We start from the raw sequence: 144,179 nt of genomic DNA on the forward strand, positions 1-144,179 counted from the left end.
TTTTACATAAATTTTCAAATATAGTTAGAAAGAACCTGTTTCCCCGCATAATGAAGCAAGCAACAATACTCAATACACAGGTCCCCCTGTGGTGTAATGTTAAGTGTCAGATATCTTTGTTGTCATTATAAAAGGTTCCGAGTGGATACCACGCTTCTATACAGAAAAATGAATTGGGAACACCATTTAATGCTTAACATGCTAAGTTTCTCCATTATTGCTACTGCCCACATCTTCTGTCTCCACAGAGAGAGTTGAAGATGATCCGGATTTTTAAAATTCTGCACAATGAGCTGTTGATCTGCCACAAACAAGAATGCAGCAAGTTGTTTGTGCTGGTCTTTCAGTTCATTGTGAAAGATGCTCAATAAAGCCAATTGTGGCGTGCAACGCCCAGTCTGTTGTGTCAGCCACACATTCACCTTAAGATATGCATTCGAGCACCCGAAGAATCACCATCGGTTGGCTTTTATACAGAAGCTGAACGAGTCACCAGTCAAGTGTGTGCTACAACATGGGTGTCCCTTCCAAAAACGCAAAACCTACTGTTCTTACTAATGGCAACCTTCATGTTAGGGTCTGTAGTTGCATGGTAGCACACAAAACATACCAACCAAAATGCCCACACTGTTTATTACACGGAAAGTTGCAAAATACAACACAGCTGACAAGACGTCATTATAACATTTCAATGCAAATTAAAATGTACGTAAAGCTGGCTAACAAAAGTAACCTGTCATTTCTCAGAAATGAAGTCAGCTGGGCTCCACTGGAGCAGCGAGTGGGAGGTGTATTAGGTTTCCCTTTGAGTTGGTGGAAGGAACACCAAAGTGTGACCCCCGCCTTTGGCTTGCCTTACACCTGGAATGATCCAAAAGAGGACCATTTAGCCTGTTGTGTCCTAGTACTCTATACAAAGGCCAAAGCCTCGGCTGCCTAGCCCACCATGTTATTCCCACTCACAACTGCACATTCAGTGCTACGGAAGTTCACATTTCCATTGTACAAGGCAGAGCTCTTCAGAATTATGTCCTAGAGTGGACTCAATGGCACTTAGGTTTAGTTTGTAGACATGAAACCTCAGCTCTACTTCTGGAGGCTGTCTTCTGACCAGGGTGTGGCGTGGCTTTCCAAACCACAGCAGTAGTGGAGAAACCCCAATGCTGCTCTTCAATAATTTTTGGGTTTTTAATTTTTTTTTTTAAAAAAAATCAGCATGGGTACAAGAAGAATCCCAAAACCTATTCTAAAAAGTTTCTTTTCTTTTCTTCCTTGTATCTCTTAGATGGTTCTGTGCATGGATATTCCCTCAATTTCCAGTTTGGTATGCTAGCATCAAATATGAAGTTATGGAGATATCCTCTGGAAAAGAAGGTGCAATGCAACGTGGGCCAACCCCTTACTAGTATTCTACATCTCAATGTGACAAAATAAGCTGACACAGGCCTTATCTGCAATGTGAACTGACAGAGGTCAACGACTAGCTGAGGGCTGTCGGATTCTGAAGCAGTTACATGGGCACACCCAATCCCTGAAGAGAGCCTACGCAGACACACTGTTAGTTTAACCTTCAGGTTTATTCATTCAGAAACCTAATAGTCAATTCGGCTGCAATCTTGTACTCACTTACCTGGGAATGTCCCACTGAAGCCCCAGGGGGACTTCTAACTATATATGCACAGGATTGCATTGGTACATATTTTGCCACCAACTTTTAGTATGATCCTGCTGCCACTTGGTCTTATTCTGCCTGGATAATTGTGGTTTGTTGCTCAAAATGAGTATTAGGACAGTGAGGGGGGGGGAAAGGAGGGGAAAGAAAAACCATTCCTTCAAATCAACATCATTGCTGAATTTCTCCATGTAGTAAAAGACTTTGGGCTTATTTTCCTCCATGATTTAGCAGTGTTTGTGCTTCACAGGTCTGGTGAAACCACATAGCACAGGGAAGAAAGGAAGAGCCTGCTGGATTTGGCCTACTTCCCATCTAGGCCCAGCATCCTGTTCTCAACAGTGGCCAACCTGATGACTATGGGAAGTTCAAAAGCAAGGCCTGAGCAGAGTGGTAGGCCCTCCAAATGTTGTTGGACTCCAGGTCCCATCAGCCCCGGCCAAAGGTGAGGGAGGATGGGAGTTGTAGTCCAGCCACATCTGGAAAGCTAGAGGTTCCCCATTCCTGTCACAGTGGACACATGCTGACAAATACATACTTTAAGAGTAATTCCCTGTTTTTAATTTCCATTAATTTTTGGATTAATCATACAATATAAATAAATACAGCTAAAACCAGCAATAATTCTAACAGCACTTACCTAAAATTACCTTAACCAACAAAATCTCATCTTTTTCTGTGTTACACCCCCTTCAACTAATATTTAATTCAGGCACATTTTTAAAAAGTTGATACATTGATTAGAATGTGTCACAGGTATCTGACACCAATCGATTGTGTAAGACTGGATCCCACATTCTCCTTACAGAATCAGCATATTGAAATGTGAAATATTTTCCAGCTGCAACAAGAAAGGGTCGCAATAGGCTTTGCAGACGTCATGTGAAAGGCGTTCCAGGTCACATGATTGCAATGTGTGGCGTTGTTTAACCCCAGGGTTCCTTCAGTTCCTATGCAAGTGGTAGCCATTGAGTGCCCAGTCTTGAACTTCTCCGCTGCTGAATATTGCAAAGAAGATGGCTCCAAATAAGTTAATGGCAGCGGCGATATAGAAGACAGTCTGCCATTCTCCCACAGTATTCTGGCAAAGGGGCAGAAATAAGGAGCTAAATCAGTGCATTAATGTAACAGAATCATGATCAGGAAAAAACTTAATGGCAGGAAAAGGAGAATGTATGGAGCAGATAATTTGTATTAAAAAGATGGCTGCGTTCAGATGTTGCATTCCTGATCCTTTAAACCCATTGTTTGCCTACAGTTGTGGAACCCATGGACTTGCAGATATTGCTGGACCTCAGCTAGCGTGGCCAAAAGTCAGTGGTGATGGAAGCTGTAGCCCAACAACATATGGAGAACTTCAGGTTCCCCATCCCTGGTTTGGAGGATTGGGTTTGCAAGAACTGCTCAAGCCACAGTTTATTGGTATGGATGTCATGGCCAACTATAGGTTGAGGAAACCAGAAGACTTCTGTTAAGGCTTGAAAAAAAGAGAACACTTGAACTCTCTGCTCTCTCCTGGTCTACCTGAGCACTGTTTAGAGACTGGATCTATGTAGCCAATACAATTATTTATTCAAAACATGGCATATTTTGTTCAGCTCAGTATGACTTATGCTAAACAGGATTCAATTAGGGGTGTAACTCTTAATCTGTATAAACTACACTCAAGAGTTTAGTGAGAGTTCTAAACTGAAGTTTCCACCAGCAGTGGAATAAAGTGTATAAAGAAATTTGAGAAGTTGCTCAAAGTTTGCAACTCTTGCTATTAAATAATATTTCAGTATAACAACCTGTCTTGTGAATCCATGAAAACTTGAGAACCTCAACTTATAGGAGGTCCACTGCTAGAGGAGATTTGAGCTGCACTCTGACACACACCCCAGTTTTTAAATCCTGAAGAATGGGTGTCAACCCAACACCAGTTTGTCAGACTCAAGGGTGCCTATAAAACTGATGGGGCTAAAAAGGCAGCTGTTCTGTGCTAGGATTTTTTTCTTCACACAGTGGACCCATGAAGCTTTGCTCCCCCCCCCTTTTTTCTTCTTTCCAGGTTGTCCTCATTTTGTTTTATATATGCTTGAAGAGGCTTAAAGAACTTGTTTTGCTGAATGGGTGGGTTACTATGGCAAAGCTCACAAAGCAACGGACGAGAACATATGGGTTATTAAAATAAAAATTGATATTAGTACAGAGAGTCTCAGAAAAGAGATTAATTTTCTCTACTGCATGACATATGGCTGCAGTTTTATATCAATAAACATGGTATGAGAGGGAAAGTATAAAACAATCTTCTTTGGTCTTGTTTAAAAACAACAAGAAAAAACCCATAGCCAATAATGACACACGTGACAATCAAATCTTTAACCTTTAAAAGAAGAAAACGGGGGGTGGGGGTGGGGAGACCAAGAATGACTTACACTATGAGTTAGGCCTTTAGCAACAAGTGGTCCCACCATTCCTGGGATAGTGCCAAATGAATTTGTAATTCCAAGGAGGATGCCAGCATATCTAAGAAAATAAGAAAAGAAAAAAAAGCCAGCTGATTCCCGAGGCCATAGTGCCTTGAACTTCTTTCTGGTTCTTAGGAACGATGGTAGGATTTTCATTCCCTTGCAATTCACACACACATATATTATACAAAACTAGACATGTATGGGGTGGGGAGATATTCTCAGCACAAGCTCAAATGTTTTGGCACCCGCAGCACTCCTGACATACTGAAACAAGACACCCCAGAAGGAATTTCACACATGATCCATCCACTTGTCCAGAGTGGATTAGGAGACATGCACAAACTTCTCAATGAAGTATTTATGAGGGAAATAAAACCCAAGCGCTAAGTCAATCTCATACTTGGCTTTAGCACAGGGATTCACAGTGGGCAGCCAAGTGGCCGCTCTCTAAGCCCTTGTGTGGATACACTTTGCATAAGGGCAATGCAATGTGGGAGGAACTGTAACTTTGCGACTTGCTTTCCTCTAATTTTATTTAAACACATACTGTATCTATTTTGGCTTCTGCATCTTAAATTTCAAAAAGCAATCCACAAACTAGAAGCATTAAAAAAAATATCTGTAAAACAACACAATTCTTAACAAACCACCAAACAGGCTGGAAAAGGTGTGAAGTTGAAAAAAAAAATGGAAGGCAGAAAACTGGAGCTCGACATGTGCCTCGCGGGCTTCCCTTGTCTGGTAATGTGAGGGAAAGACAAAATGATACTCCCGAGAAAGGATGCCTGGAGCAAGGCCAAAGCTCAACTGGTGGAACACACACTTTGCAAGTTCCAAGTTCAGTTCAGGACATCCCCAGGTAGCATTGGGGAAGACCCCCAGCTGAAACCCCCCAAAACCATTGCACAGCTTCAGTATATTAATTACATACTCTTTGAATAAAGAAGCTGGCATTTATATGACCTTTGCTAACTTGGAACTGCTTAAACATTAATGACTTTATGAAGATGAATGCCAAAGAGTAAAAGCCTCCCAGGACAGATGAGTATCTTATAAAGATTCCATAAATCCCTTAGTGGTATAGCTCCCCCCCCCAATATATCTAAGCACTGCAATGGCATTGATATGCACTTTGAAAATAATGTCTATAGTACATCTGTGTCCCACAGGAGCTCTTCCCCGTTACCTAAGTGTCAACCTATGTAAGTACCTCTAACTATACCTTCAACAAGCAAATATCATGTGCTACAGAAACACTGGTGGGTGGATGAGGGGAAGCAGGCAGAAAATATCAACAGCAGATTACACACTGCAACCCTTTGCATTTCTAAGCAGAGGTCAGCCCCACTGAAGCCCTCTTCAGGCATTCTCTAGTAATTTTAATTAAATACACAGGTGGGAGGTGGGTACAGGGAGGTAAGCATTTTAGTTCTGTTCTCCCTTCCCACCCCCCCACCCCCACTGCTGTTCCAATAGCCCTCCACAAGAGACAGGCAATCTTCTGAAGCAGGGGACATGCTCTATACCTGGAGGCTCCCTGCACATTTTAGAAGTCTGGAAGATCAGGATTCTATAGGATTTACTGCCAGAGTTAAGCGTGCATTGGTAGGATTGCAACTTAAGGCTGCCACACAAAGGAGCTGAATTAACCCAAATCAGTGACTGAAGAAAAACGCAGACAAGTAGTTATTTAATTCACTGTTTCAGGAAATATTGTTTGAAAAAAAGCACACACAATCATGAATACTTACGATGGTGCAATATCGAGGTGGTTGATGCTGTATCCTGATGTAGAAAAACCCCCTAGTGTTGTGGATATGGTTACAAATGCAACAGCCATTTCATAATCGCAGCCTATGAATCCAGCTGCTACAAGGAAAACCGCAGGTCCAATCATTCCTTAATAAAAACAAATCAGAAACCTTACCTTTATGGGAACTCAATTTTTGTTTATTCTTTGTGAAATACTGCAGTGACTTTTCATTTAAAAAAGAATACTAGTGGTTCTCAGCTCTTGATCTGTAAACAAAACAACAGTCCTTTGCTGATCCCCGGGCAAGACTGCCTAAAGCAACCAGTGGGTGGGGCCCCTGCTGTAATATGATTGCAAGGGAATGAGAAGGTGAGCACATGCTCCTTGGAATTCACAGGACGGAGCAGGTATTTGCCCTGTACCCTAACCACGTCTAAAGAGCCTTATGCACCAAGGCACAGGAAAGCAAACAGGTTAGAGATGCAGGAGAATTAGCAGCACCTGGAAACTCAGAAGCTGTAAAGGATAGATGAAAAAAGAGATCGTGGCCCTGGGGGAGTGCAACGTTGAAGGCACACAATGGTGGAAGACACTTGTAAGGGTATAGGAGTTTCTACTGACACAAGAAGTGCAACTGATCAGTGACAAGAGCAAATTCTCTGCATGTGAATGTTTAGAGCGTGACATCTCCAGTTAGAAGGAATTCTGGAAGCAGAACTAGGATAACTCTTCTGGGCTAGATGGACTAACATAGAAGGCAGCTTCATGCATTCATAGGGATTAATACAGGATCGGTTCAAGACATGCAGCATTGCTCTCAAGCATATTGAACATGCTGAATGAATGCATTCAATCCCTGGGAAAGAGATCATTGCAGTGGCACTCAGAGCCTAGAACAGGGGTCCCCAAACTAAGGCCCGGGGGCCGGATGCGGCCCAATCGCCTTCTAAATCTGGCCCGCGGACGGTCCAGGAATCAGCGTGTTTTTACATGAGTAGAATGTGTCCTTTTCTTTAAAATGCATCTCTGGGTTATTTGTGGGGCATAGGAATTCGTTCATATTTTTTTTTCAAAATATAGTACGGCCCCCCACAAGGTCTGAGGGCCAGTGGACCGGCCCCCTGCTGAAAAGGTTTGCTGACCCCTGGCCTAGAATCTGTCCCAAGATCCACATTACTGCAAAATGTCCCAGAGTAACATTATGAAATTATTTTGTCTGGCCTACTGTAATGCTACAAGATGGGTGGAAAGTAAGCAGCCTAAGTGAGAAATAAGCAACTACCGGTACTTTTGCATGCAACTTTTAAAGCAGAATCTAGTTTCAAGCTAGCTAGGAAATGTTTTAATCTCTGTGTCTTTTGTGCTGCTTTCTTATGGACTGACCATCGTTAGGTAATGGTAAACTTTACCATCTTGTAAACGTTGTTATGGACTGAACATCATTACTTTTTGATAAAAAACTGAAAATAAAAAGAGAAAAGACCCAGCAATTATTCTACACTGTGCTGCCACCTAGTGAACAAACTATATCATTATTCAATTTGGAGATGCATGCTTTCGCCTGAGCTATTTTATCCATGACAAAATTGAAGCTATTGGTACTTTTAACCTTCATTAAAACCCACAAACCTGTTGTAGTTGGCTTATTTAATAACCCAACTGGGTAATAAAAAAGTCACTAGAATATGGGAAATATCAAACACACCCTGTTCTGATCAAGACTTATCGTTTTATATTACAATGAAATAGCGAAGGGCATTTTTGCACAGGATAGGATGGAGAAAGAACAGAGCAGAAGAACAGCTGATTAAAATATCTGCATTTTAAACAATCATTTTTGTTAAGTTATCTCAGCTTCAGTTTATATAATGGCCATTTCAGGTTGCTTTGAGAGCTTATTTAGAAATAGGTATGTGGAAAGGGCAAGCAAGAACATGGAGGATGGATTGAGATGGCACAGCTCAGTAGTAGAACGCCTACTTCAAAAGCAACTCTTCCAGGTTCAGATCCCTGCCATCTCCAGGGGGGGGGGGGTCTGAGAAGCACATGGTAAGACACTGCCAATCAGTGTGTAGACAATACTGAGCTGGGTGATGTAACAAGGGGCTGACTCAGTGTCAGTTTATTTCAGAGAAGAGACCAAGCCAAAATGGATGCTTAGCAGCTTCATTGCAAACAAGAAAAGCAGCATGACTCACTGCCTCATTTGGACACAGGGCCACCTAAAGCGGGAACAGCAGTATAACAGTTAACTCTTCATTACACTCAGTTAAGGCTCCTTCCTATGAACCTACAACCAACCAGTAAGGGATACGGAACAAGGGCCCTGTCCCAAAGCTATTAACATCTGGCCCAAAGCTGGTTTCATCTCTCAGCTGTTAGAAGCATTGCCCAAGTGTGTCTGGGCACCTGTTTTCTCCAAAAGCCCAAGGGCACACAAAGAGGATTTCATCAAAGTTATTCTTCAGCTTTCCTAACCACAAAATCCTGGGAGCAGCAGCCAGGAACGGCCTGACCCTTTCATAGCCACTATGCATACCCAGCCAGGGATGCTTACCATATGCTGAGAGCAAAAGCAGCAAAAGTGAAGTGTTTATCAAGTCCTTGGTGGGCCACCATACGAGGCTGAGTTGAGGAGCTGCATTTGGAATTGTGGAACACAAGTTGTGTAGGAATGCTGTTGTTACTACTGGGAATATAAGCGTATATAAAATGCACCTGCCAGAAAGAATCTGGCAGAAGAATTGCAGCTTTCTTTACAACACTAAAGAATTTAAAACTGTGGGGAGGGTTTATTAAAGCAGGCAAAAACATTGTACATTTAAACTACAAGCCAAATTGAAAACAAGCACATTCTTTCCTTACCTATCAGAGTAAATGTTCTGCGAACACAAACGGTGGGCATGTTTTGCTTTTCCCGCAAATAATCAGCAAATTGACCAGACAGAATGATACAAATCCAGCAGCCAAAATAAGGCAGTGCAGATAAAAATCCATTCTGTACAGAAAAAGAAAACCAGATTTAGGATGGGATGGGAACACCTTTTTTGTGCATATATTTATTTATGTTCAAGATTAATATCTAAGTACAGAATAATAATAAAAATGTATTCAGCAGTACAAATGGGGTTGGGGACAGCTATTTAAAGGCTGTTTTGTACTGTCTGAAACAGCTGTTTTGTTGTAATGTTTCATGGATACTGTACTGTAAGATAACCAGTGAACATAATTGACAAGTCACACATTTTATGATAAAGGAAACTGACTTCCTTTCTAAGGATATGGCAAAGTGATAAATTCTTGCAAGCTACAGTGGAAACACATCCTGAGTTATGAGACATGAGTATATGGTTTAACAATAGCAGCTTTCCACCTATTTTCAGAGAAACACCAGAGGTTAACGACCAAGTTAAAGGAGAAGACACCTGCCTTGGCTTAGATTCATTTTACAGGAGCAGGGACTGCAACAGCCACTTTCAGGCAAGGTGACTCACTGTGAAAAAGAGTCTGAGAAACCCTTCAAGTAGGCAAAAGGATAGACCCAATGTTATGCCTCCAGATGTTTGTAGATTCCAACTCCCATCAGCCCCAGCCAGTGTGGGCAATGGTCCAGGATGATGGGAGCTGTCATCCAACATTTGGAGGGGAACCAAGTTGGCTCTCTTTGTTATATATATCAAGACCAATTCTATTTCCACTGAGGTAAACTGCAAAGCACTGATATCAGGTCAATCTGATTTAAAAGGAGATGCTTAAAGAGTTGTTCACACTACAGTGATTTCTCCATTTAATTATGCACCTTGCAGACAATAGCTAGCGTGCTTTAGGCACTTCATGAAGAGAAGAGTCAACAGCCAACTCTGTAATTGAAATTTCTGGAAAATTTTACCTAAAGGGTGTGATTAGTCTTGAAGATCCACTGTAGGAAAGCCCCTGGCAATCAGAAGAACTGATGTTCTACACAGCATCTGTGTCGCGTGTGTGTGTGTGTGTGTGTGCGCGCGCGCACACACACACACACACACACTGAGGGGGAACGTTTATAAATCAGCAGATCCACCAAAGGGGATTCAGACTCTGACTTGGAGTGAAGCCCCCCCAGTCAGCAACTCTGCTCAAGGTTAAGGAACCCAGCGTGATGCTGCACCCAGCAGACTGGGCGACTTATCCGAAGGTTCTCCCGAGAACAGCAGCAAAATGTTCCAGGAGGAAAAGGAACAAGGAGCCAGAGAAACAGCTTCAATTCCTTCCTCCTGGGAAAAAGAACCCTCTGGTGCACATTCATTTGTCACAGGTGTTCATTCTCAGAGAGCCTGTTAAATGTGCAGCCAGCAGAACAAAAATTGCAATTGCTCTGAAGGAATTTACATAGCAACCTTTAGAATTGAAGCACAAGGTAAAGAAGTTGGGTAGGCTACTCTTCACAGCTGCTTCAACCTAATTTTAGCAAATGCTCTTGAATGAGCAGCACATTTTTAATTAAGCTGTTAACCTTAAAATGCAAAACAGGGAGCAGCAATGGCACCGTCATGTTAAAGAGAAAGAGATAGAAAAAAGGACAATTCTCTCTCCTCTGATCGTAAATTGATTTTTAAGATGCAAGTTCAAATTTCATTATGCTGTTACTAAAAAGTGGCTAGAGTTTTAAGAGCTGCACTTCCAGGAGCAATATTGCTTGTTAAATTAACAGGATTATTTATGGACTGCAGGGGGGTGAGGAAGTGTTGGACACCCAAAGCCTCCCATTCTTTCACTAGAATGGATTTCCCAGGAAAAACATGAACACATGGCCTTAACTAAAACCCTGTGACAGGTGACAAAGATGCCATTTGATATTCTTGTTCCTAAAATCTCTCAGCACTGCCAGATACTCCACATACAGAGCCAACTTCAAGGCCACATACTGAATACCAGTGTGTGGTATAAGCCATGAACCAACGATTTGGGATCGCATTTCCACTCAGCCAAGAGGCTAACAGAGAAAGTCTATGCATGTCTACTCATACGCAAGTCACATTAGACTCCATGGGACTATTGTATTTTAATATTCTGTTGGAAGCCGACCAGAGTGGCTGGGGAAACCTAGCCAGATGGGTGGGGTATAAATATTTTAAATTATTATTATTATTATTATTATAACTTGCATGCGAGACCTATATAGGGTTGCGCTGTAATTAAATGACCCTGTGCAGCCCTGACCTCACGGTCAGGAGGCTATTTCTGTAGCTTCGCCCCAATGGGTGGTTAGGTTCTGATTGTCTCTGTAATTCCTAGTGAAAGCCAAGTTTATGACCTAGCCTAGGTCACTTCAGGGTAAGTTTTGTAACTGGAAAACACAGGGTATCTTACCTCCTGCACATCAAACCTCAGAATTTCCTTCATGTAAGTAGGCAATAGGGTAAGGAGTGTGTAGAAAGTCCAGTTATAAGAAAAGTGTGCTACGACGATAGCCCAGAGTGGAAGCGACGTCAGTATGGCTCCCCAAGGGATGGATTTCTGAGTAGAAAGCTACAGAGAAGGAATTCAATTCACATAGATGTTCTTAAATGTTTTTTGAATCACATTCCTTAAAATTTCAAAGAAGCTTATTTCTAAAGAACTTGTTCCTGCCAGTCTGCACTCTTAAGCATAATGGTAGATCCCTTAATCCCAATGGTTAAGAAGATCAGGAACAGGCTATGCTATGGGATTCATGTTCCTCCTTGAGTCCCTTACCTACTGCATGCAGGTACACCCACACGTAACCATGGTTGGCGCACAGTATGGGTGCACTTCTGTTTAACATGAGGAATACAAAACATTTGTCTGAGTGGTGACTTTTCAGGGATTCTGCTGCCGGGCATTCTTCTTCCTTTTCTCACCCAAATGTTCTTTTTAGCTGGCTTGTTCGCTTGCTGGAACCACCTCTTTTATACAGTTCTGTTCCATCTGTTTTATGTGTTTATAATTGTAGCGGTTCTAATTATAATTGCATGTTTTATTGATGTATCCCACCTTGGGACCTTAACGAGGAGGACAGATAATAAATCTTAGCATTTTTCAAGGACCTCTTTGTCTTTTAAATACGATAGTGGATGTATATTACTCCAGTACTTCAACAGAAATGAGCAAAGGCTTGACCAAAAAGTACACACCTGATCTGTAAGGGAGGAGAGAATGTATTCCTTTTCTGCATGGGAAATTCTCTTGTGTGTTTCTGGTGTATCACTAACTATCAACATCCAGAAGATGAACCACAGCACACCCAGGGCACCTTAAAGTGAAAACAACAACACTTATGGTCAAGGAAATGCCAGCCATGAGACTTTAAATGTGCAAGCACTGCTACAACCCACCAGCAGTGGCAGGCGTGGGTGATGCTGTGTTGCTCTCGCTTGGCTTCCCAATACCTCACATTACTGCCCCTTACCAGGAGGGAGAGGGGCAGAGGGCAAGACAGTGGGCAGCTCAGCACAATATGGGCACGGAGGCAGAGCCAATCTGCCACTCCTGCCACTGCCATTGTCCCTTCCCCTTTACCCCTCTCTCTCCTCTTGGCACGTTATATCAATGTTTGGTGCTGGGAAACTTGGGAGAACAGGGCTGCCCCACCCACAGTGCCTTGCCAGCTGCTACTGCAGATCACCTGCAGATCACCGTGAAATGTCTCTCAAGCCAGAGCTACCTGTGGATCCCACAGGCATGTAGTAACCAGCCACCCCCAACCCCAAAGGTAAATGAAAGAGATTGTTCCAACATAACAAATGTGTGTGTGCATATCCAGAGGGTCACTTAAATGTGAAGCCATGTGTGCCAATTGCCGTTGTCTGCTAAGGATACAACAAGTGTCAGCCTTGCGCATAAAAACTTCTAGATTTGTCAGCTTCCTGTGGCTAAAGAAGGCATAGATGAGGTGACCGTGGGTGTGATACGAAACAAAACTAATCAGAGATGTTTTGCACAATGGGACTATTTAAGTGAGAGAATTGGGTTGCTGAAAACAAACGAATTCTCCCATAGACAGAAATTCTCTTTGTGGGCAGTCTGTAGATCACGTTTCTTGACGCACGTGCATATAAAACCTTAACAGAAAAATGTCATCAGATCATGACATTCCCCAGGGTGTGACAGGCAAAATTGCTGGGGAAGTTATTTTAGGCATTTATTTACAATGATCAGGCACAAAGTGTTCTAGAAGTACACACGAAAAGCTTTACAATGACACTGGACTGAAAAACAATCTTCCAGCTGTGTTTTTTTTTTTTTTTTTTTTAAAAACATTGTCCTTAGGATTTGGGGTATCTTAATTGTACCTATGACAAATTGGAGTACCACTCGATTCTCCTGAATCATATTTAAAAGTTATACAGTATATAATTATTAAAAAGAGAGAGGGGAGGCAGGAGAGAGAGAAAAGAGAGTAACATAATTCACACCTTAATACTGGCGATTAGTTGTATGAGGAGGGGGGCGTTGAGAAAGTTTGCTCTTTTGCTCTTTTGTTTTGTATATTTTAAAACGAATAATTAAAAAAAAATACAATCTTTACTCAACTGAATGACATTTACAGTGAAAACACTCACCAAATATGTAGAACACATAAATCCAATTCATATAAAAACAGATCAAGCCAGACAACGGAAGAGACACAACAGTTCCTAGCTGTGCACCTAGAAATTAAAGTTTTATTTTTAAATAACAGTAATAACTTTATTATTTTTACCCTGCCCATCTGACCGGGTTGTCCCAGCCACCCTGTCTATATATACATATATACCCTAGCAGTACATACAGTGTAGACTGCTCAAGGATTGAAAATACTAGGCTTTGAATACACCCAGTTTAGGGATAAACATGGTTTAGTGGCAAGGCATGCATAGCAATGAACCATGCTTAATGGGTAGCTGCAGGAGTATGGGGGTGGGAGCAGAAATGGAATGCATAATCCTGTGGCCTGTTCCCAACCATTATACCACAGTTAAAAGAGATTAGCGCTGCATCTTCATTGGCTAGACTTGAGCATTTTTTAAAGCATCTCACCTGCATATGAAATACTAAGAAGTTTACTGCGTTCCAGTGGAGGAGCCCAACAGGACCACATGGCATGCATGGCAGGAAAGGTGACACCCTGGAAAACACATTTGTTTATAGTACAACATATCTTTCAAGAGTAAAATGATTTGGCCAAGATTTACTTCAATAAAACATCTCCAATGTAGCCTGGAGAAAGTACCAGTTGCATTAGTACAAAGCTATTTTCTGAACAAAATGCACATAGCTCCTGGGCAATTAAGCAGAACTAATTCCTTGCCTGCCTCAATTCTTCAGCTGAATATGCTTTGTGAACATAACAATTATGGTGAACTTTTGGTTTCTGCATAGAAACAGCAGCACAAATATTTTGAAGTGGTGGTTTTCCCTCAGTTTGGATTATTAAATGCCAACATGCAAAGGAGGCCGGACAGCATGGCAGGGAAGAGAGCTCATTCTGCAGACAGACCAGTTTAAAACAACAGCAACAAGACTCCCCTAAATTAAACCAGAAATCTAATAAAAACTATGTGAACTTTGAATAAAAACGTTCATGAACAATTAAGTCTAAAAGAAGTCACAAGCATATTAAAGCATCATATTAAACCCAGGGAGCGAAGGGAAGGGCTGGATTTATTTTGCAATTGTGCAAGAGCACAGAATGTGGCAATGGGTGGAGAATTCAGCTTCCTGGAAATATTCTTTTCCGCATTTCCTCACTTTTTAACAAAGCTGTCCTAGGAAGTTCTTTGCCTCTCACAATGATGGGGCAAAATCGCAAAGTAAATTATGTAGAGTAAGAGAAATTAGGGGAAACTGCTTGACCTGCATAATTTATACAGTTGCAGGATTCAGGTTTTTGGTGCAAAATTTGGAATGCCCACAAACAATTTTATTTTTTGACCCAGCCTATACACAGCTGTTTAAGGGAGCATGCAGCAGACATTTTACATAACAAAATTTCAGTTAAGTGCCAGCTCCACCCACCCTGGCACAACTTCCTTCCCCTCTATTCAAGCTCTGCAGATGCCATTTGATCAGTTCCACAGCCACAGAGGAACGGCATACCTTTCATATCAGCTCCTCACGCAGCCCTTAATATACCATTTCTCATTAACGTGGCGCTCTATGATCTTAACATTATGCTCGTCCTCACAATGAAGTAATAGAAGACTTGTTCGTTTTAAGGTAGGTGTAAGGAAAACTGGGAATGAGGAAGGAACCCTCAATTCTCAGATTCATGCCCATCTGTCTATCTGCTGGGGGGGGGGGGAATAAGAGCACACGAGAAGCCAGTGGAACTATAACTGAAGCAGCAGCAATGAAAAACCCAAGTGAGAAAAGTGCTATTAAGAACATGAGCAGAGCCCAGTTAGATCAGATGAAGGTCCCATCTAGTCCAGCACCCTATTTGCCCAACCAGATCCCTATGGAGCGGTTGATCCCAACTTGGTGCCTTCCAGGTGTTTTGGGAGTCCATTCACATCTGGGCGTTGCCTGGCTAGAGCTGGGATTGACTGGAGTTGGGGACGTGCAGCATTTGGAAGATGCCAAGCTGGAAAAGACGGGCCTAATGTAATTTATCAACATTACAGGGGAATGTTAATATATTTACAAAATAATTGTTTTAAAATTCTTGACAACAACAACAACAACAACAATAATAATTAAAGGGGGCGGAGAAGGAGAGATTACCTCACCCAGGCCTTCCAAAGCTCTGACAGCTATGAGGTACCCGACTCCTAAATCGGCTGCCAAAGGTGTGAACAAGGTGAAAATGGCAGTGCCCAGGATGCCAAACCCCAACAGCTTCTTTCCGCCAAATTGGCGGGCAAGATATCCACCAGGAACCTGTGTAATGATGTAACCATAGAAGAAGGAACCAAGGATCCAGCCTTGAGTATTTGCATCCCATGCATACTTTTTCCCCTGAAAGGGAGGGAGAGAAAAAGACATGGAGGTCTGGTTTCCACCCCAATTTGCATCACAGGAAGATATAACAAAGGACTGCATGCTCCCCATCCAGCAACACTGCACACCTATCAGTGACATACATTGCTAACCGCAGAGTGGCTTACAAACTACCGTATATTTTCCACATGCCCTTCATGGACATAGGTAACTATGTACTCATTTTTCATGGGATGCATGGAAAGAGCTCCCTATGTACAGCAAAAAAGTGACCACATCTTTGGTTTTTTTTTTTTTTAGATGAATGACATTAAAATATACCTAGCTGGTTAATATCCTGTTAATTGTTTTCATTCTGTCAACCAGGCTCCTAAAGCCAGCCAAGTGTCATAAAAAATAATCACACATCAATTGATTTCAAAGCCTTCTCCTCTTCTTTTCTTTATTTAATGTATGAACTACCACACTTGACAGACTTACAAACTTTAAACAACTGTAGGCTGTACAAACCCACCCAAATTTAACACATTTACATTCTTGTGGTGCAGTCCAGGTTGGCCTGTACTATGTGCTACACTGGAAGCTGCCTTATGACAAGTCCAACCATTAGTCTATGTAGGTCATTATTGTCTACACTGACTGGCAGCAGTTCTCTAGGATTGTCAGGGCATTATATTAGGCTCCAGGGTGCTATCCTTTTATTTTCAGAACAGTAGCATCCATCACATCACACAGGATGTGTACGTGTGTATGTGTGATTCTGGAGGCAGCAAAAATCTATAAAGGGATTTGATGAGGAATGAATGTTACTTGCCTTAAACAAACACACTCCTACAAGAATTACTGTAAGGTAGGGTTGCCGTATTCTGAAAAGTGAAATTCTGGACACAAAAGTTGAGCCGGGGGGGGGGGGGGCCTGCAAAGATGTTTTTAAGCTATTTTCAAGAAAATTCACCAAAACCTACACTTCTGACAAGGGTTGCCATACGTCCGGATTTTCCTGGACATTATAGCAATTTCCACCCAGACAGACACCGATTCCAGTGGCCAAATCCCAGCAATTTCCGGGAAATTCCGGATGTATAGCAACCCTATGTAAGCAGTCAGAGTTCAGATTGACCGATGCAGATAAAATAGTGGCATCATCTGAGCAGAATCTCTGTGATAAGAAGAACTTCAAGGGCTATTTGAAGACACCGATCATGCAAAAGAATGCTGAGAGATAAGATATATTCCTCTGATCATAACTGCTTTTAAAGATCCCATGGATAATTTCACAAGGAGGTGCTGATTTAATGTTCTGCACAATCCTCTGCATGTTTATTCAGAACATAGGAGTATGATTTCAACGGGTCTTACCAAATGAGACTTAGTCCAAGGTAAGACTGAAATCCTATACCTACCTAACTGGGAGTAAGACCTATTAAAAATCACCTGGATTTACTTCTGAGTAAATGCCTCAGATAACACTGCAAGCGTATTTAAGTTGTGCCCACTGTTAGTCATACTCTTTGAAATTAGTAGAGTGGGCTCATTGTGGACATCATCCATTTGGTTTACTCTAAGTAGAACTTAGTTGGATACAACCCTTTATAAATATTCACCCACATCAATACTGGCATTCCACCAGCTCTTGAAGAGATAATAATTTAAAACACATACCCTTTAAGACAGTTCACATTCTCAAAAGTAGATCTGGTAAAACTTACCGTAGTGTTACGAGGAACAACTGGGGTAGAAGAATGTTCTTTGCACACATTTGAAGAAGTATTTCTGGTCAAGCTTGCATTTGATTCTACCATGTCCACTAGGGCAACACTTAAATTGACACGAAGTGCATATAAGATAAAGAATCCCAAGAAGGCCCAGATCGCTAAGCTGAGGCGAGCAGAGCAGCATATTGGCGCTAAAAGAAAAAGTGATGTACATTAAAAAGCATTAATGTAAAAAAAAAAAAATCCCCACAACTCTGGCTAGCAACCTATCTTTAACAGAAACAAAGGCTGAAGGCCCAGCAATCTTGTCTTTGCCCCCAGACTCATTCTCACATAAGCTAAAATGCAGGCAATGGACTAATGGCGGGGGGACACCGCCAAAACTATTCAGCGTGGACTGAGAATGTTCAGGAGCCACAAAATGTTGAGTTGTCAGGTCACATCCATTCCACACTATACATTTTTGTTGTTTTATGCCACTGTAACAGTTACGGTTTGGCCCAAAGAATCCTGGGAACTCTAATTTGTTAAAGGTGCTGGGAATTGTTACGAGACTCCTATCCCCTCTCACAGAACTACAATTCTCAAGAGTTCACTGAGAAGCAGGATTGATCCATTGACTCCATAGTGTGGATGTGCTCTCCTGAAACTGTAGCCCAGGGATGGGGAAACATTTTGGCCTGGCTGGACGGCAGCTTGGTCAGCACATTTCCCCCAGGTAAGTGTTGGTGAAGCAGCACCAAGCAGGATCAAACACTCTGCTTACCAGCTGGTAAGGCTACATTTATGTAGCCAATCTGCTCTATGCAGGGCTCTGCTTCACCAGTGTGTTCTCTGCAGGGGGTGCGCTGATGAAGCAGCCCCCAGCAGATCTGAACACCATCCATCAGGAGATGTCACCCACTGACATCTGGCAGGTGGGTATAGTTTGAGGGACCAAGGCCTTGTGGACCAAGGCTGGTCTGCACGTCACGAGGGTCTCCACCCATTTTAGACTTTAAAAAGGTAAAGGGACCCCTGACCATCAGGTCCAGTCGTGTCCGACTCTGGGGTTGCGGCGCTCATCTCGCTTTATAGGCCAAGGGAGCCGGCGTTTGTCCGCAGACAGCTTCCGGGTCATGTGGCCAGCATGACAAAGCCGCTTCTGGCAAACCAGAGCAGCGCACGGAAACGCCGTTTACCTTCCCGCTGGAGCGGTCCCTATTTATCTACTTGCACTTTGATGTGCTTTCGAACTGCTAGGTGGGCAGGAGCTGGGACCGAGCAACGGGAGCTCACCCCGTGGCAGGGATTCGAACCGCCGACCTTCTGATCAGCAAGCCCTAGACTCTGTGGTTTAACCCACAGCGCCACCATCAACCCCCCAAAACTGGAGGGCACAAATTGGGTAAAGGCTGCTTTACAATAATCATTGCTTATCTATTAATTCACAAGCAGGAGAGTATATGTTTATGTATTGTTCAATTATTTCAGTTAGAATAAACATGAACTTCAACAGTTTGTTAAAGGTATGTAATCATTCATATGATCACAGGGTTGATTTATGTAGCCTTATTAGGCACCTCAAGCCATTACCAAGCAACTCTAAGCTATTGGACACATCAGGTATGACAAAATGTGCCTGAGAAACAGAAGACGATATCCCTCCAAGTCATACTCAGAGTAGACCCACTGAAATCAATGACCTTAAATTACTAAAGTTATGGCTCTACTCTTGAGTATGACTTAGTGGTGCATTACCCACAATAGTTTTCTAGCTCTGCTAAGGAATCTCAAATGACCGAACCCAAAAGCTTGCAGGTATGGCCTGAAGGTGTTTCATAAGAAATTATGCCATATTTTTTGATAAATTGTGGTGAGCGAACCATGTATGGAGGAGGACTGACTACCCGTGCCCCATTCTCAGCTGTTGTTAGATTCCAACTCCCATTAGTCCCAGCCAACATGGCCAACAACATCTAAAGGGCCACAGTTTCAATAAAAATAGTGGGGTAAGACGCTCAAGCAAATGACAAGAGGAGAAGTGTGCACAATACATGCTCACTCATGGATACAACATACATACAAACACGTAAAGCAAATGAAGTGTGCATTCTGCCAGCTACTCAGAGTGCCCACTCCCCCAAATCCAACCCTAAAGGGGAAACAAAACTCACACCCCAATATTCTGTCCATGTCTTAACATATACTTTTCAATCATGAAATGCAAATAAACCACATGTTCACCAAAATCTCACTTTAAATATACAAAAAATATTACTCATATTTGCTTTGCTGCATGATTACTATACTGTACTATGGAAAAGATTACCGGTATGTGATTCTCTCTCTTTCTCCATATATACATACATACACACAAACATTCTTTTTTAAAAATGTAACACGCCACAACGCAACTTCTTACCATTAACATCCCCAGGAGCTACTTCTTTCACAACCAACCTTGTTTTCGAAGACATTTCCCTCTAATTTCCTAGTTACTGTTGTGCTGGATCATCGTAATGCTCCCATGATCTGAACGGAAAGCTCCTGCAACATTTTTAGTTTGAGGAAGTTGCTCTGAATAGCTACTTATTACTGCAAATGAGGCACAGTAGACGTGGCATGTGCAAGTTTATTATCTTGCTATTCTAGTGCCCAACATTAAACAGCAAAGGAGCCTTCATTGGTGTTAATAACATCCTTATTCTTCTGCCTTTCTGCAAGACCACTAAGGTATTGTTGCTTTCACAAACCACTTCTGGCTTTCTTCCAGATCCACCTCTGCTGGTAGATGTGGAATATCCTGTTCTGCAGCTCTGCTTTGCTCAGCAACCCGCCTTTTGCCATTCACGTCACATCACACTGCTTTCAGTCAATAGCCTCTCTCTAACCCCACTGCCATGTAAACACTAAATGCCAAATTCTGAATTTCAGTCATTGCCATTCGATTTCTTACTTAACTATAAACACAGTATTTTTGAATTGAATGTTTGGCATCAAATTCATTTTAGAGACCAACTGATTTTGTTCCTGGTATGAGCTTTCGTGTGCATGCACACTTCTTCAGATACCTTTCGTGTGCATGCTTTCGTGTGCATGCACACTTCTTCTTTCGTGTGCATGCACACGAAAGCTCATACCAGGAACAAAATCAGTTGGTCTCTAAGGTGCTACTAGAAAGAATTTTCGATTTTGTTTTGACTATGGCAGACCAACACGGCTACCCACCTGTAATCAAATTCATTTATTTACTTTTCTCAGCTGTTAGTGCAGATTTACTACTTAGGCAGCACCACTTTCAACCAACTTTTCCCACTTGTTCCAAGTCCCCAAAGCAAACAGGGCTGTACAAAGTCTCTACAAGATGCAGAGTAGGGGAGAAGAAGAGGAAATCCCCTGCTGCAGAGAAAACCACCTTGGTTTTTGGAGGGAGCGGGAATAGGTGTGCTGCTGTAATCTCTCACCATTAAAAAACAACAACAGGTCTGGATGTACACTGTGACAAGTATTTGGGTCTTCAACTCTTCAACATGAGCTCTGACAACTTCATACCAAACATGGGGAAGTAAAACTGACAATGCTGTGCTGGGCAAGGAGCAACCCCCCCCCCCCCAAAAAAAAAATTCAACGTGATCAGCCATTGCTGGAAAGGACAGGACTGTAATCTTGCCTTTAATTGCCTTTTTAAACCCATGTTTTATGGAAGGATAAATGAACACCACTGTAACTGAGCTACATATGGAGGGATCACAGATCCTTACAATAATGGTATGTATGTATGTATGTATTTATTTATTTATTTATTTATTTATAAGGATAGCTTCCTTATCACTTTGCTACATTCCCCCCCCTCTTTTAATAACAGACTGCCCTGTTTAGTGTTTTTTTTAAAGGATATTTTATGCAATTGTACAAAACTTATGCCACAAGTGCATGCAATTTCAAAAGGACACCAATTTTAAGATTTCCAATGTGAACATTTAGTGGCAAGTAGAAATGGACAAAGGCAGCTGGCTGAAAGGGATTAAGAGCTATCTTGTTTGATTGGATCAAAGTCCAGAGTTCTGTTTCCATCCAGATGTCTCCGGGAGCGCAGAAATAAGGCAGGAAGCCAGGTTAGGAACTACGTTGCAACTTAATCAATGAATCATACGAGTTTTAGTTAAATGATCAGTCAACTCAATTTTGCAGAATTTCTGAAGCAACATTAACACATTCATTCTTTTACAGGTAGGTAGCCGTGTTGGTCTGCCACGAAAGCTCATACCAAGAACAAACTTAGTTGGTCTCTAAGGTGTTGTGGAATTTTTTTATTTTATTTTGTTTTGACGTTCATTCTTTGTTTGCTTGCTGTTGTTTTGTTTTTTTTAAAAAAGAATGCACATGTGTTTCCTAGCAGGCATCAACTTGTAAGAGGCATGCAGCCCTCTTGTGTGAAAAAAGGAAGATTTAACAAGATGTTATACGCATTTGTATTGAAAAGAATATGTATTTAAATGTTGCTGCCCAATTAATTTTTAGTTTATTAAACATTTTAAACAGATAAATAAATTAAACAAAGCATCCCTAGATATAGCCATTATCTTGCATCTAGTAACTGGAGGTATACTGTCTTTCAAGATGCTAGTTCACGTACCTGCATGTACCGTTTCCTAAGTTTTATCATTAGGAACATGTCGTTCTCTTCAAATCAGTGCAAATAGATCTATGCAAACAGCACTTGCACTAAGGTTCCAGGTGATTTTTCAGGATAAATACTGCTGGTCAGAAATGAATAAACCGCAAGAGGAAGTTTAATCTATGGGACAGAGCTTTTGAATTGGATCCAGGGCCAATCCTCCTGGCTCCTCAAAGAACGGACTGGGTGACTTAGGGAAAGTCATGAGCTCAGTTAGGCCAGCAGGAGAGACACAATGGCAGTATTTGCATGTCATGGTAGCTTGTTCCCAGCTTAGTGGTTTGAGCAAAACAAACCAAGGTCCCCAGTTTGTATGCAACACTAAATCAAGGTTTGTGCTTTGTTCCCCCCATGGGCTGGTAAGGAAGGAACTAAGCAGACATGGTTTGCTTGTGCACAGCAAGCCAGTTTACAGCTTTACTGTGACATGCAAACACGGTACGTTTCCGAGCACAATTCAAAGTGTTGGTGCTGACCTCGTTCCAGTATACCTGAAGGAGAGTCTCCACCCCCATCATTCTGCCCGGACACTGAGGTCCAGTGCCGAGGGCCTTCTGGCGGTTCCCTCGCTACAAGAAGCCAAGTTACAGGGAACCAGGCAGAGGGCCTTCTCGGTAGTGGCACCCACCCTGTAGAATCCCCTCCCACCAGATGTCAAAGAGAAAAACAACTACCAGACTTTTAGAAGACATCTGAAGGCAGCCCTGTTTAGGGAAGCTTTTAATGTTTAATATATTATTGCATTTAATATTCTGTTGGAAGCCACCCAGAGTGGCTGGGGAAGCCCAGCCAGATGGGCAGGGTATAAATAATAAATTGTTCTTGTTGTTGTTGTTGTTGTCATCAACGTGTTAAATAATTTGTTGACAAAATATCTTTTCTCCCATAAATACACCACTAGAGGAGGTGGGAATGAGCTCCAAATTATATTTTTCAAGCAAAATGCAAAAGAGTTTATAGAAGACAGAACATTTATTACAATCTGATGTTTTATTATTTAATTATTTTTGTAAACTATTTTGATGCTTTACTTTAATCAAGAATAATGTAAATTTTGTGAAATAAATAAATAAATAAATGTTTAAGCTGCTCCTTTTCCAAGACCACACTGAGGGGCTGTCCCAATAAACCCGTGAAGCAGGTTTGGCTGATGACTGCAAGTAGCCAAAGACCACCTAGGGAGCTTCAGGGAGGAGCATGAATTTTAAGTCAAATCTCCCTGCTCTAAGCACAACACTCTGATATAACATCCTGGCCCTGTAGTGAAATGCAACCATGTAGATAAGGACTTGCCCAATACTTTGCAGCTGCACAGCTTATGGTCTCTCTTCCTCACCCCCCTTGGATGTCCCTGTTAAAATGTTTACACAACTTTATTGCAAAGCGTTTACCTACCCCTTTTCTTTGGATCAGAAACCAGTCCTAGCTTTTCAGGGGTTGCTTACATCATTGAAAAAGTCTCCCCCCCCCATTAATTATGAGAGCTTAATATGGACTTTTAGTGCCCAGGGTAACAACAGAATCTGATACACGTCTACTCAGAAGTAAGCCCTATTGAGTTCACTGGTGCTTACTTCTGAGTAGATATGTACAGGGCTATGCTCAGTCTAAAACAGGGGTCCCCAAACTAAGGCTTGCAGGCCGTATACGGGCCACGTGAGCCAATTATCCGGCCCGCAACGACCCCCGCTGGCTGCTGCCACCTGCTCTATCGGCACAGCATGGCTGCCCATCTCAGGGTCAGTACTGCGCCGGAAATAGCTTGTGCGCATGCGCAAGCATCATTTCCACCGCACTTCCAGGTCTGCGGAGGCCCGTGCGCACACACACACAAGCTGTTTCCGGTGCTCCACCGACCTGGAAGTGCACCGGAAATAGCTTGTGCGCATGCACAAGCATCATTTCTCTGGGTCAGTACTGCGCCGGAAATAGCTTGTGTGCATGCACAAGCATAATTTCTGGCGCACTTCCGGATCTGCGGAGGCCCGTGCACACACGCACAAGCTATTTCCGGTGCACTTCCAGGTTGGTGGAGCACTGGAAACAGCTTGTGTGCGTGCACACGGGCCTCCGCAGACCTGGAAGTGTGGCAGAAATTACGCTTGCGCATGTGCACAAGCTATTTCCGGTGCCGCGCGACCCGGAAGTGTGCCGAAAAAAGCAAGTGTGTGCACGTATGGGTGCACGCTCCCTCGCCCTCTGGCCCGAGACCGGTTAAGTTTGCCAACCCCTGGTCTAAAACAACTTGCAGCATTCTTCCTCTGCCTTTCCAAATATTTGCTCATATTCCTTGAGACACCACTTCGTCACCTCAACTATTGCACTGTCTTGTAAATTGGGTCACAGTATTCAACCTAGCATGGTAGCATTTTAGTTTCTTCTGCTGATAATGAATATCTTGCATCAATTAAATAAAATATGATAGATCAAGTATTTGCATGGTTTACATAGCTGCATCCCCCCCCCCACAGTAAATTGTGTATTTTGGCATTTTGGGGTTACAGAATTTTGGCTTTCCAATTTGCAGTAAATTAATTGCTCTGCAAATAGTCAAACCCTTCTCTTCTCCTTATTTACTATGGTTAAACCTGGAAATGATGCAAGTAGCGATATAAACATATTGACTAGAGTTTAAAGAGTCTCTTAGGCTCATTCTAGGTGTTTGTACTAGCCTTTATATTTTAATTTTTTTCTTTTAATTCCTTATTACAATTGACAGTTGAAACTCCCCTCAGTTTTGTCAAATGGCAAAAGAGGTAAACAATCCTCCATAGCAACTAGTCCAGGGGTCAGCAACCTTTTAAAGCCGTGGGCCGGTCCACCGTCCCTCAGACCATGTGGTGGGCCGGACTATATTTTGGGAAAAAAATATGAACGAATTCCTGTGCCCCACAAATAACCCAGAGATGCATTTTAAATAAAAGCACACATTCTACTCATGTAAAAACACGCTGATTCCCAGACCGTACGTGGGCTGGATTGAGAAGGCGATTGGGCCGCATCTGGCCCCATGGCCTTAGGCTGTCTACCCCTGAACTAGTCCCTACACCAGTGTTTTTCAACCACTGTTCCTGGTGTGCCGTGGGAAAAAGATGTTGCCTGGTGTGCCGTGGGAAAAATTGAAAAATTACTTTATATATAGTCAATATAGGCACAGAGTTAATTTTTTAAACATTTTCTAATGGTGGTGTGCCTCGTGATTTTTTTCATGAAACAAGTGTGCCTTTGCCCAAAAAAGGTTGAAAAACACTGCCCTACACAACACTTAACTGATATGCCAAGACACTTATTTTGTTTTCTGGCCCGAGCATTCTATTTCTAGCGATCTCTAAGATGCTCTGATAAGAGTAACAACTCAGTAAAACAAAATACAGTAAGACTAATTGCCTTTTGTCTTGCAAGCCTTGCTCTAGCATCAAACAGAACAAAATTCCTGCATTGATAGCATGCACACTATCTAAGCAGGGACCACACCAATATTTACAAACCAACAATACTGAAAGACATCACATGCAACAATTGCACATGTGTGGATGGTGCTCAACCCATTTATTTATTAAAAATATTTTTTTCACCACCATTCAGTGGAGCTTTGCTGCACAGTTTAAGCATAAGGAAGCAACAACCAAACAAACACATGTGTAGGATCATTGCATGTTTGTGTGTGACCATCCTGTTGATCAGCACCTACAGAAAAGTTTCTCACGTGTGCAGGCATATGTCTACTATATGGGAAATCTATAACATGCAAGTAAAAAAAAGGTAAAGGTACCCCTGACCATTAGGTCCAGTCGCGGACGACTCTGGGGTTGCGGCGCTCATCTTGATTTACTGGCTGAGGGAGCTGGTGTACAAGTGCTTGTATTTAAAACATGTTTCTTAAGAATGAAGACCCACTGACTTCAACAGCACTGCTTCCTAGGCAGTGTACTTTACATACATGCCCCAGGCAGCAGTTATGTGCTTAACCGAGATAAATTATTACAGCATCGTAACAGATTTAATGGAGCATAAATTTTGTAGATTATATCCCATTTAGGGGAGGGTTAATAGCTATGCTTGCAGAAGGACTTGAGTTCAATCTCTGGAATCTCCAGCTTAAAAACTCAAGTAGCAGATAAGAGAAGACCTATAACCTTGGAGACAATACTGGGCAAAATGATATAATGCAGCTTCTTATGTTCGCATCAGATGCATTAAGCATTATCCTTATTTGGTACACTCACAAAGGAGTAAGGGGGGAAATTGGAAACAGTGGACTGAAAAGTCAGGACAACTAATGTATACATGATAAGCCTGCCCAATCATTCACAACAATCAGTCTGCAATTTCAAGATCTCTGTTCTGGGCTACTAGTAGTAGTAGTTGTGGGGTTTTTTTAAAAAAAAAGTTGTTAAACAACTTGATGTTTCATTATGTTTTTATATTCTGTGGAAGCTGCCCACAGTGGCTAGAGCAACTCAGTCAGATGTATGTATTACTACTACTACTACTACTACTACTGAGTGGTTGTAAATTGCCTTAACACTCTTGAACCCACACTTTGAGGTTTCTCCCTCGACATCTGCGTGTGTTTGTGTACCGGTAGCTGGCAAGTGAAGGCAACTGTTCACACAAATGCAACGTAGCCCACGAAAATAGAATAAACCCGTTAGCTTTCACGGTGCCACAAGACCTCTCGCTGTGTTTGCTGTCGCCGACCACCCCTCTGAAGCTGGTCGTCAATGGACTCGGTGATACTTATGGCGACAGACGGCAGTCCTGGGAAGTCAGCACCGAAATGGAACTTCCTTCCGAATAAAGGGGCATAATGCTGCGTTTGCTAGCTACTGGCAAACCTGCACAGGACCGGGGCTGCTAAGACACCTCTCCACAGGATACTGGAGACGGTGGAGGCGCCACCACAGAAAGGTCTGTCTCCCACCAACCCGCCTACTCCCCCACAGCGAGGGGAACTGGCTGCTGGAGACAAAAAAGAGGGCGGGAGGCTCACTACTGAGGTGTGCGTTGCGGGGCAAGCGATCCCTCCCCAGCCGCTGCTCTCACCCGCCTTGTCGGTGGGCTGGGCTTCTCGCAGCAGGAGCGGGGTACGGTCCTCTTCTTCCTCCGCCTCTTCGGGTTCCGGGGTCTGCATGCTCCACTTCAGGGCAAAAGCAAACGCGAAACCAGGGCTCCCTAGATGAACCCAGCCCGTCTGTCGGCTGCTTCCCACCAAAGTCAGCTGCCAGAAAAGCTTAGGCAAGCAGCAGGCACGTGACTTCGAGCCGGGCGGAAGTGCCGCCGCTACCATGAATCGCTGGCTCGGCGCCTATGGAACGGGTTTGTTTTCCTTCCCCCGTCCTCCTCCTCGACCATATTTGCTGCGGGCAGACGCCTTTCTGCTCATTGGTTGCTGGGGAAAAAGGCGGCGGCTGAGGTTGCCGCTGCCTAAGGCAACCAATGGAAGGAAGCCCCTTCGGCGTCGGTCAAATCGCCGCTGGATTCCTCCAAGCGTTAACTCGTGATGGGCAGGCGGAAGATCAGGACTCTATCTCTGGGTAGCCTGCTGCAGATATGCGAGGTTTTATGACTCCCCAATCATTTAATAATGGCAGCAGTAAAATGCTGTTGTTTAGTCGTTTGATCTTTTTGCAGTCCATGGGACTCTCAAGAGTCTCCTCCAGCACCATAATTCAAAAGCATCAATTCTTCTGCGATCAGCCTTCTTGATGGTCCAGCTCTCACTTCCATACATCACTACATCACATCATTTAATAATGGCAGCAGTAAAATACTCTTCCCCTAATTTTTCCTACTGAAATGAAGAAAACGGGAGAGCAATAAAGGTGATTGGGAGTGTGGAAGGACGGTGAGCTCAGTTCAGTTCTGGAACTCGATGCAAATGTCTGCGTTAAGAATTTATTAAGTGATGCTTTTGAATTATGGTGCTGGAGGAGACTCTTGAGAGTCCCATGCATTGCATGAAGATCAAAGTTATCAATTGTTAAGGAAATCAGTCCTGAGTGCTTACTAGAAGGACAGATCCTGAAGTTGAGGCTCCAGTACTTTGGCCACCTCATGAGAAGAGAAGACTCCCTAGAAAAGACCCTGATGTTGGGAAAGATTGAGGGCACAAGGAGAAGAGGACAACAGAGGACGAGATGGTTGGACAGTGTTCTCAAAGATACTAACATGAGTTTGATCAAACTGCGGGAGGCAGTAGAAAACAGGAGTGCCTGGTGTGTTCTGGTCCATGGGGTCACGAAGAATCGGACATGACTAAGCGACTAAAGAGCAACATATCATTTGTAGCTGGCTCTGATTGATGGATCTCTGGTCCTACCAAAAGCAACATAGATCCCTCAAACCTAAGTTCTGCTCCCCTCCTTGCCGCTATACCTTGGTTTATCGAATGGAAAGGAGTGAGGTCAGAGGGAAGTAAAATGCAACTTATGCTAAATGTGATAAGTATGCAAAAACATAATTCCATATTTTTTTATCATGCTACACATGTTAAGGCTGTTGAGCTAACTGTTGCTGTTCAGTCGTTCAGTCGTGTCCAACTCTTTGTGACCCCATGGACCAGAGCATGCCAGGCACGCCTATCTAACAACTGTCAGTTCTGAGAGAAGGCAGGCAAGGACCCACACCCAGCCTGCACACTGGCAAGGCCTGCACTTTCATTTGAACAACTCTAAATCTTTGCCTAGGTTGGAGTGAGGCATCACTTGTTTTAATTTTTGGACTACTCTTTTGTGTAAGTGGTAGATCACAAAAGTTGTATGTGCACATGTAAACAATACCCATAGATCTCTGCTTTCCTGGCTTGGAGCAGCACACGCACACATACAGACACACACAGCTGATGTTTTGTGCAAATGTGGTAGATTGATAAACTTATTAAAATAGTAATAATAATAATAATAATAATAATAATAATAATTGTGTGTGCTTACAGTTAAACAGATACCAGTGTGCTTGCCCATAATGGCCTCAGGCAAAGCCAGCCCACCCATGAAGTGGTGTGAAGTAGCTACCTCAGGCAGCAGAAGCCCCCGAGGCAGCACCTTCATGGGCACCTCCTGGCACATCTCAGTTTGCCATACAGCAGAAAAATTAATGACATTTCCTGGTTTTGGGGTGTAAAAATTGGCAAAATGTCAGGGGAAATCCAGCTGTATGGCAACATGATAGGAAAAGTAGCACAAAACCTTTAAAACCAAAAAAAGGTTTCCCCAAAAAAGCTGAACAATTTTATATGGTTTCCTAAAAAAAAGTTCATAAACTTTGCAGGTGTTAGGAATTTTGAAATATGGCAACCCTAAGTGTATCCCTCACATAGAGTTACAATTCCCAGCACCCTTAGCACACTACAGAATTCATTGAGGGAGAAAATGTATACTATAGTGTGCACACAGAGATAATCATCTTGCCAATTTTAAGGTGTTTGTGTTGTCACCCACACTGCTTTGTCAATTGCCACTGCAACCATTTTGCTATTATCCAGGGGCAAAACTAGGCTTTATTTCACCCCTGTCAAGGACCCAGTTTGGCAACCCCCCACGCATTTACACACACACACACAGCCTCAATGGCACCCCTCTGGAGGCTTCAACCAGGGTAAAAAAAACCAGCTAGCCCCCCACTACGGCTCTGTATTACGTAATTCTCCCTGTCCTTTTTGCATTTTGATTCTCTGACCTCTCCATTCCCCACTTCAACCATGTGCGTTGATCCTTTTCAATCTAGAATTACACTTCATGCATCTGATGCAGTGGACTGTAGTCCCTGAAGGCTTAGTCCTTAAATGTGTTAGTCCTTAAGATGCCACAAAACTCTTTGTCATAATAGCACTGGTGGGGCCAATACAATTTTCAAGAAGATAAGATAGCGTATTTCCCACAAAGGATGGAAAGCATCACAAACCCTCACTACCTTTCCCTCTACAAAGGAACGCCCACAGCACCAGCAACCATGGCTTGAGAGGAAGCATTGGATTGGAAAAGAAAAAGAGAGAGAGACTCTTCATATCTTCCTCCATTATTCTCTACAGAACTGGAGTGTAGCCCAGTCCAGCTAATGGCTGGGTTGGTAATTCTTTTAGAATGTCCTGTTCTGCTGGAATGCACAAAGGCCTTATTATAATCACGGAAAGAACAATGCGTGCAACATTTGAAATTGTTTGTAAAAGCTAGCATAGTGTGGTGTCTGGTGTGTTGGAGATAGCTGTGTTTTTATAAATGTTTTCATTATTTTTATTTTGCCATTGGCTTTTATTTGTTTGTGAACCGCCTTAATATTTCTTCTTGAAATGAAAGACAGTAAATAAATAAAAATGGTATTTTTTTTAAAAAAATATATTTAATAATACTAGTATTTACTGCAGTGTTTTTCAACCTTTTTTGGGCAAAGGCACACTTGTTTCATGAAAAAAATCACAAGGCACACCACCATTAGAAAATGTTAAAAAATTTAACTCTGTGCCTATATTGACTATATATAAAGTAATTCTCTTGAATTTTTCAATTTTTCCCACGGCACACCAGGCGACATCTCGCGGCACACTAGTGTGCCGCGGAACAGTGGTTGAAAAACACTGATTTACTGTGTGGCCTTGGGCCAGTCACAGTTGCTCAGACAAAATAACTCACAGTGTTGGTGTGAGAATCAAATGGAAGAATGAGGAATAAGGAATAAAACCATGTATGCCACCTTGAGCTCCTTGGAGGAAAGGTGGGATATAAATGTGATAAATAAATACCACTACTACTACTACTACTCTGTGGGTTAAACCACAGAGCCTAGGGCTTGCTGATCAGAAGGTTGGCGGTTCGAATCCCTGTGATGGGATGAGCTCCCGTTGCTCGGTCCCAGCTCCTGCCCACCTAGCAGTTGGAAAGCACGTCAAAAGTGCAAGTAGATAAATAGGTACCACTCCAGCGGGAAGGTAAACGGCATTTCCGTGCACTGCTCTGGTTCGCCAGAAGTGGCTTTGTCATGCTAGCCACATGACCTGGAAGCTGTACGCCGGCTCCCTTGGCCAGTAACGCGAGATGAGCGCCACAACTCCAGAGTCGGACACGACTGGACCTAATGGTTGGGGTCCCTTTACCTTTTACTACTGCTAGCCCTGCTCAGCCATGAAGCTGATGGAGCTGACCTTGGGACACTCCCTGTCTCTCAAATTAACCTACCTCACAGGACTGGTTTATTGTGAGGACAAAATCAGGAACTCCATAATACTGATGATCCCAATCCAAAGAGCACTTTTTGTAAGAGCTGATAGGATCAACACTTCCAGCAAGTCCCACTTATAGCAAGCCTTGCTGTAAATGCAAATATCTCTTACATGACTTACTTGAATTCAAGCTGATGATGCAAATGGATTTTTTTTTTTTACTTTAGGTCACCTGATGTCACTGTGATATCAGGTGACTGACCTAGGTCTTGCGCAGCCCCTAACCTTTGCCACTATGTCACCCCTTCCAGTAACCTGCAGTGGCACTGCTGCTGGGAGGCTATTGCTATGGCTTTACCCCACCAGGCAAGCTGCTCCTGCACAAATATACTTATCATGAAATACAAAACATATTTTTGGTATTATACAGTGGTAATCAGAACCCACTGAAATCATTGCATGTGCTGATTGACTCACCAGTGACAGAATATCTTTATTATCAACCCAACTGTACTTTTGTGAGTGGCCACTGCTAAATACGTAATTATCACCAATTCTGCTTTTCAGTTCCTTCTGAACTCACTTTTTACAATACTGCCCCTGTCCACAACAATCACATATATACATACTTGCAACTTCATACATCTGATGAAGTAGATTGTAGTTCACAAAAGCTTATGCCATAATAAATTTGTTAGTCTTTAAGGTGCCACAAGACTCTATCATTTTTGCTACAGAGACAAACATTCCTCCTTCCCTGGAAATTGTTTTGTACAGCATTCAGCATCTAGAACCCTTCCTGGGCTGACAAAGATCGGTATAAATTGCTACAGACAACTATGCACAACAGCAGGACAGAGGATTAGGAAAATAAAGGATGTAGAATTTAAAAGAAGGGGATCACACAGAGGATAGTGATTTCCTTGCTATAGTTAGTAAATATATGTCCATAAACCACAATCTATTTGGTAGTTTGGCAATGAAGGATTTACAGTGGTACATTGGTTCTCGAACTTAATCCTTTCTGGGAGTCTGTTTGACTCCTGAAACTGAAAACCAAGGCACGGCTTCCGATTGGCTGCAGGAACTTCCTGCAGTCAAGCGGAAGCCACGTCAGATGTTCGGCTTCCAAAAAACTTACACAAACCGAAACACTTACTTCGAGGTTTGCAATGTTCAGGAGTCGATTTGTTTGGGAGCCAAGCCGTTCAAGAACCAATGTACCACTGTAATCTGATTAGCCAGTCAAGGAAGAGGCAAAAGTGATAAAAGTCATTGAGAGTGAATCCACCAGAACAGCACACAAAATGTTGATAAATGAAGCATATGATAAATCTGACTAAGTCAAAATGTGCTTACAATGTTGTTTCCAGCTGTCTGGAGTTATTATATCCATGCCAGATGCCTCAGGGTTTGTCATCGTCAGTTTTTGTTCTGCTAGCCCCTAGATCTCAGATGAAAAAGGAGACATAACATAACCTCATCCATTTCCCCATCTCTTTTGCATTTCTTTAGGACATTGAATTCACATAAATGTTGCCTAATCAAAACTTCGCATAGAATGGATGCCTTGAAGTTATAGTACCTGTTCTAGACCAAGGGAGGGCTGCCTTTAGTCTTATTTGATATACACTTTATTTTATTTTTTTAGTAGAATCTCCATGGTCCACCAACCACCCTTCCCTGGCAGTACAAATACAATTGTTGTTGTTGTTACTCAATTTCTTGCCCTTTCATAACACTCCAAACCAGCTGCCTCGGGCAGCTGCTTCACCCTGTCTTATGTATTTCTGACTGGTGGTGGTGTAGATTTCATTTATTACATGTTGCATGTTTTGATTTAAATATGGGATAATAATGGCTTTTTGTCTCAACTAGATGTGACATTGGGAAATCTGTGATCACATCTTTCACAGATTCCCTTGCTGGGATCAAATCAAGGCTATGGTTCTGTGGGAGATTCCTCCAACTCTCTCTCTTGCGGTGGTTTCCTGATCTGAATTGCCATCATATGAGCACCTGAAGCAGTTTTGTATCTGTAGGAGAATTGAGTCCGAGAAAATTTACCAGGAGGAAAAGGTTGACCTGCAAAGCCATGGTGCTATTCTAATTCAGGCCCCATCCCCAGCTGCTTTTACCATGGGTTCAGGGACTGTGGAAGACCTGATTTCAGATCTCTCGCCACTGTTCCATGTGTGGCTCTGAGTGGCAAACTTTCATTTATGCATTGCCGCAGCTCAATACTTGAGCTTAGTGGACGTCTGATTCTTTCCAGCAGAGGGCTGTAGTTTCTCGGAAGAGAACAAAAGGAGTCTGCACTATTTGATAAACAATAATAAAATAATAATCTCCTGTGGCAAGAAAAAATATTTGAAATACAAACTTCTGAACTATTAGCAATCCAACATTCAAGTCCTAAAGACATCACCTGGATATAAGTCCTATTTTCAACAGACATTACTTCCAGGCAAATTTGCTTAAAAGACTGAGGTCAATTCCTTCAATGGCTCAGAACTGCAATAATTCAAAGACCCTGAGATCATCCTCTGAGGCAGTTCTTTGTGTGCCTCTTCCACAAGTGGTCGGAAACACAAAAACAGGCCTTTTCTGCAGTGGCTCCCTGTTTGTGGAATGCTCTTCCGAGGGAAGTTCAGCTGACACCTTCATTATATACCTCTGGGCCTCAGCCAAAAACTTTCCACTTCTCCCAGTCCTTCGGCTGATTAACATCAGCTGCCCTTTTAAATGTGTTGTGCAAGGGTGGATTATTAATTTTTATTTTTATTATGCACTTTGTGGTTTTTATATTGTAATATTTTGTTGTGAACTACCCTGAGATCTAGGGACGCAGGTGGCGCTGTGGTCTAAACCACTGAGCCTAGGGCTTGCTGATCAGAAGGTTGGCAGTTCGAATCCCCGCAACAGGGTGAGCTCCCGTTGCTTGATCCCAGCTTCTGCCCACCTAGCAGTTCAAAAGCACATCACAGTGCATGTAGATAAATAGGTACCACTCTGGAGGGAAGGTAAACAGCGTTCCCGTGCGCTCTTCTGGTTCGCCAGAAGCAGCTTAGTCATACTGGCCACATGACCCAGAAGCTGTGTGTGGACAAACGCTGGCTCCCTCAGCCTATAGAGCGAGATGAGCGCTGCAACCCCAGAGTCGTCTGCAACTGGACCTAATGGTCAGGGGTACCTTTACCTTTTTTACCCTGAGATCTGCAAATGAGGGCAGTATACAAATTTAACAAATAATAGTAATAATACCTCATAGATGCACATCGAGACATAAGGCTTCCAATGTAGTGCTCACTCATACTGAGTGTGTGGTGTGGGATGCACATTTTCAACTATCTTGTAATGCATGCATATGGGAAGCTGCTTTGCCATCTGCTCCCTCACTGAAGTACAACTGAAAACACATTTGCAGAATGCAATTAACATTGATGCATTAATCAAGAGCTCTGTTTTCATGCTAGCTTCACCCATAACTTGCATGTCTTTAGCAGCAGTTGATAATGGGTTCTGCATGAGTACATTTGCATGTACATTTGCATGTGGCCAGGGGCCTTGAGTAAATCAAAGACAGAAAGATAGTGAGCGGAAAGAAGTGACTATTTTAAACAGCAGCAGTGGTTTGAATAAAGCAGGGATGGAAAAACAATGTGAGGAGAAAGTGCTGGTATAAAACAATGATGAAAGTTTGAATAGAGCATAGGGATTGAACTGAGTGGAGAAAACTGGAAGTTTAAAACAAGGTTTGAGTACAGTGAGAAGGGAGTTTGGAAAGGCTCTGTTGTGCAATTGGATGCTGTCAGCAGAGGGAACAGACTGAGATGACTTTGTAATGCATCATCCTCTGCTTTCTCTTAGTGTGCCCAATTTGAACTGTTTGTCTTTCCTCTTTTCTGAGTCTGCTAGCAATCAGAATCTGTGTGAGGGAAGCAGAGAGCCTAAGGGCATCTTGATTGGGCTGAGTTCCTATTCATGCTGCCTGCAATAACAATGAGTTACTCATGCTGTTATAGCCCTAGGACAGTATGCCACCCCACTGTGGAGTTTGTTTTGTGACACCCTTCCCTCCAGATTAAGTTTATGGAGTTCAAGTTACTGGTATTCAGAAAAACTGAAGTTAAAGAGGGCAATAATACACTGGTGCTAATTTTCATGCAGCCCTCTACATGTGTGAGGCCTGCGGCAATTGCCCCAGCCACTCTCTCTTAAAAAAGTGTCTGATCTATGTATTTAAAAGCCTGAAGAAGAGGTTGTTGCAAGGCTCACACTAGATTTAGAGTCCCTAAGTAAGAAATGCCTCATACAAGATTGTGGAAGGAACTGTGGCATCATTATCCATCTGGTAGGAGCTGGAAGTAGCAGGTAAGCTGCTAGAAGTTGTTCCCAGTCTGCAGAATAATTTTAACTGATAATCATTAAAAAAAACCTAAAATATTTGTAACTCACAAAATATACCCAGAGAGGTGAAACATGTTTCAGTTTTGGTATAGTTCTACTGAAATCATGCAACTAGAAAAGTAATCTAGACATTATTTTGAAAATATTCTCTCTCTTCAGTCACAGTGGGTAAGGCTCCACATTATTTATTTATTAACAGTATTTATAGGGCACCTTATAACAAAATTCCCAAAGGTAACTAGAAATAAAGCAAATCAGAATGAAAACAAATTAATGTACAATACAGCATAAAAAAACACAAGCCTCGAAGGGTACAAAAACCCTGAAATTAAAAGATGTGGGAATATATATAAAAAAGTATTCCTCTGGCAGTTAAATAACACCAAAGTCGGTGGCCAGGCAAGCCCCTGTGGAGAGGGCATTAATAACTTATTAAAAGCGATGAGCTGGCACTTTTATGATGCGTAAAGTAACCAGATGATTTTGGCAACCCACCTGTGACTGATGCATGTGCACATTGTGTGCCCAGTACGAGATGGGCTATGGAACCTAACTCTTGTTTTGATGGCGTATTGCAAAAAAAGGGGGTACTGTGTAAATTGGCCAGAGGGTTGGCAAAGTGAAGGGGATCCGTTAACAGGGCATGTAATCCAGAGCCTGAGGTAAGATTTAGAACAGCGCTTCTCTCTCTCTCTCTTTCTGCCTTCCCTGGCACATTCTGTACCCACAGACATCACCTTCTGCGAGGGAAACACCCTTCTCTCGCCTTTCCAACCTGTGACTCAGCTGAGGCCATCCTCGGATTTCTTTCCACTGAGCAACCCACCCACAGCTTCGTCCAAGCGAGCCCAACTCCACCCCTCTAGTGCCTGCTTGACAAGGGTGTGGGCCTGTCTGAAACGGTCGCCTTCATAGCCCCCCACAATCGTTGCCCGAGGGAGCTCGCGGACAAAAAGAAACCCTCCACCCACCAACCCACGCCCCACAAGCTGCCGCGCCCGCGGGGGTGGCTGCGGCTGCGGTGCGGTGCGGAGATGCCCGCATGCGGCCTTGCTCCTGCCCCGCGGCGGCCGAGGGTGGGGATGCCTTGTGGGCGTGAAGGGCGGGCGGGGTGGAGCCAGACGCTCGCGGGAGATGAGCTGCCGCCTCCACTTTTCCACAAGGAGCGCCTTTCACTGCCCGAGCAAGGCGCCCTCCTCCCTCTCTCCCTGCCGCCGCCGCCGCCGCTGAAAGGACAGGCAAACGCTGCGCGGGGAAGGAGAAGACGAGGGAGAAGGCGAAAGAGGCGCGAAGCGGCATCTTCAGGCAAAGCGGCCCATTCCAGGCGCAGGATGCTGCGGTTGCCGGACGCCGCTCCCGCGGCTCTCAGGGGCGCTCGGCTGCCCGCCGCCGTTGGGCTCACTTTGTGCCTCCTCTGGGCAACTTCGTGGGCCGAAGCTACTGGGTAGGAACTGGAAGTGGGTGGGGTGAAGATGGACGGGGTGGGAGGGAAAGGCGTGTAGGAATAAGGGAAACGGTTAGTGCCCGCTCGCCGCCTCCTGTCCTGCACAGAAGGCCAGATTTTGCACTCATGGGGATTTCAGGATCGGGAGCTGAGGCAAATCTTGCAAGAGTGCTGAGTGTCATACTGCAGATCACCGACAGCTCAGTTGCACACTCAGTTGTTTTTTTTTTTTTGGGGGGGGGGGTCAAACCACAAACTTTGCCCGCAGCTCATCAGTTCATAATTGCAGGCAATTCTTATGGGGTCAATTGGGGCTTACTGCCAGGCAAGCTAGTATACGTTTCTAGCCTGTCACGACAAGAGCAGAGGATAACGTTGCCTGAATGCACTTTCTATGAAAACTGAAAGGATGTATATATGTGGAGCCAGAGGTCTGAGAAAGGAGATGATTAGGGGGTTATTATACTATTTTATCAGTGGGTGGGCAAAGTTTCACACCCTGTTCCTTTCTTATATTACCATACTTTTTGAGCATAGTGTTTTTTTCTCCTCCAATACTTGTGTGAGGCTTCCGGAGCTTTATTTAGCAGTAATTTCCCACCAGTTATGACTTGTATTCTCTCCCCCCGCCCCCGCACCCTTGCAACTTGGCTGAATCCACATATGAATCAGGCCAGAGATTATTTAGGAAGCTGGCACATACAGAGTCAGACCATTGGCCCACCTAGTGTAGTATAGTCCATTCTGACTGGCAGAGGATCTACAGAGTTTCAGATGGGACACACTACCTGGAGAAGTCAAAGATTGAATCGAGAACCATCTACATGCAAAGGAGAAACTTTGCCACTGAGTTACAGCCTTGATGTTGGAGTAGTGAAAGGAGTATCAGGCCATGAGTGTAATCTGTTTTGTCCCTTCTTTTAGGCCCACATACCTGTTGGCAGCTCTTAAGAGCATCAGGCCTGGAGCAAATTTGACTATTGGAGTAGCTATGCTGAAAAAGAGTCCACAAAAGGTTACAGTCAAAGCTGAAGTGGTCTATGCAAATAACACTGTACTACGTGGGGAAGCCATCTTTAAAAGAGGTGAGATAACTTCCTTGGCCTAAAAGTAATAAAGCATATTCTGTCTGTAGTACTTTTTGATTGCAAGAAAGCCCCTAGAGTGGCTATACGGAAGTAAACACTGTTAAATGGGGTTTGCTTCCCAGCAAATGGGTTTAGAATTGTAGCCTTAATGAGGGAATTTAAGACTATCATTGGTGAGCTGAATTCGGAACAGATATGTTATCTGCCTTATGCAGAAGTTCCACAGGGGGGAAATAAGTATGATGAGCTACATAGATGTAAATGTGAAATTATTTGCTGAACTGTGGTTTAAATGTACTGTATAACCATTCATGTGCTTTGACTGTGGTTGCCATTTCCCCCTGGAATCTGCCCCTCTGTCACCTCATTTTTTAAATGTAATCCTGAGCGAGATCATTTTTACACTGTTTCTGCTTTGGGGAGACCTATGTACTCATGAAAAAAAGTTTTGTTTTTGTTTTTACTGTTTTACTGTTAAGAGAAAGAGCAGATAGGAAGCCTAAAAAAGAGTTGAGGAGCTTGGTCATAAATTATTCAGAATTCACCTTTCTGATGAGAGACTTCACTTTTGTTGGATCTACTTTGGGTTTTTTTTCTAGAATCTCAGGATTATATAGAATATCAGTCAGAGCCAGCTGCAAAATACACATGATTATAATGGAAGAACAAGATGCCTCTGAGCATAGTCTGAGCCTCAAAAATAGTTTTTAGTACCAGAACTGAACTGAGTTCGCAGTCTGCACACACATGCTTTATGTTTATTCTGAGGTAGTGTAGGACCTTTGTCCAACCTGGGTTTTTAGGAGCATTGAACCCAGCACAAAGAGGCAACTCACCAAGCAGGATGCAACAGGATTTATTTGAATTGCATATGCAAGACAATGGTGCAGCGCAAATGAGCTCGCCAACTGCACACCCCTAAGAGGTGAGCTCTTCCTTTTTATGCACAGCCACCTCCTAAAACACATGATTTTTAGGAAACCGAAACTTACGGCAATTGAGCCCCATGTGATTTCCCCGAAAGCACATAATTTCCAGGATAACGAAACTATCTACAGGAATCCGAAACCTACCTTCCATTATCACCTCAACTCCAGGAATTCAAAACTTATTACAAGAACCTGAGACACTCTGGCTGTTACAGAGTAGGTATACAGAAACTCATCGAAGAGCACAGACACTCACCATTGATAAACTATTAAACTATGCACTAGCTTGCCAGAAAAACATATTAAACATAAAAGCAATTACACACAAAATTGTTGTGGTCCCCCTGTGGAAATATCACACGTTATTATATGCATAATAATGTGATAGCTGCTTATTACATTTATGGTTCATGTGCCCCTTCAGTAGGAGCCTAGGAATGGTTGCTGTGTTTTTCAGGAGCATTTTTAAGGGCCCTGCAGGTCACTGGGTTAACATCACAAAGCATCTGAAATGCCATAGCATGCCTATTGTACTGTTCTTTTCCAAGTTTCTTTCAGTAGCATGATGTATATTTATCACATTTTGTTTTGTCATTGCTTCAGAAAGCTCAGGTTATCCCATTTTTATATTCACAATTTTTAAAGGACACCTTTAAGGTTTAAAAAACCCCTCTCTCAAAACTTAGAAAAAAGTGCAATATGATACAGCTATCTACATAAAATCAGTAAGAATAAAAAGTAATAATGCAAGAACGTATCAGCCCCATAAATGTTAAATTGAAGTACCTGACTACAACCAAATCAGTTAATAGAATAAAGTAGCTCTGGAAAACTCATTTGAAAGATAGTGAACCTTTAGGGCTTTCATGAGCATCTGAAGTGATGGAACTTGTTAGAGTGAATGTAGCAATGTGCCCCAGAGATGTTGGGCCACTGTAGAAAAGGCTCTCCCTGAAAAAAGCTAGTTCTGAAAGAAAATTACTATCCTTATAACAATCTTGAGGGATAGTGACTTGCCTAAGGGGAACTAGTGAACTAAGCAAGGAGTTCAATCCCATCGGCAGGATTCAGTTATTGAGCATTACCAGTGGAAGCTCATGCAAAGACATTCATTAGTATAACAGGACTTTCTCCCCTTTCCCACCACGTGTCCTCTGCCTCTCCAGTTGGCTCATGGGGGTGGTGTTGGGAGAACCTTTTCCCCAGGTATCTCAAGTCAAAGTCTGGCACTGTGTCAACTACACTTCAATGTCTGTCTTCCACATATATTTATTTCATTTCATTTCATTTCATTTCTATACCGCCTTTCATCTGAAGATCACATAGTGGTTGACAAAATAAAAACACATGAAATATATAAAATAACATACAGTGGTACCTTGGTTTAAGAACAGCTTAGTTTATGAACAACTTGAATTAAGAACGCTGCAAACCCAGAAGTACTAGTAGGTGTTTTGGTTTGTGAACTTTGCCTTGGAATAAGAACATGCTTTGCTTCCTGTTGAGTGTGTTCCATTTATAAATTGAGTCCCCCACTGCTATGAGAAAGCACGCTTTGGTTTAAGAACGGACTTCCGGAACAGATTAAGTTCATAAACCAAGGTACCACTGTATATAGACTGGAGTGGGATAGCTGTGCTGCTGTTTCCCTTAAAAAAAATGCACATTGGTGTGTTCTAGAGCATGAAAGGATGACTTGTAAGCAAGAAAGGGTGAGTCTTAACAGGCTATTTTTTCTCAAGAAATCCTGAACAAAATTGCACTTACAGTGCAATTCTATGCATGCTTACTGAGAAGGAAGCCAGGTTATGTCCAGTGGGCATTACTACCCATGGTTAGAGACATATGCAGATGCTGGAGAGTGTAAATGCAAGAAGAAGCATAAAGCTAACAAAGTGGTGGGCATTCCTGAAAGGGAAAGTGGATGTCCACTTTTGTGTTGTTTAAGACTAGATAATGACATAGCAGAGGAGCACAAAGCCTCAAAAGCACTGAAAAATATGTGTGTGTGTGTGTGTGTGTGTGTACGTGTGTAGGAATGTAGGAATGTATTGCTAGTTGCAATGTAAAATCAATGTCTGTGCCACTCATACTGTCACTTAGCATTCTGCAATTACCGGGTATGTGTTTTGCTGGGGAAGGTACCATTTCCAGATACACAATGTTGTCATCTTGGGGTGGTGAAATGTGATGAAAGAACAACTCTTGAGGAAAGGCACAGGGGCTGTGGACAACAAATGAATAACTATTTTGTGCATTCCTAATAAACCAATACCAACCATGTGGAAAGGCCCTTATTAGTATTAGTAGCAGCATTCTCTACACAACCACATTTGGCCACAGGAGGCAACTGCATACCATTTGGGACTTTCCAAATATATAGGATATTTCCGAGGAGATATCAAGTTGGCTTTACAGCAGAGCTGTGTTTTTAAAGTAGATATAAAGCAGATCTTGTGCATGCTAATTTCCTAGCTTTATTGGGCAGGGAAGAGCTGTAGCTCAGTGATCTGTTTTGCATGCAGAAGTTCTTACATTCAATCCCCAGTATCTCCAAGGAGAACCACTGCCAGTTTAGGGGAAAAAAACTGACCTAGATGGACCAGTGGCCTGACTCTGTATAAGTCAGCTTCCTCTGTTCTGTAAAAAAATAAGGATTAATTCACATGTTTACTTGTGACCCTCTTTGTGTGGTAGACACCTGCATTTAACATGTGAGACAGATGTTTCAGAGGCCCATCCATGTATAAAGCCTATTGGGCAATATTCTCTCTTCCCACCCTTTCTTGAGTGGGTAGAGTCATGCCATTGAGTCTTGGTGGAGCACCATGCTCACACTCTCCCTTAGGTGAATGTTGAAATATGGCACTGATTCACTTGCTCTTCTATGAAAAAAAAAAGATAATTAAACAGGTCAGCAGATGAATCCGCCCATATATTCAATATGATCTCAGAACTAGTAAAGACATACTGACTAGATTTCAGCTGTTTTTATTAGCTTCTTTGACTGTTTTCAGCAACAAGGGAGCTATATTGTTTCATTGCTGTTACCCCTCATTTGGAAAGCTGAAGCAATATTGCTCAAATACAGATTGCCAAGAGAAGACACCCTAAGACACTGAAAATAACTGTCTCTCAACCTAACCTACCGCACAGGGTTGTTGGGATTAAATGAGGGAGAGAACCATGCATGCCACATTGAACTCCTTGGAGAAGAAGGTGGGATGTAAGTGCAATAAATAAGTAAATAAATTATGACATGTTCACTTAAGAAGTGAACTATTCAAATAATTTTGAACTGAGGCCTTCTCATCCTGAAAGGCAAGTCAAGTTTTTATTTTTTTGTAAACCTCTGAGAGGTTTCCTTACAATGATTTTTATTTAGTTTTCTTGGTCACCTCCCTCAAACAGCTTAAATTTCCCTGATTCTCTTAAAATCACCTTCTGGTAGAATATGGTTTCGATTGTAGATGAAGGGTGAGCAAACCACAAGGACAGAAACCATCACTACTAAGCCTTTCTTCTCTAGAAAACAGACTGAAATGTGTTCTTCCTCCATATCAGACTGTAGTATTTCTCCAACAAGCGTTTGGATCTTCAGCTAAACTTTTGATTTTAGCTCATCTAAAAAGCAACTAACTTCATCATAAACAAACCAAAATATGCACGATACTTATCAATCAGTTTTGTTGCTTAACATTGGTACGGAGCCTTGTTCCTCTCTTAGCAGAATTCCTTCAGCAATTTGCCCCCATTCTATCAGCTCCTAGGCTAGATCTTCAGCTCCCCTTAAGATGCAACCTCTGCTGTGATTCCTAGTACTCTTCAGACTTATGAAAGCTCTTCCTAAGTCTCCTTAAACATTTTACTCCAGCTGACAACAGCTTCTCTCCTTGACCAGTATCAAACCAGGGTTTTTATTTACACCAGGCTTTTTATTTATAATTATTTGGGTGAATTTTGGTCCCCTTATTGGTGTATAATTATGAGTCAATAAGATGAGGTAGAATACCCATTAACTGACCAATTACAACTGACAACCCTTTTGATGCATTTGATTCTGAATACAAAGTCAGCAGCCTCCTCCAACATAGCCATCTTCTTGTTGTTAATAGACTACAATGACAGTCTGCTGCCTGCTAGTCTGTCTTTGGTAGCTGCTTTGTTTACAGTTAACCCTTACCTTGTTGGAAATGATACAGCATTCTTCTTATCATAAACTTTACCACATAAACAACATGATTACAGGCCCAAAGTTACCTATTGAGTTTCATGACATAGTGGATATTTGGACTCAGAAGTCTCTGGTTCACATGGAAGACTTTTGCTAGCATGTACCACTCTGGTTCTGTTTTAGCAATCTTCTCAGCAGCACGTATCTAAGATTTTTGACTCTTTGATGACATCTCTTTTTTGTTGGTAGCTAATTTTGACAACATTAGTGTGTTAATCTGAAAAAACACCACCATCATCTTTTAAAATGCATTGCAAACACAATGCTATGTGCATGCCCCATCCTTAAATAAATCACATTAATATGTATACCTGATTTTAAATATATGCAGAAGTCAAGAGCTATTACCAGTTATGAACACCTTAACACTTAATTTTGAACATTCAGACTTTACATTGGTAATGAACGTTTTTGCAGATACAGTACGTGAATTGCTCATCATGTTTTCAAATCCTCTAATAATATTGCATCTGAAATGCTGACATAAAAGATCTTACCTTTGACAGAATACATACTATGTGAAATAATGAGTTCCTCCTGAGTGTGCATCAGATGTTGTTTTACCAGAATCTGTAGTTTATACTAATAATATAAAGTCTAAATTGACATGTAACAATAACAGTTGCTGGGCATTTGGAACTATCTTGCTTTATTTTCAGTGTTTTTCTTTTATTTTTATAAAAAGGTTGGCATATTTTGCTTTGAAATTCAAGACAGTGTTTGGTTTATGCTTTGTAAAAGCTCCAGGCTCTGGGTATTTTATTATCAATGATAAGGAATACATGTTTGGGGCTACTCTTTAACTGAATCAATTACTGGTACTAGGTCTCAAGGATCATAAAGGAAAGACTTTGGTAGTGTTACTCTCATAGTGAGGCCAACAGAATGCAAGCCTATGCTGGTGTGGCCTGCTTGTGCAGTTTATGAGAACAGTTCTCATGACAGAGGTTGGCAGCCTTACATTATTGGTGGCTGCTTTGTAATAGAGATTCAAAATAAAAAAGCCAAGGATGCTACAGGTTGGCAAGATTATACTTGGCAGAAGTTTAGAAAACCTCGCAACGATTCATATATTTTTCATCTGATGAATAAGAAAGTAGGATTTAACAAAAATCTCATTCATATAAGATGCATTTTAGGTGTGCACCAAGAAATGTAAAGTACTATTGCAACAAAGAAGCACTTAGAAATCCTGCAAGTATGCTTGGAGCCAAAGACAATCCCAGCTATGTGTTAAGAGTACCGTACACTCAATAGCAACCCTGGGGCTGTTGCTGTGTAATGCATGAAATAATCTAGAGATGTATCCTCCCTAATTCAGTCCTAAGGGGTGAAACTGGCACTTGGCTATATATATTGTTGATAGCTCAATTCATTTTTATTTTGGAACATTTTCACCTCTTGCCTCCTAAATCTCAACGTTGTACATTTATTGCCTAATACCTGTAACAAGAACATAATTATACAATAGTACCCAGAGGTAGGAGAAACTTATAATTTGTGATCTTAAAAAGGGCAAGGCAGTTTTGTTTAGCAGCCATGAAGAGTTGCTGTTGCAAATATATTCGGCATAAAATAAGCGATGCAAGAGATTCTCTAAATTTTAAAAGTTTTTCTAAAGTGATAGTAAAGTGTTAAGGTGCTTACTTGCATCTGTCTTCAAAGACTCAGAAGTGATATAATTGCTGCTTAATTGAGTGTAGGGAGAAATCTTGATTCTGAGAGTAAGGGAGTTGGGGGGAAAAGAAATCCCAGCCGAAAGTTACTAAATAGATAGAGACTATGCAAATAGCTTTCAAGCTCAGACAAGCTGTGATCATATATAAACACTGGAAAAATGTCCATGCCAGCAACTGAGTCCTGCTTGCTTAACAATATAAAGGAGCCAATTTTATATGCCAAGCTAGAAAACACTGATGAATGCTAAGTTGTTAAATAGCAGCACAGCAAGGACAGGGTTTGATAGTCTATGAATCTCATATTATAACATAAACATGCCATTAAGTTTCACTTAAAGCTCTGTTTTGCCAAGTGACTCATCAGATATTGCTAGTTTCCAGGGTTAGTCCTGGAAAAGTTGAAGCATAATTCCGAGCTAACACATCTCCAGAAATAATTTCATGCAGTGGATGAATGTAAACCTTTGCATTTTGTTTTCCTTGTTGATCAAAAGAAAAACCAATAGTACAAAACAATAGCAGAGGATTAATCTTCCTATCATTTAAGATAGAATAGGATAAAATCTAATAGTATTACTGAATATGCTTAGTTTCCTGATAATGTGAGCTCCATTTCTCCTGAAGAAATATAGAAGTGATATTTCTGTGTGGCAGTCCAAATACTACTTATGAATTCAGTAATACCCTACCTTGACCCACTGTCATGACTCTCTGTAATTTGTTTGCACAATGTACTATTTTGCTAACAGTCTAGAAACAATTTTATTCCACTTTTCCCAGAGCAGTGAAAAGGCTTTGATTGTAAAAAATTCTAGTTTTAATAAACTCAGAATAAAATATATTTTAAAAGTCTGCTATTATTCTTGTGGATCTGTTTTTTTTAGTGTTTTTTTTATATACAGTGGTACCTCAGGTTACAGGCGCTTCAGGTTACAGATTCCGCTAACTCAGAAATAGTACTCGGGTTAAGAACTTTGCTTCAGGATGAGAACAGAAATTGGGCAGCGGTGGCAGCGGGAGGCCCCATTAGCTAAAGTGGCACGTCAGGTTAAGAACAGTTTCAGGTTAAGAACGGACCTCCAGAACGAATTTAGTGCTTAACCAAAGGTACCACTGTATTTGTAGTTTTAATTATTGCAAGCTGCTTTGGATGGGCTTTGCCTGAAAAGCAGCATATAAATATTTTTTAAACAAATAAATAACATAAAAATAAAGGGTTGTGCTAATGCCTCCATATGCAGCATTATTATTATTATTATTATTATTATTATTATTATTATTATTATTATACCTGCCCTTCACCAGCAGTTCATAGGGCAGGTTACAATTTAAAATTCAGTTTTAAAACAGTTAAAACAAATTGCAATCACACGAATAGGGTGGGTCCTGAAATATGCAATTCTGGTGTCAAAGGCCAAACATGGAAGTTGAAAAAGATTGTTTAAATAAAGTGTGTGTGTGTGTGTGTGTGTGTGTGTGTATCAATCAGCAGCCAACTATTAGCAAAGTTTCTGGGGAAAATAAACATTTTCTTAATTAAGCATGTCTTTGGGTGATTTTGTATGAAGTTTTGATTATGTTTGGTAAGATTTCATTGTTATTAAGTAGAACAATGAGGACATGGGAAAACTCACTTGGGAACAATATTATTTTTCACTTGATGATCAAGATTACCCATTAAAGCTTTAAAAACAAAGCCTCAAAATTGGCCAGGTTGACAAGTTCTTAAGCTCTTACGATGTTGCTTTAAAAAAGAATCTAAGACCTAACTGCTAAGACTTAACTGCTTATCTTTTTGCATGATGATGTTAGGATTTTTTACTTGAATTTTTATTTTGATAGATTATGATGCAGTTTGTTCTATAGTGTTTAAAGAATCAAGTTTAGGACAGATTTATGTGAAGGCCTGGGACTAAACAAAACTGGAGACTCTTATTCCAGACTCGTGTTCAACTATGTGTGAAGATTAAGAACATTTTGACATGGATCTTGATCTGGGGATCAATTTTTTGTTTAGCAGAAGCCTGTATCCCTGTTCTTGCATATTGAACAGCAAATTGTTCTTATTGCCACTCACCTGTTTGGGTCTGAGATACTGTTTTCCTCCTATGCAGCAGCCTTTTGCATGTGTGAGACTGATAGAGAAGGCTTATTCCCCCCCCCCCCCCGTAGAACCTGAATGATAGGAAATGGCTAGAAATAAGCACAACATTGGACAAGATAAATCTAACAAAACCACTTTTAAAATATAAAAAGTTAACATTAAAATGCAGTGGTGGTATATTTGAGAGTTGCCATTCAATTTTAAGAACACAGGTTTTTGTTGGCAAGTCCAACATGTTTTATGGCTTTCCTAGTGAGCATGGTTAATACAGAATTGGCTTTTCTTTAGTTAGGCTTTGTCCCCTTTAGAGAGAGGGGCTAGTGCACTGATAGTTTCCCATATTTTTGCTTCTCTTTTCTTTCTGTTATTGCATTATTTCTCTATGGTGGGGGAAGAAAAAAGCAATTGCCTACCATCACTGAGAACAAAAGCTGACTAAGAAGGAAATTGAAGGGAAGCACTAAAATGGGCTGAACAGGAAGCTTTTAGTTAGCATTGGAAATGACTTTTAACAGATCTTAGAAAGAATCTCCTGGTGGAACCATTTCAGGCACTAGCCCAGGGCATAGCTGTCAACTTTTCATTTTTTGTGGGAAATTCCCTTATTCGAATGCCGTTTCCCACTGCAAAAAAAGGGAAGGTTGACAGCTATGGCCGTTTCCCAATGCAAGAAAAAGGAAGGTTGATAGCTATGGCCCAGGGGTCAGCAACCTAAGGCCCATGGGCCACAAGCGGCCCTCGAGGGTCATTTAACTGGCCCATGAGCTGCCCCCGAACTGAGCCACCCACTCGGTGAGTCCCTGTGCGCTGCGCTAAACCAGCGCAGTGACTCACTTCCGTGGCGCCAGAAATCACATCTGTGCATATGCAGAGGCCAAAAATTGCGTCTTCGCAGATGTCGCAAATTGCGTCTGCGCAAATGCAGATGCTGGAAATTGTGTGCACATGCGTAATCCAGCCCATGGAGGGATCTTGGTTGGAATGAACTGGCCCAGGCAAGGTAAACGTTGCCAACCACCGCACTAGACCTTGAATGCTTTGCTTTCTTGGCCATGAGGGAAGACCCCATCATCACCAGGTAGTGAGAGGAAGGGGGGCATTGATGAGGAGAGGTGGATGGTATCAAAGGCCAGTAGAGATCCAGCAGAACTAGGAAACAGCTTTCACCTTTTTCCCTAGCCTGCTGGAGATGATCGACCAGCGTGACCATCTGGACCGTCTATAGAGCTAGAAGCTGGGGGCCCTGTTATACAGTGGTTCCTCCTGTGCCATGTCCAGAGAGAGGTGTTGGGGGGGTGAGTGTTCAGACCCCTGGGCTCTCACTTGTGGGGTGCCTCAGGGTTCCGTCCTCTTCCCCATGCTTTTTAACATCTATATTAAGCCGCTGGGAGAGATCATCGGGGTTTGGGCTGGATGTTCATCAGTATGCGGATGATACTCAGCTTTACCTCTCTTTTAAATTGGAACCAGTGAAGGTCCTGTGTGAGTGTCTGGAGGTGGTTGGAGTATGGATGGCGGCTAACGGATTGAGGTTGAATCCTGACAAGACAGAAGTACTGTTTTGGGGGGACGGGATGGGTGGGTGTGGAGGATTCCCTGGTCCTGAATGGGGCAACTGTGCCCCTGAAGGAGCAGGTGCACAGCCTGGAAGTCATTTTGGACTCACAGCTGTCCATGGAGTTGCAGGTCAATTCTGTGTCCAGGGCAGCTGTCTACCAACTCCCATCTGTTATGTAGACTGAGACCCTACCTGCCCACAGACTGTCTCGCCAAAGTGGTGCATGCTCTGGTTATCTACTGCTTGGACTACTGCAATGTGCTACCTTTGAAGGTGACTCAGAAACTACAACTAATCCAGAATGCGGCAGCTAAACTGGTGACTGGGAGTGGCCACCGAGACCATATGACACCAGTCCTGAAATATCTACATTGGCTCCCAGTGCGTTTTTGAGCACAATTCAAAGTGTCAGTGCTGACCTTTACAGCCCTAAACTGCCTCAGCCCAGTATACCTGAAGGAGCGTTTCCACCTGCACCATTCAGCCCAGACACTGAGGGCCAGTTCTGAGGGCCTTCTGGCACTGTGAGAAATGAGGTCACAGGGAAGCAGGCAGAGGGCCTTCTCAGTAGTGGCGCCCTCCCATCAGATGTCAAGGAAATAAACAACTATCTGACTTTTTGAAGACATCTGTATCGGGAAATTTTTAATGTCTAATGTTTTACAATTTTTATGTGCTGTAAGCCGCCCAGAGTGGGGTATAAATAATAAAAATATGATGATGAGACCTTTCACTGAAATACTGATGAATTTTCATTAGGATTTTTTAAATATAAAAAATGGCAGGTTGTGGAAATGTGGAGAACTGAGTTTAAGACTGGAAAAATGAGAAACTTTGAGAACAGAAATTGATAAATTTGAAGAGGACAGGTGTACATTCATGTACCTTTGTAACAAACGAGATGTTTGTTTAGTGTTTCTGTTTTTGTTTTAACATATATTAAAAGTAAAAGGGTAACTCTGGGCAGTCTTGGCAACTGTCATCATGTGAATTAGAACATTGGGAAAGTGACAGTTGGGGCAGTTAGTTGAGAGAAAGAAGGAGATGAGGAGGAATGGTGGGCCAGTAAGGAAGAAGAGTGTCTTTGTAAAATTTGCCTGGTGAGGGGAGACTTTGATCACGTTCTGTGGTGGATAGAGGCAAAACGAAACTGTGATGGGGGAGCAGAATGGTGCAGGGGGATTCAGCAGCCCACAGAGCCAAGGAGCAGCTTGAGAATGTCTACTCACAGGGACACCCAGGCAACTCAGTGGCACCATAAGAGACTCAACGGAGGGAAAGGACTGTAGTGTTTGTTCATTTTGCCAGAAAGGATACAGCCTTGTATTATGTGCTGGGAAAAAGGCATTCCTTTCCTCATTTGTAATAAATGTTTTAACAAAGGTGGATTTTCCAGGTTTCCCAACTCACTTCCCAGAGTGTGTACCTGGGGGGGATGGCCTTCCATCTGTCACTGGTGGTAGCTTAAAGGTGAACTGCTGTTGCAGGCAGGTCCCAAAGCAGCAGCAGGAGCCCTCAGTATTGCCTCTGGATATGAATAACTCTTTGTGGAGCCGTATGTTTTAATTTAGGGTCTGAACCAAACATTTTGATTCCCTCGGCAACAGTAAGCCTCAATTCAGTAGAACAAAACCAATATAAATGACAATTAGAACAGTTTGCGGGTCATAATTTAACTGCAATATTTCAACCCTTCTGAATTATTTGAAATTACAGGCAAATGTAATAATTAAAGATTGGTACTGCCAAAGCTATGATCTAATCTTATCTGACACAGGAAAGGAAAATCCCACCCGGCTTTAAATCACTGATTAGTTTAATTATGTGCATTCAGTCAACTGATAATCCACAAACCTTTTAGATGTTTGCAATATTTTTTTGCAATATTAATTGCGAATATCAAATGGAGGCTTCAAATACAAATACAGTGATGGTGGGTGCTTCCAGACATGGACAGTTTAGCAGCATCCAATAATTGATGTTCTACTTTAAACTGGAAATGGAATGCAGCACTGCTTCCAGAATTCTAACATGCAATAAGAAATTTGGCATTCCCTGTTTCTCCATCCACATGTCTTTACGGAGCAATTTTCATTGGGATTGTTGGAGTAAAAGGTTTCCTTCCTCACTGCCCAATCAAGATTACTATTCCCTTCTGCAATTTAGGGTGGGAGCTGGAGGAGGAGATGGATATAAAGGTAACGTTACTTGAAAAGGGTAGGGTTAAAGTAATAGAATTGATTCCTAGAGAGAAGAGAACAGCTGACAGAGAAGGAAATGACTAGAATGGTTTCTCCAAATGACTGTTATAGGCCATTGCCAACTGAGGAAATTGTGCAGCTATTATAAAAGTTTAGTTCTGCTGATGTGGCTCACTATACGCATATAAACATTTTTCAATTTTCAGACTTTTTCTTTTGCATTTCCTTTCATATTGCTAAAGATAGAAAAGGTGTAAGTAGGGCATTCATTTTGTTCCTCACCCCTAATTTACAATATAGATAATATGATTGTTGGTTAGTAAGACTGTCTAATTGATTTGTGCCTTGCATTTCCCAAATACTTTTATGTAATAAATAGTTTTTATCACTGTTATTTTTCTAGAAAGAGTGTGCCAGAACTCACAATAAACACCTCCTTTGTTCTCTTATACAGTGGTACATCTGGTTACGAACTTAATTCGTTCAGGAGGTCCGTTCTTAACCTGAAACGGTTCTTAACCTGAGGTACCACTTTAGCTAATGGGGCCTCCTGCTGCCGCTGTGCCGCCGGCGCACAATTTCTGTTCTCATCCTGAGGTAAAGTTCTTAACCCGAGATACTACTTCCAGGTTAGTGGAGTCTGTAACCTGAAGTGTTTGTAACTTGAGGTGTTTGTAACCCGAGGTACCACTGTAATGGCAATGGCGCCCACCTAAGAAGTGCTAGAACTGAATTCCGGCAAATTCTAGCTGAAAAAAGCACTGGTTTTTTATAATGCTCAGTGACATACATAAATTGGTGTACATAGCACACTCTCCTTTTTTACCTTGCTAGGACAGCGTTCATACTGTTTTCTTCTGAGTCTGGAACCCTGAAGCCAATAACAAGTTTTCAGTACTACTGTACAGCAATAGTACTTGCTGGTTGTAGCAAGAGGGAAATAAAAGTGGCTTCAGGTTTGGGGAGATTTTGGACCAGTACCTGGTAACTAGAGTTTTCTTTACCACTCACTTTTGGGTTCAGGAGACACAAGTAGCTTCTTTGCAACTTGTCACAGACATAAACAAGAGATCCTTATAAAAGCTCATAATATGCAACTAGTTTAATTGTTTGCAATTGTCATATGAAACATCACTGACTGGGTACAGAAGCAGAGGGTGATTCAGGTAGGGATAGAAAGTAGCTCTTAGCGCATCCCTTGAGGCTTAAAGGGGAACAATTATCTCAATAAGAAAATTTCAAAACACAGTTAAAAGTGTGCATGTGATAGCTGAGAATTTTACCAATTTTTCTCAGACTAGGGGCTGCTCCCTAAACCCATTGCAATGTCCCACACACTAATCCCCAGAGGCCCCCTTCGTACCTGATGCAACCTTCCCAACCCCATTTCTGAAGCCACTTCTTTCTTTTGTTCTGCAGCCCCACTTTCTACCCATTTTCTCTAAGTTCTCTCCATCCCTGTTTTACTCAAGCTTTTGCTGTTGCTTTAAACAATTTTCCTTCTTGTCTCTTCCTTTAGGGTTGCCATATTTTGAACAGCAAAAAAGAGGACACTATGACGACTCTCATTTTAAATACTCCCACTATATGTAGGCTATAGATCTGTGATAATAATGCTGAGGGGGGCAGGAGAAGAGAAGAGGAAAGCAAGTCTTCAACCACCAGTTATGGCTATGTCTTATCCAGAAAGTATAGCCAGAGACATTTTGGCAAATTTAAAAATCCACCTGGACAGAAATTTTACCCCTGAAAAAAGAGGATGTGTCCTTGAAAAAGAAGATACATGGCAACCCTATTCTTGCTCCCATCCCATAGCATCTGCTGTTGTACAGCATGACTTCTGTTTTGCTCTCCTACCCTTTCATGTGTATCCAGGACTGTGATGTGGCACTACACATCATCCAATGGGGGCTGCACAATTACAGCCTTACATTTTTATGTATATAGGAAGACATGCAATTTAGTCCCCTGAAAACGAGAAAAGCCCAATATACCTGCTATGAAACCATAACACAGAGAAAATACATATGGTTTGTATGGTCCAGGGTTAACCAATGCAGTGCCCCCTGGAAGTATTTGGAATACAACTCCTATCAGCCCCAGCCAGCATGGACAATGGTCAGGGATGATGCAAGTTGTAGTCCAAAAACACATGGAGGGCACTGTTCTAAACTACCAGTACTTTAAACACTAAATAAGAGCTAGGTACCACTAGCTCTTGGCTGTGCACTCTGTGTTCTATTTATGATTTTTCTGTGACTCAGAAAAGTGTGTGGACATGTCCCAAAATGAGACATAGACAAGCTTAAGTGAGTTTGGTGGGGCTTTAGCAGTGCTGTTTGCTTTCAGTCTTTTAAAATGTGTGTTTTTCAGACAGGACTTCAGAATGTGATGATTTATTTTTTTACCAGCCTGTTTTCACTGATACGTTATTGATGTTTTTCCTGCTATTATTAAAGTAATGTGTGTTTATATTGTACACCACCTTGTTACATATATTTTTAATGAAAGTGCTGTTTATAAATATATAAACAAAACAATTAAAACAAATAGATAAAGAATGTCAATCCATGAGTAGTTTGTGGGTGATGGCCTCACAGTAAATATGGGGTATTGGGGTAGGTTTATTGAGAGGGCAGAAAGAATTGAACTTATCAAGCATGATGATGTAAATCATGATAACAATCAGGCCTCCCATTCCATTAAATAATTGATATCTCTAATGAGAGCACTCTGGTTTTGACCTTACTTCTTTTTGCCGACACTGACAGATTTGCTGAAGATACTTTGCACAATACACAGAAGGCAATTTAAGAGCAGCATTTCAAAGTCAAAACAAGTTAAGCATTAAAAGCCTGTTGTTACAGGTCTGTAGGAATTAGAATTCAATTAGTGCATGGGAATGAGGCCACTGGGAATTAGGAATAAATTCTTTCTAAATCCTTGCACCCCAGCCTCTAGATTTATATTAGAAGACTAGAAGAGTATTGATTCATGCTGCCATCTCTCCCCTGAGTAGCAAGGCCTTGAGTAGCTATAAGTAGAAATAAGGAATGGCTACAGCTTTTCTGTATATCCTGGTCTCAGAAATGAAGTATATCACTTTTTGACTTTATATTTGAATCATACTTGATGACTAAAGTGTACAAAAGGAACAATGCTTCTGCCCTGAGAAACACATATTTGAATTCTGATACACTGATGGTTGGTATAAATAATATTTATGCTATGTCTTTCAATAAAATGATCCCTGAGGCAGCTCTTGGAATATTATAATAATGCAATACAAACTATTTACACTCCTTTTGGTGGTGGGGATGGACAAGAGAGATCCTGTGGGGTCGGCATGAATTAAAAACACCTCCCCAGCTTCTTGGTGTTCCTGCTGCTGTCCTTACTGAGGTCTGCAGCAAACCACTCCAGGAAGTGTGCTTCCAGGTGGCAATTACTATAATGATCACTAGAGCCCACATCACATGTTACACTCTTGATGGGGTTCCATATGATGATTGGGAAGTGGACCCCTGACGTTTGCCTTGCTCCTGTGTTGCACAGCTGGGCTAGTCCCACTCTGTGCATTGAGCACAGCTATCTGAAAACAAGCCCCCAGTGTCAAATGTAGTTGCTTTTTTCAGATATCTGTACTCATTGTGTACTTGTGTGGTAGTCGGCGTGGGGTAGCATGCCCAGGGCAGTGCCAGCAGCATGACCCTATTCCCTGGTCATTGCATGGACCCTGCTCACACATGTCATGCCTAAAGAAAGCTTTAGGAGGTGGGGCTCCTCATGCAGGTAGAATGTGGCTCTCACCTCATTGCTTTGTGATGGGTTGACTTAGAGAGATTCCAGGAGAACATGGATTTAACGCCTCTTCCTAGGTCTCCAGAAATAACCTCCACCCTCAGGAAGTGTGTTTGCAGGTACCACTGGAATCCCACTGTTGAAATACAAGAAGGAGGTTTGGATTATATAACAGACTAGTGCTGCAATGTTGCATTCCAACAAATGCATTGTAAGGATGGATTTGCTGTAATAATAAATAAATAAATAAATAAATAAATAAATAAATAAATAATTTATTATTTGTACCCCACCCATCTGGCTGGGTTTCCCCAGCCACTCTGGGCGGCTTCCAACAAAGATTAAAAATACATGAAAATATCACACATTAAAAACTTCCCTGAACAGGGCTGCCTTCAGATGTCTTCTGAATCTGAATATAAGGTAGTTGTTTATCTCTTTGACATGAGATGGGAGGGCATTCCACAGGGTGGGTGCCACTACCGAGAAGGCCCTCTGCCTGGTTCCCTGTAGCTTTGCTTCTCGCAGTGAGGGAACTCCCAGAAGGCCCTCGGTGTTGGACCTCAGTGTCCGGGCAGAACTATGGGGGTGGAGACGCTCCTTCAGGTATACTGGGCCGAGGCCGTTTAGGGCTTTAAAGGTCAACACCAACACTTTGAATTGTGCTCGGAAACGTACTGGGAGCCAATGTAGGTCTTTCAGGACCGGTGTTATATGGTCTCGGCAGCCGCCCCCAGTCACCAGTCTAGCTGCTGCATTCTGGATTAGTTATAGTTTCCAGGTCACCTTCAATGGTAGCCCCACGTAGAGTGCATTGCAGTAGTCCAAGCGGGAGATAACTAGAGCATGCACCACTCTGGCAAGACACTCCACGGGCAGGTACCAGATGCAGCTGGTAGACAGCTGCCCTGGATACAGAATTGACCTGCGCCTCCATGGACAGCTGTGAGTCCAAAATGACTCCCAGGCTGCACACCTAGTCTTTCAGGGGCACAGTTACCCCATTCAGGACCAGGGAATCCTCCACACCAGCCCGCCCCCTGTCCCCCAAGAACAATACTTCTGTCTTGTCAGGATTCAACCTCAATCCATTAACCGCCATCCAACCGCCAACCGCCTCCAAGCACTCTACATGGTATGTGGGATATAGGAAGCAAGAGATTAATCCCTCCTTTTCTTTTTTAAATGCAGATTCGGTTGGTACACTTGTTCTTCCAGCTGTAAGTATTATCTTCCCGATGTAGTAGAGTTCCATGTGAAATATTTCCTCTTTCATTTACTTGCCTTTATTCCATTTTAATCTTGTATATGGTGTAAGTTCACTATTAGTGAGCAAAGAGCTTCCTTCTGACAAGTGAATCATACACTGAAATGCAGGCGTTTCATATCTTGTTTTAGGACACAACATCTGACAATGATGTTAAAACAGACATTCAAACTAATGTTCCTGGCATGTCTAGATGTAATTGAAACAAACAAGAATGCGGGATTAGCATTCTTTCTAGGTTTTGTTTGCTAACAAAGAGGGTGTAAAAGTATTAAAATTCATAAATATTAGATAATATTTTTTTAAAAAAATTATATCAACACACATTTTTAGGTGCAAACCATGTCATGAAGCACTTGTCTCAAAATAATTAAGAGCCAATGAACAGAAGCAAATGAATTACGATTCTTCTGCACAGTCCCTTTTCTTGTAAATTGTAAGCATAGCTGCTTCTTCTGCCTTAGAAGCATGTCTATGCTTGCTTGTGCCATGTATCTCCGATACGTGCTTGCAGACTAACTCAGAGAATAAGACTTTCCAGAACACAAATCATGGTTGGGAATTTAGATCAAATGTCCTAGGGGAACCATTTCCTTCTGCAGCCTGACTCTGTTCTGCCAGATGACAGATTGTTGTCTGCCTGGTAGTGCAGGCTCAGAAACCAGGATAATGATCCAGGCTCTCATATTGACAGCAGTGTTAGAAGCTGAGATATGAAAACAGATCTAAATGGCACCTTAAACCTAAGTTATGGGCGCAACAACTGAATGTCTAGGCACACTTTTTAAATAACTAGAATATAAACTGAAAATGAATGGACTGCAGCTAAAATATTATGTTCATTTTTCAAATGGTCTAGTCCTTCCCTTGCCTACCCCCCCAATATTCTTAAGAGGGTCTCTTCTCCAGTCTTCAGATAGGATCTGGAAGTAGGGAGGCAGAAAAAGGTCCTCCTTTCCTTCCACTCTGCAGTTTTAATCTGAAATCTTTGGTGCAGTACTACGCCCAGAGCTTGGAAACTCCGCATGCTAATGAAATTCCCTGTTGTAAAATGCGCCAAGAACAATGGGAATTTTGAACACTGATTGACAGTAAACCTGGTCCCATTTAGCCAGCCCAATACATTTCACTGCTTGAAGCAAAGAACAAGATGGCACCTCCCATTCCACAAAGAGAAGCCAGCCGAATCTATGGCAGCTGAATCTTCCTTCAGCACTGGTGAGGGGATAGTTGCTACAGTAGGCTAACTTATGGGGTACAGGATGCATAGCTCTGTGCTCCCACACCTCACAGCCTCCAACACCTGCTGCCTGAGGCAGCTGCACAATCTGCTTAATGGTAGGGCTGGTCCTGTTAAGATGTAATGGGGAACTTTGGCTCAATACAAGTCACAATCTTTACACTGAAGCTGGCATGCAACAAGCAAACAAAGGGATGAGGTAGGAGTGAACTTCCACAGTATTCATTCATAGCTTCATAAACCATGGTTTTTGGAGCTGTGGGTGAATATTTAAATGGGATCATAGTATGTAAGAATAAATGAAAATTCAGGTGACAACACTTTTAGGGAGTGTCATTGTAACTTATTTGTAGATTTTATGTCATAATCTTACTCGTCTTTACTTGGATATCTTCAGTAAGGTTTTCTCTTAGGTAAGTGTGCATAGCATTGCAGCTTTTTTAGTTTTGTGAGTTCTAATTATTCATTGTTTTACTGTTCTGCGTGTCCAGTATTTGTTTTAGAAATAAATAAAGCAATCATGTTTTTTATCCCCAGCTCCCCTTGGGCAGTACTCCTGGTGATTATGATTTACTAGTCAAAGGATATTCAGAAGGTCGTCTGCTATTTTCTAACCACACTACCCTTGAATTTGAGCAAAAGAGCTTATCGGTATTCATCCAAACTGACAAGACTATATATAAACCAGGCCAAGATGTGAAAATACGGGTTGTTACTCTGTATCCTGACCTCAGGCCATACAATACTCCTATGAATATATATATTCATGTAAGTATAAACTTGACATTATTTGGTGAAGCAGGGTTTTCTTTCAGAGTGTGGTTATGCAATCTGCAGTGTATTTTCACTAAGACTATTCTTATACATAATAGCAAGGGATTTAATTTATAATAAATCAGTGGTTCCCAAACTTATCCCCCATGGCCCACTTGAAAATTGCTAACAGTCTTGGCAAACAAGTTAATGATTTTTCTGGCTGTAGTAGCAATTGTAATGTGCTGTGCTAGAAGCTGTATGATTTTTAATTTTTATTGGGTGGAATTCAACACTGCACTATCAGGGCAAGTACTTTCGCTTCTTAGAATTAACTATTTCCCCTCTCCTTCCCCACGTGCTGTTCTGAGTGTTAATAAACACATGCTTTTGACATTTTTTAAAAAATAGGATCCTCGACACAATTTGATTCAACAGTGGTTGTCGCAGAATGGAAAACTAGGCAAGATTGCCAAGCAGTTTAAAATATCCAAATATCCTGTCCTGGGTGACTGGTCCATAAAAGTTCAAGTAAAAGTGAGTATTAACATAATGAATTGTTTTAACAGGGATGTAATGTATCTCTGAGTGAAATCAATAATTAAATTCCCATTGATTTTCATGGGGCTAGGTTGCATACTGGAGTTAGTTCATTGTTGCTAGAGATTAAATCTGTCTACAGTTGTGCAGTTTAATTGAAATGTATACTGTCTAAATTGGATGAGATCTGCAACTGAGAAAGATCTGAGTCTTCAGATACTGATTACTGTGCAAAAAGTATGATGTGGCGAAAGCATTCTATGGTGCTTCATTACTTCAGCATCCAGTTCAAAAGATATATAGAAATCATGTGATACAGCTTTTAATAACTCATTACCAAAACATTTGTATAGTATATTTTCTTAAAAGCTGAAATTCTAAAAAAGAAGTTCAAAGACAGTTTTTAGTAGTTCTTGAGATGGTTTAGATACTTGAGCAACATAAAAGGCGAAAGTGCAATCACATGCAGTCATAGAGAGCAAATTGGGACACCATTAATTGTGACTGGAAACGAGCCAAGAAGCAAATGAGAATGAAGCATTCAATATTATCTTAACTGCTTTGGAGGGCTATGCAGATTGAGGAAATGGAAATCAGAAGAAAAGGGAAGCACAGAAATGTTGTACCTTAGAAGTTGGCCTTGCCCTGAATGAATTTGTGTACACTTTGGGACAAATTGACAAGCACAGGGATGTTCTGTTATCCGCTGTAAACAGTGTTATGGTTCAGGTCCTACTCACAGGCTTCCCATAGGCATCTGGTTGGCCTCTTTGAGAACAGGATTCTGGACTAGATAGACCATTGGGCTCTCTTATGAGGGCTCTCTTATGAGAGTTGTTGTATGAGGAAGTTGTAACTTTGAGTTGTGTAAGAGAGTTCAGTTTGTGAGAGAGCAGGTTTTCACTTTGAGATGGTGTGCTGGCTAGTGTTGGCTAGTTGCTGTCTTCTCACCTGAGCTCTTGGTCCCAAAGAACAATGAGTCTCTTTAAAGATGTCTTTATTATTTAATTATTCATTTTCTGACTTGGCCTTGGTGGTGGTGGTGTAAGTTGGAAGGAGAAATCAAGTTGTTTGAGAGCATCTTGACTCTCTGCTGTGATCCCCACTCAGCCCTTGGAACGCAGTACGGTAGAAAATGTGTTGATTTCATATTATTGTTTGCACCTCTTGAGTTCGTGCTTGCTAGAAGAATGAATTTAAAACTGTCCTGCCTAGCTCCCTGTTACTGTACTGTTCAGCCTTGTTAGTTTCTATGGAAACAACTTAGCTTTTCCACAGACACTCTCTGGGAAGCCGAGCTGAGAAACTATATAGAACAACCCTTTTGATCACTGCCCTACTTCCTGATGTGTTAGTGGAAATGTGTGATTATGCAGTGTGTATTATTGTGCGTGATGCTGTTTAAACAATGATTAAATAGCTGTGAAAGTATAGGAAACTACTGTGGGGTGGTGTGTAACAGTATTTAAGGTTTGTAAAGTATTGTAAAGTTGACTTTGGAAAAACGGCAGTTCAGCATGTACCTTATTTATTAATTTGCTTGCTTCCTAGAATTAGTTTGGGGAAAGTCCTATCTTAGATATAATACACCATACAAGTTAAGCATACATTTCATAGAATTTATTTTGTTTTTCTATAGGATCAGACACATTATCAGACATTTACAGTGATGGAATATGGTAAGTGATTCCTGCTTGCATGTAAACTTGGATGCAGACTTTCTTTTATTTGGAAGACAGAAGGGTTTCAAAAAGATTAAGGTCCTCCTGCAACAGTAGAATCATGAATGTTACATTAAAAAATGTCACAATAATGAAAAGCCTTCAAATCACAGAAGACCACGAGACTTGGATTATGAGAGCCTTTTACCTCTTATATTTGCCCACACAGAACAGAGTATTCAACTTCATTTGTTATTATAAAGATGCTTTATATTTTTTAGATGTCATGGGGATGTATTTCACATGTCTGCCCCATTCACATATTTAGCTGATGATGTGTGTGTCTAACAGTAAAAGCAGTGTGCAGGAAAGAAGTGCTGAACACTTTCCTATCCTGTACCTTAAGATCCTGCAGTCTTTTGCTCCAAGCAGTTTCTCCCTTATGCCTCTATTACTAGAAGTGGGCTGAGAATAAAGAGCATGGAGCAATGGATTGAGATGAAGTAATATGCAGGAGAGGAAGAGGTTCAGTGCCTGTAGGTCCACTTGTTTTAAAGACCTCTCCCATCTGCTTCCATCCAATGACTCATGTGTGAACCAATAAGTTCAACTGATTTAAGACCAGACTTTTTTGTGGGGGTGGGCATATTTTGTGGCTCAGTATTCCCCATGTTTCTTATATTTCCCACCCCTGGTTTAGAAGATTGTACATTTTGAGGGAATCTTCAGCATTCTCACCAATTTAAAAGCCCTGGGTACTTTGGGGGAAGCCATAACAATTAACATGGTATAGAACTGAAGTGATATGTGATTTCAGTGTAGATGAGATACATAAATACATTGTTTGCATTGTACTGAGAAAACCACATTACTGAAACATGTATTGAAAAACATAGCTATGGCCATCAAATTAATTATATCTTCTTCTTTTTTAGTGCTACCAAAGTTTGAAGTCTTTCTAGCAACACCTCTGTTTTATTCTCAGAAAGACATGAATTTCACTGGTACTGTCACAGCAAAGTAGGTAAAAAGTGAACCTTACATCATTTGAGATCTACATGCATTGTACACCTGTGTTAGTCCTTAGCTAGTTCCTAACCATGCAAAGGTGGGATTTAATTCAATTATTGATTCTTTCTTTGCAGACGTAACAGTTGATCATTATTTTTTTTAAGTATATATTTCTGAGTACAATTAAAAAATACAAAACTGCTAATAATAATAATAATTTTAAAATGAAAAATTACTGTGGCTATAAAGAGAAAACTGGTAATTTAAGCCCTCCTCCCAGAACAGAAGAAGAGGAGGAGTTTGGATTTGATATCCCGTTTTATCACTACCCGAAGGAGTTTCAAAGTGGCTAACATTCTCCTTTCCCCTCCTCCCCCACAACAAAAACTCTGTGAGGTGAGTGGGGCTGAGAGACTTCAAAGAAGTGTGACTAGCCCAAGGTCACCCAGCAGCTACATGTGGAGGAGCGGAGACACAAACCCGGTTCACCACATTACAAGTCTACTGCTCTTAACCACTACACCACACTGGCTCTCAGGACAATTAAAGAATGTCATTGGCCCCACAAGTGAACTTGAAGAAAGTTATTAGGGCAGAAGCTGTGTGGCACTGTTATGGCTAGTGAATTTCATATGAGTTAAAATTCCAATAAATTCCAGATAACCTGAGGTGTTGCTTATGTCCACTCTGTCTCTGTATGTATAGTAGGGATACTTTTAGTTACTGTTGTTAATACAGTAAAATAAACATTTTATTAGTAATGGGCAATAATTTCACTGATTTGGTGTGACTTGCAGTATGCCCAGATCCAGAAAGGGTATGATCCCCGGATTTAAAGTTACATGCATGGTATGTATGATCAGATTCAAGTGGATACTTGTAGGCTTATGAGATTGATTCAACCTGTCTTCAGAAACTTGTTTTGAAATGATGGTTTTTTTGTTGACTATTTCAGGTACACATATGGAAAGCCTGTGCAAGGAAAAGTAACTGTTGATTGTTCCCAGTTCTATGGAAGGAAGAGAAATATCACTAAGACATTTGAGGTGAGCTGCAGTTAGCACCTGACATGTGCTTATGTTTTGGGGGGGGGGGAGAGAACACTTCTTCAGCCACCTCCAGGATTTATTTGTGGAAATAATAAACCTTTTAAATTGCAATCCAGTGCCTTAGCTTTTTTTTACTCAGCTGCCTACCTTTGCTACCCTGTGGCTTATGCTTATCAGTCTGTCATCCAAATGATTTAAGCAATTCTCTAATGATCTGTGTAGTCCCCCACTGAAGAAAGCAGTGTGTAATGTAGAGATGTCTCAGTTCCAGCTCCCCTAGAGCTGTCAGCTAAAGACAAAGTTAGAGTAATGTGCAGGTAATCTGTAAGCAGTAATAGCAGATCTCCTGAGCCAGAAACATTCATGGGGTCAGGACATGTCACATGACCTACTCTTGCTTGTAGGAGTAAGAAGGCAGTAGCGACTGGTATGGTTGATCTGCCTGCAGTTCCCTCCTTTGGCAGGTGGTTGGTGCTGCTTAGGCTCACGATCAGCCCGACTTCTGATGTTTCCAAGATCCACTGCAGGTTCATGTTTTGACAATATTTTATTTTATTCATCATTTCCATTTCCAAATTGTGCTCTGCTAATACTACCTTAATCCTTAAGGGAAATGAAGTGATACAAATATGGTTTGGTTCTCTTCCCCCCATGCCTGCTTATTCTTTTCAGAAGATAAAACAAATTGCTTAGTTTTTCTTCTTCTTCTTGATTTCAGATTAATGGATCTGTGAACTTTACATTTGACATGCTAGAGGTGGAAAATATAACTTACAACAATTGGGGTTATTCTGTGCATCACCAGATGCCGGTAGAAATTACAGCTGTGGTTACAGAAACACTAACAGGTATGCAGCTTTATATGGGGTTTTCTTTAAGGCAGGTATGGGGTACCTTTGGCCTTTGAGGCTCATAATCAAGCCCTCATCACTCCCTAGGGCATGTCCCCTTCCCCTTTTCTGCCTTGTAGGAGGAGACCTTCCCCTGCATATCCAGCTCCCTGCAAATCCTTGCTACATGCTGAGAAAGGGGCTTTCACAGCAGTATAAACTGTTGGTAGTTGGAATCATGAGAAATACGGACTCTGCAAGTGTTATTAGGAATGAATGATTATGCATGTGACTTTTTTTTAAAAAAACCCTCCAAATATTCTAACAGGAATCTCCCAAAATGCAAGTGCTACTGTATTTCCAAAGCATCATGACTACACATTAGAATTTTCTGAGTATCCAGCAGTTCTCAAGCCTAGTCTGAACTTCATAGCTACGGTGAGTTATTCTACTACTCTTTCTATTATCAGTATCATTCTAGAAAAAATGCAAAAGAAGTATTATGCAGACAAGAGTTGGGGTTTTAAAATATTGTATATATTGATATTGTCTTTTAAAGAAATTAATTACAATTTCTTTTGAGTCTCTTGGTATATTAGTTATTGGTTGTTGCAAGCTGTCAACACTAAATGCACTGTTGGTATTCCATATTTAGGATTTGAGCATAAATCTTAGTTGTTGTAAATCATGCTTTTGAAAGTTTTGGTTTGATTTATGGACATGCCTTTTACTATTTTCAGCTGAAAGTAACAAGAATTGACAACAGTCTGCTGTCATCTGATGAACGAAGGAATGAGATTGTGATCACTGCCACATCCATAGGGAATCCTGCTTACTACCCATATGGTGATGGAGGTGAATCACAGGCGAATGAGGCATCTCTGAACCTAATCTACAACGTGCCAGAAAATGGGATTATTGAGATTGAGTTTCCAGTTCAAGTTAATACAACAACACTGCATGTTAAGGTATGCTTTTTCTGTGTTTCCCCCCTCAAAATACGTAAATACTTAATCAGAAAATGAAAAGAATCTTAGTATGGAAACTTGTTCTTATGCCTACCTGAGTATTCAAAGTGCTTCAGATGCATCTCAATATCCCTTACAACAGCGCTGCCTAGTAGGCCTATGTTATTATTCTCCTATTAAAGGTGGCAAGCCTGACAGATGTGATATCTGTGCTATGAAACTCCATGCCAGGGGAGTTCTTCCAGGCTTAGGCTTACCCTGTTGAGATTTTTAGGGAGTCAGTTAAAACATGCCTATTCTGCTAGGTTTTTGTGTGAAAACTGAGCATATTTATTATTGTTTTCTATTTTAGCTATTTATTTTGATATGCCAGGACCTATCCATGATGCATCTCTTACCCTGCCTTTATCATCTGTTGGGATGAGCAGTGCTGCATCCTCAGTGTGCTCTCCCCACAATGTCACTTCTGGTCCAAAGGGTTCACCTTTTGGTTGGACTGCCGACACCTCAGTTCACTGGAGAGGTTGCCTCATCGACCTCTACTCACAAAGGCCAAACCCTTCAGGATGTAGGAGGACATTAATTTCAAGTGCATGAATTTATCCTTTTAGACTTCAGAGGAGGTGTGCCCACCAGTGGTTCAGGCAACTATTCTGAACCATAGTTAAGCTTCCTCTCCACTCATATGTGAACAAGAGGAAGAGAGTGAAATTTTCTGCTTTCATTTTTTGCTAAACTATTATTTCTCACCACATAATTCTGGGAATTACTCTACCTCTAGTTAGTTAAAGCAAACCAGGATGAAACTGTGGCTTGATATCCTGGGTTGTTAACTACCTAGAGTTAATATAAACAACAGTTCCTCAAATTCATATGGGATGAGAAACGGTGGTTCAGTAAAAAATTAAAGCAGAAGCTTCACCACAACTTGTTAGCAGTCATCTAAACCGGGGAGAGGCCTAATCTGACCTGTCAGGCCTCTGAATTCTCTCCCAGTACTTTGCCTAGCTATGTCCCATCATCTTTTTGTTCCTCCTCAAATAGCCTGTCACATTCTGCAAAACATTGAGCTGAAAAAGTAGAGTGCTCTGTTCTTCTTTGCCGGCCTGATTGGCTTCTATACTGGATATACAGTAGATAGAAGATTCTTCCTCTGACAGTATGGAGCCACTCTTCAGTCTATCCATGGCTAGGACTGTAGAATAGACTGACTAAGCAGGGATAGGATGTTCTACTGCATCAGTCTAATATAGCTGGCAACCGAGTAAAAGAAAGCTGGTCTGTTCCATTGTGGCTGTTTGCTATGTTTCATCTCTGGGCACAGAAACGTCTTCTGAGTAGAAAAAGAAAATCAAAAGCTCTCTGATGCTATCTTGAGACTAATTTTAGATGATAATTTAAGAAAATTACTTCAGGAACTCTTGGATTGTCCATCCCCACCATCTTTTTGCATTCTGATGGAGTGCAGCTTTTTCTTTCCCCCCCCATTCTAACCATTTAAGGCAGATTGATATCTTCATTTATTTATGCTTCTTCATCTAGGAGAGGCGCTAATTATACAATTTGTGAAATATTAGTTAAACTTTATCATTTTCCTCACAATGTGTTGAATGTCCCCCCACCCTTTCCTTTTTTTTTTAACAGGCCAAATTTCTGGAGAGTGAAACTTCTATAATCATATATGGTACATTCTACTCTGCCACCATGACTTTTCTCCAGATTAAAAAAGCAAGTCAGGATGTAAAGGTAACTTCTGCTTTCCAATAATCAACGAGCTTCAAAATTCACTAATAATACACTACATCATTATAGGCAATTAGCATGTTCATTCAAGTTGTGTTATTTTTCCCCCTAGGTTGGGACTCCATTTGAGCTGAATCTTCAAAGCAACAAGCCGATGAACGAGATCAGTTATATGGTATTTTAAAAATTATTTTATATGTATTGTGTTGATTTTTTTTTTACCACAAACACGGGAAAGACAGCATAGGCAATAAGGATGATTTTGCTACTCAAAAATAACTATAATTTCCAGATAGCACCACGAGCAAGCATTTAAAAATGCCAATTGTATATCCATGTATCATTTGGGTATGCTAATCAGAGAGGTGGGACTGGTTGTACTGTAGCTTTCCTACCGAATGTAAATGTAGTGGTATGCCTGTGTTTGCTGCAATGCATGGCATACAAAAATTGATTTTTTTATCCACAGGCATAAATGCCTGTGGGCACTGACCTATTCACGTGACATCTTATAGTTGTTATTATACTGTTATGAGTTTGTGGGTGCTGGACCTCTATTATCCCCGGATCTAGTGGGTGTTAGAATTTAAGTAAGGCTTGGAGGTGTTAAAACTGGGTGCCGGAACTGTGTGTTTTACGGCAGGTTGTATGCCAAACGCTTCTAATCCCCTAGAATCAACAAGTGTTAAAAGCCAGTTAAGCTAAACTAAGCTTCCTGCATTAAGTTAATAGCCTGGGTAATGGGCCATTAAGATAACAAAGCATCAGAGGAACTTGGTGTGAGACGGTAAGGGGGTGGTTCCCCTTTCCCTCAACTGATAATGCCAGATCTTAGAGAGGTTAGAGCTAGGAGTTATGTGACCTGGAAGTAAAGCAGGAAGTAAAAGAGGCAGAGCAATGTTTTGAGAGCACAATGTTTGATGTCTGTCTGGATCCAAGACTGCGGCTATGGAAGAAGGCACTTGGGGTGATTATGCTGCGAACTCCTCTATCATAGACTTAGGTTCTATATATGTGTAAATAAACCATATACCACAAAGAAACCACAGTCTCCACTGTGCCTCATTTCCAAAAGGAAACACAGACCTTGGATAAGCGTGCCTGGAACCCTTAGAATCTCACACCACTTGGAGATTAGGCTGGCGTGCAACAATACTTTAGGTGCTTTTATAAATAACAGATGTTGAATTGTGAGATGTGTGACAATTTCATCTGGAACTCAGCTGATAGGAAAATCAATTAACTTTCCCCCCTCCTCATATAGGTGGTATCTAAAGAACAAATTGTGGCTGTAGGTAAAGTAAACGTAAACGTTGCAGAATTCTTTTTAACACCAGAGCATTCTTGGGCTCCTACAGCATGCATAATTGCTTACTATGTGAGTGATGATGGTGAAGTAATTAGTGACGATCTCTGCATTCCTGTTCAACTCGTCTTTAAAAATCAGGTAAGTTTGTGTACATAGACTTCCTCTCACACAAATGGTGTTTTGTTTTGTTTTGTTTTGTTTTGTTTTGTTTTGTTTTGTTTTGAGACTATACACAAAAAGGGAAGCATAAATAAATACAAGTCAAATAAACATAATACGTAACTGAAGCCCACATACTCCATTGGCATGGAGTCATAGTTTACAAAATATTTCACTAGTTGGTCTGTTTAATTGCTCATTAACATCTTTCAGATTTAACCTTGCTTCATTCTTCTTTCTCTGTCTTCTAAGGATGGCTCCTGCATCTTTGGGCCAAAATAGATAGGTTATCAAGAGATCAATGACTGGAGATAACACCATGTTTTGTTTTTGTATTTAATGAGGGGATTCACACTCTCTCTCCAGCACTGTGGCTGTAATCTGAACTTCCCTCCCATGGGTACATTTCTTAAAAATATATATATAAGAGTCAGCACCTGAAGTAAAATAATTGTTCATTCTCCTTTATCTACTGCATAATGTAAACTAATATGCTCCCCCCACCCCCCAGATCAATATGTATTGGAATAAAAATAGAGCTGGGCCTTCTGAGGAAGTCACTCTCAAGATTAATGTGACGGAACCAAAAACAACCATTGGTCTTCTGGTTGTTGACAAAAGCACAAAGCTCCTGGGGAAAAGAAGTGATATCACAGAGGATGCTGTAAGTTTCTGAAAGAAAAGAAATGTTTGAAGTGTATTTTAGAACTGTGTAGGAGCAGCTATTAGATTTGATTGTGAGCTTTGCCATTATACTGTTAAAGTAAAACAATCAAGCCACACTGAGTTGATACCAGTAGATTTCATTCCTTTGAAGTGTATTATAATTCTCATATGTTTCTCTCCAATGTTTTATACATTATTTAACAGAACAAAGCTTCATTTTCTACAATCACTGTTTTTCCCCTTTCACCCTGGCTACTGCCTAGAACGTAAACTGTATGGGTTGCTTTCTTGATTGGAAAGCCATTTTATGTAAAGTGGTTCCGACATGGTTCAGGCTGACTTCTAAACTAGTCAGCAAAACACACACACCATATTGTGTGTGGGGGAATGGTTTGTTGGCATGCCTAAAGTCTTCCTGAAGAAAATGTGAACCTGTCACACAAATGTCTCCCAGGTGGGGAAGCAATTTATGTTATTTGTTTCAACCATGCCTCCATGAAGTGGGCCTAAGAAGCAAAGAATGGGAAGAATCCGTTTTCACAGCTTGAGAGCAAGAATTGGGGAGAATTATATATTCCTTTTGTGGGAAGTAGAGACACACAACAATGCTGGTGCTTCCTGCTTCCTCCTAACCCCTATCTACAGTTCTTGGAAACTTGCCAACTTTATCCTTTAGTATGTAGGGGAGGTTTTCAGGGAAGCTGAGCATATAAGTCACATATTATTACAAGAGTGGTACTTCCCAACCTCCCTGAAGCTGTCGGAAGTTCCAGGAGTGGCCTTTTTATAGTATGGGGTGACAAAAAGCATTAGAGAATAAAAGTTTGTACCGTTCTGGTTCCCGCACCTCAAAAAGTGGGAAAGGTATAGGAAGGGGCACCTGAAATTATCAAGGGGCTAGAGCAACTTCCCCATGAAGAAACGTTGCAACATTTTAGGCTTTTTGGTTTGGAAATATAGTGAATAAAGTGGGATATGATAGAGATGTATAAAATTATGCATGGCGTAGAAAAAGTGAGAAACTATTGACAAACCTGTGGTAAGTGGTAGAGATACAGGGGAAGTGAGAAAATATTTTTATTGATTCCCATTATATTTTTGCAAGGATTTTGTTAACAATTCTGTATATACTCAATTTTAAAGTATCATAACAACTAAGTGGAGATAACTGTTTTTGTTGACTTTTATTATTATTGTACACTTTTTGCTTTGTTATTCTTACAGATAAGGCTCTTGCTAAGTAGAATATTCTTCGTTAAAACAAGATCTATGTGATCATGATTAATTGAATTTATTTATCTATGTGATCATGATTAATTGAATTTGTCTCCTATGAAAACTAAGTATTATTATTGTTACTATTATTTTAGGTTCATCATGAGCTAAGTTTATATAATAGAGGACTTGATTATGGTGCAGCCAGAAGTTCATATGGTGTCTTTCAGGTACAGTTTTAAAATGCATATGTACTTTTCCATTGTTTTGTTGTATTAAAGAAAATAAAAGTTTAGTAAGGTTTACTCAGTAGGCAAGTCCATTCATTAGTATGCTTGTGTTTTCAGATGCAATTGGAGAGAAGAAAACTCAGTCCTCTGTAGATACTGACTTTCTTCCACACAAAACTAGCTTTTATTTTTTAAACTAAAAATTTGTTTATTTATGCATGCTTTAAAGTATGCTAAAAAGAAATAAAATATAGGTTGACAAAAATGGTTCATATGTTGCATATTTTTAAAATGTAAAGTTATTTTTATATATTGTGTTTAGAATTGCAAACTCTGGGTATTGACTGATGCCAGCCTTCCAGAAGATGAAAACTATGAAGGCTGTAAGTAAAAGTCACATCAAATATAATTCTTTGTTTTTGGCTCATGTGATGTATGTAGAACATAAAGCAAGTGTTCCTTTCTTTTGTTTATTTCAATTAAGCAAGTGTGTGTGTGTGTGTTGAAAAAGAGTGACACAATTTAGGATGCAGTATAGATTCTAAACACTGAAATTATATGAAGAGAATGAAGAGAATTCTCCCTTCCCTCCAGTTATGGATTATAGCTCAGCTTTAGACTTTCAGCATCATCTGGAGCCTGCAAGAGAGTCTGTTGGTTTTGAAAATCCCCATATAAGGACAAATTTTCCAGAGACGTGGATTTGGCGTGAAATCACAACAAGGTAAACAGAAAGGGTTTTCTTTACATATCCATTCTTATTAGAGAACAATTAATGTAATTATTACCAGCGGAAGGAACTTCTCTGTAGCTTTTAATACTTCTGTTGAAGAGTTTCCCATCAAATGGGCATCTTTGCCGAGCACCAATATGCAGGACAGCCCATTCTTGAAGAATGTTATAAATAATGTTTTCTAGTGTTACTAATAAGGAAAAGGGCAAAATACTCTTAGAAGCTGGTTCATACTTGAGTGACAAACACCGTAAAGTTTAACAACAACAAGCATTTATTTATATGCCACCCATCTGACTGGGTTGCCCCAGCCACTTTGGGCAGCTTCCAACAAATTAAAACATCAAGCGCAGTGTAAAGCAGAAGTGCATATTTGTAGCAAGTAGTGGGCATATGTTAGGGGTATGCTGCCAATCTTGGATCCTTTAGCATGTGTCCTTTCCGCTGCATGCTTACAAATATATATTTTTGCTTACCACTTCAAAGTGTCTTCCACTCCAAAACACCAATATGTATGTAGCAAGCACCCTTGTCTCATAAAATATGAATAGAACCATGGACCTTATATAGAAACTGAATGCATAGCCTTCATTTGTACCTTAGCAAATCTTTACTCAAATCATTACCTTGATTTAGCAAATCATTCATTACTCCATCAGGAAAATCAGCCTAGATTTACTGACCATTGTCCATGTTTATCCTTCTGAAATTATTTTTCTGTTTTCTTTTCATTTTTAGATCGACTGAAACAACACTGGATGTCACTGTTCCTGATACCATTACTACCTGGATAGCTAGTGCATTTATAATATCTGAAAACCTTGGACTGGGTGTGATGAACACGCCTGTTGAGGTAACAGTGCAAATACACCTCACCCCTCTGTAAAACCCTGAGCATAGAGGTGTGACTTCATCTGCCAACAATACTATGTCTATGTGCTGGGGAGAAGATGCAGCTCAGAAACTGAAGTCATTCCAAAGGCGAAGGGCATCTTTTTCAGATATTTGGTGCCTTTAACATTGCCTCAGTTGCCATTTAAACCACAGGGATGGGGGAAGCAGTGGAGGAGAACAGAGCAAGAGAAGAGAATTAGCACCAGCAAAAGGGCTAGAAGAGCCTTATTGTTCTAGAGAGAATAATCCTAGTAGCAAGTTGGGTTTGTAGCCTATCCTTGCCTCCCAAGGATAGCCAGTGTGGTGTAGTGGTTAAGAGCGGTAGACTTGTAATCTGGGGAACCGGGTTCGCGTCTCCGCTCCTCCACATGCAGCTGCTGGGTGACCTTGGGCTAGTCACACTCCTCTGAAGTCTCTCAGCCCCACTCACCTCACAGAGTGTTTGTTGTGGGGGAGGAAGGGAAAGGAGAATGTTAGCCGCTTTGAGACTCCTTCGGGTAGTGATAAAGCGGGATATCAAATCCAAACTCTTCTTCTTCTTCTTCTTCTTCTTCTTCTGCTTTCTCAGGAAACAGGAAATATCAGGCGAAGGAAAAGACTGCAGGAAATAGTTAGGCACTAGAGGGCACTCTAAGAAGAATAATACTTTAATAGGGTTAGGATGAGTTGAAGGCATCACTTTAAAAACAGACTTCAAAATAAATACAACCTTTTGCTACCGGTACTTTAGTGATGTGTCCTATTCCCTAAATAATATGGGATATCTTGGAACCCTAACTCCACTAATAATTCTTTCTAGTAGCACCTTAGAGACCAACTGAGTTTGTTCCTGGTATGAGCTTTCGTGTGCATGCACACTTCTTCAGATACCGAAAGCTCATACCAGGAACAAACTCAGTTGGTCTCTAAGGTGCTACTAGAAAGAATTTTCGATTTTGTTTTGACTATGGCAGACCAACACGGCTACCCACCTGTAACTCCACTAATAATGACAGAAGACGGCTGTTGGCTTGTGCTTTCAGGGCAGCAGAAGCAGTGGAATGTCACTCAAATGTTGGCATGTAGTCGCCCAAAAGCAGGTCTACTTAATGTATTTACTAGATAAGGAGTTGGAAAGCATTATTAGGACTGCACTCCTATATCTACTCTAAAAATAAGTCCCATTGAACTTGCTTTTGTGTAAGGTTTTGTAGGATTGCACCATAAAGGTGGAAACAAAATAAAATAAAAAATTCCTTCCAGTAGCACCTTAGAGACCAACTAAGTTTGTTCTTGGTATGAGCTTTCGTGTGCATGCACATTTATTCAGATACACTGAAACAGAAGTCACCAGACCCTTATATATAGTGAGAGAGTGGGGAGGGGTATTACTCAGAAGGGTACACTTATCAGCCAATCACCCATTCCCACCACCCTTCTGAGTAATACCCCTCCCCACTCTCTCACTATATAAAAGGGTCTGGTGACTTTCAGTGTATCTGAAGAAGTGTGCATGCACATGAAAGCTCATACCAAGAACAAACTTAGTTGGTCTCTAAGGTGCTACTGGAAGGATTTTTTTTTTTTTTTTACTATGGCAGACCAAAATGGCTACCTATCTGTAACCATAAAGGTGGATAAGCAGAAATGGCCATTTTCTTCAGCCTGGGTCTTCCTTAATCAGGCTACAGGCTGAACCTTTTGCAAACCCTAACTACTACTGCCACCCCCTCTAAAAGAGCTAGTGAGGTTTCAGGTCCCTGGCAAAAGAATCCACCAGGCACACTAGTGCAAAATTAGGGGAAATCTAGGAAGCTTTAATGGTAATGGGTATGCCAGCCAACTTGGAGGGATGTGAGAGAGCAATGCTGCCATTTTGTCTTGCTAGTGTTGCCCTTGGCCTTCCTACCAGTTTATTACATGCCCACCCCCAAAAAAAGAGACTCAATAAGAAAGCATTGCAGAGGCATCCCAGGCCTACTGTTATATTTTTGAGGATTTTCCCATGCAGAAGTGGTGATCATGCTTCTGACTTGGCAAGTGCTGGTTTGGGAGAGAGTCATTGGTGAGCCCACAAATGTATTGCATGTCCAGGTGCAGGGAGCCTGTGCCTGGCCAGGGCCCAGAGAAGGATGACAAATAAAGAGACAGGACAAAGTATTGGGATCAAATAGACCACAACTTTATTGATTACAGGTGTATGTAGGCTTTGGTGTAGGCAGTGGGTATTTACCCTGAATCAGCTAGTCCGACTGCTGGTAGAATAATGGTTGGGTTGGCACTGGGTTAAGGGTTGCCCTATGATATACATCAGTTCCAGGCAGTCATACCAGGACTGCCATCTAGGCACCTGGACAGAAGCAACCCCTCTTGGATCCCTTTAATGGGGTACCCTATTTTTTTATAGCAGGGGACTGACTCCCAAGCCCTGACTCTCACCAAGACTAAGGATCCAACCCAATGCCATATCTGTCAACAAGTTCTGTCAATTTTCCAGCTGTTGTTGGACTCTAATCCCTCTCAGCCCCAGACAGCATGGCCAGTGGTCAGGGAGGATGGGAGGTGTAGTCTCATTGACATCTGGAGGACCAAAGGTTTCCCCGCCCTGTTTTAGGATAAGGTAATATAGTGGCACCTCAGTTTTTGAACGTAATCCATTCCCGAAGACTATTTGAGTTCCGAAACATTCAAAAACTTAAAACTCAAAACGGAAGCCTCAAAACAGAAATCTCAATATGGAAAACTCAACACGGAAGCCACGTTTCCGGTTTGACTTCAGAGGCACGTTCGAGTTTACAGCGTTCAAGTTCCGAAACGTTAATCAACGGAGACCTTTGAAAACCGAGGTACCACTTATATAAGCTTATTTTTTTCTTCTAACATAAATTACATAAAAATATACTTATTAGTGAAGCTCTTGAACAATAGTCAGTATCAAACCTGATATTATAATCAAATAAGAGTGGTTGAGGTTTTGGGGTCCAGGCTTTTCATCTGGCAGTTATATATGAAAACAAAACATTTGATTATGAGAATCACCTCATTCATGGATTTGGATCAGGATATTAACTTTTATTTCAAGCTCATTTGAGATTAAGGTCGATATTCCTTTCCCCCCTGAATGTAGTTTGGCAGAGATTGATCAATCCTGGTGATTTCTGACTTTATGAAAGTGCACGCTTGGCTGAACATGCCAACAGTTGAGTAGTCTTTAATGAATCCGTAGCCAAGATTCCACTTCACTTCTCACAATGACTTAATTTCCCTCCTGTACATTGTTGGATTGCTCGGTTTCTATTTGAAGTTCCGTATGGTGAAAACATGTTATACATTGACACATGCAAATAATATTTTTACAAAAACATATAACTAAGCACAGGCTTTATAGATACAGTGTTAATAAGCTTACAGGACTTAGGAATGAGCCTTATCTGGTATTAATTAAAAATCTGTGACAGGTATAATTTCCTAGTGGGTGCTCCTTGCAAGCACAACATAATTCACAAGTGTGAATTGAGAACTTTGTGTACATTGAGTTTTTCTTCTTTTCTGAGCATCAGCTTCACTCACCCTCTGCCTCACTCTACTGACCATATCACAGTCTATTTTGGAATATATCGACCAGTGGGACTGCTGCCTGAAAATATGGGGGAAAGCCATTCTTTATTCACGCTATCCCTTACACATGTGCAAAGAGCCCCAGTGGATTATAGGGGGTAGAGATGGAGTGAAGTTGGGCAGAAACTGGTATATCAGCTTTGGAGCCTGGAATAATCTGGGTGGGGTGGACTTTGGCAGGATTTGGAGCTCAGTGCCTTTTGGGTGCTAGTACTTATTGCCTGATATAACATAGCTCTTCTGGTCAGGCCAATCAAATATCTGGTTGGCAAGCCTACTTGTATCACACAGCTACAGTCTTTAACTTATTTTAATCAAAATATGCTCAGTAAATTAGATTGCTCTTGAACCAGCACCTAAAGTTATTCTAATACAGGCAACAGTAAATTCCTTTTTAAGTGTAGGAGACGTGCCCCAAGAACTATCTCATACTGTAGCTATGCAAGGTTCAGGGGCTAAATGCTGTCCTGGGCATATAAGAGTGCCATAGTTGTGAAAGAGACACATCTTTGTATGTGTGCAAGTTGAGAGATGGGGCAGCTGTGTTTTGGAGCCCCATATTCAATCTCTGCAGCTATATGTCAGCTTCTAGCATGCCGGCTGAGGTACTTCAAGTAGTGCACGACCTACAAAATTTGTTGTGTGAAAGTTGCACCCCCCCATTTCTTAGCATACTGATGTTTGTTTTTAGTCAATTAAATCCTAACTGGCCAATGGTCAAGGTCTGTTGTGAAAAGTTCTAATCAAAAACCATCATTTAAATTGCATTCTGCTGAACAACTAACCTATACACCACAAGGGTTCACTGTTGTATAACTTTTTATATTTTTCAGTTAGAAGTCTTCCAGCCCTTTTTTGTTTCCTTAAACATTCCTCCTAGTGTTACAAGAGGAGAAGAGATTGTTTTGGAAGTAAACCTCTTTAATTATTTGAAAGAAGGCACTGAGGTAAACATTCATTCATTTGTTCATTTTCTAATATTAGGTGGAATCCAGTGGTGTCTGTACGTGAGCAGAATAGACTTCTCACACAACAGTTCACATTTGTTCTCTGCACCCTTGCCTGGACGCACCCAACCCTCTGGAGCAAATTTGCGTGTGTGTAGGGGGTGTAGGGTGAGGAGAGCAAGGGGAAGTCCTGTTGTGTGAGGAAGTCCATGCACACAATTTTGGATTTTGTCCATGATGTCTTGTAGTTCCCTTACCTTTGCTGTTGCCAGCTCTTGGTTAACCTTTGCTGGGGTAGTTCACTGTCTTGCTGGAGCATGAATTCAGAGATAGACTGTTTTAGTCTATCAGTTACTGACCCTAGGGAACGGGGGTGGGGGGTCATTTTGCAATTGGATTTTGTCAATTTTTTTGTTTTGGCTTAGGCTGTGATCCTACGCAGATGTTCTAAGAAGTAAGGTACCTTGAACACAGTAAGAATTGCAGCTGAGTAAACATGCATAGAATCGAGCTGCATGGATGGGCTTGGACAAAAGTGCTGATTGAATTTTGATGCCAAATAGACTGTTTTTGGTACAATACAGAATGTTATAGCTAAGTGTGGCTTTGCCTTAGCAGAAAATGCTTCCATTTGCACAAGTTTCACATGTTATTTTGCTTTTGACATTTTACTCTGCACTTTCTTATTTTCTCTGTCCTATCTCCTGGTCTCATATTTGTCTCACTTTCAATTCTCCTAGTTCCCAGTTGCCCACCCCCTTCTTTCTTTTGTGTTTTCTTGAGTGTTGCTGGGTACTCTAAGGTTTATGTGTCCTGGCGGGCCCACCCACGTTATAATTGGTAGTAGTCACATCTATGTGAAATCCTTTCTGTGCCTCCTGGTAAATGTCACATTAAATGTCTTTGCTAGTAGCACAAAATATATGTTAATTAATCACTTTTTTATAGGTTACGGTGACCCTTGATACAAGTGACACCTTTGAAATCCTTATTGTTTCTAATGATATAAATGCCATGGGAAACCAGCGATCAGTATGGGTACCAAGTGAAGCTGCAAAGACTGTTACTTTTCCAATCAAGCCAAAGCAAATTGGAGAGATTCCCATCAGAGTGACAGCAATATCTCCCATTGCTTCTGATGCTCTCTTACAGAAAGTATTAGTGAAGGTAATTTAAATCGTTATTTACACAAGCTGTTTGTGGGATGGATGAACCACTTTTAAAAGTTGCACAGAATTGATAATTAGTTTAAGTATTTACGGGAAGTTTCTAAAGGGAGTGATGATCCGAGTGTTGTAAGAACCCAATTTGTGCTTAACTCTGGAGCTGCGTCTAGGTTCTGCATAGAACACGAAAGAAACATGGTCTCTATGTGGACAGGACAAAACTGAAGTGGGAAGACAGAATCTAGCAATATAGCAATATTGAGAAGAATAAACTTATTACTACAGGAAAATAATGATTCTAACACATCTCATGTTGAAGGTTACATAATTAATATCTCAGGCATAACACATTTGCTGTGAAATAAGTCTCCTTGGTTTCTGAGGAAATTACATTAATGGAACACTGCTTGGTATTGATATATCTAAAACCAGTGATAGTCAGTGTTTGCATTTGGGCATAGCTTGAGATGGAAGAATATGTCAATTTTAGATTCTCTCTGTTCCAATATTAAGTTCACTTTTCAGCATGGTTTAGATTTATGTCTGAACCTGTCCAGTCACACCACAGCTTCAGATCGGTTGTTCACTTCCAGACCTTGAGACTTAAAGCACTTATTTCTGCACATAAAGGTGTAATACACAAATACAACTATTTTGTAAAGTAAATGGCACATTAATTTAGTAGATCATTGTTTATGAACTCAGACATGTTTGTATCTGAACTGGCCCTTAGGGTATGTTTGGGTTCAACGAACCAAGACTGACATGGAAGTTGTGCACCACTTTCAAACTACAGTGTTAAGCAGTATGTAATTGGAAATGGTTGAAAAAAAAATCTGAAGAAGCTTTATGGTTGTTTTCTGCACAAAAATATGCCTAAATTGTGCTCCTTGAAAACCTTTGCATTAAGCTATTAAGTATTAAGAAGACCCAACTCTGTTGCGGAAAACTTATTAGAAATTTATTAGTCTTGAAAATAGTTTATATATTGTCGTAAAATGCAATTATGATAACTTGTTATGCAAGATTAATACTGCACATAAACTCTTGTGAAACAAAAATCCATGGGGATATGTATTGTTACATTTTTGCTTCATTTCCCAATATCAGCACTGCCAATGCAATCCTATACAAATGTCTACGCAGACGTTATTTCCATTGAGTTCAGTGGTGCTTAATCCCAGCTAAGTGGGTACAGGATTGCACTCTGAGATTTGTAGAGGCCCCTGATACTGAGGGAAGTTCACAAAGAACTACCATACCTAATGATTACTGGACATGCATTTAGTCTTTGTTTATTTTTTCACAGGCTGAGGGATTAGAACAGTCTCATTCAGAAACAATTCTTTTGGACCTGTCCAAAAGAATAGGATTTGAAACAAAAAGACTGAATTTCACTTTTCCCTCTGATGTAGTACCTGGCAGTGAAAGAGTGCAAGTGGCAGTTATTGGTAAGCATTTCACTCCTCTTACATTGTTTCATTTTGATATCTGCTGGGAAATAAAAAGTAAATATGAAACTGAAATATCAGTAAGAGTGTGCTCTAATTGATTGCTGATTCAGCATGCAAGTTATTTTGTTACTGGTGTGGTATCATGACTGGTTTTGAATAGATAAATTATCCCTTACCTGTGAGAAGTGGAAGTGTTCCATGTCCATAGGTGGAAGTGTTCCATGTCAATGAAAAGGAAATGCTGTGCAGGCTATTTCTCATGTAACTCATTAATTTCAGCCTCCTTTTTTATTGCTAACATACAGTGTTGGAAACTGAGATATGAAAGCTAGGAGCTAAATGGCACCTTAAAACCTAGGTTATGGGCGCAACAACAGAATGTCTAGGCACACTTTTTTATAACAATATACAAAGCTGAAAATGAATGAACTGCAGCTAAAATATTATTTTCATTTTTCACATGGTCTAATCCTTCCCCTGCCCATCACCTTAATATTCTTAACAGGGTCTCTTGTCCAGTCTTCAGAGAGTAGCTGGAAGTGGGGAGGCAGAAAAAGGTATTTCTTCCACACTGCAGCTCAGAAACTGCTCGGGCTAATGAAATTCCCTGTTGCAAAATGCGCCTATAACAATGGGAGTTTCAAACACTGCTAACATACTAGCATAGCTCTGTAGAGTATTGTATACCTGCTGGACATTTCTGGGTTTTTTTTTGTTGGTCTTCAGTTTTATATGTTGTTACCATCAAATTTTAAAAAGACATTGATTTATTATATTTTGTTTTATGTTGAACTCCTAGTGGTCTCATATCCAGGAGATTAATCAGGTCTGCACTTGGTAAATTTCAGCAATGCTGCAGCCTCAAATACTCCTGGCCCATTCCCTAGACTCATATTATTAGCAGAAGTGATATAGTGTACTGCAAATGTATGATAATTTCAGTTATTGTGTGTCCTCTTCATTGAAGTGCATGAATATATTAGGGTATATATTAGTGATCCAGTGTTTTTTCATGAGTTTAAAAGAAAACCCGCAAAATGATTAACTCAACCTTCCACATTTCTCTACTGGCATTTCCATTACGTTGTCTTGTGAACTGTATCTTTCAGGAGATATCCTTGGCCCCTCTATCAGCGGTTTGGAGTCACTGATCAAGATGCCTTATGGCTGTGGGGAACAGAATATGATCAATTTTGCACCCAATATTTATGTTCTGGACTATCTGGCCAAAGCAGGAGACCTGAAGCCCAGACTTAAATCAAAAGCTATGTCATATATGAGAGAAGGTAAGAATCTGTGGAGAAGAGCCTGCCATTTATTGTGGGTTTCTATTAAGGTTTGATGGGAGAAATCATGCCTCCTGCATGGATTGCTTTCCTTTTTCCTTATCCACGCCTCAGATGTGTGATGAATAGATAGAGGGGCAGAATGGGCAGAAAATTGCAAACGCTGTCTGAGACAATTTTGTGAACCCTGAAAGCTTGCCAGTAGCAGCTGTCATAATAAGAAATGACCAGGACTGTAACACCTTCTGTAAAGTGTGTAACAAGGTAATTCAAATTTTACCTTGCCCACACATGTGGTTTAAGCATAGTTTTGCAATAAACTCAGTTTAACTGTACCTTTGGAATTCTAGTACAACTGGAAACATAAAAAGAAAAAACTCTGAGAATCTGAGGAAGCTAGTTTTCTCACCCAAAACCATATTATCTGTTTCTTCTTTACTTAAGTAGAGTTGCGACGTACACAGTCCTGACTTCCAAATTGCTCTTGCACCACACAGGTTGCATCCTTTTTTAACACAATTGGGCAGATTTAATCTCCAGTGTAGGACTGTTGACTTTGGTACTGTCACGTTACAACTATATTTGGACTCACATCCCAGATCAGTCTCCCACAAAGAAGGAACAAAGGCCACCGACAACAGAAACGGTTTTGTTTGCTTTGCTGAACTCCATGGGTTGTATTTGGCCTGACAACTGGACTTTGGCCACCCTAAAGTTACACAGTTTCAAAAATAATGAACATCTGTTTTTTAAGCAACTTCTTTGAAGTTTGCAAGCAATCTGTCACTCCCTGTAGATTGATTTATACTATCATAATGTTTTTAACTTCTCCAAACATTAGTTTTATTAAAGCTATTTTTAAATGAGTCATAACTGCATTGTTAAATTTGTCATTCAGTGATACATTGTTTAACTTAAATCATGCTTGGCTTTGGGATTTACAATGTTTCTTTGCATTCTTTTGCAGCCAGAATAAAAGCTATCATGGAATAGCTTTGATTTTAAAAAAGAAAAATACTTCTCTCCATCTCGTTTTCTTTTCTTTTGTACAGTTGCTTCTTATGGTCCTTTTGGAAAGGCTTATATTTATACATATTCTTTTATACATCGTGATCATAGTCTACCCAATGTAGCATAAAATAAACTTTATATCATATGTCTGAATTCCTAAAAAGTACAGGCTCCAAAACAACCTTTACAAATGTTTTTCTATACAGTACTTTGCTTGATGATTATGAATAGCTTTTTGTTATGCTACATTGTCAATAAAAATCATGCAGTACACCACCTTTTTAACATATCCAAGTTGGAAGGTCTTTGAAAACAGTATACAATGTTCCTTTCTAAAGCTTCCCTAAAAGTTCAGTCCTACACACTTTTGCTCTGAAGTAACTCCCACTGTATTTGAAGGTGTTTGCACCCTAATGAGTGTGTTTGGGATCGCAGTTCATACTACGGCTTCTCATGCTTACTCGTAAATGACTTAGTGGCCATTTCATGCATTACATTTGTAAGGTGTGCTTTTTATTTATGGAAATAATAGCTCTAAAAATGTGAAATGTCAATGCAACAGAGACAGGTTTCGTATAGGGACACTCATCAGGAAATAGTGATTGGCAGTAGATTTTTATTTTTTTTAGTGTATGTTCATTGACTAACCCAGGTTTGCTTCTGTCTAAACTGTGAAATGTCTCTGGTGTGTCCTCTATAGTTTATAATAATTGCTTCTTGACTGTCCAGTGGATCCATTTGTTCTCACTTTTCTTTCGGTAGGGCCATAGCATGTAACATGTGCTCATGACACAAAAGTAGTCCCATTAAGGTAAACTTGTGTTTTCCCTACATAGGAGATTATCTCTAGCCAAGTTGATTGTAAAATATGAAGTGACTCTAAATTATTGATTTACACACATTGAGATTACGTGTTGTATTCAACTAAGTTTTACTCTAGAGCAGACCCACCACTTAAAATTAATGAACACAACTAAGTTGGGTCCATTAATTTCATTGGAACTGCAATGAATAAAACACAGTTGAATACCACCTTGTGCTTTTATTCTAACAGCCGATTTATTCCTAAGGGCTAATTCATTTGGTCATTTGATCACTTCATACAAGTATTTTTTAAAACACATTTTGAGATACAAGTTCCTGCCAGGTGTTTATATGGGTTGGTGGTTTCAGTCTGTAAACTGTAGGGATTGACTCTAATCAAAAGGCATTACAAACATTTTAGCTTTAGTGCACAAACATGGTTCTCTTTTGGCCAGTTTGTTTTACATGTATGTGTGTTTGGGGAAGTGTAATGGTGGTAATATGTAGTATGGATGATGTAGTTTAAAGTGCAAGCTAGAAGAGATTATGCTTCCAAGCCCAGCCCTCTGATTTTATTTTTTCCTCTGCTGTTTGTTAAAGAGGTGCTAAGTGAATTGCACCCTTTATCTGGGTTGATTGATTTTAATTTTCCTAAATGTTTCCACCTCTGTCTCACTTCCAGAAATGCACTGGGTTGGCTCAGTAGGTGTGTTTTACGCCAGAGCAATCTCCCTGCCCCCTCACCCCTCTCTCTCCTGGTACACAACAGTGATCCCCATCTGCCAATTAGATAGTGCAGCTGCTCTGTTCTATTTGGCAAGCTTCTGCCCACTTCTTTCTTCTGCTGATTTTTCACTTTCAGATTGGGAGCAGAGCTAGCACAATATATATGGGATTAAAAAACCAAACCAAACCCAAGAGTTAAACAATACTCAGGAGAGATAGATATATGCGACTATCATGGTTGAGATAACATGGGTTCTGTTAGTAAGATTACACAAGTCATTCAATTTATCTGCTCCCATGCATGCTGAAGAGTAAAATGTGAGTGCAATTCCCTGAATGCAGTTTTAAACTAGAAAATTATATTTCACATTTCACCTTATCAGATAAGTCCCTGGGTAAGTGCTTCTTATAATCAGTTAGTTAGCAGTAGTAATAATAATTGGGCTTGATTATGAAGGAGTTAAGTACTTTGTCCCTGAAGCTTGCTAGCTGACCTTGGGCCAGTTGCCTTCTCTCAGCCTGACCTACCTCACAGGAGTGTTGTGAGGATAAAATGGCAGGTGGAGTGGGATATAAATGTAATAAAAACATAAATCAGTATTTGAATTCTTTCTGTATAATGTGCCAATTCAGCCTCCCATTACATTATGTACATCAATTAGTGCATCAGCTGTTTGATTATCTGAGACTGTAAACCCGCTGTAATAAGAAATTTCTCATGGATCTTGCTTTTTATAAGACACTATTTTGTAGCTGAGATGCATTATTCAACCAAGCACGAGTAGCAGTTTGGTTCCTATAAGGTTCAGCAATCAGCCTGCAGTGGATGCCTAGTTGGGAGGTGATAAACCTATTGAATAAATTCAGCCCAACTGTCATACAATGCTGTTCTCATATTTCATTTCTCCAGGATACCAAAGAGAGCTTCTGTATCAAAGAGATGATGGTTCTTTCAGTGCTTTTGGAAACAAAGACAATTCTGGGAGCACGTGGTAAGTGTTCAGTAAACAATGTGCATCTTTAATAGTCTTGTAGTTGGCAAGATGCATCAATTATGTTTTGGTACAGCAACCAACTGCCAAAGCCAGAGTCGTGTACTAGCCTTAAGTTATTATAATTCTTAGAGCTGGATGTGTACACCTGTGACTCACGTCCTAGGTCCTCTTATGCAGTTCTTGCATATTGCCCAGAGAATGTATAAAATGTAGTTGATATCTGCAGATTCCCCAAGGATTACAGATTACAAGTTTTAATAGCTGCACAGCAAGTATTAGGCATAAAATGCACACACAGAGTCACTAAGGCAAATTGGAATGGCTGCACCTATAGTCTAGTATAGCTTCTTCCCCCAACACCATGCCATGTTGACGCTAAGTTTGCTGCTGCGGCTGTATTTGCAACTAGATCATTCATTTCATCTGCCTTCCCATCTTTCACCTAGGGGCATTTGCAGGTGTTTGCGTGCAATACTGCTGCTCCTTTGACTATCTGATGGTTGTTGGTGGCAAGGAAAGGGGGAAAATAGAGAATTTCTGTATGCCAAGTTCTGGGTTTGGATCAAGTAATCTTTGGGGAGAGAACCCCACCAGAGATTTAAAATCACAAATTATCCAACATAGTAAAGCATAGGAATATAGGCTGTTAGAGCTTTAAAATATGCTCTTCTGAGTTCCTTCCAAAGTCCCCCTGTTCCCCTAGCATAGAAAAAGACCACATGTTTGGTAAAATAGAAATACTTTACTTAACAAACACTCCAAAAGTCAGATTCATGTGGTTTTCCTTAGTTAGAAAACACAAGCAGTAATTGCCTTAGCTACAGTGGTGAACGTTCTTTAATTATTGAGATAGGAACACACAAAAGGCTTGTTAGAGCCATGCAGTCTTAGCTACAGCAACCAGCTCAGACCTCACACACTGAGCTTCTAAGGTAGACAGTGGTACAAAAATAGGCTTGATTCCCTTCTCCTGAGGTGAATGGAAGTGACCTAGCTAAGCCTGGCAGGACAGCTTACTCTGTGGCATGAACTCCTTCATGCATTAATTAGAGTTATATGAGGTTGGTTATCCCTCAAATGTGTGGTTCTGGGTGAGTGTAGTGGGTCACTAAATAATTTCAGGAGAGGGGTGGAAAGTGAATGATCTGACTTTAAAGGTTGGAATGCTTGGTTGCCATCTGCTATGAACTCTTGGAGGATGAACCATTTGTTCTTGTTCTGACTTTGCACGGTAGTTCATGCATTGTAATTTGGCATATGAGCGCTCTCTCAATAGAAAAAGCTGCTGGCTATTTCCAAGTATTTCTTTTTAAGAGCTGCTTCGCATGTTTCACACTTGAGAATTTTTTCATAATGTTGTAGTATATTCCCTAAATACTTTTATTTATTTATCTGCACTCAGAGTTTGCATTTCCACTAAAGAACACAGAGGAGCTTACATATGGTTCCCATATGGTCTCCTATTCAGACAGTTTACAAGGCCAGACATGTTCATGAAAATATGTAATAAACAAATTGTACCAATTGTATGCAATTAACACATGCAAGGCTTGTTTTAAGCCTTCCAGTGCATATATTTGTGATATTTTCTTAAACAAATTGTGCAAGTTAAATTAAATAATTGGATCTGTGGAAGTGTTTAACTCCTACATATTTATTCTTCACTTCTCCCTAGGCTATCGGCTTTTGTGTTGAGGACTTTTATTCAAGCTCAGCCATTCATAGATATTGATTCATCTATCCTGGAGACAACAGCTGCTTGGATTGTTAGACATCAGAAGCACAATGGGGAATTCCAGGAGCCTGGGAGAGTGCTGCATACTGAACTGCAAGGAGGAACTAACAGCTCTGTCTCTCTTACTGCTTATATTATGACTGCACTATTAGAGTACCAAACAAATAAGGTAGTTATAACCATAGAAGCCAACTCCTAGGAGCCGAAGTTCCTTTGGCTCCCCTAATAAAATATTTGAAGGGGCCAAGCCTCCCCAAAGTTGATGGGCGTTGGTGAATGTGTCTATCAGACCAAAAAAGGTTGGCCAGTCCTGATTAAAGGAACAGCTAGACAAAGGGCTTATCCACACTTACTTTTCCTTTGTTCTTTCCAGGCAATGGTTTGCAATTTAAAGCTCTGAGATTGAGCACCTCATTTTTTTTACTCTGGAGCTTTCCCTGAGAAACCCGCTCTTTGAAGCTGAATTGGAGCAAGCGTTAATCTGTGGAAAACCTGAATTGATGTTGCTCTAATTAAGCTTTAAAGAGGAGGCTTTTGTTGAGAAACCCCAATTGGACATGGAGCGTTAAAGCACTGACCTCTTCCTAGAAGGGGGGAGGAGGCAAAAGGTAAGTGTGGATAAACCCAAACTCTGTCCAACCTGGGCTTGCATGTTAAGAAGGATCTATTATATTTCTGTTAGACCAGTAATGGGTTTATCTTCATTTTTTTCCCCATTTATCTTCAAAATGCAATTTGTATTTCACCTTTCATTGCATATTTTCTGTTGTGTGGTTTGCATGATCTGTGCTGGAGGTGGGAAAGGAGCTATACAAGGCACTGAAATCTCCCCATCTCCACTAAGCATCATCTAGATCCTGAGATTTCAGCAGGTCTTGCCCACACCCTTTCAACCATCTTTTCAGCCGTATGGGCTAGAAACTTGCTGTTTTTAAAAAGAAAGCTAAGATTCTCAGTCTGCTGGATTATGTGATCAAGCCAACATTCTCTGTTTTTTTGTGTGGAATTACAGCATACACACAACCCTGACATTAATGTATTAAGATTGCAATTTAACATTTGCTTGCTTAAAGGGAGTTCATAGTTTATTTCATGTCTTTATTTCTGCAGTATGATTATGCTATAAGAAAAGCATTGGACTTTCTGGAATTTAAATTACGTGAAGGCATATCAGATAATCATACGCTTGCCCTTGTGACTTACGCTTTATCGCTGGCAAAGAGTGCGGAAGCAAAGCAAGCTCTGGATCTACTGAATGAGAGATCAGAACATCAAGGTAGTGTAAGACAGCTGAATTTACAATTGCAGATGGTACAACCACTATTAGTGGTGAATGGAGCCACTTGGCTGCCCGGGGCGGCAAATGTGGAGGCACCCCCCCGGGGGCAGGACGTTGCTCCGCAGCGCGCATGTGTCCTTACGCATGCGTTGTGACGTCACGACGCATGCATCAGGACGAACAGCGCATGTGCTGGATGCCGCACATGCACAGTCCGTCCATGCTGGTGGGCCGGTGCACTCTTTTCTTCTTCTCCCTTCCTGCTGGGCCCTGGTTGGGCGGAGCCGCGGGGCGGGCCTGCGAGGAGTCATGCTTGTAGCTGATGTGACGCCCCTCGCTGGCCTGCCCCTGCAGTTCTGGCCAACCAGGGTCCAGCAGGGAGGGAGGAGAAGAAGCGAGCAAGCAAGCCAGCCACGGCACCGAGCGAGGTTTTTGTCGGGCGGCGGGGCTCGGCCGGTCGCGGGGGAGGGGCCCCGAGTGTCACCCCCTCCAGGGTGGAACACGGGGCGGATCGCCCCCAACCCCCCTTGCTCCGCCCCTGACCACTATGGTAGTAAAGGGTTTTCACACTTTCTAGCCCCAGGGTCCATGTGACATAGCTGAGGTTCACCAGTCATAAAATGGTGGTGCAGGGGCAAAACCAGTCACAAAATGGTGGCAGATGGAAGCAGAATTTGGCATGGGTATTTTTTTCTCACTTTTTAATTTCTTTCAACACATTTTCTTCCTCTTTCCCGTCAGAGGAGGGAGATCTCCCTTCCCTTCCCCCACCCCAAATGTGTCTATCTTTCAGCCATGGCACTTATTGTGGGGTGAGGGCAGGCAAGTGAGGAGGCACTAGCCAGGCTGAGGCCCACCTGAAAGTGGCTTGTGGTCCACTGGTGGATCCCAGCCCACTGTCTGAGAAACACTGTGTTAATATAAAGCAAATGTAAATCAAACCTATAGAAGCTGAGATACAGCATTATTTATAACCCTCCCCAACAAATCCCTAGTTATAAAGATGGTCACTGTTTTTAATTTTGAGAATATTAGGAATGCTTCTGGAACTTAATTTGAGCTTTGTAGGCTTCTCCTTGAATATACAAAAGGTGGATTACCTCCTTTCTTTTATTTGATAAGTCAATAAGTTTTCATTAATTTGTCTACCCATGCATGCATCATACTCATTTTCAAGTGGAACCTGCAACAAAAGGTTGCAGTGTGGAGTGTTCCTGTTCAGGATTCTAGCTAGGCAGCCATGCTCTTTTCAAAATAATTGATATTTGAAATGGTTGACTGTATGTGGACTTCAGACTATAATAGTTCTTCTTAGTTGTGAAAGGCTTATTATTATTATTATTATTATTATTATTATTATTATTATTATATTTTGTTGCTATGTGAAATGTTTATTCTTCTTTTTTCCAGAAGAACTCAGATTCTGGATATCACAAGCTTCTCAACTGTCTGATTCCTGGCAGCCTCAGTCTGTAGATATTGAGGTTGCAGGCTATGCTGTTTTGTCTCATGCTAAACAACAGAGATTATTAGAGGGGATCTCTATTATGAAATGGTTAAGCCAGCAAAGAAACCACCTGGGAGGCTATTCTTCTACACAGGTTAGAGAGTCATCTTTACAAAATTCACTGTTGTTATCTTTTCATAATTAATATTAGTCTTTTTTGTGGCTCCGGCCATGAAACTTCGAAAAGCACTGTTCTGAACTTGTGATAAATTAACTGCTTGGTAATTGGTTTCTAAATTGCAAGGAGTTCATTTGTTTTTGAGGATGAAAGGAAGAAATGCTTGGTTCTTCAAGGGAGCCAGTCAGTACCTTCTACAAAATGCATGCCAAAGCCACAGCCTGATTGCTAACAGGCCCAGAGCATGGTCTGTGGACAAATGTTGCAGCAAAGTAGGGGTTGATGTGACCAACACATGAATGGAGAATCCCACCTTGAGTTCTATGATGAAAATAAGATGGGATAGAAGTGAAATGAAATGAATTCATTACTGATGGGTATTTGCTACTTGGAAAAACTATTCATCAAATCATTAAAACCTAAGAAAACACTTAACAGATTGCTCTTTGATAAACAGAAGACTTTCTAATTGGTCTCTTCCACATCTCTCGGGAGTGTTCCATAAAAATGAGTGTGAGCAAGTGTGACATAGTAGATAGAAAACTGAATTTGAATTGAATTCAAAACTGAGGTTAGGTCTGAGTGTACTCCATAATGATGTTAGACCAATTACTTTATTGGTCATCTAGACAAATCCTCTGTAATGCAGGAATCTTTAACTCAACTGGGGCTTGAACCTACAACCCTGAGATTAAGAGTCTCATGCTCTACCAACTGAACCAACAATATTAGCAACAAACTGGTACAGCCCATTCCATGTTCCATGATTGTTCGATGTTAGCATTCCATTTCCTGCATTTGTTTTGATGCAGCAGTTTTGTTTCTCATGCTGGGTATTGCCCTCCCTGTTCCTTTTATTAGAACTTTAAACTTTTCTATAAAGATGACTTGTCAAGCATTTGTCATGCAAACATTATAGTTTTTAAAGATCAGGGCAAATACTGCCTGGTGCTCTGCCTAGCTTCTTTGGGCAGCAAGCAGAAGGAACAAGGAACTCCATAGGCCTGTTCAGGTATTCAGTCTGGGTGCCAATGTATATGTGAAGAAGGGAGAAAGAAGATTGCATCTGCCAGCCTCATCTCCCATTCCTTGTGTCCAAGGGTCCTATGTACTTACATTCAGCTATGAATAGGCTGGAACAGAACTCTGGCGGACTGTAGCATTGGTCCAAGCTACATGTTTGGAGCAGCAGTTCATAGACTCCTGTGTGTCTCAGCTCAAAGAGAAAAACAATTCAACTGTTAAGGCAGGCTGGAACCTACTTACTTTAGAGGCATCCATATTAAACAATAATTTGTCCTTGCTTCTCTATACAGGACACAATAGTGGCCCTGCAGGCTTTGAGTGCCTGTGCAATGCTTACTACTGGCATTGAAACAGAAATGGATGTAACAGTCAGTCCATCTAGCGAAAATGATCCAGTTGTGTTCAGAATTAATAATGAAAACCGCTTACTTCTCAAGACCAAAGAGGTACTGTAGTAAAGAAGCCCTTCTGTTTTCAGTGCAGTGCATTCAGTTCATTGTGCTTTTTTGAACATGCTAATACTCCCCATTGTGTTTAGGTTGCAGCTACACAGCCAGTGGGAGTTACAGTTTTTGCAAGCGGCCGTGGCTTGGGACTCTTCCAGGTATGTGATGTTGTTTTTGTGGAACTTTCTTTTCAGAAGGCTATTTGAACTAGAAACTATGTTCAGAGGTGGATTTAGGGGTGTGCGATTGGCTCACCTGCACTGGTCGCTAAGCTAACAGGGCACCACAACAGTGATTTAGAACAGAAGGCGGGTGGGAGGGTGCGCCAGATTTTGGCATTACACAGGATGCCACTGAAATTTGAAAGCCCTAAGTCCACCACTGCTACTTTTTAGGTGGATTACATTTTCATTTTCAAAAGTGGACTCAACATTATGTGAACTAGGCCACTTATTAGAGTCCCTGTGACTTAATTAATTTGGATTTTTCCAGTGTGTTTTGTCTGCTCCTTGTATTGGACTCTCTTAAAGCACACTATCATTCAATTATAACAATCATCCGTCCATAAAATAAAGAATCTATGGCTTGGTTTTTAATTCCTGTGGGCAGATCACCTTCACCCAATGGAATTTTTTCCATCCCTTCCCTCTTATTAGAGTATTTGTTTGGCTACATTTATGTTTGGTATCTGCCACTATTTGTAGATGCTGCCAGAAGAGATAATGTTGTTTGTAGTTTGAAGGTAGCAAGAGTGCAGAATATAGGTTAGTGTAGAAATCCAATACCTTTATTGCATACTTTTGTCTTTAATTCCCATAGAAGGTTTTAAACTGAGTGCATAAATTACATGAACTACTTTCCATGATGACTTGAATTCTGTGCAACAAACAAACTAATCTGCAGCAGATAAACAGTAATCAGCTATTCATCAGCTGTAAATCAACACTGGTGGAAGTTGAAGAGTAAACTATATGCTATTCCTGTAAAATCTCAGTAAGAGACCAGAGCATTGTAAATTGGCATTATTCTGGTGTGTGCATTTTCATAAGTGCTGTTTCTGATTACCATAAAGTTCAAATGTGTTTGAGAATAATTTCAGTTCCAGCAGTGGAGGCCAAGAATTGTGTCGGTATCACAGAAGGCAATTGCTTGCTCATCCATCATATTTGAAAGTAGTGGACTTAGCAGGAATTGTTTCCAACAACAGTCAGACTGCTAAAACTTAACAACAAATGGAAATATCACAAGCTTCTTTTTAAATAATGAACCTATCAAACTAATTTTAAATCTAGAATTAATCAAACATAAGCATTCTGTTATGGGTTTAAATTTATTGCAACAATAAATTGACTTCAAGCACTAAGTACATATTTACTTGTTTCCTAACAGTAACATTGATCCTATGCATATTTCCCCTTAAGATTATTCCACTTGAACGAATGGAGTTTACACATAATTAAGTGTGTATAGGATTGTCTTGTTACTTTTTAAGTGGCATTGGCTAGCATCACAAGTGGTAGCCTTATGCTATTAGTGGGGCTTGACCCTTCCAGGCCTACATGGCTCAACCTTACCACTAGGTCATTAGAGATTCAGGAAATCTGGTACAGCTTGGCGCTAACTTTTCCTTGACGAAGTAGAAGATTCCTGTAGCTGGGGGGCAGAGCAAGGCAAATGGCTGGAAAGCCCTTATTTCCACGACTATAGCAAAAACAGATTTAAAGCACGGGTCTTCCGTGATACAGTTCCAAGACCCTGCACTTTCTCGTCTGTAGTTTGGCAAAGCAAAAGAAATAAAGACTTCTGGAATAATTTCATCCAATACAGTTTGGGTTTGCTGGAACCACCTCCTTTCTTTCCTTTTACTTGGCAGGAATCCTCCCGAACGAAAAAGAACTGTGATACCCTTCAAAGGGTTATTTCCCCCCACCACTTCAACCCACAAGCTAGATCTGCTTTTCATCTGTGATATGAAATAGCATGTGATTATTACCATCTTTCTTTCTTTTTGCTGTATTAATTCCCTTATCCTGTGAGCCGTTGCTGCAAAGCAGCAGCTCATATGTTCTGGCATACGCATCCCAACCCTGGTGTAGCAGAACAATTTGTCCTTTCCTGTTGAAGCTCAGGCCAAGCGCTACCACAGTTGTTCCCAATGGCACTTCTGTGCCGGTGCCCTTGCATGGCACAGCTATTCTGCACAAGGAGCTTGTGGAAGGTTGGGTGGGGCTTGGCAGAGGGCTTGACGATACTCCTCCAGAGGCATCCTGCAGATTGCTCTTCACTTCCAGAGCCCTAAAAAGTGACACAGTCTACTTTTCTTCTTTAAATAACAACAAAATGAATAATAGGAGGACATCTTTGTCCTACTCACCACATGCAGGAAACATTTCTATCCTGTTAAAAGGTTCTGGGTTGTAAAAACTCTTTTTGGTACTTAAGACTGCGCAGCTGTGCAGCAGCTAACCAAAGGAGTCATCTGATAGCAAATTAAGAGTTTGATGAGGAAGCACAATAGTGGCCAGCCACATTTGGTAACTGGTGCAGCTCCTCTGTTGGCAGGTCTTCACAAGATGCTGCTCACCAATGAAATGCAGATTGCCAACCATGTGTAGCCGACTTGTTAAAGGGATCAATAATATTTTCTGATGTTGTGGCTGTTTGGAACTGCAGAAACAGTGGGACTGGGTTGGGAGGTACCTGGGAGGCCCCATTACAAGTCCCCCCCCCTCCATTCAGTTCTGTGGAGACTTTCTGGTGATTGATTATTGCATCTGTCTTTGCAATTCTAAGAACACAGAGCTGATTTTTAGGAGACCTGTCTGTTCCCCACCCCCAGACTCCTAAGTATGTTATGTCCATCTGAGTACAGTGGTACCTCGCTAGACGAATGCCTCGCAAGACGAAAAATTTCCGCGATTCCCCCCCCGTCAAACCGCTCATCCCCCGTTGGTGCTTCGCAAGATGAAATTTTCGCTATACGACAGCACTCGCAGAACGAATTAATTTCATCTTGCGAGGCACCACTGTATTTTTTTCCCCTTACCAGGTGTCCCAGCATCTTTATTGCGTTCTGGTCAGCCGGTTTGAAACTTTATTTATCTTGGATTTAAAAAAAAATCAAAATCAAAGGCGTAGTTGTTATGCTCTTTGTGTCTACTGTTGATAAACTTACACAGCAAGCTTTCCTGTTGGCTGGAAAGGAAAGCATCCTTAATTAAACTCTTCACTGTGAAATGGGCTGATCTAGTCGAAACTTCTGGCAATGTCATGCCTGACTTCCAGAAGCCCTTTCTTTTGTTTTGGATACTAACATCTGTTCCATGCATATACCTGCAGCAAAGTGAGGAATCCAAATTGGTTTTAATTAATGTGCCTTGTTGTTTTAGTCAAGATGGACATGCTTATTTGGGGTTGTATCCAACAAAGCTGTCCAGTTCACGCAAGAACATCTGCTTGTGCAGCAAAATTTCTCCTTCCTCTCCTCTCCTTTCCTCCATGTGCCCCCCTAATCGGTTCTGGGGATTCCCCCGACCTTCTGCAGCTGACTTGTGAGGGGTGCCCTGGGGGATGGGGGTGCTCCTTTTCACAAGCAGAAGTCCTTGCATTAACAGAACAGACTTGTTGGATGCAACTCCGTGAAATTAGGGTTTTAACTCTGCTTAACCAAATTAAATATATTTTGGACTTCTTAACACACTGGACATTGACAGGGCTCCCTTGAGATAATACCCATCTGGTTTTATGAGGTTGTTTATGACCCATTTTTACAGGTGCTTGCATTTGTTGTTTTTATATGCAAGTTAGGCTGCATGCACAGTTACCTGAGCCCCATTAGTCTTACTTTTGAGTAGACACAAACTGGATTGTGCTGTTAGTTAACATTCCATTTCCTTCCTCAACACCCAATTTAACAGCCAAATAAAATACTTTGGAGAAGAAACTCCTGCTGAAGATAACCCTTTAGCATATACCTCCATCCAGACATCTGTTTGCTATGATCAGAGGCTTAAGAATAAACATAGGAAAGCAAAGGATTCCTGGACTGGTAGGAGATTTTTCCAAATACTTGACACATTTCAGATGGAATATTGCAGGGACTGCCGCCAGATTTTTTTATTTTTTAAAAAAACTTAATAAGGCTGCCAGTGACTGGCGCTGAAGATTGCCCTGTTGCTGTCAGTAGTTGCTGGAGTGTAGTTTGTCCTGCTATTTCATTAGTGTGCTAGGGGCTGCTGTGCTTCCTGGAAGGAACAGGAGCCTCTTTGGGGTCAGAAGTTGGTAAGCTTAGTTACATTAAGTGTTACAAACACTGAATTCTAGCTATCCGTCAGTGTTCCTGGATAGTCCCTTTCAGAGTGCTGTTTTGCCACAGCAGCTTCCTATTCATTTTGGCAATTTTTATTTTATTTTAGCTAAACCAGTAGTGGGGGTCTAGAGATGATCCAGGAGTCTAGAATGTATTTTGCCCCACAGCCGGAACATGACTTTTGCCAAGCAAGACTTCTGGCCTTTCTACACAATTAAACAAAAGAGTGTCCCTAGCCATCCTGATCCAAACTACAGTTTGCAATGTCCCCCATCTGTATATAAAGGTGTGAGGAACTTTGCTTCAGACTACCTGCTCTTTCTCCGCCTTCTTAAACATAGTGGGTTGTGTGCTCCAGCACAGGGGATTGAGAGCACCCAACCTTAAAGATTTTTAAAAAGCCAAAAACCTAAAGTTTACATTATGGGAAAGGAGGGCCAATTTGGGTTTTGCCACTTAAAAAAAAGTGTCAGGATGAGCACGCCAGTGTTCAGGTTAGACAGCTGGAAACACTCAACAGTCCAATAATTTCAAACAAATAAAAACCTTAACTAGGAAGATCACAAAATAGTACAGACATAAATTCAGTTATTGAGACGTGAGCATTATCCAGTAAATGCCCAGACAGTCACACTTATATCCAATTACAAAAAACAATGCCTGCACAATCTGGAGAAACTATCACATTTCCCCAGATACAAAACATTGTATATTTACGTGCTTGTAAAATACGTTTTCCCTAGAACAGAAGTGCAATCTTAAGGGAAGATGGTTTGTTCCCAGAAAATGTGTAGCAAATGTTCACATATTGTACAAAAAGTCTGCAAGACCTGAATTAGTTTTGCCGTCCTCACAAACCCCAGTGTTGGCAGCTGTGGGTACCAGCCTAAGTGTAAGTCACTTGTGTGTGTGAATTGTGAAGGGCTGGCTGTACACTGGATGCATCTCTTTCTGTCTTCTAAACCACTATACAGATGTGCCCTACAAAATGAGTCAGTCAATGCTCTTTGTGTGTGGTATGAAATCTTGCTTTGCACCATATGCAGCAGAGAAGGAAGGAGTTTTTTCCATTCCTGAGTGGATACTAGTCAGGTAAAGCATATTCAGTCACTCCTCTGTGAGGCTTTCTTTCTATGTGGGCTTTTCTTTGTCCAGTACCAAGGAATGGAAAATAAAACATGAGGCTTCTTTCAATTAAATGTGTTCTTAAGGGGTCATTCAGTATATTGTTTCAGATGTTCCTGTGCAGCTGGTAAATTCTTACCCGTTTGCTTCTCTTGGCAAATACTAAAACAACAGCTTTTAGGTGTTGACAAATTGCTGATTTGCTTCTAGCTTGATTTGACCAAATTCACAACGTGTCTCCAATAAGGAGAAAGCATGTTCAACTTATTTTATTATTTTGGGATCCTGATGGGCTTCTTTTGAGGCCTTAGAAGTGGATGTTTTCATTCAGAAACAGTGATGTGTTTTACCTTCCTTGCTTTTTGGAGGTTCTTTTTATATTACAGCAGTTCTGTATTTAGTTTCCTAAACTCTGAGAGGACATAAACTAAGGGACTACCTACATATTATATGCTAATGTGTGTAGCAGTGCCACAAGCAACAATTTTGTTTTTTGAAGAGGGAACTATGCCTTGTTCCATAGCACCCTCTCCTCCAATTTTATCTCAGTAGGGTTCTAAATGCTTTTACAAACCTGCATTTTGAACCTCATGAGAAGAGGAAACTGATAGACATAGATTAATTAAGGGCTGTTCCACACTTTGGCTTGTGCCATGCTTAGAAAGCATGGGTTTGAGGGGATTTCCCTTTGCCCATCTCCTTTCCAAGGGAAACCCAGCTGTTTAGCAATAGATCTGAACAAATGTCAATCCGGGGAAAACCCAAATTGCTGTTTGCTCTGATTGAATGCTAAAGAGTGATTTTGCCTGGGGGAAAGCAGTGGGACAAGAGGAAGTGTGGCTAAGCCCTTGGTCAAGCACCCCACCTTCTCTGGTTGCTTCTCTTGCTTGCCTCCTACCCACATGATCTCTCTACATTGGGTAAAACAAAGGAAGATCGAGTTGCTTTTATATAAAGCAGGGAGTAGAGAAAATGATCTGGGAAAAGAAGCTAATGGAGAGTACCGGTAAATATTTATCTGTTGTAGCTTGCTATGCATGTGATTGATATTTTCCCTTGAAGAGCGTTAATGGAATGGAATACTTTTATTTGCAGCATATGTACTGTGTATATGTTTAGTGACATATATTAAGCCTTCAATAACACTTGATTCCTAAGGTTACTAGTATTTACATTAGTAAATAACACTTAAGATTTTACTGTGGAAAGGTTCGTGTTTTGGATGGTTTCATGTTTGTTTCTGGATGGTTTCATGTTTACTCTTGTTTTGCAATGTAAGAGAGATAAGGAGTTTTTTGGGGGAGCGGGGCGGGTAGTCATATGACCTATGCTATATTATAAACGTATTATTTTAATGAATTTCTTCTGAGTTTCATTCCTGGGAAATCAGTTCCAACTTTTCTTTAATGCAGTGGTGGAAAACTAGCCTGTGGGCCTAATTAGGCCCTACAAACTCTCTAAATTTGGCATGTGAAGCCATTTTGGGCATACCACACCTACCTGTCAAGTTACCTGGAGCTGTATGTCATGAGGTGTAGAGATTTGCTATCTGTGATCTAAGTGTTATGATTAGCAATAAAGGATCTCTGATACTGGCGTCAAGCACCACATTTTTAAAATGGGAGATAAACCTCTGCCTGCCCTAATTGTCACCCTTGCTCAATGTCTGGGTGAGCTGATAGGAAATTTAGTAATAAAATTAAAATAAAGAGTCAACAGCCTATGTTTTTGCATGCAGAAGTGTTTTTCTGCTAAAGTATTCTGTCTAATTGTGAAATAAAATGATATTTGCATCTCTAGCATATTTCCAAGTACAGAAGTACCTTTTCTTTGTTTATGCCACTTTCAATGGTTGACATGGCAGTTTGCAATGCCTAGGGATTCATACAAGTTACACCCCTATCTGTCCTTTATGGTAGCATAATGTTAATGGCAACGTACTCAGGGATTTCATAATTTGCTTGCATTAGCCTGGCAGTTTTGCTTCTCTTACATTCTGGATTGACTCAAATTATTCTATGGTGAATGTTGATGCTGAAACTGTATCACAACTATATAGTTTTCAGGATCTAGAATCTAGACTGCCCTATTCTTACCTCTCTTCAAGAGCTCTTTCATAGTGCTGCAGGTTGATCTCATTTGTTTGCATTGTATCACTTATACACGCCTGTAATTTCACGAATGTTTGATGTTTGCACTCTTGTAGCTCAATATTATGTACAACGTGAAAAATTCACATACCAGCAGGCGGCGTAGATCTGCACAAAGTCAGGAAGCCTTTGACTTGGATGTTGTCGTAAAGGATGACAAAAAAGATATAAATCACTTAACGCTGAACGTTTGCACCAGGTAAGTAAATATGTGAAACTACCACTCCTCCCCTTTTATTTACAGAATTCTAATAATATTTGGACAGGGCACTTTTTTATTTTTATTTTTACACATACATGAATTGCTCAAGGGAGCAAAGATTGCATGTATATAAAGCAAAAATATCAGGAATAGCAGATTTGAACAGATGGTCATTTTTTGCAGAACAGTTCTGAATAAACATGCTTTGGATCAGGTTTCAAGTCTTCACAATGCCAGTCAAATTTGTTTCCTTTTTTAGATAGAAATTAATTAGCTTGCTTTCCTTCCGTTTAGGTCTGTGCATTTAAACTAGCTGATTTTAAATGGTTGCTCACCCGTTTTGCTTTGGTTCCACAAGGGCATCCCCAGCAGTTTTCATGGAGTCTCCCTATTTAGGGTGCCAGCTAGCTAGTCAAGTCATTTTTCAGGATACCCCATTCCACCCTCCACTGCCCCAAGTTTTCTGTTTTTCTTTTTCAACATCCTGTGGTTACTGATCTTATTCAGATTTCATCGAACTCTTTGTGGTTTTATTCTCCCCCCCCCTTAGGTTTTTTAAAAAATAAAAAACACATATTTATTGTACTTATTTAAACCTTGGGGTTCCTCCTAGCATTCTGATGCATTCCTCTTGGACTTTATTTTTCTACAATACTAATGTATAAAACAATTATACCAGGATGGCAATGACCAGAGCTTTCTTCCTATTTGCAGTTACAACACAGACATAATTACATCCAGTTCCAATTCAGTTATTTGTTTTCAATAGCAGCTACTTTGGCCTGAAGACTCATCCCACAGATGGTTTTGTTTCCTTTTAATCTCACGAGTCAGCCTCAGCCAGCAGTTGTACTGAATTTCTTTCAAAGCCATATCTGTATTTAATCATCCCTGCTGCCAGGCCTAAGAGCATTGCTTTGAAAAGTGAGTCTTCCTCTCTTGCAAATTGTCCCCATATAAAAAGAAATACAGTTTTATTAAATTACTTTTAACTACTGTCAGGCATTCAAAATACAGATTGGAGACACACTCTTTTTCCAAGAGAACAGTGGTGGTTTACTGTCTCTGCCAAGCAAAATCCTTCTGCCACCTATTTGAAGAACTCCCCTCATGAAAAGGTACTTAAGTGTTACCTCATATAAAATAAAAAGCCACCAACACGTTTTTCATAGCCTAGCTGAGAGTTAGCATTATTATGTGCAGGCATCTACTATATTGTGTGATTATCTGGACGAAGTTGCTTTCATGAGCACTTCTGGGAGGCAAAAAGAGAAAGGGGGGAATTATCCCAGAGGCTCCATTACATAAATTAGTTATATAGGCTGCAATTCTATATCTACATAACTGGGAATAAGCTCCATTGAACTCAGTCAAATTACATATGACATGTGGTGAATTGTGTTGTTACTTAAATTCCATGCATTATTTTAGGTGCTACAGACCATCAACTAGTTAAGTGTTCAACAGATTTACCTATGCTTGAGTAACAAGTTAATCAACTAGAAACTGAATACTACAAAATGTTGGAAAGCATCCAGACAATCAGCAAGCTCTTTATTTTCCCATCACATTTGTGGTGAATGAAGTGGAACTCAGGTGATGGAATGGGTCCATCAGTCAGTAGACTCTGCAGCTACTGCTTGCTTAGACGAGCTAGATTAGTTCAGTTTTGCTGCAATCAGTTTTCCGATAACCTTGTTCTGCTTGATTCTAACTGCCAAGTGGACACAGTCCATCAAAAGGCTGTGACTAGGCCCATTGAATGCAAAGGAATGGGACTTACTAACTTTGCCACATTTTATTTTAGTGGGAGTTTTGCTGCACTGTCAATTCTTGCTGGAAAAAACTGATTCCCTTCTTGTTCACTCCCAGGGTGTTCTTGCCTCCACATCATATCTTTTACTGGTCTATGCACTTCTTAAAACCATCTTCCTGCCATTTCCACCTCTCCTCAGTTACATCCCCCTTCTTAGGGTGATTCCAAGAAGCGCCAGACAGCAGAGGAAATAGTTATTTCCAAGTTGTCGCAGGGGGCCTATCTGGATCAAATTAATTAACTGACGAATGCATGTCCCTAATAATATTTTCCAAATTGAGAAAGATAAATTTTACATACAAGTGTTTAGCAATTTTCTTTGTAAATTATTGCCATGCTGTGTTTCTCAATTGGCACCCCTGGATTTTAATTAAGGGTTAGGATAATTAGAACAACAAAGAGTGAAATGTATTTTTAAAACTTTCCAGTTAGAATATATTGGGGATTTAATGCCCAATTCTTGGTCATAATTTTGTTGGTTCACGTACCAGATAATTGAATTCCTCTATTTAGATGGTGGAGAAGTGCAAATATTTGCTACGCACTGTTGCTACGTTTATTTTGTGAGTGTGCATTCATCCATTCATTCTATGTAATGGTCACTATTCAAACAGAAAATAATGTCCCAAAGCTACTTAGAGCATAAAAGAAATTAAAACCCCATTGTTGTTGTTTAGTCGTTTAGTCGTGTCTGACTCTTCATGACCCCATGGACCAGAGCACACCAGGCACTCCTGACTTCCACTGCTTCCCGCAGTTTGGTCATACTCATTAGGTCCAGTCGTGTCCGACTCTGGGGTTGCGGCGCTCATCTCGCATTACTGGCCAAGGGAGCCAGCGTACAGCTTCCAGGTCATGTGGCCAGCATGACAAAGCCGCTTCTGGTGAACCAGAGCATGCACGGAAACGCCATTTACCTTCCCGCCAGAGCGGTACCTATTTATCTACTTGCACTTTTGACATGCTTTCGAACTGCTAGGTGGGCAGGAGCAGGGACTGAGCAACGGGAGCTCACCCCTTTACGGGGATTTGAACCGCCGACCTTCTGATCAGCAAGCCCTAGGCTCTGTGGTTTAACCCACAGAGGAGTAGTAGTAGTAGTAGTAGTATTTATTTATCACATTTATATCCCACCTTTCCTCCAAGGAGCTCAAGGTGGCATTTTGTTGTTCAGTCGTTCAGTCGTGTCCGATTCTTCGTGACCCCATGGACCAGAGCACACCAGGCACCCCTATCCTCCACTGCTTCCCACAGTTTGGCCAAACTCATGCCAGTCGCTTCGAGAACACTGTCCAACCATCTCACCCTCTGTCGTCCCCTTCTCCTTGTGCCCTCCATCTTTCCCAACTTCAGGGTCTTTTCCAGGGAGTCTTCTCTTCTCATGAGGTGGCCAAAGTACTGGAGCCTCAACTTCAGGATCTGTCCTTCCAGTTAGCACTCAGGGCTGATTTCTTTAAGGATGGATAAGTTTGATCTTCTTGCAGTCCATGGGACTCTCAAAAGCATCAATTCTTCGGCGAACAGTCTTCTTTATGGTCCAACTCTCACTTCCATACATTACTACTGGGAAAACCATAGCTTTAATTATACGGATTATACGGACCTTTGTCAGCAAGGTGATGTCTCTGCTTTTTAAGATGCTGTCTAGGTTTGTCATTGCTTTTCTTCCAAGAAGCAGGCGTCTTTTAATTTCGTGACTGCTGTCACCATCTGCAGTGATCATGGATCCCAAGAAAGTAAAATCTCTCACTGCCTCCATTTATACCCCATATAAAATAACAATAAAACACAATACCTATACATATCCATTTAAGAACATTTATAAAAGAACAAATCCTACCCACCTCCTTAAAAGAAGAAGGCAGGCTAAAAGTAGAACTCACTGCTCTCCCAATTAAGAGTCACAGGCATGGATAAACAGGAGTGTTTTAGCTTGGTGCCTAAAAGCCAACAATGATGGTACCAGGCAGACTTTCCTGGGGAAAGCATTCCATAAGTAGGGAGCCACCACTGAGAAGGCTCGTTGCCACCATCTGCATCTTCCTTGGAGGAAGCACACAGAAGGGCCTCATCTGACAAGCAGTGTCTGAGTAGGTCAGGGAGAGGTGGTGCTTGAGGTATTGGTGTCCTGAAATCAAAACAAGCACTTTGACTCAAGCCTGAAAACTAATTCATAGCTAATGCAATTGTGCCAGAATTGGTTTCATAGGCTCAGATCAGCAATCTTGCTGCTGAATTTTGCATTAGCAGTTTAAAGGCAGCTTTAGATATAACACATTGTAATAATTTGATCCAGAGATTCGTAAACAGAGGTTAGGCTATTCCGGTGCCCCAAGGCCACTTGTGCCCCAAGCCACAGTAATGGTTCCAGAAATATCCCCACGTTGCTTTTTCAGAGAGAGTATAACCCCATTCAGAATAATGTGTGTGTACATGTCATCAACATAATCCTTCCCTTTAAAAGGGTGGAAAGACATTCAAATCACATGCAGGTTCTGTCCCATTGTAGATTATACTTGTAGACATTGTGGGGTGCATGAAAAGTCACATTCCTCCATGGGTTCATACACCATCCATGCAAATGGAGCTGCCTATTCAGTTAAGTATATGAAGTGAACCATAGTTTTACATGGAGTATTTACAATAGAATGTTTGAGTAAGTTTATTTCTATGTAAACTATTCTGTTCCCTTTTTTGTTTGTTAGGTATTTGGGTGTTGGCTCATCTTCAAGGAGTGGCATGGCCCTCATAGAGGTTGGATTACTGAGCGGCTTCTCTCTGTCACCCAGTTTCATGTCATTAGATGATCCAGTTAAGAAAGTGGAGAAGGCGGAAGGCAAAGTCCATTTATATTTGGATTCCGTAAGTCAAAATACTGGATGAGGGTTTAATTAAATTCTTTTTTTTTTTTTTACTACCCCCTGCCCTTTAAATTCAGATGCCACATTTTAATGAAGTTTAAACAAAAAATATATATATATCTTTCTGGAACTGATAAAACAGGGTAATATTCTCATAGGGCATGCACTGCTTTCCCCACAGTAGGGTTTTGGTTAAAGCTGTATTCTTGGAATACTGTTTTGTTTTAAAGATATGTTTGTTGTATATGACCTTGTAGTGTTCAGTGAAACACCAGTATTAAGCACATGAAATATGGATTCATACAGTGTTCCTAGGGTGCATTCTTTACACAAGGTGTGGAAGGAGCAGCAAATAATGGGGTTGTGTGTCTCTGCCCCCAAATATGGAACATTTTTTTCCTGGACTAGCACTAATGTTTGTATATGAGTTCATATATGAGTCTGCTCCAGCAGTCTAATCTGCCCACTCCTACTGGTGAATGAAAGATCCACACTGCCAGGATGTGTTCAGCTGTATGTGTTGGTTAATGCGAAGTGTTCTGTGTACAAAGAGGAATGCATTGCACATTGGGGCAAAAGAACCCCTAATTTCACATTTACGTTTATGTGGTTTGATCTGGAGGTGACTGGTCAGGAAAGAGATCTAGGCGTCATGGTGGATAGTTTGATAAAAATGTTGACCTAGTGTGTGGCTGCTTTGAAAAAAAAGTGAATTTCATGTTAGAGGGATCATTAGGAAAGGGGCTGAAAATAAAACTATATATTTTTACTCTTGGAATTCTGAGTTTAGTTCTGGTTGTCACATCTTAAAAAGAGTATTGTAGGGTTGCGGGGTGTGTGTGTGTTAAGTGTAACCAAAATGATAATGAAGTGGGAACAATTCCGCTATGAGGAAAGGCTTTTGAGTTCAGATATGTAAGATGGGACATGATAGTTGTATATACAATTATGTGTATTTTGGATAAAGTGAATAGAGAGAAATCCCTCCCCCACTTCTCGTAATACTAGAACCTGGGGGCTTCCAATGAAGCTGAATGTTGGAAGGTTTAGGACAGGCAAGCAGGAAGTGCTTCTATGCAAACCACATCTGTAGCCACCGAGAGAACAGGATGCTGGACTAGAGGAGTCTTCATTCTGATCGAGCAGAACCAGTTAATGTTGCTGTATTTTAGTAACAAGAAGTTAGGACGTTAATTCATCTAGTCAGCTACATGCCTTTACCATAGGAGTATATAAAAATTCTTTGAAAGCTTTCTTTCTTTTTACTTTTTAGTTAAATGAAACACAGGTTTGTGTAGACATTCCAGCTGTGAGAGACTTCAAAGTGGCAAATACCCAGGATGCCTCTGTGACTGTGCTGGATTATTATGAACCCAGTAAGTGCCAATTGTTTTTGACATATCTCATATTCAGTGCTGAAATAAGCAATTGTAGTTAGTTAAGTGAAGAATTGACTCCTTTCAGCTAGGAAAGAACCATATTAAATGGAAAATACCCTAGTATCAAATACCACTTGGGGGGGGGGGATGAACAAACTAATTCTTCCAGAATGTAGTTTGGTGAATTTCTTACAGGATAAACACTGTGAGGTGAGGTGGGCAGGAACCATTGCTCTTGGATCCTTAGCTAAATTAACTTTTAGGAATTTAAGGGAAGAAAGTTTCCTGTCCCCTCCTCCCCCAGCACCTGCTGAAAATCTTCTTGGGAGGGCCCTCCAAAAGGATGATAAACTTCATTTCCATGAACCTCAAGTTAACTTACATTTGGATCAAGGCCTAATTTTGAGTAATTCTCCCAGGACCACTGTTATTCAGGAAAGTCCTAACCCCACAGAGAAACATTTTGGACATTTGGAGGGACACACATGGTTGGGATGGGATAGGAAACCTTCCTTCTGTGAACTTCTTTAAGTTAACTTATCTTATGATGCACGCCAGTGTTCTGCTTAGTTCTGTAGCCTGAATTAGTGCCATAGCAAAATATTTTGAACTTCATTGCAGAACACACATTCTTTAGGGCCCCTTGGCTTTCTCAAGACAAAGTCAAATGGATTCACTTCACATTGTGGATTTCAGTGGTCTGATTTCCATGGAAGTTGTGTAGCTTTTCAGACATTCTCTTCAGCGTTATGCAAATATATCTCACCAAAATGTCTTAAGTATGATTTGTAGTGAATGGTACTCCTCCAATCTTGCACAACAGGGAGAAGAGCAGTGAGAAGCTACAACTCCGAAGTGATGCAGAGTTTGTCACCATGCACCTTCTGTGAAAAGGATGAATGTGATCTTTGTTCAGCAGATGGCTCTTCATTAATTTACCTCTCTCGTGAACTCTTAATAGTACATGTAAGCCTGTTGTATTGTTGGCTGCTCTAATGTGGGCATCTTACCCATGTTGCACTTCTAAGAGTATTATTGATCTCGCCATCCTACACAAGGGAAATCAGGATGGGGAAGTTCCTCACTTCCACTCATTGGAGGCAGAGACCTGTCATTTGGAGAACTGAGACTAGGCCCTGTGACAGCTATCAGTTTATTTTTTTATTTTTATTTTTTAAAAAAACACTGATAGGTCTAGAACTCTTGTAGGAACTTGTATCTCCAAATGATTATCAGGAAGAGCCAGACTTCTCCCCAGAGAATCTGTCTGAAATGATAATTCCAGGTCAGAGCCAAATGTTCTCCTGCACCCATTAAAGTTCAGGGATTAACTGCACATTCCTATCAATGTAAACTTAGAAATAATTCCCACTGAGTTCAATGGGGATTACTTCTAGGTAAGTCTGTATAGTATTGCAGTCCAGACTTCTGTATCCAGAGACAGAAGGATCAAATACAAGTGCTAAGTTTCTGGCTGTGGTTCAGTAACATTAAGAACTTAAAAAATGTAAACATTAATTAATGTTCATTTTCTAAATAAATATTTAAATGAGATCAGATTTATTTGGAGCAAAAAAATTAGGAGTATATAGTTCTTTATTTGTACATTAAAAATAAGATGTGTTTTTTTTAAAGATGTGTTTTAAGTTTAGAAAATATATAATTATCTAAAGCCTTGCATTCCTTTTAGTTCAGCTTTTGCCAACCTGGTGCCCTCCAGATGTTGTGGATTACAATTCCCATCAGATCCAGACGGCACAGGCATGCTGGCTAGGACTAGTAGGAGTTGTGGACCAAAACATCTGGAAAGCACTGGACTGACAAAAACTAGTTTAGATTATGACATATTTTATTCTAACATTTAATTTGCAAGTATTGCTGACTTTAATGGCACAGGATCAAGTCCTAGCTACAGATGCAAGAGCCCTATTCTCTTTAGCACCTTTTAAACAGTTGCGTAGAAGGGAGAATTTCCAGCAGATATGGGGCACAACAAGCTAGGCTTGCCGAAATCCCCTCTTCTACACAATACTGAATAATGGCACAAACAAAGCAAACTGATGTGGTTTCCAAACAGCTGGCCGTTGCGTACACTCACGCAGTCACAAAATGAAAAATGCTAAATTTTAGTCAAGACAACTTTTACCAGAAAAAACGTATCTGGTTATTGCTTTTATTATTATTAAATGCAAGTGTGTGAAAAGCAGGCATCTTAAAGTTGAAGGCGTCTGTTTTTGTCGTGCACCTCGGTCTGAAATGTGATGGTGAGTTTGCAGTAGAAAATGAATTACTTGCCCTATTTCTTGCTGGGCAGTAAAACACGAGCTGAATTGGCTGCCTCCCAACTTAAGACAGCATGAAGCATCAGCTTACCCACACAGTGCCATGGGGAAGAGGCATTAGGAACTGTTGAATTGCATGGTGGGCTCTTCTGGCCCATAGGAATTTGAATACCTCAGTGGTAGTAATGCTACCATAATTTTTAAACAACCCCTGCTGTGGCTGGTCAGAGAAAAATGCCTTGCAAAGCAAGAGAATATCCCCATAAAGCAAGGAAACATGGTATAGGCTAAGATGAAACCTAGAGTGGGCCTCTTTTCACTCAAGGTCAGGGTGGACAAGAAAAGCCAGATGAGAGGTTAAAAGTAGCAGTGTTCTTCATAATCTGGCTCTTATCTAAATTGCAACCATTGCAATTTGCAAAAAGGTATAGGACAAACTACAACTAGTACATAGTCCTAGATGGTTCTTTTGCCCAGTTTCCAGAGTGCAATTGAGTTTGAAATTTTCATTTTCATTTACATTTTGAATGTTAAATCTTACCTCAACACTTAAGTGCTCTAGTCTTGTTGGCATATACTGGTTGTTTTGACTTTGGCAGCCATCAACTATGAAATCTGATAAGTTGTAAACTATATAATACTCAATACCATTGCATGTCATTTATAGAATGTCAAATATATTGTACACCAACTATCAAAAATTGTTAGATAGCATTTGCATTCAAATTATATTTTGTGTCAAATAATCCTATGCATATTTACATGGAAGCAAGTGTCATTGAGTTCATTGGGGCATGTTTTCAGGTAATTGTATAGAATTGCAGCCTTAAAAACCTTCTTATTTGAGTGAGACAGGTAAGCACATTTTTATGAAGTGTTTAAGTCTTCGCTCATTTGAAAGGGAGAGCTTTAAACATATGCTTAACTTTGGCTGATTGCTAATTGTTAATGCTGCCATTTCTCCTTCATTTAGATAACTAATTCTTATTCCCTACGCATGTCTGTTTTGTCCAAACTTTGCAATGTCTTGATTGTATATTTTTCTACTATGCAATGATGTATACATTTTAAGAGTCTTAGTTTGCGGTATTGCTGCAGTTTTCTTTACTGGGATTTCTAAAATATTTTACTGACTTTTCAAGTGAAAATGCAAAACAACCATATGGTGTTAAATTTCTGGCTGGGCCATCTTATATAGCCTACCTGTCCTTTCCACTGAATCTAGAAGTCATTGCATTTACTTCATTAAATGGCAACATTTTTCTGTTTTGGATTAGATTGTTCTTGATTTACTAATGAACAGTAGTGGGTGAGGTTTCAATAATCCAGCAAAAGCAATGTTTGTATTGAAGCAAGATCACAGATTTGGGGACAATTTGTCAATCTGGCAAAGACAATGTATGCATGGGAACAAGCTTCTGTGTTTCATCTCTTGCTACTGTAAACCCAGCATTGAGAACTGTGTGTGCGGATTTTGGATTCAGAATTTGGCTCTGCCAAATAGCCAGGCAGTACTATCACTGTGTTGAAAAGAAAAATTACATAAAGTTTTCAAATACAAGGCTACTGTATTTGTTGATCACGGGGAAATCTTTGTCTGTAGTAAAAATCACAGGATAGCACAGTGTACTTGGAAGCTAGATTTTAAATACCTGAAGAACTGAGAATCACTCTCCTTGGTCACAGAAGCTTTAGCAAACTGCCCATAGCTTTAGGTCACTCTTAAAGTTATAAGCCCACTTTGTCATAAAAGCCTGACGCAAACATTAATGGAGAACCAACTATTGTTTCAAGCAAACCACTTAAGAAAAATGTTATGCTCTTGAGCAGGGGTCCCCAAACTAAGGCCCGGGGGCCGGATGCGGCCCAGTTGCCTTCTAAATCTGGCCTGCAGACGGTCCGGGAACCAGCGTGTTTTTACATGAGTAGAATGTGTGCTTTTATTTAAAATGCATCTCTGGGTTATTTGTGGGGCACAGGAATTTGTTCATATTTTTTTTTCAAAATATAGTCTGGCCCCCCACAAGGTCTGAGGGACAGTGGACCGGGCCCCTGTTGAAAAAGTTTGCTGATCCCTGCTCTTGAGGAACAGTCCAGCATCACCTTTCCAGTGCAATTTTCAAGACAGTTTATAACACAGATTAAAATAAATACTCAGAATAAAATCGCAAGATAAAATACTGGCAAGAGATCAGAAGACAGTGGATGGAAACCAAGAAGTTTAAAATGACAACAGTTTGGCAGGCCAGTTCTTGCAAAATGGCAAACATTTTTGTGAGGTGGCGCAAGGCCATTGTGCAGCTCTCTTTCAGAACAGAGTTCCACAGCCCAGCTAAGCACTCTTCACCTGCTACTCATAATAGTTGCTCAAAACAGAGTAGGTAATGTGAGATATATGCAAGTGAATTCTTTGAATTGAACAAGAGACTACAGGCCCAATTTCCATCTAAGTACAGAATATAATGAGCATCCGTCTGGGCTATTGCAGAAAAGCTGTATTGTGTGGATGTATAAAATATGTTTAAAATAATATGGATGCATATTATTGATGGGGGGAAATGCACACCATTGCTGTAAACACAAAATATTTTGGTTATCATTGATTGGTTCCGAGTGAAAATTGTGGACAATTTACATCAAATTGAAATAGCCCATTAATTTTTTGCTAAGTTGTATGCTCAGGTTTTTTTATATTAAAACAACGACAACTGTATGTGTACACTCTCTCTCTCTCTCTCTCTCTCTCTCTCTCTCTCTCACACACACACACACACTATACTGAAGAAGAGTGAGTATTTCTATTGAGAGCAATGGCTACACTGCACTATAGCAGTAGGACTCAGCTTTTTTGGAATATTAGCCAAAGTTGAATGGATGCAATAAGTTTCTGTCTTCTATGAGAGGAAGTGCTTCTCTGAAATGAGCACTACCCATTGTTTTCATGGAACACACATTCAGAAAGCTTCTGCATGGGCAAAATTCTGCATCCACATGAGATCTGCTCAATTTTGGCCACTGTGTTTTATTTATTCTTTTTCGTGTCCTGAATAGGCTATGCTATCTTCCAAGTCACTTCTAAATGTCACATCTACAAATTTGGAAGTATTAGCTGCCATGGTTTTCACCAAGGGATCCTGAGAACTAGGTGAAATGCTATGATTTCTCTTAGACACTCTTCTCCAAAGAACTATGCACCCCAGGGTCTCCCAAAAATAGGTTATGACTTATGTGCGTATGTTTAGTGTGCCCTCAGCTAAACCTCTATCTGGCCTTGCAGACACCATGATTGCTGGATTTTATATCTGCTGACAGAATTCAGGTTTAAGAATAAAACACCAGAACATTAATTAATGTCAGCTATTGCGCTCACTGAACATTTTGAAAATGCAAACAAGTCTTTTATGGGCAAATGTGTGAGTAGGCTGGGATTTACTCACAACAGCTCCACTCTACTAAAAGCAAAATGCAATGTGATAATGGTGTTGGAGGCAGGCCTTTTGGAGTGCCAATTATTTTATTCTCTTTTCGGAAACTCTGGATTTGACAGATGCACATCTAAGATGTGTGCTTTAAGAGGCAGTTAGAAATGCCATGTAAGACTGGTTGGGTGTGAGTTTAGTTCATTGCCAAGACATGCGTGCTCCTGTGATTTATTTTTTCAGTCAGCAGTAAAGTAAATAATGAGGATGATGGAATAATGGGCTGGATGACATTTAGCAAGGGATCCCGAATGAAGTCTGTTGAGTATATTTCAAAGAAATAGCCAACAACTCATGAAAAAGTGGTGTGCTTCACAGAAGGCCAGTTATGAACTAATACCTTTATTGTTTTATAAAAAAAGAGGCGTCCTGATTTACGAATCAGTTTAACTCCTCTATCAAAAAAGTAATTAAACCAAGTCATGAACCATTTTATTTTGTACATGTTGCCTAAATCAAATGTTTCAATGTGAGTACAAGGAACAAATCACGCTAATCCAGTCTCCTCATTTGATTCTGTTTGGGAACAGTACGCTGGAAAGTTTAGTGAAATCCCCACTGAAATTGAATGGAACAGTAGAACATTGTTCACCAGAACGCAAATCAGGCTGTCTTCAAGAAACACTGCCGAGGCCCTTTCAGGTTCTCTTTATCTTAGCTAGGCTACTCAATAATAAAAGAAAAGTGGCAGTCTGGGTTTTGGAATGCCCTCTCTAAAGACACTTGCCTGGCACTTACTTTTTCAGTATTCTTCTTTACTTAGAAATTTCAGCTTCAGATTCTAAGTTGTTTTAAGGGTTGTATCTATTTTTTATTAATGTATTTGTACTGTGATGAAAAGATCACACCATCCTGAAATACTACTGTTACCATTAATAATATAGTAATATATTATCTTTCCTCCTGCAATAGCCCAGGGCACTGCACAACTTAATGAAAATGTGATGTTTTCCACAAATGGGCATTCATAGCACTGTATCAACAGATGTTTTTTTGGGATGATAGATCTTAGAAGTTCCCATAAGTCACTCTTGGGAAAGTCATAGGAGAAACCTGTACAATGCTATCTTTGGACAGGCAGTCACAGAACCTTGGTTAAAGCCACAAACTAGTGCAATATGTCTCTTAAAAAATAAAATAAAACACCTTTGTTTGCTAGCTGCAATCTTCACCTGTTGCTTGTATGCCGTATGTCAATGTCATGTCAATGGTATTGCTGAAACCCCCTCAAGATTAGTATGGAAAAGCTTTCCCCAACCTGAGGTTCTCAAGCACATGCCAGCTGGGGCTGATAGGAGTTCTGGTCCAACACAGCTGGAGGGCATCTTGTCCCCTTAATCCTGCTTGCACAGACATAGCTTGGCAAAGTTCTATTTTATCGCCACTATTGCAACTCAAAAAGCCCTTGTGGGATTCTGTGATCCTGTATTAACATCAAATAATGTGGAGACCTAGCTTACAAGCAAGCTGATCACCAGCCCCAGCCCAGCCAGATGTGGGATATATTGACTAAGGGTTCGGCACGTGTGGATTTCAAGAAGGGTAATCTATCTGTGTGGGCTGCAGAATTATTGACCACAAATATTTTTCCTAGTACCAGATATGTTTTTCCTGGCACCAAATGTGTAATAGAGTGTGACAGAACATACAACAGAATTCATGGAGGTAAATGGTTATATAGCATGAAATTAGCTCTTCCTGTGGTTGTCTCTCCATGAGCAAATAAATGCTATATCAGTATTACATTGTGTAAATATTATATGGAAGCCAAGAGTTGAAAGGGGTCAGAAGGCAGGGGAAGATCAGCTGGGGAAGAGGGTTAGTGTTAGGGGGAAAGCAGCAAACAGAGAAAGGTTAATCATCCCCTTGACCCCACCACTTTCCCCCACTTCAAATTGCCTTCTGCTTATAATGCTTTGCAGAGAATGAGCAAGCCGCTAAGGCTTTCTTCCATGCACTTGCACATTGGTCCTAAGTATACCAGAAGGAGACAATTCAAGTGGTCGGCTGCTTGAGCCCAGCACATACTTTTAGTAGTAGAATGAGCTATGCATAAATGCTTAAGTAAATAATCCCCAAATTTTCAATTAAGTGCAGGTGTGAAGTTTGTTCCTTCCTTGGACCTAAGAAGTGTTATGCAGCTGTACAAGGAGTAAATATTCTGCAATTGTAGAAATCCAGAATCTAATAGTTTTAAGATTGCTTCTCATATCCTCTTAAGTTCATGCAACATAGTGGGATAAGCCCTGTCAAACTGAGTTACTAAAGCTTGTGTAAGATGATCCAGAAGTTAGAAATAATTCTAATTAAATGCACTAAATAAACTTATCCCAGATGTTTCTAAGACAGCCATTGTAGAGATGCTACATAACTTCATGGCAGGAGAAAGTGCATATAAAGTTTCAGACCTCCTTTATTCCAAAGTTCCAGACGTGTATCTGGGCAGTTATTTATTTTGTTTAACAAGAAGTATAAATAATAAAGTAAACAAATAGCCTAGATATACTTCTGTCACCCAATGGTATGGTGTGATTTACAGCTGATTAGAAGTACAAGCAACTGTTCCATGAAGATGAAAATGATATAGATCTTTAGGAAGTAAAAAATATTCTTTGTATATCACTTCAAAGTATCTAAGCAGTTTACAGAAAACAATAACATACAGCAATTCAATTACAAAGTAAGAGCACATATACATAAACACAGTGTAAGAACAAAATACAGCCAAATCTTTGTCAAGGATGACCTAGGCCAGGCATGTCCAAAGTCCGTTTCGGGGGCCTAATCCAGCCTGCTGGTCAGTTTAATCTGGCCCCTGTGGCAGTTTATTTCCTGGGGTAAAATCCTAAAAAACCCTAAACAACTTCAATCCTAAAAAAATCTCAACAACTTGGTCGGCCCCCATGGCTCTTCACTTCATCAAATCTGGCCTCTTTGAAAAAAGTTTGGACACCACTGAGGTCCTGGGCAAAAAGGAAAGCTTCCAGTAAACATTGTAAGCTGTACAAATGATACACGAAGTACCAAATTGTGGGGAAACTAAAGAAATCACTGGTGAGTAAAATATGTACTTATAAAATAAAACATTGCAATAAATAAGGAGTCGCATGTGTTTAAGCGGCGCTACACTGATTGAAGGAGCAATTCATGCAATTCAGGATACAAAGAGCAAAATATAAACAGGGTGCTAACTCTGCCCTCAACTCTGCCTTTGTCCTAACTACCTCAAGTTGAGGGACGGGTCCCCACCCATTTGGTATCTTGCACAGAGCACCTTCCTTTGTTCCCTTAATGACCCATTATCTCACCAGGAAGCTAGCTGGGCTATTCCAGGAATTAGAAGGGCCACTGGGCTTTCAGCTTAACCTCCACAAGTCATAATACTATTTTAGTCTGTTATGATAGGTCTGGGTTGCATATCACAAAATAAATCATGGCTAAATGTGAATGGGCATCTTGGTGATACAAGGAGCTGAAATCACAGGTGCTGCATTTCTATCTTACTCCTGCTGCAGAGGCTGTGCTACTGGCATGCAAGCTATGAGGCAACCCAGTCAGATGGGCAGGGTGCAAAAAATAAAATTAGGAGGAGGAGTATGGTATGGTTTAGTGTTACACCAGATGTCAGCTCATGGTTTGTCTTCTTCAAACACACCACTGCAGGACATTTGTGAAGATAATATGCACATAGAAACTGATACAATGGCAGTCATATTGGCACATGGGAGTGATATCCAAGGCAGGCCATTAAGTGGTGTGGAGGAGTGTAGAGCAGGAAGCTTAGAAATAAGATGTAAGGGGAACAACCCCCAAAATCTGGCTCATACACAGCTGGTTTCATATTTTAGTGTTCAAAGGAGGCCCTTGTGACTTGCCAGATGTGAGAGGACCATCACTCACCATGCAAGAAAATGGGCATTTATCTCTTAGAAGAATGCTTTTTAAAATTCTGATCCAAGTGGGAAGGAAATAGTATTATGTACACATGTGGAATTAATGTTCTGCAGTTTTCACATATAGCAAAAGTGGCCAGCTTTGTAGGATGTCAATTAAATTCACAGGTTTGATTGTACAATGTGTTCTTAGCTACAGTTTCGGAATGTGCATTAAAAAAGAAAAGAAATGCCACATTACCTTCATTTATAATGGAGTTCTTCAACACAGGTATGTCTCTATCATCTTTAAAACATCTTGTTGCTTGACCAAGTCACCAGTGCATCAGTGATGCCAGTTTTTGGCTACGCTATTTCAGATTGTGATTATACAAGGGGTTTTCAGTTGTGTGTGAGAATAAGCAGTCGATGCAGACATGCCTCAACGTCTCCCTCTGTCTCAAACATGGGTCTGAGCTTTGCCCTTGTTTGATTTTTCAACCAAGAAGATTCGGCTAAATCTTTTTTGTTAAACATGTTGAGTTCAATGGGAGAGGTAAGCATATGCTCAGCTTTCACCTTCTGAAATGAATGGGGCTTAAAGGTGTTTAAATTGGCTGCCCTAAAGCAGTGATAGTCTTCTGTATAAGGGATGGGGAATGCATGACCCCCACCCCAAATGTACTCATACATCGCCTCCCATCATCTCTGATCATTGGCTGTGCTGACTGGAGCTGATGGGAACAGGACTCCAACAACATCTAGAAGGCCACAGGTTCCCAGTCTGCCCTAAGCAGTTGCTACAGAGAAGAGGCATTTGGGGGCCTTTCTTGCAAGTGAAAAGTTGCAAATTCTCCAAACAAAGCCAATTGCCTTCATTCCCTCTTAGCTTTCCAGTGGCATCTCTCCTGCCCCGTCCAGAGCAAATTTCCAGGTAGGCCTACTGTACTTGGAGCATTATTATAGAAAACTCATGTCCTTGCAAAACAACATTGTTGTCACTCTTTGGTCATTCAACAGAAATTAAATGTGTGTTTCTTGTTGAAGTATGGGAGCATTGCTCTAGTTTACTTGTATTGGTTTGAATCATATTATTCCCCAATGCAAAATGGGTGTTTTGACACATGTGTAACCAAACAGGAAAGACAAGGAAACAGCTGTGAGGACAGGCTTGGAAGGCAGAATGCTCTTATTGAGTTATGAAGACTGTGTCTAAGAACCATGAATAAAACCCAGCAGTCACAAATGTGATGCATTAAAAAGAGGATAGGGTAGGGGGAAGCTTTACTGACTCATGATCAGTCTGTGATTCACTAGACTCCACATATTTATGCTGCTAGACACTTCAGTTCTGTGCACCTTCTTGTTAGGTTAGGCTACTAATGCTTCCTCTGCTGTTGCTCAAACCCTTTACTCTACCTGAGATTTATAGATGACGTCTTAGTAACATGGAACATAGGATTAGGAAATATTTGAGAAATTCCAGAAGGACATCAACAACTACCACTTCACCACCAACTTCAGCCTGGACCAGTCCATGCAACAGTTCACTTTTTGGACATCAATGTGCATCTGCACATTGGACTGATAAGCAGCACCTTATGCAGAATAAATATAGAATCAGCACCATATACATAATGAGATGCCTCTAGCATTCTAGAAAGTATAACAAGAGCCATTGCCTGTAGCCAAACCCTAAGATACACTGTGTTTTTTCTAGTTTCTTGGACGGGCTCACATGCAAAATTTTCATCAGGCATTCCTTAAATGTCAATACCACTCAATGTAGTAAAAAGGTCTGACTGGTATGTAGGAATAATCTCCTATGGGTGTGACAGAATATACCCCTTGTGTCACCTATAACTTTCAGTGAATACAAATCCAATATATTATCAACGATCCATAGCTGATGCTGAACCATTATATTTCCTTTCTGGTTTTGAGTGGTAGTTCTGTCCCTGCTTACAGACCGCCCCTAATGTAAAGCAGCAGGGCACTAGCAGCAATGACTGGCCATACAACAGAGACACAACACAACACAACACAACACAACACAACACAACACAACACAACACAGGGACCAGGCTCTGCCTCAAATCCAGATGTCTGTAGCTACATCTACCCAGGCAAAGCTGTTGCAGGATTTGTTTATTCATATTTAACAAAATGTATTTATCTCTTGATCGTAAGAAAACTTCCCAAGTGGTTTGCAAAAACATACAACAAAACATTAAAATTCTCAATTAAAAACAACAACACATAAAAGTAGGTATTTGAAAACATTCCTAAGATCATCAAAATCAACAGCAGCTAAAAAGAAATAAAATACATGAAACTTCCAGATGTCTGGAATCTAGGCCCTCCTATTTTTAAAAAGCTGGTCCTGAAAAGAAAAACACTACCTTTAACTTCAAAGACTCATTCACCTGCTCATCTACAAATGGGAACTATACCACCTGCAAGTGATTCCCTTCTACTTCCTTCATGGGACAAGCAGGTGAATTCTATGGAAAATAATGAATAGATACGGTACAAATCTGACCACAGAAATGGCAATACTGAGAAACCAGGAGGGAGAACATTGCAATGTCCCAGGACATTCCACTGCTGAGCTACTGCTCTAAAGGTACCGATGCTAAAATTATACTATGACCCATTATAATTTTTCAAGTTTGTTGCTAGGCTAAAGTTGAGGATATTTAGGAAAGGAAAAACAACAACATAGGACAGTTGCAAGTGGCAGATAAAAAAAAATCCTGCTTGTGAATGCCTATATTGTGATGTGCATACCATTCCATAAAGTATGTGTGCAATTAACAATGCAAAGTAGACTCCTGCATACAGAAGAGATTAGTCTTCCTTTTGAACTGCTTGTGGAAGAGAGGCTGTTGCACCAGCTATCTGGGACAACTACAGTAGTCCTAAGAGATGGAGCAAATCATAAAAACACATTGATGTTGAGTGCATCACCTCTGGGATTTTAAAGAATAGGTTGGATAAACATCTGCCATCGAGCAGTTATTTAATCTTGAGCTTTATTACATCTTTCATTACTCAGGGGGTTGTGATGACCCTTGAAAGCCTATCACAATTTTAGTATCCTATGACATAACCTAAATTGTCTAATGTCAGTTGACCTTCTTAAGAACCTGGCATTCTTCTGAGTTCCAAAGTCTTTATCAACACTCCCTTGAGCCCAGCCCAGCAGATGAAGCAGCTCTAGCTTTGAGCTGTAAAATCTGTATTTCTGGTTCTATCTAGCATGGATATTGGGGTTAAATTCTTACATAAGCTGGGACATATGGAAATATTAGCACTGAAGAGAAACAAGGCAAGTCAGCTCATGTGCTCTGTTTCTCTGTTATGGCTTACAGCTGAGTAAATGAAGCTGGAATGCTGGAATGTTTTGTGGACAACATAGCAAAAGCGAATGTCTCATCCATGTCTTGCAGTAGCTTTCCCATGAGCTTGCTACACACACATCCACAGTGGCTCAATTTTCACCTACAATCATGGCTTATTTTGAGGCAGGACCTATTTCAATGTCGTGCTAGAGTTGGGGCCAAATTAGAGGTGACATGGGGAGAGCATGGTTGGATTGCCTGGATTTGGGCCACAGTACAGGGCTTGCCAATCAGAAGGTCGGCGGTTCAAATCCCCATGACGGGGTGAGCTCCCGTTGCTCGGTCCCTGCTCCTGCCAACCTAGCAGTTCAAAAGCACGTCAAAGTGCAAGTAGATAAATAGGTACCGCTCTGGTTCACCAGAAGCGGCTTAGTCATGCTGGCCACATGACCCTAAAAAACTGTCTGCAGACAAACGCTGGCTCTTGAGAGCCACAACCCCAGAGTCGTCCGTGACTGGACCTAATGGTCAGGGGTCCCTTTACCTTTTACTGAAGGAGAGGAGGTTATCCCTATCCTTGCCATTTCTCTAACTTACATAAATTGCCTGTACCACATAAGGTTAGCTGTGAAAGAGGAAAAAATAAGAACAATAGGTGTACCTATCTCCCTCCAGCCCAGGGTTTAACAGCAACTATGAGTTAGCCTGGAAAAGATGAGACTGCAAAGAGATATGATAGCTATCTTCAAATATCTCAAGGGCTGTCAAATGGAAGCGGGAACAAGCTTGTTTCCTCCTGCTCTGGAGGGTAGGACTTGAACCAGTAGCTTCACATTACAAGAAAGGAGATTCCGGCTAAACACTTTCTGACAGTGAGAGCTGTCAGAAAGTAGAATAGTCTCCCTCTGGAAGTTGTGGACTCTCCTTCCTTGGAGAGGCTGGATGGCCATCTGTCATGGATGTTTTAGCTCAGATTCCTGCATTGCAGGGAGTTGGACTGGATGACCCTTGGGTCCCTTCCAGCTCAATGATTCTGAGAGTTTGATTTTAAGTCAGGCAAATGGCATGAGGCTCAAACCCCTCTTCCTCCAGTGTTGCAGCCCCAATCCAATCCCCAGTGGGCTGTTTCAACAGAAGAAAGAAGGTGAGGATATCTGATCATGGACCTTTGATTTTGCATCTAGTCTGGCTCTTAGTGGCTTGGGAGCCACTGCAGTCCTTCCTATGCTGCTCTGAAAACATTCTTTAAAAATTATAACTAACTTATTAAAAAAAAAACTTATCAGACACAAGTTTGAAAATTATTGAGGCACAGTAGATCAGGCCCTTAAAAAAAATGTCTGCACTAGTTGGCCTACACTAGCCTATTCTGCAAGAAGCTAACAAAACAAACTCCAAAACCCCTGAAAAAACCCTACCCGTTATGAGAGGAAGAAATGTATAGGTTCAGAAAACTCACAGTATGCCACAGAGGGAACATCGAGGGAAAAGAAGCTGCAAGAGACAATAGCTTCTGATTCACTCATGATGCCTCATTATCACAGTTACTCAGCTCTTGTTGGTTTGTGGCCAAATGTGCAATCTGACTCCACAGAAACCCAGAAAGGTGCTTCAGAAAACACAAGTCTTAATGTGATGATGCAGTCATTGGGTACTGAGCATAGGTATGTGTGAACCCAGCCTTCATCTGCTCTGCCTATAAAAGAGCATTGCAAGTTGACACTCTTTAAGGATGCTAGAATCTGCCTTAAACATTTTGTTTTTTAAGATAATGAGAAATTACAGAAGTATTTTGAGGCGGAGGTAGAGAAATGTTTAATAGGTAAAATGATGAGATGGATTTTAAATTAGAGTTAAAGGCAAAAAATCTGGAACCATGTAATAATTTGGAAATCAGTAAGGGGGGATTGAGAAAGTCATTGTAAAGGAATAAAGATTGGAATTTAATTGACTGGCCTGGGAGGAGGGTCAGCTCGTCGTGATTTGGAAAATATGTGGTTAAATGTTAAATGATTTTTGCTACCTCTGTGAGAGGGGGGTTTGGTGTTTGTTGCTCCCCTCGGTGGGAGAGGGGGGAGTCTGGAATGTTTAACCATGTATTATATTGTATTGGCTTTAACTGGTTTTTTTTAATTGGAAAATCTAATATATATATTTTTTAAAAAATAAACATTTTGTTTTAATCAGTTATTAATCTGTTTTTGATTAGAAGCTGTTTTTAAGCTGTTTGCGGGATGGCGAGTGTTTGGTGTTGTCTTGCAGCTTAAATATTTCAAAATTATAGTTTTCCTCTGTTTTATTGCTTGTCAGTGTAACTGAACTGTGATTATGGAAATAAGTTTGCAAAGGAATGTGGCACAGAGGTTGTTTCATTGTCCTATTCTGTCTTTATTACGAAGAATAATGAGTTTTAATCAAATCAGCTGGTAACGAGCTGCCTCTGCATCTGCAGTGCCTTTAAATATTATGATTTTTTCAAAAAAAATAAAGCCATTTCTTTCCACTCCACCCCTTGTCTGATGGCTACTCTACATTCTGCTGGGAGAGCAGCAAGTGGAAGAGACACAAACAAAACAAAACTAAACTAAAAAAAAACCTAACACAATTGTTGGCTTGCTTTTCATTTTTCAACAAATGCTGTGTGTGCTGTTCAGAAACAGAATGGGCTCGCTTTTAGATTTGGCCCTGGCCTGCCATTCAGAAACAGACAGGAGCCAGAACACAGCTATTTGGGGCAAAGAAGAGAGAGGATTCCTGGCTTAATTACACTGCAGCATTTGAAGCAAAGCTGGACTTAATTAGAGCGTCTATTTTTCCACCCTCAAACCTGGGAATACAGGAATTATAGAAGCACACCGGGGACCGATAGTTTGCTTTGCAGCTTGCAGATGGATGGTGGTAAAGCCAATCTCAGTTTTCAGGGTTTTGCCGCTGCTGCTCCTTAGCACCTGTGTGGCAACAGTAATGCTGTCTGGCCAGCTGTGTTATACCTCCAAAAAGGCTCAGTTCTGATGTAATTTTTAGCCACTAAATACATTTTCCATGTGGGAGAAATCATCAGAGGTTGTATCTACACTTCTTCCCAAGCTCTCAGTAGAGAATGTGCACATAAATTTTAAAAGTATGTTCTAGGGGTTCAGACCATTAGATGAATTCGTAATATTTTATTGCTACACATTTTTGGAGAAAACAGGCTTGTAAACATTGAATGGCCATGTTCACTGGAGGGTTGGGTGAAGATGTGGCAGGGATAAAGTCACTCTCTTTTATTCTGCGAGAACATATGTAGAGCAAAAGGTTCTGAAAACTGGTGATCACAGCTACCATTGTGCTACCAAGTATCATTTGCCTTATTAAAACCAACTTTTAAACTGCATTTTCCCATTTATTAATGTAATTCATTGGTTTTTCAGTGGTTTATCATTGGTGTTGATTATTTCGTACCAATGAGCTTGTTATTAACTGTTTTAATTTTGCACTTTTTGACCCGTTGTATATTACTGTGGACCTGTTTGTTTTATTGTTGGTATTTTTGAAGGAGGGCAACAGGGAAAACACATCAGCATGACTTGTAAAAGTGCTGAATCTGGACCCAGACACCACTGAGCCTGAGCCTAGCAACTTGAGATCTACTGAACCCAAGACCCCTGAACTAGGGCTTCACTGATTGCAGATCTGGTCACTGATTTCCCGCATCACCTGCTTTGACAGTCATACAATGTATAATTTTATTAAGTATTACAGAGTTTATTCCATACATGGAATTGGAATGATTCATTGTGAACATGTGACATTGCTTTGTTGGGTCACCATAGAACATTTTTAATGAGAATGATTTCATTCCGAAAAAATGGCTAAATGTTGTTAAATTAGGGGAAATAGTAATTTCCACGATGGGGGGGGGGTGTCTTGAAACCTTGATATTTATCGCTTATGAGGCAGACACTTGGAAACCATAATGGAATTTGATTCAGATGTTCCACACTTGCTTACTTGGGAATGCTTTCGTAAATGAATTTCCTGGACTCTTTCAACCAATCATGTTTTCAGTTTGAAGGCATCTGATGAAAGTTGCAAAAGGTTTTTTTGGTCTCCCTGCTTTCCTGAAGAGCTTTTTTTTATCAATCATTCTTTCTTTTGTAGCATGCGGGTGAATGCACTTCTTGAACTTTTTGCAGTTAGGTATACTCACAGCTTGAATAAGAGGAACTGCACATTCACGGTTGTGATGCTGAATGGTGAATCAGCACTCCACATCAGACATAGAGAGCACAGTTATGGTTGAGCAATAATCTTGTAGATTCTTGGAATGATATAATTGGTATCGTGGTCTGTTCGCAGAGATTTGAACTCTGTCCTAGTCTGACACTCTAACCACTACAATACATTGGTCAGTACAAAAAGCTGGTACAGTCTTATTGTACCAGCTGTGATCATATAGAGAGCATAAAAAGGTAAAGGTAAAGGACCCCTGAAGGTTAAGTCCAGTCGCAGATGACTCTGGGGTTGTGGCGCTTATCTCGCATTGCAGGCCGGCGTTTGTCCACAGACAGTTTTCCTGGGTCATGTGGCCAGCATGACTAAGCCGCTTCTGGCACAACGGAACACCGAAACCAGAGCAGTGCATGGAAACGCCGTTTACCTTCCCGCTGGTACCTATTTATCTACTTGCACTTTTGGCGTGCTTTCAAACTGCTAGGTTGGCAGGAGCTGGGACCGAGCAACAGGAGCTCATCCCGTCGTGGGGATTTGAACCGCCAACCTTCTGATTGGCAAGCGCAAGAGGCTCAGTGGTTTAGACCACAGTGCCATTCACATCCCTATAGCTCAGTCTTAATCTCAGGGTCGTGGGTTCAAGTCCCACATTGGGCAAAAGATTCCTGCATTGCAGGGGGTTGGACTTGATGATCCTTGTGGTTCCTTTCAACCGTACAGTTCTATGATTCTATGAGCGTGCAACATTATGCAGAATCGTTACAAGTGCTGCACAGTAAAGCTTTGAAGGAGGCATCCTGTGACCACTGCCTGAATTGACCTACATGCGGGGAACATATCAAGGCTTCCTTTTGAAACATGAGTAATGTAAACAACTTGATGCATCTCAGGGGTCTCTATAAATGCACTTTCTCTTTTCCAAAACAAGAATATTTGCAAATAATGGGAATTCACAGCAAGCAACTGGGGGTGCCTGCACCATGAATTGCTTTATTTGTCATTGTTCTTTGTGGTCACCAGTCAATTGGGTTTTCTCAGTCAACGCAAGAGCCCTTTTGCAATGTGAGGCTAAAAATAAACCAAGTGAACTCTCTTCCCAGTTAAAACAGTGCTTTGTATTTTTAAAATATGTTTTACATAAACATGATTATTAAGAAATATAAGCCACAAATTGAGACCATAAGACATTTCTTGAGAGTGGCTACAGCCCACCCAACTCACTGTTTTTATATTTAAGTTCTCTGGAATGGGCTCAGGTTGCAGTCAATAATTTTCACCAAACTCACTTCTAGGATGACAAGATGTAACGGAGAACAGAACCCTCTGCATGTGCTACTTGTGTGAAGTGTGCCCATGTGTAGAACCACAAGCAAGACCACACCACTGGCCTCACCTCCAACATCATATGGAAGAGCTAGCCTCCCCCAAATATACACCAGAAGGCCTCTGGATCACAACTGCATGGGTGTCCTCCTGTTCCTTTGGAGCAGCTACAGATTAACAACTGCTCCATGAACTCACTTGCACAAATTCCTCTTCAGATGTTTGCACTCAGCATGAGGACATCAGCAGGGGGTGCCAGCTTGAATAAAATATTGGGGGGCCCATGTAAGCCCCACTCTGCATAATCAATCGCATGATGCTGTTCACTCACACCATTTGAGTGGCCATGCCCATCAACATTTAGGCCCCTGGCCGCCTCAAATATTTTACTGGGGGGGAGGGACAAAGACCCCACTGCCCCTAGGAGTTGACTCATATGGACATATGGTGGTGTGGTTAGCTTTGTTGCATGACGTCAGAAGAAGGGCCAGCCGTGTGGTTCCCACTCTTCCTTCTACATGTGAGCACCTGCCACACAAATTATGCATGGCAGAGTGTTCAGGACTCTCATATTTCTGTAGAAAATGGGGTTCTTGTAGGTTCCATTTCCTGATCTATAAATTGCACCACACAATAATTAAAACCTGAATCAGCTTTCTTTAAACATACTTAGGCTCAAGGTGTCACTTGTGGATAGTGTTGCCATGTTTTTCTTTCTGCCAGGGCTCCTGTGCCTTCTGACAAGACAACTTCCAGTATGTGAGAACTTTTGGCTCTGCCTTAACATAGGTGCAGTGATGGAGAAAGTTTTCATTTGCAGAACTTCATTGACCAGGCAGGTTTTAAATACAAGGGAGACTGTGCAAGTAGAAGAGCAGTTCAAAAACGTCAGTTCTGAAAATTTGGAAGAATTTCTCCAGGAGCAGGTTTTCCCAAAGCCCTCTGCATAGGAACATGTCCTCTTATGCTCTCTAAAGTGCCCTGAATACTAATAGCATTATATTAAAAATACATCATAAAAATAATTTATATTTTGGTACAAGATTTCATAATATACAGAAAGATGCCCAACAGTCGTATAAAACAGAAAAACCACAGTGTGATGATTTGCCCCGAGCAAAATAAAAAACAAATAGTTTAAAGACGTTTTTGGGTCTCAAAATTCATCCACAAATATGATCCTGTTTGTGCTGTTTTGGCTATGCAGCTGCGTTTAATTCTGTGGAAAATAATAAAAACAGCATTTCTTCTTTGTTCTGGATTTTCAGTGCACAATTTCTGCTTATTTCCCCCTTTCCTTTTGTTGACACTCATCCAGTACCTCTAGTTACACATTGATCCAGCTGCAATGTTTGCAAATGGACCTCACCATATTAATTTACTGTTTCTGGCCTATAATATTGGGCATAGCCTCCAACATTCCTCAGATGAAAACAGGGAAAGGTTCAGCCATGGCAGCGGCCTTGCAGGCAGGACCCACCCGCTTCGGTCCTCCACTCACCTCTTTCTTTATGAGAGACCAACCAGCTGAGGTGCAGGGAAACAGCAAAAAACTTTCCTAGGGGCATTCAAGTGACTTGGATCTTGTTTTCATAAAAACAGGAAGTGATGTCCTATTGAGTGGCGGGAAGCGAGCTGGAGGCATAGATGTAAGACATGTGTTAGAGGGCGCACGGATCTGAACTTCCATGTTTAACATTTAACATGTTGAAATGCTGAAATGCTGTAGGCCTACTGAAGTGAAGGCCCCCTTGGGAATTCGGGACTCTGCATGAAAACGTGAGAAGCCGTGATAGCTTAAGGGTTTTCGTGATGATCCCGGTGTCTTTGGGGCAGTTGGGAGGGCATGAATGGTTGTGAATGATGTTCCTAGACTTGAGTTTAAAAGCTGAGGCCTTGCTTCTTCCAGGAATGTTAGTTCCTAGGCTTCAGTTAACATGCACCAATGTTTTTGTTTATTTTACACTCCCTGATTGGGATATGATAGATAATATTTTTTTAATGCTTTCATTTATGTGAGGAATATAGGCAGCTGCTTTATATCAAGTCAGGCCATTGGTTCATCTAGCACGGTACAGTATAGTAAACACTGATTGGTGGTGTCTCTCCAAGGTTTCAAGGACATTTCCAGCCCTGCTTGGAGATGCTGGGATTGAACATGGAATTTTCTGCCTGCAAGGTAGAAGCTGTACCACTAAGCTACAGCCTTCCCTAAAGGAGCATTGTTGTGTACTTGTTACGTGTCATGGGCTGGATCCCTAACCATGGCATCCCAGGAGATAATTCAATACTTGACGTTCCCCCAGCTCTAGGATCACAGAGCGTTAAGCTAGAGAATGGCTCTGTGACCTCTCTGAGTGGTTGTGCTGCCCTGACTTGGTAAGAATCTAGAAATAGAAGATGAACAATTACTATCAAGTGAATGAGCTGTTCCAACTGCCTTATTGCAGTCGAGATTCATTCCCCCCTGCCCCTGAAAAGTCCAGAGACTGAAATGTATTGAGGGGTCATTCCATGAAAATGAGGGGGGGGGGAATTTAATTTTTTTTTTTAAAAAATAATTTTTTTACATGTTAAGTTTGTGTACACATATCAAATTGTTTTGGCAACAAAACAAATTATTCCCAGAATGCTTCATTCCAAGATGGCCACCACCTGAATGTAGCACATGTTGCAAATGAATTTGTTTTTGAAGTTAGACATACATTAAAGATAAGATAAAATCTATTCAGACCATGTAAACAATTATTGTAATATGTATACTGAAAGCTTAAAATGTCATCTTTTGATTGCAAATAGTCTATATTGCTCCAATTACATTTTTCATTGGTATTGATTGATTTTAATTATTGATGATAAAGCTGTAATGTGAGTTACCAAAACAAGTTATTTTTAGAATATCTTCCTGAATTGGAGCTTCAGAATTAAACTTTTCTGCATTTTCCTTCTAGGCAATAGATGCAATGTAATCATGTAAACATTATAATTTTATGTTACAGTTTGTGCCCTACAAACACTATCAAAATGTGTAATGTGAGTTACCGGAATTTTGGTAACTCACGTTACAGTGCTCAAATTTTGCATTCTAATTGCTCTTTTCGGAAAATTACTTTTTGGAAAATTACACCTGTGTGGCACAGGATGAAATTCAAAGTGCTCACTGGAAACAAAACCAAGTAAGCTTGTTTACTTGTTCAATGTGGTATAGTGGGAAGCACCACCCATTGGTTCTTGCTTTTGACAATTCTGATCATTCAAAGGAGACAGTGGTATGTTGCATAATTTCATTTTGCAGCAGATTTGTAAAGAAGTTGACATAATTAATGTATGGTCTGATGGACCGAGCTCACAATTTAAGAACAAATATGTTGTGGCTGCAATTGCTGCTCTTGAAGAAAAGCACCACAAGAAAAGAAGGTGGAACTACTTTGCTACATCGCATGGCAAAGGCCCAGTTGATGGCATAGGAGGGACCATTAAGCGTCAAGTTTGGAATGCAGTGAGAGCAAGAAAGCAAATAGTTTTCAACAGTGGCGTAGCAAGCCTCTGCGCTGCTGGGGGCGGCGGCGGTGCAGAGGCACCCCCCTGGGGGAGGGGCATGACGTGTGTGTTGTGACGTCACGGCGCACGTGGATGCAGAAAGGGGGAATTTCCCCCTTTCCGCGGCTTTTTTCGGCGGGTGTGGGCCAGTGAGGGGGTGACAAGCGTGACACCCCCTCCTCGCTGGCCCACCCCCGCCGAAAAATAGCCGCTGGAAAGGGGGAAAAGGCTACATGCCCCTGTTCGGGGCCAGCCCAGCGGGGTGGGGCGGGAGGGGCCAGCCAAAGTGTCACCCCTCCCCTGGAACTAGGGACGGCCCACCCCCTGCCCCCCTTGCTACGCCCCTGGTTTTCAGTGCCACTCAGTTTGTCACCACAGCAACTAAAGTCTCTATGGTGAAAGTAGTGGAGATCACACCAGGCCAAATTGTTAAAAGAAACGCTACGCTGAATACAATGAATATTTTCAAAAGTGCGCAGCCAGTGAAGGCCATATCAAAGATGCACCATATTAAGATTCTGGAACACAAACCTATTTGCTCCATACTTTCTAAAAATAGTGATGAAGTAACTAAGCAGACCTATGAAGTGGGAGTTCTACCTTCATTTAGTTCTAACCTTCCTACTGTTGCAAGTTCAACAGTTCCTGCTGATATTAAGCTTGGATCTTGGGTAGAAGTGAGTTATGAGGGAAATGTTTTTTCCAGGAACTGTGAAAGACATTAAAATTGTTGAAGAGCAGCAGGAGTACAAAGTTAGTGCTATGAAAAAAACTGGAAATTTCTGGACCTGGCCTATGCCTGCTGATGAAATATTTTACATCCGATCTAAAGTCATTGGCGTAATTTCCCCACCTACTATGGTTAATTCAAGAGGCTATTATAGATTCTAAACTGTCTCTAGCATTCATGTTTAAATAAATATTTGTCAAAATTTCCTAAGTGACAAGAAAATAATTATTTACCTTCATAAAATTCCAATGTATGAAATTATTATTTGAAAAGTAACGTGAGTTACCATATTATGTAACGTGAGTTACCATGAGAAAAGTTATTCAATTAATAACCATAGAAATTTGAAATGCCAGACCACTATGCTATGAAAGGCAAGGTTTCTGTAATACTATTACCTAAAAAGTTTTTTTCTAAATTCCTCGTAAGAGGAGGAAACATAAAATTAAGGGTACATAAAATTAAGCTGTCCAATTCATGTAACGTGAGTTACCACACAAAAATAATTTTTATTTTTAATATTTTGAAATTAATATGAAAAAGGTAATAGGTTTTTAAAATAACCAGGTATGTATTATATACACAATTATTTTATTCAAGATTGCTTCTCATTTACTATGTTTAGATATTACTTAATTGTTGTAATCATAAGTCAAATGTAACGTGAGTTACCATGGAATGACCCTGAGAAGAAAGACAGTTACTGCTGGTAATTTCAGATTTCCCCCTGTAATATTTCCAGCATCACTAATGTGGACGAAAGCCATGTCTCTGTGGGATAACATATTTTGCCTTCTCTATTTAATAAGTTCATGAATATGAAGATATTAAAATGATTGCAGTCAGAGTGAAATAACGTGGCTGTATGTTCTCAAGCACACATTAAGAACAAACCAAAACTTATTTTTCATTATTCTTGTGTGTGTGTTTGTGTATATAATTTTATTAGATACATTTGTTACCCACCCTTCAACAAAAGTCCCAGGGTGCATTACATCATAATAAAAGCACAACAGATGAGTAACGAATCGCTAAAAGAATAAGTAAACTAATTATCAAAGGGTGAAGAGTAATTAAATGTTTCCAAAAGGGTAAAAAGGGCCACCTTTGCATGTCTTCTGAATAACCCAAAGTTGAAGGGTGTACATTCTGTGGCAGGGAATTCCATAGTCTCAGAGCCATCACTGAGAAGGCGCTCTTATCACATGCTGCTGTATCAGAGACCTCTGAGGGTAGCAGAATCACCAACAAAATCAAATCTACCGGTAATTCCCAGGCTGGTTTACAAACATGTGGGGTGGTGGTAAATTTTTTCAGGTATACGGGACTGAAGCAGCTTTATTTGTCCAAGACAAGACCTTGAACTGAGCGCAGAATCAAAAAGTGCAATTCTCTCAGAACTGGCGTAATATGAGTTCTTCCTGTCATATGTCAATCTGCTACAGTACATTCTGCACTGGTTGCTGCTTCCAAGTCCTTTTAAAGTATTTTTTAGTCACAAGACAGCCTATGCTGGATCACGTCAAGGGATTGTTTAATCCAATGCTCTGCCTCCAAGATGCCCCTTACCTTGTGATGGTCACAACTGGAGCAAAACCTAGCCACCCACTGCTGCTACCCTCTAGTAATCTGAAGTATATTACCTTTGAAATTGAATATTAGCAGTTATAGCCAAGAGGTACAGTCGGTGCCTTATTTCTAAATAAGGATGCATAGGCTTGCACTATTAGAACTTGTTATATAAATCTTATACCTACCATCATTTATATGTTTTGTTTCCTGACATTTTCATCCCACTGTTCTTTCAAGTAACTAAAGATTTCCTGTGTGGAAAGATTTAAGGGGAGTGATATTGCTGGTCCAAGGTCTCCTGGTGAGCTTCATAGTTGAGCAGGGATTTAGAGACTCATAGCCTTAGCTTAGTCTAACATTCTAACTGCTAGCTCTTAAATCCTGCCCATCTACAATGTATGCCAAGTACATGATATCTGTGTGTGCACCCAAGTTTGACATTATGGCACCAGGATACTTGCCTGGTGCAAATATAAACCCAGACTAGCTCTACACCAGAGATCTTTGTTGTTTGCCGTGACAATGGTACCGTCTGTAGCAGCTAAGCATGCATTTGAAGCAGCCAATAGATTATTGCCAATCGATTCCAAAAAAGTTAAGATGTCGCCAAAAACAAAAGTTGCCTTATTTTGAGTATGCTTCCTTGCTACTGATCCTTACTGCTCATTGACATTCTGGTTGATATCAGTGGGATATATTTTGTAGCAAGCATGTTTAGGATTGCAGCATCATTAGAGGAGTAACAGGAAGCACCTGTTCTTTCTTTTTTATTTTACCTCAAACCACTTTAATCATGTGTGTTAAAAGGCTAATTGAAAGCTGTTTTGACAAGTAGCTAATCTGTTTTACATGAACTGTTGCGACAACCATCTTAGGCTCCTGATCTGTAAATCTTTTAAGACAACACTATAACGCAGTTCGCTCTTGGAGCAAAGACGCCTTTGGACAGCAGACCTAAAACAAAACAAAACAAAAATAATGCCAAGCTTCCACTGCGACAGAAAATAAAATGGATCCAAGAGAGCATCTTAACCCAACCTGCGCAACCGCCCATCTTCTCCGTCGGTTTCTAATCAGGCTGTTGGCTGCAGAAAAAGTATCTGCAGGAATAATTAGGAAGTTCTGCTTTTGTAGGTGCTGCAGCCAAGCATTGCAGACAAAATGTCTTTCAATGCATGTCTCCCCACTCTGTAGGCCTCAGTGACATTCCTTAGCTGACAATTCAAGTGCTAATCCAATGCCTAAGGCCGCGGGTGGCCTGGAGGCCCAGAGGACTTTTCCAGTTTGGAATGATCAGTTTCAGGCACACAAGATGTTTATGCAAGAGAAAAGGTGGGAGGTATAGCATCTTCTCCCACCCCCCTCACAACACTGGATTTGTCAGTTGGCAAATCCAGGCAGCTTTAAGCAGCAATAACAACTAGTATTTTTGGGACTTTTTGAAGAAAAATGTTAGAGAACTGAGATCATTCCCCAAAATACTAAAAATAAAAAATAAAAAATATCTTGTGCATAAACACATGCCACACAAACACTGTCCAATTGCAAACTTTTAGTTAATTAATCTGTTAAAATAACGCACCAATCCCATGTGAACTGATTTGGGACTGACTTCCACTATACAGAGGATCAGGCTGCAAGTTACACTAACCTATGGGCCTCGTTTCACAGTAATAGCCTGACAGAGAGTATTTTGTGTCTGCTTTGTAATGTAGTTCTCATGATCATCTGGGCTAGTGAGAAGCCCTTTTTTGGCCCTCATGTACTTTTAGTCTTTTGGCTACTGTAAGACTGGGGAGACAGTTACTGCAAGGGACTCATTCTCTGAGTCAGAGGCTGGTGGCAGGACTGTGTCTTCTGGACAGGAGGGCCCCAAATAAGGCACTAGTGGGTCTTGCCCCATGCATGAACCTCATGAGTTCTCTATTGCACACTGCAAGGTCTGGGTCATGGGTGAGGACACCCAGCTGTAGTTTGGTGAGTTACTGACAAGTAAGCAGACAGTAGAACTAAACCGTACCTACCCTTGTGCTAGGGAACCTGAGACACTTGAATTTCAAATATATGGAGTCACCTACATGCGGCCATTAGCTGTAGGTTGGAGTAGCAAGACATTGCTGACATCATTCTTGGGAGTTTGGTTGTGGTCTGGCATTAAAGCAATGGAGTGAATCGCTGGGTTTTGTTTCCAATTGTCTGAATAGGGAAGTTGCAGCTGGGACCAGTGCTTTGTTGAGCAGATGTATTAAATCACACCCAGTGATGGGAATCTGTAGCCTTCGTAGGGCAGAGCAAAGAGAAAAAGATGCCTTTAATTATGAATGGATATATTAAATCATTGCTCAAAGGGGAAAGAAAATGCTTGGGAAGGAACTGTGCAGCTGTGTAGGAAGAAGGAAGAGGAGATGGGAATGTTTGGTTCACTATTTTTTAAGAAGGATTAAAAGAATGACTGAAGTGGCATGGGGGCAGTAAATGGATATGAGAGGTCTTATGGCTGCCAGACTGGACATCTTGAACACTTTTTAAATTGGATGTTGCAATGAGTAGAAAGGAATAGTTTGGAGTGTCCTTTTCAAAAGCAGCATCTTGAATGGGAAGGGAATATGGGAGAGCCAGGCCTTCTGATCATAGGAGAAAAGTGAAGAAGAACTGGCATTTAATCCCCAGTGAAGCTGAATTGTGAGTTTTTCCATCAGCTTTTGCAGTTATTCCTTCAACAGTAATTCCACATGGAGAAATTAGGAGGTGAAGCTTTTCACCATAGGGAGGTGCTATCACTTGCTACTTGCTTCGGTCAAGTTATTTTTAAAGGGGCAAACTAAATGTTATGTTAGTCACACTTGTAAAGAAAGCATGCTTAAAACTGGATCAGGGCCTCACACCAATTTCCTGCTGACAATATCCTTCTGGGTACTATTTGTTCTCAAAGATGTTATTTTCTGCAAGTAGCAGCCTGGGGAGAAGGGCTTTTCAGCAGGGAACTGGTGTGGGCCTCTGGTCTGGATTGGGGTCCCACAGCTGCCTTTTAAAAAAAACCAAACAAACTAGAAGCAGCCACTTTAAAATTTGAAATATGTAACCTGTAGTTTGGCCCAAATTCACAGTACAGACAAACCCAGGGTCAGCATCCATCGTACCCGGGCAACTGCTGGGATTCCCTGGTTGCCTACCCAGCTTGGGTTCTTTAGGCATTGTTGCCATCATGACTTGTACCCTGCCTGATCCTGGCACTGATGCTGGTGCTTCTTCAGCCATCAGTCATTCCCCTACTCCTTGACAGGCTTGCCTAGTGGCAGCCCAGTGACTGCTTGACTGCAGCTGACACTAGTTGCCTGCCATATTCTATTTCCTATGGCACAGTGTCTGGTGCCTGACATCTGTACATCTGGGCACTGCATTCTGGGAGATATAACATGCCTGCTGCCTAGTGACGCATGACTCCCATCTACTGGCAATGGCCCTATCTAGGTGAAGGTGTATTTCATGTTTGCGATCTCAGAAATACTGCTGGTTCTGGTGAGAATGCTTGGTTATAGTGATGGCAGCCCGGACAGGGTATGTGGTGAAGGGAGCCCCCATCAGTCAGTGCTGCTATGCATTGCACTTCTTAGTGCTGGCCTGGAGAGAAGAGCCATAGCTCAGTAGCAGAACATCTAATCTGCATGTAGACACCCCCAGGTTCAATCCCTGGCAAGTCCAGGTAGGACTAGGAACGTCGCTTGCCTGCAATGCTGGAGAGCAGCAGCCGTTCAGTATAGACACTTTTAAGCAAGGCAGACCAATGGTCTTATTCATTATAAGGCCACTTCCTGTGTTCCTAGCAGCAGAGCTAGTTGAAATACTGGCAATCTGAATTTCAAATAGCACCATGAATTATATGGAATAATAAAAATAATTGAAAAGATTTGTGCTTATAATCCCATCTATGAACTGCCAAGGGGAAATATTTCCCTGAACTGCTGAGTAATGAATGACCTGATGAAACAGAGATACATGTATTTTTCTTTTGAACCACCAAGGGAATAAATACAAATAATTCCACAAGAGCCCCAAAACTGAGATGGATAGTCACTGAGGAATGTTACAGGGTGCCATTTGCTGTAACCAACAAGTTTCTGCTTTGGCTGTAATGTCAGCTTTGTAGAAATTTGACCTTGGAAACTGAAATTTTATTTGTCTAAAGGCATTGTGACAACCTTTGACTGACCAATAAAGATATGGAAGAATGCAAGTGCAGAAGATAACGGGAGAAGTAAACAACTGCAATTTTAAAAGCCTAGCGCCAAAGGCAGCCAAATAATTACTAATGGGTGCATCCAGACATTGCAATGTTTTTCTGACCTAGAACTGAATTTCTGGTACAAAAGATCAAACTATTAGTCAGTTTTCCTGTTATAGGGATGTTTTCCAATGTGTTTTTGCTTTCTCCTCCAGCACTGAGGTGTAGTGACTCGAGTGCAAGTTCAAGAGTGCAGTCAACCAGGCTGATGGTAATAATGGAACAGTCCTAAAGGCAGCTGCTGCTGAGCAGGGATGGGGAACCTGTAGCCATCCAGATATTGCAGGATTCCAGCTCCCTTAGCCCCAGCCTTATCATCAATAGTCAAGGGAGTAGTCCAGCAACACCTGGAGGGCCATATGTCCCTCATTTTTGCTACAGAGCTCTCTAGTAGCCATAATGAAACCATGGGCCACATAGGATAATCTGCTATGGCCCCATAGTACTGAGTACTATAGATTGCTTATGTCTATGTTGAACCTTAACTGGGTAGACCATATATTCCTGTGTCGGCCTTTTTTGCTTTGCCTGAAGAACAAGCCACAACCAAATTGTCCCTCCACAGATACCCCATACAGCACCACCTACTGTATGTTTCTGATCCCCATCCCAGACTTGTTTGCTTTTATCCCCGTGCTTTGGAACAGATCCCACAAAGACCACTCTCGTCACAGTGGTTCCCTCCATTAGCCAAAATGACATTAGTCAGAAGCAACTTCTAGGAGTTTCTGTTCTGGGATCATCATTCATTTGTTATGTTTCTATACCACTTTTTCTTCCAAGGAGTTCATGTTCACCTCCTCCCTGTGGTATCTTCACAACAACACTCTGAGGTACAGGTGGGTTAGGCTGAGAGAGACTGGCCCAAGGTCACCCAGTGAGCTTCATGGCTGACTGGAGATTTGAACCTTGGTCTCCTGGGTCCAATACTCTAACCACTACACCACACTAGTTCTTCAATCCAATTTGCCTGATCCAATTTGCTTCCTTCCATGGTTGCTTGAAAAAAGATGTGAGGAGATTGGATGATGAATCTTCCCCATTACGTTTAGTTTGGCTCTAAAAGGATGAGCCAAGGACAACACAGAAGGGCTGCATTTTGGAGAAGGAAGGAAGGAAGGAAGGAAGGAAGGAAGGAAGGAAGGAAAGAAAGAAAGAAAGAAAGAAAGAAAGAAAGAAAGAAAGAAAGAAAGTTGTCAGCACTACATTGGTATCCTGACAGGAAGCACAGGCTAAATGAAGCAGCAAGAAAGAATGAGCAGATTCAATGAAGAGAGCAATAGGTGGCTGTGCCTAAGGAGTAAAGGCCACTATATGAGCTGTTTCAAGCAATGTTGAGAAGATCTGAAAGCTCTAGTTTATTTTCAGACTCTACTAAATGCATGAAACACTCATCCTTGCAAATATCTTTCCACTTATGGGTAGGGATGGGCAAGGACCCTTTATCGGCATAATTTATAGCAGCAGCCACGGGAGGAAATTTTTTGGAGGAGATCTGCATGAAGCATTAAACAATTCAAATCCATGCTAGCGCTATCAAAATGAAATAAACATTGAAGCTTGGAACCCTGCTAGACTTTTTTATGTTCATCTGGGAATGCCTGTAAAGGGAAGCTATTGCACCAGGAACAACCTCTTTGTTGTTGTTGTTGTTGTTGTTGTTGTTGTTGTTGTTGTTGTTGTTGTTGTTGTTGTTGTTGCTGTTACAATTTATTGTTTGCCCTTCACCCTAAGGTCCCATGGTGGGTTAAAACAATTAAAGCCCAACACCAGTATTAAAACAAAGTATCACAAAATATTAAAAACTGATGAAAACAACTTACAAATAAAAGTTAGGTAGGTCCTAAAAATATACATCTCAAGCTCAAGGGTTGCATAATAGGATGTTAGTGTCTTGTTGCTTGTGATGGGCTGACATTTTCTAGATGAACCTTTGGTTCAGCTTTCTTCCTGCTCAACTCACCTTTCCCTGTCCCTTTGTAGCTCTGTGGGGCATCACACCAGCTGACATTTCCCAGACAGGGATGCCCTTCTAATGCAAAAGAGGACTGGGCTCCCACACTTCTAATAGTTGTGCAGAAGAAGAGATATCCATGGGTGTAACTTGCATGATAAGCCACAGCTGCTAAAATCCTCCCTTCTGCTCTCCATGGCCATTATGTGGGAATGTTTAGGGATGCAGGAGAGGATATATTGTTTATTATATCCTATTCCAACTTGTGTTAACAAGTCCCAGAACTTAGCAGAGTTTTCATTCCCCTTTTATACTCACACAGCGGATAGCTTGCTCAGACTCTCTAGAGTCTCTATAATAATACTGTCCTGGTATTTCCCCCTTTAATCCCTCTTAAAATAAGACATGACACAGTCTTCTATAAAAGCATACAGGTGAAACTCGAAAAATTAGAATATTGTGGAAAGGTTCATTTCTTTCAGTAATTCAACTTAAAAGGTGAAAGTAATATGAGATAGACTCATGCGAAGCGAGATATGTCAAGCCTTTATTTGTTATAATTGTGATGATTATGGCGTACAGCTGGTGAGAACCCCAAATAAACAATTTCAACTTTGGGGTTTTCATCACTGTACGCCATAATCATCACAATTATAACAAACAAAGCTTGACATATCTCACTTTGCATGTCATGAGTCTATCTCATATATTAAACTCCAGTAGCTAATAAAAACAATTGTTTGCATAAATTAACTTTTCCACGATATTCTAATTTTTCGAGTTTCACCTGTATAAAGAGTTTACTTACAAAATATCATCTGTTCACAATCGGATCCCAGAAGGCAGACTTTTAGCTTAGAAAATAGTATATACATTATTAGGAGACTATTCCTTAAGAGAGATAGTTCCTTCTAGTCTCTTGGCTGGAGGCCAAGAGAGCAGCTCGCCTAAGCACGTGTTGCTTTGTTGAGAGACGGTCGGAAAGAGAGAGAAATGGTGGCTAGCCTGTGGTTTTGTATTACTTGCACAGGTGAAGCCACACCCATCTCTAGTTACGCAGCGGAAGCCCATCCCAGCCCAGAATAAACAGGAAGTTCTGGCTGGTGGACTGAGACCCCCCTCCTGTCCACTCTAGCAATGTTGTGTTTGACTGCTCCTGTGTTTTACATCCCACACATTAGAGTGCTTCTTTATCTTGGATGGGCTTACACTTTCCTGAAAGAGAAACGCCCCTATAAAAAACGTGACTCAAGTGGCTGCGTGAAGACCTCTTTGGAGAGGATGTGCCAGATAAGGATGCTGAAACAGCATCCTGGAACTCTTCCGTTCCTGGCCAACAAAGCGTACAGTTGTAACAGGATGATAGAAACACTGTTCCTGTTCCAGACTGCCGTAAGCGCCACTTGTAGCATTCGTAGCTCGGGATGAAATACCAATACACTGAATGTAAAAAGAAGGTATGCTGAATTAAGAAACCTCCCAGTTTTGCAACGGGTAGGCTTGCACTGGATTCTGGGTAGTGTGACCTCAGACTTCAGTCCTTTGTCATTCAGGTGTCCATTTTTCACTTTAACAGTTCCTCTGGCAGAGAAGATGAAGTTTGTTTATATAAAGTCATAAGAACAGCTCTGCTGGATGAGATCAAAGGCCCATCTTGTCCAGCATCCTGTTCTCGCCACCCAGATGCCTGTGGGAAGCTGGCAAGCAGGACCTGAGTACAACAGCACCCTCCCAACTTAGGGAATTCAGAGACAGCACCTAGCCACCATGACTAGAAGCCATTGAAAGGCTTATCCTCCATGAATTTGTCTAATCCCCCTTCAGAGCCATTCAAGTTAATGGTCATACAAGGTAACAAATTTCATATTTTAACGATGTACTTCCTTTTGACTGCTCTGAATCTTATTTTTTTTCAGCCGAAACTCACCAGAACTCAGTTCCCGCACCTCTCCGGTGGGTGTCATTGCCATTCTAAGAGAACAAGGGAGGCGTTCATGGTGAGTTCCAGCACCTCTTTTTCTAGAAAAATAGCACTGCTTCTAACTTTCATCTTCATTGGATGATCTCAGGTTCTAGCACTTTGACAGAGGGAGGAAAACCTTGGTTTATCCACTTTCTCTATGCCATGCACAATTTTATATGCCTCTGTTATGTCCCCATTTACTGTTTTTCTAAACTAAAAGGTCCCAGATGTTGCAGCCGTACCTAAACAGCGGGAGTTGTTCCACCCCCGTGGTCATTTTGGCAGATCATTGCATCCATTTGCTTGGTTTCTTCATATCTACCTGAAGTGAGAAGCTAGAATGCTGATTTGCTCTTGCTCTCTATCTCTCTCACTCCGTACAAAGCATAAATTTTCAGGAAGCACTTTGGCAGGTAGCTAGAATGAATTGCTAAGAGATTTCTGGAGAGAAGCTGGGAGGTTTTGCGGAGTGCTGATGTTGTGAATTTGACATTGCCTTTTGCTGACTCTGCATCATTAGAATGTCTGCCTTTTCTGTATAAATGTGAATATACATGTTAGCCTTTAGGCACCTACAGTTTCCAGTGCTCAATTTCTTCCAAAAGGAAAATAAATGCGTACAAGTTCTGGATACATTTCACACTTCTTGGAAGAGAGAGCACAAAACACCAAGACTTAATTGCTTTCTTCTTTCCTTGTCCACTAGATGTCAGTATATTGCCACAGAATCCAAATCAACAACAAAACTTTAACAAGTTTTTGAGAATGGAGATATTTCCACTGAGCTGTCTTCAGTTCCAGATGCTGGCAGTAGCTCCTTAATTTCTATAAAATCCTTAGGCTTTAGGTTTCAAGAAATTTTCAAAGACATTGCAAATACATTCCATGGAATGTGCCAGCCAGATATTTTTCCACTACTACACATAACCTTAGACTGACCTTCATTCTCACGAAAAATTGAACAATGCCTAAGTGATCTACTGGGGTCTTTCTTTCTTTCTTTCTTTTGGAAATCAGTTAAAAGTGCCCTGATGTACAGAAAAGTGTTGAAGGACTGCAAATTCTAATTTATGGAACAAAACATTAAGAAAGAAAACACAATGGTGTGTCAAGCCTCATTTGGCCCTACATTTGGCTTCTTTTAATAGGCAGGGAAAGGCGTATTTCCCTGCTTTTTAACCATACTGGTTGTATGCAGGGCTTTTTCTCAGCCGGAACTTTCCGGAACCTCTCAGGTGGGTGCCATTGCCATTCTCAGAGAACAAGGGAGGTGTTCGTGGTGAGTTCTGGCACCTCTTTTTTTAGAAAAATAACACTGGTTTTGTGGGGCCTTCTGTATGTGAGAATATGTGCTTAAAGAGGAAGCGTGAGGGAGTCATGGAGAGGGAAGGAACCTGCTGTTCTCTAGGACTGCCACCTCTGACCCCCTCCTAGACAGGGATTATCCTTAGGCCAAAGTTATCCACATCTTAATAACTTCCTGGGCTACTGAAGTGTGTCACATGTGTGGCTGCCTTGTAAATGCTTTGAAACCTTCAGTTAGCACAGACTACCAGTGCCAGAATTTGAACTGGTACTGCTCATTTGAAACTAGTTTTTAAAAAGAACTTCAGTGGCTGCATGTTAATTTCAGATTTTTATTTTTTATTATTATTCTGAAGTCATGGAATCTATTTTTTTAAAAAGTGTGTTATAATAAATAAATAAATGAAACTCTGTTGCATCTGAAGGAATAGAGTGCTATCTGGAATCATTGCAGCACTGGAGAACTGGGCTGAATGGTTTTAACCAGCACAAAGGCTTGTGAAATCCCCAAGGCATGGCCTAATGTTTAAAACATCTATCCAGGTCTGGAAGGGGAGTGAGTGTCTGGTCCTTCAATCACCAGGCATTGAGACACTATTCACTGTACCAATGATTCTGGGAAAAGGAGTGTGCAGGCTACAGGGAACAGTTTTTGTCCAGTCACGCAGGAGTATAGGTGGTTTAGAATTATCGAAAGGCCACACGGACCAACAAACAAACGGCTTTGAGTTCTTGGTGCAGTCTTTATGCTGTTCCATTGGCACAGGAGAAAGGGTGTTAGAGGCAGGCCCTACAATTCCCTGCCACCAAGCCAGTCCCTAAAAGAGGAATTTTCCTGTGTAAAGCTGCAAGTGATTGCCAAGAAGCTTTTTTCGCAATGAAAACTCAGGATGTTTTTGAAAAGGAATCACAAAAGAAGCTGCATAAATGGCCTGGTGGAAAAAGCTGAGCCAAGCATATGTCTTGTAGGCATGAACGCCAATTCCAGACGCATTTCGTCTTTGCTTTTTTGTGTTTCTGCCTCATAGGTATGTGGCATACCAGACGGCAGAGAACAAAAGCAACTAGAGAAATTTGCTCTTTGAGGCCAAACACTTGAGAAGCCGGTGGAAGATATTGCTTTGAATTTGTGGGCACCAGACCCCTATAATCCTAGCAAGTGTTAAAAGCTAATCAAGCCAGGCTAGCTTCCTGAGGAGGTAATCGCCTGGGTGAAGGGCCATTAAGATCACAAAGGAAAGGGGGTTCTGTGCCAGATGATGAACAGGTGGGGGTTCCTCTTCCAATTCTTAGATAGATAGAAGGACAAAGCCTGAGTTTGAGGAAAGAGTTTGCTGTGATTTTACCTAAAGCTGCAGGCTGGAAAAGCAGAGAAAAAGAGCCATGGCTGTAAATTAGCTTTCTTTCGATTTATTCTAATAAAACAATTAATGTTTAAACCAAAACACACAAAACAGAAATATCCAACTCCAGTCACCCCCCCCCCCACCTGCTCATTCCCTTCCCCACATGCCTCTCAACACATGGATTGTAAGAAAGCCACATGCAGGGATTCAGTGTTGTTAGTGAATAGTCCCAGGAATGTTCATCTGTCTGCTGCACCCCCAGTGGAATGATCAGGAAGCTTGCAGTGTGTTCTTCTCAGCGCGGGGAACGCAACCCAAAGGTATATTTGGAGCTATCTGCTATTGCCTGATCGCTTGCCCAAAGGAGAAACAGAATGCTTTTGCAGTTTTTACCTAGGGGATCGGTCTTCAATAAAGTGAAGACTTTTTTTGGCCTAGGAAATTTGGCCCGAGAAATTTCTATGACATCTGGAAGGCAAGTTTCCTATTAGCCAGCCAGGTTAGGCCTTGAAAGTGCAGTCCGCTGGGATATGACTTCCTTGACATAAGTGCAGGGGCTGTCTCCTCCAGCCAAAAATACATTGCTACCATCTAAATCATTTTTAACGGGCTTGGCTCTTCAGTGGAGAATGGGGTGGTGGGGGAGAGTCACAGCCTAGTCTAAAAAAGCTTTTACAATTGTGCTTGAATGTGTTTGTCAAAATGGTGCGCGGCAAGAATGTATTTCCTGTGTAGAATTGCTTAGCAGGCATGATTTAAAAAAGCAAACTCATTAAGCTTTTACTCTCCCACTATTGAAGCTTGCAGACTGAGGAGGACTTTCAAGGCTCATGTTACTTGAGGTCCCATTCACATACTGCATTTCAAAGTGACCAATCATGTCAAAAGTAGATCGTTACTCCTTATGTGGACTTGCCACTAGCTGGGAATTTTCTGGGCCCTCCATGTGTGTGCTGTGTGGGCAATTAGCTTGTAATTCCAGCTGGAAGTCACAGCTTTACCGGGTGTGTGTGTGTGTGTGTGTGTGTGTGTGAAATGCTATATTTCCCCCATCACACAAAAAAGGAAATGTTAATAAAATCGTAAGGGAGAAACAAGACTTTCCACAGCAGACACATATAACAATATATTGAACTCCCCCCCCCCTTTTCTTTAAAGATGTGCTGGGTCATGGGCGTACCCGGGGGGGGGCAGATGCCCCCCCTAGAAGCAAGCTACCCCCCCCAGAAGCAAAAATGATCGGCGTCCGTTTGGAGTAGACCAGGACTCCAGGGAAGAGCCAAGTAGACCGGGACTCCAGGGTAGAGCCCACAGCTGAACAGAGCTAGGAAATAGCCCTGCAGTTCCTGAAGCTGCTACTGGGGTCGCAGGGAGTCCTCAGCCCCACCAGAGTTGGTGGAGAGCGGCGGACCTGCTGCTGCTGGAGGTCTCACCCGCTCGCCTCAGCCTTGGGGGAAGAAGGCCCCCCCCCCCGCGCTGGCTTCCTGGCCATGCCGGCTGCTGCCTCTTGGTCTCTAAGAGAGTTTGAGTTTGAGATCTCTCACACGGCAACCCGGGGGGGGGGAACCCTTCCCCCGGCGCCTTTTTGTCCTCGACACCCCCCAAGCCCTTGCCATGGGGCTCCCCGTTTTGCAGACACAGGCACAGGCTTCCCCACCCCAGTTGAACTGCGTCTCCTCCCTCCCTATTTTTAAAAATATTTTTAAAGAGTCCTCTTCGGTGTCAAAATCAGTGCCCTCCTCTCCCGTCTTTATTTGTCAAATCACTTCCTTAACACTGTGAGGCCGGCAAGGAATCTCCCCCCCCCCAACACTGCAAGCCGCCACCTTTCCATTTAGGAGATTCTCTCGTATAATTGATCCTCACACAGTTTTTTTTTCTTATTTCATGCTGTCCTGAGAGCAGCTGGCTGCTCACATCGCAGCCATGTCGTCATACCTTCCGGTTTTTAAATTTGCTATTTGAGAGAGGAGAGATCTCCACTTTGCATGTAAAGAATTTCTCTGAAGGAGACAACTCCTATTTCTAAAGTAAGTTGAAAGGAGAAGGGTAGCAGATAGGCTTTAAAGTGCAGAGACTGAAGGAATGTAATCATAGAGTTGAAAGGGACCCTCAAGGGTCATCTAGTCCAACCCGCCACAATGCTATCCTTAATGTTGTTTACATCTCTCCCCCCCCCCTTCACATGGCTTAAAGTCAGTTGTAATCAGATTTTGGGGTTGATCCACTGGGGTTGGATCAGTATAAATAGAAGAATGCAATTCTATATAAAGGAGAAATATTCCATGTAAATTGGCACACTTGAATTTAAGCATGCTTTACAGTCAAGGCTGTAGGATTAAACCAATTTAAATGCTTCTATACTGTGTAAAGTTGGGATTTTACCCTCAGGACTGGATTGAAACGAAAGTTTTGGACAAGTTTTCTTCAAACCCAAGAAAAATGATATTAGTATAAGACATGTAACTAGAATAAAAATTTATTTTTTTCAAGCATATCATTGTAATAACTATCGTAATAAAGCACTGCTATAATTATATATATTTTTCTTAAAATTTTGGTTTCATTCACCTTTTCTGTGCTGAAATGTCACAACCTGAGCGACCATGGCTTGCCCCCCCCCCCCCTTAGTTTTGATCCTGGGTACAGCCCTGTGCTGGGTGCTTCCAAACACACACTATGTTCAGCTGGGATTCAATCACATATCAGCGAATTCAGGCTGAGCAGCAAAAGCTGATTTATTGCTGCTGTGAGACAAACCTGCTTTCCCAAAATTTCAGCCATCTTGCAATAACAAAAGAGGTTGGGGGAAATCCACTGGAAAGTGTGGAATAGTGATAATCATCTAATCTCCCCACAAACAAATCAGGATGAATGCTCACTAAATAGCTGACACCCTCTAATCTAGGGAAAGAGTTAAGCAGCCACCTGCTGTTATTCCCCTTCTCCCCTGTATCTCACAGTGCCCTTGCTGATGCCTTCCTGACATGGATGCTGCTGGCAGATTGTTTGCAACAGTCAAGAGACACCTTTGGCTGCAGCATTAGTCTTTGTGCAGTAGCACCCACTGGCTGCCTTTTGTCATCCATCTTTTCCTGCTGTCTTACAGAAAATATGTGTTGAAGGTAAGCCAAATACAGCCCATTAGCCACGTAAGGTACATTGGCAGCTTCCTGGTTTTGCAGATGGAAGCAGGCACCAAAACCTGTAAGTTAGCTCCTTATAAAACCCAAGCACCTGGCTGGTGGCTTTTGTTTAGCTTGCAGAGAAGGGGGAAATGTGGATGCATTGTCAATGGGCTACCTTTTTGCTGGACATCATTTGCACAATTAAGCTGTTTTGTGCCAAGGGTGCTTTGGCTTAGGTCTGATTCACACAAACAAGCAACACATACTTTCTCCATGCAGTCATGTGTGTCCTGTGGTGCTGGGAATTTAACATGTGAACACTACATGAGGAATCAATCATGTTATTGTTGGCTTTGGCTTTCCCACATCACAGGGAATTTTAGCCATTCTGTTACTCATAATAATGACCCCAGGCCTCTCCAGTCTGTTGGAAAGCACTGCAAAGCTAGCTACAATGTGTAATGTTTCTTTAGCTGTACATAACATTAATTTTTATGGCACTGTTCAACAAATGTAATTTATAAAACCTATCTACAGAGTTGGATGCATAACATAAGAATTAAAGCACTCTGTGAAATAATGTATGTGCACTACTTGCTATATTGCAAAGAACCAAAATAAAATGAAAAATGTTCCTAACATCAGAAGTAAAAAAGTACTAGCATATTTTTTCCTGGGCTGCTTTTCTCTGAGAAGAGGGATCCCAGCTGTGAATACCCTTCCCCAAGCATTGTCTGGGCTGAGAGTTTTAAGTTCCCATCACCATGTGATACAAATATAAGCATTTTCTCCCTGGATAGGGTTGCATGTGTGCACATTGGAACTCCCACAAGGAATCACTGGATCAGTGTATGGAGCTTTCTTTTTTCTTTAGTTTCAAAGTTTACAGGCTAAAAAGCCACGTTTGTTGAAGTTTGCAAAATAGATCATAATATCAAGAGCAAAGTTCTTCCATGGACTAGGAAACACTTCTGGTTTCTTGGGTGTGTGTGGTACAACAACTGTGGAAGGTCACGTTTGAAAAAGAAATGGTTCCTTGTGGCAAATTAGAGCAAGGGCATGGGCTGTGGAGAGAGCAGAGCAAATACATCTTTTAATGAAAAAATGGTCCAGATCTCCTCTGCAAAACTCTTCATTACGCGGCCAGTAGGTGCCACTGTTGACTCAATTTTCAACAGCCAAAGCAGATGTTCTCTGGCAGCAGAAAATATATTTCGCCTTCAAGGTTCATTTTTGTCTGACTTAGACATATGTACATACTATCAGTCTTTCCATATGAAGTTTGGCAGAATGCTGGGTTTACAAAATTACTCCAGTTTTAGTCAAATGCACAGAGTCTGCTCTTTCCCAAGAGCACTAAGTTAAACAATAGCAAAACTATAGCACTCCAAGTTCTACTGTGCCAAAACATATGGAGAAGTGTCTTCTGATGTTAACTAACCAACACACACACACACACACACACACACACAGAGAGAGAGAGAGAGAGAGAGAGAGAGAGAGAGAGAGAGAGAGAGAGACTGCTGTAAATATGGTATTCCTGGGTTTTGTCCCAAATTGAATGCTGCAGTGATAAACATTCCATCTTTTGTTACCCACCTTGTAAGCTACCTAAGAATTGCTGTCAAATATAGTAAGCTTCCAGGCAAGACCCTGACCATTTTTGTGGCATATCAGGTGGCCAGCCACAACTTGTGATGGTCTAAGAGGCTGCAGGTATGGATACTTAAGGGAATCCTTCTGAGGTTGTTGCCCCCAACAAAGTTGGCTTTATTGCACTGCATAACAAGGACATGCAGAACTGGAAATACAGCAATCAAAGTCACAAGCAACACCCCTCCCCGATTTTCCTCCTTTTTTACTTGGTTGCTGTCCTGGTGCTTAAAAACCAACACATGTTCCAAATGTAAAGGAGAAGATGGGCATTGGGTCACAGTGTGAGTGTGCTGGCAGAAACACTAGAACTCTGTAGGCTCTCCTTTTCTACTAAGCACATACTCTCTTGCCCACATGTCTTCAATCCATGATGAGGGATGGGTAAGTAAGACTATGCTGTAGCATTGCATTTGCTACCTGCTGCAACCCACCCTGGGACCTTATGGTAATAAATCATTGTCACCATCTTTGCAGAATGGGAATGAGTAGACTAGATGAATGAAGTTGTGGAGGAAAGGGTTCTTTGACATCCAGGAGTTACTGTATATGGATCTAGGGCACTGGGGGCATACGGGGGGGGGGGAGGAAGAATGACTGGGAAGCTTGCTTATCATGCCTTAAGAAGGACACATAAAAAAAAATCTTGCTGGATCAGACCAAAGGTCCATTCATTCCAGTTTCCTGTTTGCAACAGTTGCTAGCCAGATGCCTTCAGGAAGGCCTTCGGTATATAAGCATCTTTTGTACAGATGCTGCTCAGCAAGTACCATCCATTAGCATCCTGTCTCTTACATGTAACCTTGTCCCCACTCATTCAAAAATGACTAAGTAAATAGCCAGTAACCATTACAGGAATACTAACATCATCTGTGCAAATCAGTATGAATCTATTTATCAATACAGTCCAACTTGCCATTCAGGATGCCAAATAGGTAAACTGGCTCTTGGTGGGAGCCCACTGCAAACTTTTGTTACTTATCAAACCTTTATTAGGCATTTACATGTAAAATCGCGAGAGAAAGAATCACATACAGGAACTTTAAAATATATATACACAAAGAAACAACAATTAAACTCATAGGCTGATCGTATGTGTGTATTAGTAAAATCTAGCATTTCGTCCTGTTAAAGTACTCCTTGAAGCACTGCGGCCAAAAACTCGGCTACTCCCGCAGTCACCCCTTGGTCACCTCACCCCTTGG

The 144,179-nt window shown here is 41.1% G+C and overlaps 2 protein-coding genes across 5 annotated transcripts; one reads left to right on the forward strand and one right to left on the reverse strand.

Moving 5' to 3' along the window:
• Positions 1-1,334: 1,334 nt before the first annotated feature.
• Positions 1,335-27,476, reverse strand: SLC17A5 (solute carrier family 17 member 5). Of its 2 annotated transcripts, none has more exons than XM_033143248.1 (11): positions 27,221-27,476; positions 17,509-17,705; positions 15,584-15,817; positions 13,898-13,985; positions 13,441-13,527; positions 12,013-12,131; positions 11,228-11,386; positions 8,744-8,876; positions 5,877-6,024; positions 4,090-4,180; positions 1,335-2,753 (listed from the first exon to the last, which is right to left on the reverse strand). In XM_033143248.1, exons 1-11 carry the CDS (start codon positions 27,462-27,464, stop codon positions 2,616-2,618), a joined length of 1,638 nt encoding a protein of 545 aa, XP_032999139.1. In that variant the 5' UTR covers positions 27,465-27,476; the 3' UTR covers positions 1,335-2,615. The 2 variants fall into 2 exon arrangements, with proteins under 2 accessions (XP_032999139.1, XP_032999140.1); XM_033143249.1 differs by lacking the exon at positions 27,221-27,476 and adding an exon at positions 19,919-20,456.
• An 8,871-nt stretch (positions 27,477-36,347) lies between these two features.
• CD109 (CD109 molecule) lies at positions 36,348-104,100 on the forward strand. 3 transcript variants are annotated; one of them, XM_033143252.1, is made up of 33 exons: positions 36,348-36,403; positions 38,110-38,270; positions 55,971-55,999; positions 57,824-58,054; positions 58,451-58,576; positions 60,219-60,258; positions 61,176-61,260; positions 62,207-62,297; positions 63,019-63,148; positions 63,459-63,568; positions 63,871-64,098; positions 65,743-65,844; positions 65,954-66,016; positions 67,106-67,288; positions 67,821-67,973; positions 69,346-69,420; positions 69,743-69,803; positions 70,015-70,144; positions 70,892-71,006; positions 75,478-75,591; positions 76,540-76,758; positions 78,067-78,208; positions 79,321-79,497; positions 82,949-83,030; positions 84,709-84,937; positions 85,879-86,044; positions 87,458-87,648; positions 88,989-89,144; positions 89,237-89,302; positions 96,785-96,927; positions 101,452-101,608; positions 102,881-102,983; positions 103,810-104,100. In XM_033143252.1, the coding sequence occupies exons 2-33, from the start codon at positions 38,177-38,179 to the stop codon at positions 103,980-103,982; spliced, it is 4,164 nt and encodes a 1,387-aa protein (XP_032999143.1). In that variant the 5' UTR covers positions 36,348-36,403; positions 38,110-38,176; the 3' UTR covers positions 103,983-104,100. The 3 variants fall into 3 exon arrangements, with proteins under 3 accessions (XP_032999143.1, XP_032999141.1, XP_032999142.1); XM_033143250.1 differs by lacking the exon at positions 36,348-36,403 and adding an exon at positions 36,798-37,185; XM_033143251.1 differs by lacking the exon at positions 36,348-36,403 and adding an exon at positions 36,798-37,185 and having other exon boundaries at positions 87,461-87,648.
• Positions 104,101-144,179: the final 40,079 nt, after the last annotated feature.

This window comes from Lacerta agilis, chromosome 3 (assembly GCF_009819535.1).
Source record: "Lacerta agilis isolate rLacAgi1 chromosome 3, rLacAgi1.pri, whole genome shotgun sequence".
Classification (NCBI taxonomy): Eukaryota; Metazoa; Chordata; class Lepidosauria; order Squamata; family Lacertidae; genus Lacerta; species Lacerta agilis.

What these genes read in the sequence shown, in the direction of transcription:
- SLC17A5 (XM_033143248.1), bottom strand. Translation starts at nt 27,464, where the DNA reads ATGGTAGCGGCGGCACTTCCGCCCGGCTCGAAGTCACGTGCCTGCTGC. An exon ending in CCAGCCCACCGACAAGGCGG is followed by an intron (nt 17,706 to 27,220) that starts GTGAGAGCAGCG and finishes TTTTTCTTTTAG; the next exon opens with CGCCAATATGCTGCTCTGCT. An exon ending in TCTTAGTATTTCATATGCAG is followed by an intron (nt 13,528 to 13,897) that starts GTGAGATGCTTT and finishes TTTAATTTCTAG; the next exon opens with GTGCACAGCTAGGAACTGTT.
- CD109 (XM_033143250.1), top strand. Translation starts at nt 36,824, where the DNA reads ATGCCTTGTGGGCGTGAAGGGCGGGCGGGGTGGAGCCAGACGCTCGCG. An exon ending in GGAAGCCATCTTTAAAAGAG is followed by an intron (nt 38,271 to 55,970) that starts GTGAGATAACTT and finishes TTTTAAATGCAG; the next exon opens with ATTCGGTTGGTACACTTGTT. An exon ending in TGATGAACACGCCTGTTGAG is followed by an intron (nt 71,007 to 75,477) that starts GTAACAGTGCAA and finishes TATATTTTTCAG; the next exon opens with TTAGAAGTCTTCCAGCCCTT.